Here is a 142,792-nt window from a genome sequence, read left to right as displayed (position 1 = left end):
GAATAACATGTCATTTTGAAGGAACCAAAATTATACTGTGTATTGGACAGATTGGTGTTATAGTTCTACTTCAGGGTTGGACGTTTCATATCTTTCCTATCCCATCCACACTTCTGGTGACTGTGGGGTTCCCCCAAACACGCTATTGCTCTGTGGATTAATCCACAGCGAGCTGGTGACGCGTTCTTGTCAAGACCAAATCAAACTTGGGAAGTCTTCAAGTCAAGAATGGAAGTCACCAAGCTCCATTAAAATAAACAGTGTATGTGAACTGAATAACCTACTTTGTTCCGGCCTTACGCCAACCCTGCACTTCCAACAGAACCATCTTGGAAGCTTCCTGGCCATCACTGCCCCGCCTCCAACGTCGCCATCATTCCTTTCACACCCCCCACTTCCCGAAAGTGCCTTCTGTGCGCTCTCTCAACCTCCTCTTGATTGTTTCCCCTATGGGTTGCAGCATCAATTCAGAACTGAAAATCTCCCTATCCCACATCTCGAAGTCATTAAAGATTTCAACAGGGTTCACATTGATGACCCATCTAACTGCTCGTCCTCTCACAGTTTTTGACAACTGTGTATTCGTTTTTCAAGTTTTAGAGGGTGTTGTAAATAGTTTTTAGCTGTTAGTGAATTTTAATTTCAAACGAGGAACTTTTTATTAAGCTGGATCTTTGAAGTCAGCACTTGAAAAGCCCCCTTCCCCATCATGTTACATTCTCTTTCTGTCTTATGTAAGTGACCGTCTTCGGCGGTTGGCCGCGTGGCCTAATGGATAAGGCGTCTGATTCCGGATCAGAAGATTGAGGGTTCGAGTCCCTTCGTGGTCGTCGTTTTTCGTTCGCTGGTCTGAAAGATGTTTATTGATTCAGAGCGTTTTCCCTCTTCTTGCTCCGGTCTGGCTGCCAATTAACAACTAAAGGTAGAAGTCTTATTTAAAGAGTATATACGGCGTGCCTGCCCTGCAACAAGTGCTTTAATAAAAGAACAAAGCAGAAATAGCACTTGGCCTCAAAGAGCTTACTTTCTACTGGACCTAACAGTTGAAATCAAGCAAACGCTGGGAAGAAAACAAAAACAAAAACAAAAAACTGGTTTCCACTCCTGTGAAAGAAGTAAGTAGGAGGATAAAATAAAAAATAAGGGATGGGGGCTTCTTTAGGAAGCATCCATCCTCCTGGAGGTACTGAAGAAATGCTATTTAGCTGGAAAATGAGTATTTTTTCAGGCAGAAGGAATAGCATTTGTTAATTCGCTGAGAATCTGAAATCACTAAGTATTTGCCAAATTCAGGTTGCTGAACGCTTGTGTGTTTGTGTTTGGAGCTGGGGGTGGGTGGCGGGCTGGGGAAGGAGTGTAAATCACTACAGAGAAAATCAACAAAAAGAGATAAAGTGAGTTAAATATCTGGGAACAAGCTCTCTCATAGAAATTCTGAGACTCTGAACATGATTTAAAATTAGTGTTCTCCAGATTTTCACTAGCTACCAAAAAAGGTAACTGTCATCACCAGGCAAATCGTCATCACTTAAGCCTAAAGGCAGAAACCACCAAAAGCTTTAATCCAAACTGAGCCGTCCTCTAGTGCAACCTGTATTAGGGTAGTCATGATAGGTTCAATTTTTGCAAGCGGGCCAGTGCCATAAATTGACCTGAACATTACTGCAAAGAAAGCACAGTAAGCGCAGGATCAAGCAAGTTTTCATCATTTTTAACTGAGCTCCAGTCGCTTCTTGAGGAAAAGGAAGCTAAAATTGATTCTCAAGAACATTTGTTTCTGTGAGAATACGTGGTAACTGAAAAAGAATTCTTTAAAAAGAAACAATGCAATTCCCAGATTTAACACCAACGCCAGTTAACATTTACCGAATGCATACACTGTGGCTGCACTATTCCAACTATGAGAAATGCATTAATAGTCTTATTTTACAGATGTAGAAACTGACACCTAGAAGGGTATAATACATTGCCCAACACAACTAATAAAGAGTAAAGCTGGAAACTTAACCAAAATATGTTATTTCTGGAGCACAAGTCTTAATGTTTAAAACAACTTTTTGTTGTTTAATGGCATGATGCAGTGTGGTAAAATATATATAACATAAAATGTCACTTTAACTTTTTTTGGTTTTTTTTTTTTTTTTTTTTTTTTTTTTTTTTTTTTTGAGACAGAGTCTTGCTCTGTGGCCAGGCTGGAGTGCAGTGGCGCGATCTCGGCTATCTCGGCTCATTGCAACCTCCGCCTCCTGGGTTCAAGCGATTCTCCTGCCTCAGTCTTCCGAGTAGCTGGGAGTACAGGCGCGTGCCACCACGCCCAGCTAATTTTTTGTATTTTTAGTAGAGACGGGGTTTCACTGTGTTAGCCAGGAAGGTCCCCATCTCCTGACCTCGTGATGCACCCGCCTCGGCCCCCTAAAGTGCTGGGATTACAGGCGTGAGCCACTGCGCCCGGCGCTTGTTTTGGTATTTTAAAGAAACAGGGTCTCATTCTCATCGCAGTCTCAAACCCCTGGGCTCAAAGGATCCTCCTGCCTCAGCCTCCCGTGTAACTAAGACTAGTCATGTGTCACAACACATGGCTAATTTTTAATTTTTTGTAGAGATGTAGGGGGCAGCGTGGTCTCACCATGTTACCCAAGCTGGTTTTGAACTCCTGGTCTCAAGCAATCCTCCCGCCTTGACCTCCCAAAGTGCTTGGATTACAGGCATGAGCCACAGCCCCTCACTTTTTCTGTCTTTTTGAAATCGCCTATTCTAGATATTTCATATAAGTGGAGTTATACAGTACTTGTCTTTTTGTATCTGGCCCATTTCATCACTAAACAAAATGTTTTCAAGATTCATCCATCTCACAGCATGTACCAGCATATCTCTCATATATATATATATATATATATATATATATATATATATGTTTTTTGTGTGTGTTTTTTTTTTTTTTTTTTGACAGAGTCTCACTCTGTCCTCAGGCTGGAGTGCAGGGATATGATCTGGGCTCGCTGCAACCTCTGCCTCCTGAGTTCAAGTGATCCTCCTGCCTCAGCCTCCTGAGTAGCTGGGACTGCAGGCACTTGCCAACACACCCAGCTAATTTTTGCATTTTTAGTAGAGGCGGGGTTTCACCATTTTGGCCAGGATGGTCTCGATCTTTTGACCTCGTGATCCGCCCGCCTCAGCCTCCCAAAGTGCTAGGATTATAGGTGTGAGCCACTGCGCCCGGCTTTATTTTTTATTTTTTATATTCTGATGCCTATTCTGCTTACGCATTTTTGTTTATTTTTATTTATTTTGCTTCTCTGCTCATCTGTCGATGGCTGGATTCCCCTTTTAGCTATTCTGAATAATGCTGCAATGAAACTGGATTACAAGTATCTGTTTGAGTCTCTACACCTAGGACTAGAATTGCTGAGGCATAGGCTAAATCCATATTTAGCTTGTTAGGAACCACCAAACTGGTTTCCACGGTGGCTTTATCGTTTTACATTCTCACCAACAATGCATGAAAGTTCCAGTTTATCCACATCTTCACCAACACTTTTCATTTGCCATTTTCCCGATTCTAGCCATCCAAGAAAGTTTGAAATGGTACCCCATTTTGGTTTGGATTTGCATTTCCCTAGTGAATAAAGACACTGAGTATTTTCCATGTGCTTATTGGCTATTTATATATTTTCTTTGGAGAGGTGTCTATTTGATTTCTTTGTGCATAGTTTTAATTGGGTTGTCTTTTTGTTTTTGAGTTGTATTAAGGTTTGGTTTGTGGTTTTTGTTTTGTTTTGTTTTTTCTTTTTTTTTGGGGGGGGGTGTATCTGGATGTTAGACCCTTATCAAATATGTGATTTGTAAATATTTTCACCAATTCTATATGCTCTTTTTTCACTGTCTAAATAATGTCCTTATTTAGATAGCACAAAAGTTTTTAATGTTGATGACATACCATTTATCATCTATTTGTTTGTTTGTCTTTGAGATGGAGCTCACTCTGTTGCCCAGGCTGGAATGCAGTGGCACGATCTAGGCTCACTGCAACCTCTGCCTCCAGGTTCAAGCAATTCTCCTGCCTCATCCTGGGGCTACCGGTGTGTGCTACCACACTGCCTAAAGTGCTGAGATGATGAGTGTGAGCCACCGTGCCTGGCCTATTTCTTTGTTTGGTTGCCTGGGCTTTTGGTGTCATATAAAATAACCCATTGTCAAATCCAAAGATAAGAAGTTTTTTTGTTTGTTTCTTTTTTTTTTGAGTCGGAATCTTGCTCTGTTGCCCAGGCTGGAGTGCAGTGGCACAGTCTCAGCTCACTGCAACCTCCACCTCCCTGGTTCAAGCATTTCTCCTGCCTCAGCCTCCTGAGTCGCTGGGACTACAGGCACGCGTCATCACGCCCGGCTAATTTTTTGTTTTTTAAGTAGAGACGGGTTTTCACCGTGTTAGCCAGGATGGTCTCAATCTCCTAATCTTGTGATCTGCCTGCCTCGGCCTCCCAAAGTGTTGGGATCACAGGTGTGAGCCACCGTTCCCGGCTGCACGAAGATTTATCTCTGTTTCTTCTAAGAGTTTTCTTCTAATGATTGTAGCTCTTATATTTATACTATATACTACGATATATACTATAATGTTTATAATGTCTGAACCCCTCCCATAAAAATGAAAGTGCCATACCCCAGTCATTGTGAGAACCGTAAATGTCCCCAAATATATACTAGTAGGTAGCAATGCCTTGGCTAAAGACTACTGCATATTTGTACAGATAAAGAATTAGCACAGATACATTTTATTCAGTGCCCAAATAAAGTATTTTGGGGCTCAAGTTGGGCCAGGCATGGTGGCTCACGCCTGTAATCCCAGCACCCTGGAAGGCCGAGGTGGATGAATCACGAGGTCAGGAGATCATGACCATCCTGGCTAACACGGTGAAACCCTCGTCTCCACTAAAAATACAAAAATTAGCCAGGCGTAGTGGCGGGCGCCTGTAGTCCCAGCTACTTGGGAGACTGAGGCAGGGAGGGGGAGGTTGCAGTGAGCTGAGATGTTGCCATTGCACTCCAGCCTGGGCGACAGAATGAGACTCCATCTCAGGAAAAAAAAAAAAAAAAGGCTCAAGCGTTTACTCCACAGTTTTCCTTTAATGAAAAGCTGATTCCTTTTTTGAAGAGAACGTATTTTTTATCTCAGAGTTTCCTTTTAAAAGAAGCAGCATATGTTAGTTTGTTTTCACAGTAAGTGAAGATAGGCCATGTCACAAATAAACAGGGAACAACACTCGACTGTATCTCGTAGACAAAGGAAACCTTGAGAAGTTTAACACTGTATCATAGTTTTAGACAGAACACAATAATTACATTGTTAGAACAAAGTACTAAAAGAACTGATGTTACTTTTTTTTCTTTATTTAAGAGCATAACTTAACAATAGTCCCACTTGGTCAGGCCTATGTTCCCCCCCCAGTCGATTACTGTATGATTCTAAAGCAGTGGGAAGAAGCAATGCCCTCCTACATATCAACTCACGAATTACACATACATCTTCAAAAGTTCAGAGATTTCCATTTTAACCATCTCATCAATGTTTCTACGTAAGTTTAAAATATTTTTATTTTCACTTTATGCCACTTCTTTTTTTTTTTTTTTTTGAGACGGAGTCTCGCTCTGTCGCCCAGGCTGGAGTGCAGTGGCCCGATCTCAGCTCACTGCAAGCTCCGCCTCCCAGGTTTACGCCATTCTGCCTCAGCCTCCCAAGTAGCTGGGACTACAGACGCCCGCCACGTCGCCCGGCTAGTTTTTTGTACTTTTTTTTTTAGTAGAGATGGGGTTGCACCGTGCTAGCCAGAATGGTCTCGATCTCCGGACCTCGTGATCCGCCCGTCTCGGCCTCCCAAAGTGCTGGGATTACAGGCTTGAGCCACCGCGCCCGGCCTATGCCACTTCTTAAAACTGAATTTCAGCAAGTACACTGTGTAAGTCCAGGATTTCTAATTCTATTTATTTTAATTTAATTCATTTCAATAAGCATTTATGGAATGCAAATGCCAATCATGCCAGCTACATGCATGCAAATATGAGGAAGAACTGTCCGGTTCCCTTTCTCTCAATTTGTACCAGCATCACTAGATCTTTGTGACAGTCTGGGAATAGGACTACACATAGTGGTCCAGGTTTTGAACAAAGACAAGAAACCAATTTATTTCTTTTTTCATTTTTATTTTAGTTTTAGTTTTAGTTTTTTGAGGAGGGGTCTCACTCTGTTGCCCAGGCTAGAGTGCAGTGGCATGAACATAGCTAACTGCAACCTGTTCCTCCTGGGCTCAAGTGATTCTCCCACCTCAGCCTCCCAAGTAGCAAGGATTACAGGCCTGCGCCACCATGCCTAGCTAATTTATTTTTCGTAGAGACAAGGGTTGTTGCCCAGACTGGTCTCGAACTCTTGGACTCAAGTGATCCTCCTGCCTCAGCCTCCCAAAATGCTGGGATTACAAGTGTGAACCACTGCACCCAGCCAACAATTGATTTCTTAATATCTTTCAAGTAATATCCAGTATTTTATAAGCCTTTCTGGATATAGTGAGCATCTTTTCCTGAAAGAGAGAGCAGGGAATCACAAATATTACAAAGCTCTGTTTACAAAGGAAGTCTCAGAAGTAAGTGACCATTTTGCCTACCCTCTGAATATCAAAGTTTACAAATATCTGCAGGCTTAGACAAAATACTCTTCGTTTCCCACCTAAGAGTCAGGAATTTAGAACTGGTCACTGGGTGAGACTGACCCTTTCCTTAAGGAGGATAATGACTGAAAACATTTATTTCTGCTAAAACAAGTTCTAGCCAACTCATTTCCTGGGCATGCTCTTGACAAATTTGCTAATATTAAGTGAGGCAAAAAGCTGCCATTCAAACATTTCAAAATTGTTATATTCAAGATATTTCCCTTCCATATCTACTCTCTAAAGGTCAATTACTAGAGAAACCCAAAGTTTTACACACATTCATCAGAGCTATAAATCTTTTTTCTCTGATATGGGTTTTCTTTTTAATGTCTAAAAAGGTTCTAATGGGAAATAAGACCTTCATTTTGAGTAAAGCATTTTCCATGTTCAGGGCAATGATGAAGTCTTTTCCCTGTATGAATTTTGGGATAGTTAATGAAGTGTGAGCTCTCAATGCAGGCTTTCCCAAATACTTAACTTTTTTTTTTTTTTTTTTTTTTGAGACAGAGTCTCACTCTGTCGCCCAGGCTTGAGTGCAGTGGCCCGATCTCGCCTCACTGCAAGCTCCGCCTCCTGGGTTTACGCCGTTCTCCTGTCTCAGCCTCCAGAGTAGCTGGGACTACAGGCGCCCGCCACTTCGCCCAGCTAATTTTTTGTACTTTTTTTTAGCAGAGACAGGGTTTCACCGTGTTAGCCAGGATAGTCTTGATCTCCTGACCTCGTGATCTGCCCGCCTTGGCCTCCCGAAGTGCTGGGATTACAAGCATGAGCCACCGCACCCAGCCCAAATACTTTACTTTTATAAGGTTTCTCTCTTGTGTGCAGTCTCTCATATGATGTCAGACCTGCATTGTGACTAAAGCTTTCTCCACATTCCTTAACGTGATAAGGTTTCTCTCCGTGTGTACTCTATGATGCTTAAGAAAGAGTGGGCTCTGATTAAAAGCTTTCCTACGAATAAGATATTTGTAGGGTTTTTCTCCAGTATGTATTCTCTGATGTTTGAGATGGTCAGAATTCTGAAGGTCTTATTCCACTCATTATGCTTGTGGATTTTCCCTCCAGTATGAAGCCTCTGATGTTCACTAAGATCTGAGCTTCAAATGAAAGTCTTGCCACACTGATCACATTCGTAGGGTCTGTGAAAAGTACAGCTTTTATAATGCAGGCTTTCACAGTGAAGTCCCTTCTATGCTCATCACACTTACAAGGGTTCTCCCCAGTGTGGATCTTCTGGAGATAGAGGCTGGTGTTCCCACTGAAGGCTTGCCACCAACTTTGTATTTACAGGGTCTTTCTCCAGTGTGGATCCTTTGCTGTTGAATAAGATTTGATTTCTTAGTGAAGAACTTTTTACATTCATCACATTTATAACCCCTCTTTCCCATAAGTATTTTGTTCAGTACAGTTTTCATGACTTCTCTATGATCTCTTTTTCCTGGAGTGAAAATGTTCTCTGTCTCACCAACAAAGAATTTTCTTAGTGCCTCTCATACCTGCCCTCAGGGTCACAAATGTTTTCAATTGTAGAATTTAAGGGATCATCACTTTTCCATCTTCCCAGGAACAGTGAGTGAGATGTTACTTCTTCAGTACTTTTTGGAACTCTGAAGTCATGCTTACATTTCCAAACCTATACTCAGGCCAGGCATGGTGGCTCATACCTGCAATCCCAGCATTTTGGGAGGCTGAGATGAGAGTATCACTTGAGCCCAGGAGGATCACTTGAGAGCAAGCTAGGCAACATCTTGAGACCCCATCTCTATAAAGTAAAAATAAAAAAATTAGCTGGGCATGGTGGTGTGTGTCTGTAGTCCCAGCTACTCAGGAGGCTGAGATGGGAGGATTGCTTGAACCCAAGAGGTCAAGGCTGCAGTGATTGTGCTATTGCACTCCAGCCTGTGCAACAGAGCAAGACTGTCTCAAAAATAATAAATAAACCTACACTCACCTAACATGGTGAAACCTCATCTCTACTAAGAATACAAAAAATAAGCCGGGTGTGGTGGCCCAAGCCTGTAGTCCCAGCTACTCGGAAGTCTGAGGCAAGAGAATTGCTTGAACCTGGGAGGTGGAGGTTGCAGTGAGCCGAGATCACCCCACTGCACTCCAATCTGGTGACAGGAAGAAAGAAGAAGGAGAAGGAGTAATATTAGCTTTGAGTTTTATGCAAGTCACTATAGTGACAGTGTGGAAGATGGTCTTCAGGGAGAAATGGACAAGACTGGCCGTGCACAGTGGCTCACGCCTGTAATCCCAGCCCTTTGGAGGCCGAGGCAGGCAAATCTCTTGCTGTCAGGAGCTCAAGACATGCCTGGCCAACATTGTGAAAACCCGTCTCTACTAAAAATACAATTATCCGGGCATGGTGGCACGGGCCTTCCAGGTACTTGGAAGACTGAGGCGGGAGAATCATTTGAACCGGGGAGGCAGAGGTTGCAGAGAGCTGAGATCGTGCCACTGCACTCCTGGGATGGATGGATGGATGGATTTAGAGAAAAGGTCTCTGTTGCCCAGGCTGGAGTGCAGTGGTGTGATCTTGGCTCACAACAACTTCCACCTCCTGGGTTTAAGTGATTCTCCCACCTCCACCCCCCGAGTAGCTGGTACTGCAGGCACACACCATCACATCTGGCTAATTTTTGTATTTTTTGGTAGAGACGGGGTTTCACCATGTTGACCAGGCTGGTCTCAAACTCCTGACCTCGAGTGATTTGCCCACCTCAGCCTCCCAAAGTGGTGATCCTGGGTTTTAAGCAGAATAGGGGACATACCACTACCCACTTATTGAACGTATTCTAAATAAGTTTTCTTATCCTAAATTATTTTATATTCTAATATTGGAATCGTCTGAGTCCAGGGTGGTCAAGGCTGCAGTGAGCTATGATTGTGCCACTGCATTCCAGCCTGAGTGACAGAGTGAGACCCTGTATTAAAAAAAAGAAAGGAAGGAAGAAAGAGAGAGAGAAAGAAGAAAGAAGGAAAGAAAGAAAAAAGAAAGAAAGGAAAGAGAGAGAAAGAGAAAGAAAGAAAGAAAGAAAGAAAGAAAGAAAGAAAGAAAGAAAGAAAGAAAGAAAGAAAGAAAGGAAGGAAGGAAGGAAGGAAGAAAGAAAGAGAAAGAAAAAAAACGATAGAAAATGGTTGCCTGCAGGTTGGGGGAGGTTGGGAGATAGGGAGTGACTGCTAAGGAGTTTTTTTTTTTTTTACTTTGAGGTGATAAAAATGTTCTAACTCTGATGGTGATAATGTTTGTACAACTCTGAATATTGTAAAAGTGATTGAATTGAATGGTGTGTAAATTATATCTCAATAAAGCTGGTAAAAATTTAGTGATTCAATAAAATCCCTTATTTGTTCAATGTACAGTATTCTGTCAGTTGAGACAAAAGTTACATTCGAATTTAGATTTAGATTTTATATCTTCAGCTTCTATCTAGAAAGAAAAGGCATTCACTAGTAATTATTAGGATGATTGTTCATTGTTATGTACACATAACTTCAGTGACTCATCTGATAGTCCTTTAACGGACAGGAGTACTAGTGTAGTTACTTTGTTTTTATGTAACCAGGTAGGTCTTATGTTATATCTTATTTGTCTGAATGAAAGATTATTGAGTCTTTAGCAGGGGAAAAGAGATAATCTCTGCACTGAAGATTATTTTAATGAGTGGTATCAAGTAATGATATACACAAAATGGGAAATAATCTTGGCCTTAATGAACCATGTATTCTATATGTAGAATATAGAATACATGGCTTCTGTAAACAAAAGTTTCCAACATTGGAATATAAAAAAATTTAGGAAAAGAAAGCTTATTTAGAATACATTCGATGAGAGAGTAGTGGTATGTCCCCTATTCTGCTTAAAACCCAGGATCACCACTTTGGGAGGCTGAGTGGGCGAATCACTCAAGGTTAGGAGTTCGAGACCAGCCTGGTCAACATGATGAAACCCCCATCTCTACCAAAAAATACAAAAATTAGCCAGGTGTGGTGGTGCGTGCCTGTAGTCCCAGCTATTCGGGAGTCTGAGGCAGGAGAATCCCTTGAACCTGCAAGGCAGTGGTTGCAGTGAGCCAAGACTGTGCCATTGCACTTTAGCCTGGGTGACAGAGCAAGACTGTCTCAAGAAAGAAAGAGAGAAAGAGAGAGAGAGAGAGAGAGAGTAAGAGAGAAGGAAGGAAGGAGGGAAGAAAGGGAGGGAAAGAGAAGGAAGGAAGGAAGGAAAGAAGGAAGGAAGGAAACGCAATTTAATTCAGTTCAACTGTAGTTGAGCATTTGGGGTGGGGTGCGGGGTTGGGGTGAGGGGTTGGAGACAAGCCCAGGCTGGTCTTGAACTCTCGGCCTCATGTGATCCTCTCTCCTCAGCCTCACCCAAGTGCTAGGATGATAGGTGTAAACCACTGTGCCCAGCAGGACGGTCAAGAAAATTGAAACTGGAAAGTACCTTGGCCTTTTACCCCAAATCTACACAATTTTACACAGTGGCAGTGCTTTTTCCTCTAACCCTATAATAGAATTCTGCAGGAGAATTATTTCAGGGAGTTCACCTTTTGTTTTATTAGAGAGTTAAGTAACATTGGGAAGTTGGGGTGATTTTGGAAGCTTCTGGAAATAAAGGGGGGTTTAACAGACATTAACTTCATCCCGCCTTGCAGATAAATGCCATTTTACTTTGAAAAGCAGTAGGTGGGGGTGGGGGGGCGAGAAATAGAAAATTCCATCAGTTTTGTAAAAACTTTTAGAGGATAATGTACTCTGTTCCATGAAAGAATCAGAAATGTGAGCAATGCAGGGAGAAGCAGGGTAAATCCAGACACACATGATGGGTTCCAGATGAGAAACCATTATCTTCCATAGCAAATTCTGAAATGAATTTAAAATCTCCTATTACATAGTCTGCAGTTTACCTTGTTGTCTTGTTGGAGAAAGTGGTTTTTTGGAGTCCAAGTGTGCAGAGGGCACCTAGGATTCCAGAGTTAATGTGACTGGAGGGAAAAAAGCATAACCTGACCCAGATTCTGCTGCTCACCGCTCCAAAGCCAAATATTAGAGGGGAGGTTTGGTGGGAGGAAAAGCAGCTTTTAATCTGAAATCCAGCAAATTGAGAAGATGGAACACTAGTGTTCTACAGTACCACCTTAAATTTTAAAATTTACCATAGGGTGTTGTAGCAGGACGAGCTGCAGACAAAACTCCTCAGACACCGGATTAAAGAAGGAAGAGGTTTTTTATTCGGCTGGGAGCGTCGGCAGACTCGCGTCTTAAGAGCCGAGCTCCCCGAAAAAGAAATACTTGGCCTTTTTAAAGGCTTACAACTTTAAGGAGTCCACGTGAAAGGGTCATGATAAATCGAGCAAGCATGGGAAACGTGACTGGGGGCTACATGCATCAGCTAACAGAACAGAAAGTTTTACAATGCTTTTTTCATACAGTGTCTGGAATTTACAGATAACACAAGTAGTTTAGGCCAGGGATTGATGTTATTATTATTACTTTGTTTAACTCCTAGGGCCGGGTGGTGGTGCCAAGGTTGTCTGGCTATTTATCTTTTGTTTCTCTCTCTCTTTTCTCCTGTCTTTGAACTAGGCAAGGTGAGGGGAGGAGGGCAGCAGGAGTAATAGTGGTCTCCTCCCTTAGTGTTTGTTTGTTTGTTTGTGACAGTCTCATTCTGTTGCCCAGGCTGGAGGTCAGTGGCGCAATCTTGGCTCACTGCAACGTCTGCCTCCTGGGTTCAAGTGATTCTCCTGCCTCAGCCTCCTGAGTAGCTGGGATTACAGGCATCTGCTACCACACCCAGCTAATTTTTGTATTTTTAGTAGAGACAGGGTTTCACCATGTTGGCCAGGCTGGTCTTGAACTCCTGACCTCAAGTGATTCATCCGCCTCAGCCTCCCAAAATGCTGGGATTACAGGCGAGAGCCCCAACTCCCAGCCTACCATAGGGTTTTTTAATTGACATTTAATATGCGAGGTATGCGGAAGTGGCACAGGGTGCAGGGTCTGTTTCTTGTTCACATGGCTGTCTTGGATAGTTGCCTGTCCAGAGGCCTGGTTGGCTTTATCTTGACTTTGGCCAGATGGTGAGGATAATTGTTTGAGACTCCCGCCAAGTGGGAGGATTCTGCAAGGCGGGCTGAAGTGCCCGTTTGTTTAGCTGTTGTGGATTCTTAAACTGGAGCATAATTAGATAAGCATGCATTGCCGAAGGGTAGGGTCTACAGAGGGAAAGAATGGAGAGGTGAGAGGGGAGAAAAGGAAGAAAAAGAAAGTGGGTGATTTTTAAAACTGAGGTGTCTGGTTATAAGAGAGAGAATGAGGAAGCAAAGCGAGAAACAAAAGGGAAGTTTTCACAGAAAACATTACCACAGTCATTAATTTTGAGGCTAATACTTCAAACCTCCCTATTAATCTACCCTCTTTTCTCTCCTTTTATTTCTTGTCATCATTACCTTGAAGTTAATGCAAATAAGAATAAGGGAGGAGACCACCACTCATATTGTCTTATGCCCATTCTGCCTCCAAAGAAAGAAGAAGTAAAAACTAAACAGCAGAAATGGAATCCACAGGCAGACAGCCCAGCACCACGCCCTGAGCCTGGTAGTTAAAAAGCAACCCCTGACCTAACTGCTTGTGTTATCTACAGATTTCAGACATTGTATGGAAAAGCGTCGTGAAAATCCCTGTCCTGTTCTGTTCCATTCTGATTACCGGTGCATGCAGCCCCCAGTCACGTACCCCTGCTTGCTCAATCAATCACAACCCTCTCATGCGGACCCCCTTAGAGTTATAAGCCCTTAAAAGGGACAGGAATTGCTCACTTGGGGAGCTTGGTTTTTGGAGACATGAGTCCGCAGATGCTCCCTGCTGAATAAAGCCCTTTCCTTATACAACTCGGTGTCTGAGGGGTTCTTGTCGGTGACTCGTCCTGCTACAAGAATAATTGGAAAACTTACATATAAGCACTTGTATATAACAATGTAAATGTCATAGAATTTCTCAATAAATAACCATTACTATTTCAAACAAAAAAAGAACACTGATCAGCCAAAAAATTAGTTCATGTTGGAGGGTGCTTGCTGAGATGTAGTGAGATTGATATCTGTAGTCTCTACTTTTTAACAGATTTGTTAAAAGATATAATGACAACAAATTCAGTTAAAAATCTAATTGACTTTTATTTGAGATTCATGAATGAGGCATGAATCCATTATACAAAAGAGAATGAAGGTTCCCACTGGGCAGTAGCAGAACAGTATGTTTTGTAAAGCGGGAAAGGAAGCAGAACAATAGTGGGGGATAGCTGATTCATGAACGTCAGGTTGCTTTTCTTGTGAGACTTATGTTAAAGAAAAAATTATTCAATGATACTTGTTGCTCAAGCACAGTAGGGAAGACTGTGTTCAGGACCATTGCAATCGGTATAGAGACCACTGTAATGGGGTCTTGCAGTGTGGAGAGAGATTGGGCTTGTTAAACGAAAATTATAAGAGGCCATTGTTTTGGACTGAACTCCTGTGCTAGGCCCCAGTACACCAGGCCAAACCAAAATAGAATCACTCATGCTAAATGCCACATAATCAAACTTTAAGGAAGCAGATAGATCTCCTAACAGTCGAACGTTTCCTGAACACAGGAGATAGATGCCAGTCAACCTGAATTAGGTTAACAAGAAAATCCCCTCTCCTTTCACCCTTACAAAAAAAGGAATTTGAAGTAACCTGATGTTAACCAACCAGCATTTTCCCCCTGTATTGTTCTGTTTCCTTGTTCCCACCTTACAAAATCCATTGTTCTGCTATTGCCGAGTAGGAGCTTTCATTCTATTTTGTAGAATGGAGGCTGACCTAATTCATTAATCACAAATAAAAGACAATTAGATCTGTAACTCAAGTTGTTTTAATTTTGTCTGTTGACAGGCTCTACTCCATAGCATGGGCAAGTGGAAATGTATAGCCAAGGATCAGGGTGGGAGTCAATGGATGGTAAATTACTAAGAGGAAACAACAGGGATAAGCAGAATTCTGGCTAACCCAACCTAACAGGTTTCTTGCTGAAGACCTGCCAGGGTGATCAGACATCACCTGGCCAATGGTGGAGGATGAAGAACCTCATCAGATATGAGGATGATCAGATATCAAGGATGATGGGTTCTTGCTAAACTGATTAGCAGGGTTCTTTACTAAACGGATTTTACAAGGCAGTGCACAGATGGGTCTAGGAGAAGGTTCAGAGGTCTGACTAAAGTTTGGCCAAGCAAAGAATTTTTATGAGTTAAAACAGAGGGGACTTCTTTGTTAATCTGACTCAGGTTGACTGGAATCTCCTCTTTTCAGGAAAACCTGGTCTGTTTGGGGGACCTGTTTCCCTAAAGCGACAATTTGATTTTATGGCATTTAGCATAAGTGACTCTATTTTGGTTTGGTCTGTTGTGTTGGGGTTTAGTGTTTTGTCAATCCAAAACAAGAGCTTTTCATAATTTTTGTTTAAAAAATTCAACTCGGCCGGGCACGGTGGCTCAAGCCTGTAATCCCAGCACTTTGGGAGGCCGAGGCGGGCGGATCACAAGGTAAGGAGATCGAGACCACAGTGAAACCCCGTCTCTACTAAAAATACAAAAAATTAGCCGGGCGCGGTGGCGGGCGCCTGTAGTCCCAGCTACTCAGGAGGCTGAGGCAGGAGAATGGCGGGAACCCGGGAGGCGGAGCTTGCAGTGAGCCGAGATCGCGCCACTGCACTCCAGCCTGGGCAACAGCGTGAGACTCCGTCTCAAAAAAAAAAAAAAAAAAAAAAAAAAAAAAAAAAAAATTCAACTCTAAAACCCAATTCTGGCCGGGCCCGGTGGCTCATGCCTGTAATCCCAGCACTTTGGGAGGCCCAGGCGGGCAGATCACCTGAGGTCAGGAGTTTGAGACCAGCCTGACCAACATGGAGAAACCCCTATCTCTACTAAAAATACAAAGTTAGCTGGGCATGCCTATAAGCCTAGCTACTCCGGAGGCTGAGCCAGGAGAATCACTTGAACCCGGGAGGCAGAGGTTTCGGTGACCCGAGATCATGCCATTGCACTCTAGCCTGGGCAACAAGAGTAAAACTCTGTCTCAAAACAACAGCAACAACAACAGCAAAAAACAATTCTATGAAATCGTATTAGCTGAATAGTGGACGGATGTGTTCAGTTTTGAAGGTAATAATCGCATCAATGTCTCATGTGAATGCTGTCAGAAAAAAGTGTAAACAAGTTTCAAATGGGGAGAAAAGATTCCTGAGTACCTTGTCAGGGGCATTTTTCATCGATTTTGTGTTATCTTACAACTCTTCAAATTATAGAAAATTGAGAATAGTCCAAATGATTTTCATCCATAGAAATACAAATGAACTATGTTCAGTGGAATGCAATTGATCATTGCTCTGAATATTGACACATTTTTAAAAAGTTGATTGGGTTGGGCATGGTGGCTCACGTAATCCTAGCACTTTGGGAGGTCGAGGCTGGCGGATCACTTGAGGCCAGGAGTGAGATCCCATCTCTATAAAAAATTTAAACATTAGCCAGAAGTGGTGGTGCATGTCCCAGCTACTTGGGAAGCTGAGGTGGGAGAATCGCTTGAGCGCTGGAGGTGGAGGCTGCAGTGAGCCTGCAGTAAGCCGTGATCACATCACTGCATTCCAGCCTAGACAACAGAGAACCTGTATCAAAAAAAAAAAAAGTTAATTTTTGTTAAAAAATAGTTACAGAATTTTAGAAATCTACTCTTTTTTTTTTTTTTTTTTTGAGACAGAGGCTCGCTCTGTCGCCCAGGCTGGAGTGCAGTGGCCGGATCTCAGCTCACTGCAAGCTCCGCCTCCCGGGTTCACGCCATTCTCCTGCCTCAGCCTCCCGAGTAGCTGGGACTACAGGCGCCCGCCACCTCGCTCGGCTAGTTTTTTATGTATTTTTAGTAGAGACGGGGTTTCACCGTGTTCGCCAGGATGGTCTCGATCTCCTGACCTCGTGATCCGCCCGTCTCGGCCTCCCAAAGTGCTGGGATTACAGGCTTGAGCCACCGCGCTCGGCCTAGAAAACTACTCTTTAAGAGGAAATTTATCTTTCCCGTGTCACTCACAGATGACTCTTGGAATTATCGAGAAGCTACTTCAGCCCTTTTTCCCGCCTATCCTTTGCTTTTCCGTATAGGAAGAGGAATGATTAATCTGAGTAAGTGTTTATAAGCGTTTTTACCTTCTTTGGCTCACATTTCTGTTTTGGGTGGCATTAATGTTGTCGATAGAAAGAGTCAAAGTCTGTAAAATATTTGAAGAGATTTATTCTGTGAATGAACAATGGCCTGTGACACAGCCCTCAGGAAATCCTGAGAACATGTGCCCAAAATGTTTTGGCTACAACTTGGCTTTATACATTTTAAGGAGACATTAGACATCAATCAATACATAAAAGATATACATTGAGTGGGTCTGGAAATGCAGAACTGAAAGTGGGGGTGCTTCCAAGTCATAGGCAGATTAAAAGATTTTCTAATTGGCAATTGGTTGAGTTATTATCAACAGAAAGTAATGGGATAAAGGGTTGTGAAGACCAAGCTTTTATCATGCAGATGAAACCTCCAGGTAGCCAGCTTCAGAGAGAATAGATTGTAAATTTTTCTCATTAGACTTAAAGAGTTTTTTTTTTTTTTGAGACAGAGTCATACTCTGTCACCCAGGCTGGAATGCAGGATGATCTCGGCTCACTGCAACCTCCGCCTCCCGGGTTCAAGCAATTCTCATGACTCAGCCTCCCGAGTAGATGGGATTACAGGCATGTGCAACTATGCCCAAATGATTTTTATTTATTTATTTTTGTATTTTTAGTAGAGACAGGGTTTCACCATGTTGCCCAGGCTGGTCTCAAACTCCTGGATGCCAACAATCCTCCCACATCGGCCTACCAAAGTGGTGGGATTATAGGCATAAACCACTATGCCTAGCCTAAAATCAACTTTTTAAAATCGAATATAACAGTCTCAGAAAAGTAATTTATGGCAGCATCCTTGCTTTTTTTCCTCTGGAAATTAACAGGAGAAACAGCTGCTATCTCCTCCTCCTTATATGATCTTCTTTTTTCCAACTCACCTGGTTCTGCAAAAGGAACTGTAATTTTTTTTAGAGTCATCAAAGGTACTTATCTGCTCATCTGAAAAAATCATCATTAGGGTAGCAGCTGTACATGAACATGTTATATTATACCATATATACACATTTATTTATTTATTTATTTATTTATTTATTTATTTATTTAGAGACAGTCTCACTCTTGTCGCCCAGGCTAGAGTGCAATGACGCGATCTCGGCTCACTGCAACCTCTGCCTCCCTGGTTCAAGCGATTCTCCTGCCTCAGCCTCCCGGGCAGCTGGGATTACAGGCGCCCACCAACATGCCCGGCTAATTTTTGTATTTTTAGTAGACACGGGGTTTCACCATGTTGGCCAGGCTGGTCTCGAACTCCTGACCTCAGGTGATCCACCCACCTCGGCTTCCCAAAGTGCTGGGATTACAGGCATGAGCCACTGCGCCCGGCCAACTTTTATATATTTAATAATAATAATAGAAATCTTATGACAATTAGTTTCATTTCCCTGACATAACCTTTTACATTCCATTTCATATCTCACTTTCCCACAGTTAATTTAAGTATGGCAGGAATCTGGTACAGTTTGGAAGTACTGTAGTTAAAACTGTTTGGTTCAGGGGCGGGGCGTGGTGGCTCACGTCTGTAATCCCAGCACTTTGGAAGGCCAAGGCCGGCACGTCACCTAAGGTGAAGTAGTGAAACCCCCATCTCTACTAAAAATACACAAAAATTAGCCGAGCATGCTTGTAGTCCCAGCTACTCGGGAGGCTGAGGCAGGAGAATCGCTTGAACTCAGGAGGCGGAGGTTGCAGTGAGCTGAGATCATGCCATTGCACTCCAGCCTGGGTGACAAGAGTGAAACTCAACCTGAAAAACAAAAAACTATTTGGTTCAAGCTATCTGAATTCAGAATGTTGCTTCTCAAATGGAACAACTTGATTATGTCTATGATGAATGTCTCCTGAGAATTCTATTGTCGGATAAAGCAGCTTTCTTTCCTTCTGTCCAGTCTCATATTCTATGAGGCTAAAATCAATAATCAATGTGTTAATCTGTCTAGGAGCTGAAAAAAATAAAAATAATTTTAAAATTGAAATTAAAATCACTTAAACAGTTATGAGTGATCGTAATGACAGAGAAATATATGGTTATGCAGATAGGAGTCTTCAGTAGCTTGTATTAGACATTTAGATCTAAGCTTAGATCTAGAATTTGCATTCTTCTCCTGAAAAATAAGGAAATCTTGTAATGTGGAAATAAGTTGAAAAGAAAAAGAAAGAAAAAAAGTTTTAAAGGAAATCTTGGAATTTGGTGTTCCTGAGGCAGAGCCAAAGTCGTTTAACTAGAATATACACTCCGCATGGGCAGAAAAAAAATTTTTTTCTTCATCTTTAATTTTATATTTTTACTCCTATATCCTCTGGGCTGCATCTCCTGACATTATAGTAATCATTCATTAAATTACGATAATTGAAAGTATTCTAAACGTTGAGTTAAAAAAAAGAAGTGGTTATATCCATGCTATAGAATGATTTGCAATATTTTTCTTTTTTGTTTTTGGAGACCGAGTCTCGCTCTGTTGCCCAAGTTGGAGTGCAGTGGTGCCATCTCGGCTCACTGCAACGTTCGCCTCCGGGGTTCAAGCAATCTCCCTGCCTCAGCCTCCCGAGTAGCTGGGATTATAGGCGTGCGCCACCACATCCGACTAATTTTTAGTAGAGGACAGGGTTTAACCATGTTGGCCAGGCTGGTCTCGAACTCCTGATCTCAGGTGATCCGCCCGCCTCAGCCTCCCAAAGTGCTGGGATTACAGGTGTGAGCCACTGTACCCGGCCAGCAATAGTTCTTTTGTAAGGGAAAAGAATGAGTGTTCCACATGGAAAGAACCCAAGATACATTAAGTGAAAAATGTCATAGAACCCTATGTATAGTGGTATGACTACATTTCTGTAAAAAAAAACCCAAAATGTTATACATATATGCGAATGCAGAGAAAAAAGAACTGTAAGAAATACAATAAATTTTTCACGGTGATTACATTTGGGAGAGGAAGGTACAGCTTTCATATTTCATTCAGTGGTTAAAATGGTACTCAATTTTGACTGAACGGTAATCATCAGATGCCGAAACGAGTATGAATGTGCATAGTTTACGAAAGACATTTTTGAGAACGGGCTACATGAGTTTTGAAGCAGAGGACCTGTGTAAGATTTTTAAAGACACTGCACTGTCACGAGCCACAGGGCTGTGAGATTGGTAAGAAAGTGCTACTGCAAGTATCCAGGGGAGGGCTTGGATCTGAGACACAGCGTGTGCTGGTCGAGAAGCGGGAAAAGAATCCGCCCAGAGCCCCTTCTCTCCATTCCCTCGGCGAGGCAGGAAGCTACCTGGGTTCCGAATTCCACGACTTCCGGATTATCTCGCATTGCAGCACAGACACCAACCTCTAGTAATCTTTGCCATTTATTAGGCGTTTTTTACCCCAAATCTCGCGGCTTCGTAAAAATATCGCGATGCTTCCACTTTTAATGTTTTTAGTTTGGACAATCCCTTTGAGAAAAATTTAAAAGCCGATTCTTAAAAATATACGTTGGTAATTGTTTATGCCTACTGCTGAGATCAAGATACCTCAAAAGTAATGAGAGGGAAAAAAAATCATGTGTCAGAAGTGGGATTCGAACCCACGCCTCCATTGGAGACCAGAATCCCCAGCGCGGGGAAGCGTAGCTTGAGTCTGGCGCCTTAGACCACTCGGCCATCCTGACACCCTGCGTGAGAGAGACGATTTTTCCACTAAAATAGAGATCAACAAGCAATGATTTTTGTGACGTGCATGCACGCAGAAACGCGATGACGTCAGGGTTGCTTGGTAACAGAAGGGAAGGAAGCCACTTGTGGATTAAAAAAGGAAAAGACTTCGCAGGACTAGAAAATGTTTATGCATAAAACTGGATCAAGTCTCTTACGGGCCTTACAACTGTCATCCCCATCTCGAAAAACGCGTGCAATTTTTTTTTTTTTTTTTTTTTTTTTGCCCCCAGCCTGCCCAGGTTTCAGGAAGGAAAGAACATCTTTTGCTTCGGTCGCTGGATCGGCTCTCCAGCGTCTGATGTTTACTGAAATCTTGATTATGGTTAGCCTCCCCCTAGGACTTCATTGTTTGGAAGACGGTGAGGAACAAAACAAAACCCTAACAAAAGACCCCGGTTCTATGGCAAAGTCCCCTTTTAGCCCTTCTATTTTGGTTCCATTTGTCACTGCCTTGCCACTCGTCGAAGTTTGTCTTGGGCTCTGAAAGTCGCAGCCGGGAACGGCTGGGAAGGTCCGTACAGGGACCACATGGGCGAGGCTGGTGTCCGCGCCGAGGGATCGGCCATCCCAGGTCGGGGAAACTCCGGGAGCGACGCGCTCGCCCGCGGCCTTCCTTATCGCTCTCAGATATTGCCGATTAATGGGCCCCGAGCGTCCACTGCCAGGTCGGGGAACAGGGCGGCAGTTTTTAAGGGGAGTGCACCACATCGCCTAACCCACTTTTCTAGCTGTTCCTCAGGCTTCGCCAAGCAATCTGAGCACCAGGCCGGGAAACCCCGAGGTCACAAATTTTAATGGAGCCCTGAAACTAAACAGAAATCATGCCTCCCACTAGAACAAGAGCCCCTAGAGGCCGGGGACACTGCTAAAATAACATGTGTAGACCAATGCAGTCCAGGTAATAGTGCCTGGCAAACACGGTAGAGGTTCAATAAATGTATTTTAACTCAACCGTCTTAACTCTTGTATTTGGGGCTGTGAAGTTCAGATAGAGGAAATATAAAGTTGGATATTTTAATTAGATTTTGTCCTAACACGTTACTTTTTGTATTTATTAACATAAAAAAATTTTATTTTCCGTTTTGTAAGGCAAAGTTAGGTCTCTTTTCTGCATGGAAAAATAACTGAGTTTCAGTAGGCTCTATCTTAATTTCCATTGACTTGCTTGGTTTCATATCCTATTTTTGATAGAGAGAAAATTAGTTCGAGAAGTACAGTGAACACTGGTTCCCCAGTCTCCCTCCAATACATGAGATTTGTATATTTTCTTTCGATTGGAAGGAAATTGTCCAGGAAGTGATTCCCAACATGGCAACTGTAATCTTACCCTACTTATAATTATTTTTTTTCTAATTGCAAAGTACACACAAATTGTAGAACACACAAACATGTCAAAAATTAAAATTACCCATAATCTCACTAGTCAGAAGTAACTATTAACATTTTTATATATTTAGTCTTTCATATGGCATACATTTTTTCCAAAAAATGGTCATGTGTGGTAAATAATTTGCTAACTTGCTTTCTAAATGAGTATATTACGAACATATATACCTGCTAAGTACTATAGATATTTTGTATAAATTTTTTTTTTTTTTTTTTTTTTGAGACAGAGTCTCGCTCTGTCGCCCAAGCTGGAGTACAGTGGCGAGATCTCGGCTCACTGCAAGTTCCGCCTCCCGGGTTCAAGCCATTCTCCTGCCTCAGCCTCCTGAGTAGCTGGGACTACAGGCGCCCGTCACCACGCCCGGCTAATTTTTTTTTTTTTTTTTTTTTTTTTTTATTCACGTGTTAGCCAGGATGGTCTCGATCTCCTGACCTCGTGATCCGCCCGCCTTGGCCTCCCAAAGTGCTGGGATTACAGGAGTGAGCCACCGCGCCCGGCCTGTATAAATCTTAATTACTGCAGATATTCCATATCAAACTGGTATTCTTGAACACTGAATTATTTCTAATTTTTTATTTTCATGAGCAATGCTGTAAAAACTATCCTTACATATTTTCAAACATCCATAATTATTTCCTTAAATTTCTAAAAGTGAAACCATTATATCAATATTTATCCAGCTTTTTTTTTTTTTTTTTTTTGACTGAGTTTTGCTCTGTTGCCTAGGCTGGAGTGCAGTGGCATGATCTCAGCTCACTGCAACCTCTGTCTCCTGGGTTCAAGTAATTCTCTTGCCTCAGCCTCCCGAGTAGCTGGAACTACATGCATGCGCCACCACGCCCGGCTAATTTTTTTGTATTTTTAGAGACAGGGTTTCACCAAGTTGGTCAGGCTGGTCTCAAACTCGTGACCTCAAATGATGCGCCCGCCTCGGCCTCCCAGTGCTGGGATTACAGGCGTGACCCACCGTGCCCAGTACGTTTTAATAGGTAAAAAATGATATGGCTTTTTTTTTTTTTTTTTTTTTTTTTTACAGATTTGTTATTAGTGAGGTTCAATATTCATGTTTAAAGGATTTTTTTTTTTTTTTTTTTTTTGAGACAGAGTCTTGCTCTGTCGCCCAGGCTGGGGTGCAGTGGCCGGATCTCAGCTCACTGCAAGCTCCGCCTCCCGGGTTTAGACCATTCTCCTGCCTCAGCCTCCCGAGTAGCTGGGACTACAGGTGCCCGCCACCTCGCCCCGCTAGTTTTTTGTATTTTTTAGTAGAGACGGGGTTTCACCGTGTTAGCCAGGATGGTCTCGATCTCCTGACCTCGTGATCCGCCCGTCTCGGCCTCCCAAAGTGCTGGGATTACAGGCTTGAGCCACTGCGCCCGGCCTGTTTAAAGGATTTTTACACTTCTTCCTCAGTAAACTGCTTACCAAATTTTTATGAGGTGTCCATCTTTCCTTATTGATTTGTAAGACTTATTTTATGAAAAGTAAACTCTTGGGATACAGTTTCTATTTACCGAGAACCCAAGCAGAAATTCCTCTCTCTTACTAACAAGAATCCCATTATGTCCCTTAAACATTTAATTATTTCCATCTTATGGAAACTAGGAGTCATACAATTAACAAGGTTCCCATGTCAATTTTTAAAACCCAACTGTGGCCCACATTTAGTGTCCTCGTAATGTTTTCGTACTATAGATTTACCTCTAATCATGGTCATTTTTTGTGCCATCTTTTTTCTTTTTGTTTTTCTTTCTTTTTTTTTTTGAGATGGAGTCTCACACTGTCAGCCGGGTAGGTGTGCAGCAGCGCAATCTTGGCTTGCTGCAACCTCTGCCTCCCTCGTCCAAGCAATTCTCCTACCTCAGCCTCCCAAGTAGCTGGGACTACAGGCGCCTGCCACCTTGCCAGCTAATTTTTGTATTTTTAGTAGAGACAGGGTTTTTCACTATGTTGGCCAGGCTGGTCTCGAACTCCTGACCTCGTGATCTGCAAGCCTCGGCCTCCCGAAGTGCGGGGATTACAGGTGTAAGCCACCACGCCCGGCTGAACCATATTTTTTTTCTTTCTTCCTTTATGGCATGTTAAACTCCTGATATCTCAATTTTATGGTTTTTTGTTGTTGCTGTTGTTGTTTTTGAGATGGAGTCTTGCTCTGTCGCCCAGGCTGGAGTGCAGTGGTGCAATCTTGGCTCACTGCAACTTCCGCCTCCTGGGTTCAAGCGATTCTCCCGTCTCAGCCTCCGGAGTAGCTAGGATTACAGACAGGCTGACCACCATACCTGGCTAATTTTTGTATTTTTAGTAGAGATGGGGTTTCACCATGTTGGCCAGGCTGGTCTTGAACTCCTGACCTCAGACGATCCATCCACCTTGGCCTCCCAAAGTGCTGGTGTGAGCCACCGAGCCCAGACATGATTTTATGTTTTAAATGGCTTTAAGTCCTTTTTGGAATAAGGTAAAATATAATTAAATATGTAAATATTTTAACTATTTACTAATAATATTTATTGCACAATAAGACTCCCCACAGGCCATTCTACATTTTTATGAAAACATCTGTAAGAATTTTAAAAGGCCTGACAAATTATTTAAAGTGGGAAGCAGGGCGACTAAAAGAGAAAGAAGCTGACAATGGTGGTCTATGAAAATGGAAAAGAAAACAAAACAGGATTTCATTTCCAACCTTGAAATGAGTCCCTTGACCGTTTTGTGTGAGGTTATATAATTTGATTTTCCCATATGTCCAGGATTACGTGAGATTAACAGGGATTGGGGTGGAAATTGAGATGAGGCTGTATTCAAATGAGATTGACCATAAATTGGTAGTTGTTGAAGTTGGGAGATGATATAGGAGGGTTCGCTGTGTATTTTCTTCATTTTTATGTATGGTTAAAGGTTTCCATAGTGAAGAGTTCATTCAATACAGAAAAAATAAAAAATCACCAAGTCTCATCAAAAGCATCTATGCTAATATTTTGGCATATTTCTTCCCCGTTTTTAAAGAAATATGTAGGTTGAAATCTTTCTAATCTAAATTAGTATTTCTCACTTTTTTCTATTATATTCTTTTTGAGCATCAAAACCCTAAACTGGGTTTGGCAATCACATCCCATACAAATCCAAGTTCTTCACATCCTCTGAACGAAGAATCTGGTAGAGACGTGTGTATCTGTAAAGGTTACCTTCAAATGTCCTGCTTACATTTCAAACTTCAAATGCAAAATTAATTCAACAGATAAGCCAGATCTAAGAAATCTATCTTCCACAGGGAAAAAGGAAATGTAATGGGGCAATACTGTCAAATGGAAGTACTGTTTGGCCTGGCATGGTGGCCCATGCCTGTAATCCCAACACCCTGGGAGGTTGAGGAGGGAGAATCCCTTGAGCCCAGGAGTTCAAGGCTGCAGTGAGTGATGATCTTGCCACTGCACTCCAGCCTTGGTGACAAAGACAGACCCTTCCTCTAATGCTCGTTTGGTTGGACTTATTATTCTCAGAGACTTCATATAGGAGGAATTTCTGGGTTCAACAAAGTACAGGATTTAGTAAGGTGCTTACATCATTAAGTCAAAATTTATTGCAGGACGGAGCTAGTGGGCAAGTCTCTTAGTCTCAAGAAAAAGGGCACTAAGAAACACAGCCCAGGCATTTAGGCTTCCTCTTACATTACTGTGGTCTGCAATGAGGTCTCCTGGAGCACAGGTTTCACTTCTCCCCAGATTGTCTTTAGTTGTACTCTACTTTTTTTCACGTTATTTTCCCCCTCTCCTAATTAACTAACTTTTCAAAGGATAGAAGCCATGTTCTCCTGTATTCTCTTCAGGAGCAAGTTCAGCTGGGGCACCCAACACTGGCTGAATTGTCTGTTTGAATAAAATAATGTCTTTCATTTGTGAAGAAACAACTCAACCACCACTGGTATGCTAAGAACCTTTTTTGATTTTGCTGGAAGGAGATACGTGATTTCCATCTATACTCTTTGGTCTGGATCTCCGATAACTAAAGGCATTAACAAATGGCTCTCATTTACCATCTGATAGCTATTTGCTTTTAATTTCATAGTGCCTTTAAGTGTTAGGCAGTTACATGCATTCTCTCATCTTCTCACTTAATTGTACATGGTGGAGGGTGGGGGCCATGTTCAGTTTCCCTTTATTCTTTGAACCTATGCTCTTGAGGAAGATGGTCTTCTTTGCATGTTGGCCTTTATCAGAAAAAACAACAGCACCTGAAGACACACAGGCATGTGCACGTGCGTGCATGCACAAACATACTTCCTGGAACAGCAAAAGAATTAAGGAAGGAGAAGTTATTGAAACCCTAATGTATAATTAAGAATTGCAGATGTTCTGAGGAAAGAGGAGAGACAAAAGAATCACAGTGGGGCCCCATATCTGCCTTTAGTGACTCAGTTTAGTGACTCAGTTCTTGAACTCAAAAGCTGCTTACCTTTCTGCAGATGAGTAAACTTAGAATCACAAGTTCATTTAATTCCATTCAAAATGGCAGGCTTTTAAAACTAAAAATTGAAATAAGAAACTATAAACACACCACCCACAAGAACTAGAAGATAACCAATAACACATGTCAACCTATGCCCTATCCTTTATCCCATCCTCTCTCACACTCCATAGGTGACCATTCTATTTTTGTTCATATTATAAAGGGTATATAAGGTATACAGTCTTCTGAGACTTTTTTCACTAGGCATTGTTGGTAAAATTCTTCACCCTCCTAGATACATCCCCATTCAAATCGCAAGAAATTTTCTTGAATCCAACAAGATTGTTTATCTCTGGTCCAGCTGATGCTGTCAATAAAAGTGCAGTAAGATGCCACTCCTAAAGCACTAGGTCTACTGGGAATAAAGCAGACCCAGTGTGGGATTCTCTAAGTAGCTTGGAGACAGCTCTATCACTGGGGCAGCAAGAACCAAAAGTCCATCCCAAGGGCACGTTTCCCTGGACTGGTACAAGGTATCCTCTTTGTGAGCCGTTATTCTTGCTCCCTGCCCCAACTGACTAAGTTAAGTGAAAGTGGAAGATGACTTTGAATAGGGCTGTTCACCCCATTTGCCAGTTGCAGATCCTTGAGTTTAGAGTAGACAGTTATAATGCAGACATCCCAGGTCAATGAACTGGTACTCCAAGGCTTCCAGTCTCTGCTCTGCCCCTTCTATGCAGGAAACCATAATCGATAACATTGTGGGGCAGGATCTAATGTATGTGATCATGTGTTCCATCCCAGTTTGAATCCTGGCTCTGCTGCTTCCTAGCTGTATACCCTGGGTAAGTCATTTACCCCCTCTGCTGCAATTTATCTGTAAAGGCAATAGTACATACTTGATAAAGTTATCATGAGCATTAAGTAAGTTATTGTGCATAAAGTTCTTCATATGATGTTCCAAGCACTGCTCTATGTTTGTTAGTAGTATTTATGTACGTGTGTGTGTGTGTGTGTGTGTGTGTGTATATATATACACACACATATATATATAACTGCATACATTTAGATCTCAGAATATTCAGCAAAAGCTAACCTAGCCTCATGGAAGCTACTTTCTATAGCTCCCTTAAAACCTGATGAGTAGGCCGGGCGCGGTGGCTCAAGCCTGTAATCCCAGCACTTTGGGAGGCCGAGACGGGCGGATCACGAGGTCAGGAGATCGAGACCATCCTGGCTAACACGGTGAAACCCCTCTCTACTAAAAAATACAAAAAAGTAGCCGGGTGAGGTGGCGGGCGCCTGTAGTCCCAGCTACTCGGGAGGCTGAGGCAGGAGAATGGCGTAAACCTGGGAGGCGGAGCTTGCAGTGAGCTGAGATCCGGCCACTGCACCCCAGCCTGGGCGGCAGAGCAAGACTCCGTCTCAAAAAAAAAAAAAAAAACCTGATGAGTAAATGAAGAATTAGGACATGATATCACCAACTCATGAACCTCAGCCATGGAACCCCAATGCCTGGCACAATACTACAAAAAGGACTTGAGAAAATACTTTCCTAGTAAAATTACAGGGTTAATCAATATAAGAACTGTAGGCTATGAATGTCCAACACTACTTTCTTAGCACCTCTAGAAAGTAGTGATATCATACGGAGAAAGTAGTTTTATTTTCCAGTTTGAAGTAAACTATTGGCCAGAGTGGGATTTTGGGACCCATATGGGAAAGCAACACCATTAACCATTTCCTCCCCACACCCATTCCAACATCTGAACCCAATCCTACCAACACCCAGAAAGCAACAACAATGTAAACATCCATATTCACTTTATTTTTAAACAGAGGGGCATGTACCCAAAGAGAAGCAGGACTGAGAACCATCATGGGGGCTTGCTTGAAGTGATCTGCCCCAGCCTTCTGACTTCAGAGTGTCTCATGATCCAATGGCCATGGGGGTGGAGCTGCCCCTTGACAGTATGCACTTAAGAATGGTCAATTCCCCTATCCCCCAAAGGAAATGGAGAAAAGGAGCCAAGAAGTCAATGAATCCCTGGAATGTTGTCCCAGAATCCTTCCAGGGATGGTATACCACTGACCACCAGTCCACAAATGTGACTGGTAAGGGATCTAGTAACAGAGGATGGAGTTGGGCAGAATATTATCCTGGATGATATGCGCCCAGCACTAGAATACACCTTTCATTAGAATGAAGGGAGCAGACAAAACCCTCAGAAAAGATACAAAGGCAGAGACATTGATTAGAACATTATCTCATAACAGAGGTGGGGCCATTACCCACCATTATTGTAAAATAACTGTAACTAACCAAAACACATACAGGCCTCTTTAATGGAGTTAATAGAACTATGGCAGATTGGGAATCAGGGGCAGAGGTACTGTTCCCAGATGGAAAAACTGGGATAACGGAGCCATGCTGACAGGGCCTTGTTCCAGTCTAGGTTGTTAGAAAGGAGCCCTAACCCAGAAATGACAGCAAACAGCCATAATCATTATGTGGGGCTGAACCAGAGGAAGCCAGGCTGAGCCAAGAAGGTGGAAGTATCTGGAATGGCTCTCCAAATCCAAAGATTATCCATACTCTTTATCCCTCCAGCAATGTGTAAAACCAGAAAGTGTGAAACACTGGAGGTGGACATCTGGTTTTTATTTCTAGGATATCTTGATACATCTCATTACATTTCACAATCTGCACGGGAAGGAAAAGGATGGTAGAGAGCATGGACATCCTGTCTCCCACTGCAAGGGCGTGGAACATGGTAAGTATACCCAGCTGTGACAGGACGTGGCAAGGCAACAAGATGCCTTGTGCCTGGCATAGGATTACAGCCAACAGCCCTTTTGGCCTGAATCCACCTCCTCAAGGGGAGGTCTCCATGGAATGACCATGATTCCCAACATGGCCAGAAAACCCATCTATCCCACTCATGGGGCAGATGATCAGAGGAGCTGCGCTTTTCCCTCCCGAGTAACTCAGACTGAAGTAGGGCCGGACAGGCCCACAAAAGGTAGCATGAGAGAAAGTGAAAGTGTGACACCTCTCTGTCACGTTGTAGAAGGAGACCTCGCCAGCATCATAGTCCAAGAAAATCCCCACCCGCTGAAGCGGGGTCCGCAGGGGGAGGGCAGTCATTGGGGAGGTAAGAGCCCAATATTCTTTCCCATACCACAAAGACACTGCCCAGAATCCATTCTGGGGGGCTGAGGTTACTCCACCTTTTCTGCACACTGAGTCTTCACAGACACCTATGGTCCACTTGGCTTTATCTCCCACCTCTACCTCCCAATAATGTCTCCCAGCGATGAAGCATGGAGAGCCCAAGACACAGGGAAACAGATTGAACCGCTCGGGGTTGTCAGGCAGGTCCTGTTGGAGGTAACTGTACCGCACTTGCCGCAGATTGTCAGAGAGGATCAGGCTGGGGTAGGCCGTGTCTGGGTCCAGAGTCACGTCCACTGCAGAGACACAAAGAAGAGAGTCAGCCACGGGCCAGGAGAGCCTATTCTAGAACACTCAGTGCCTTTCTACTACCTCCCCACGAATGAGAGGTTCCCACTAGAGGTTGCACGTATTTTATTTAGAATATATTCTAAACTTCACATTTCAAAAATTACTGCTTGGATTAGCTGGTTACCAGAATACACTGAAAATACTGAATTTTAGCCCCATATCTTTTCTTTCACATCTGAAGCCACAATATCCATTATGAACCGATTTTAAGAGATAGGGTTCTGTTGCCCAGGCTGGAGCGCAGTGGTGTGGTCATAGTTCATTGTAACCCCAAACTCCTGGGCTCAGGTGATTCTCCCGCCTAAGACTCCCAAGTAGCTGGGACTATAGGTGTGCACTACCACCCTAATTTTAAAAAATTTTTTGTAGAGACGAGGTCTTACTGTTGCCCAGGATGGTCTTGAACTCTTGGCCTCAAGCAATCCTCCCACCTCAACTTCCCAAAGCAATGGGGATTTCAGGCATGAGCCACTGTGCCTGGCAGATACACTGAATTGAGGTTTTCTTACATGCTCATCATCCCTTATTCTGAAAACTTCAGGGGCCCAAAGTTTCACAGAATTCAGAATATTACAGGTTTTAGACAGGTAGGGTCTGGCGCAGCATTCTATAATGAAATATTAATAGATCTGCTATGAGATCCACGAATGTTTACATAATGAAGGATAGACTCTAAACAGCACCACATAAATTCAGGTTTTGATACTGTAATTTCCTACAAAATAATGAAAAAGATTGTGGCTTTCAGAGATTGGGGATTTTAGAACTGTGGGTAAAGGACTGGGAACCTGTATCAGTATGCTTACCTTTTAAATCACTCTTTTACAATTATTTTTTACTGTATTTTTTGAGATGAGGTCTCACTCTGTCACCCAGACTAGTACAGTGGCATAATCATGGCTCACTGCAGACTTCATCTTCCGGGCTCAAGCAGTCTTCCCATTTCAGCCTCCCAAAGTGTTAGGACTACAGGTGTGAGTCACTACACCCAGCCCAAATCACTCTTTTATCCATTCTATAAGATCTTTACTCTGCACATCAAAGCTCTATTCATCTTCTTCTAATGTCCACTGCAAGACACACATCCTCCAAGTTTTTCTTAATCTGCCCAGGCCATTACACTCTTCCTGTTCTGAAATCTGAAACTATGTATGATCCATGTCATCTCCTCTGGCATTTAGTATTACAGCATCTTGCTATCATCAAGTGTTTTCCTGCTTCAAAAACACTGATAATGGGCTGGGTGTGTGACTCATGCCTGTTAATCTCAGCACTTTGGGAAGCTAAGGCAAGAGGATCGCTTGCATACAGGAGTTTGAGACTAGCCTGGGCAACATAGTGAGACCCTGTCTCTACAAAACATAAAAGTAAAAATTTAGGCAAGCACGGTGGTGTGTGCCTGTAATTCCAGCTACTCAGGAGGCTGAGGCAGGAGGATCACTTGAGCCCAGGAGTTCGAGCCTGTAGCAAGCTATGATCACGCCACTACACACCAGCCTGGGCAACAGAGAACCTGCCTCTAAAATGAATAATAAAATATTTTAAAAAGTAAAATACTCAAAAAATAAATTAATTTAAAAAACAGTGATATGTATTCTCTCATTTGCTCTTCACATCTTGTTCAGGAGGAAGATTCCCAAACATTACCTCTTAGAAATTTAAGCCCACAAATTTTGACTCCCACAAAAGACAGGCAACTGGTAGAGATAACCAAGAACCCCAGAACCCTTGGTTCCCGGTTCAACAATCTGTCTACAACACGTGCCTACCTCCTTCTTGTGTCATAGGTGTATCTCCAACCAGACAATGTAAACCCCATGAGTAGGATGATTTATGCCCTTCTGTTCCTCTAAAATACCCTGTACAATGTTAGGCAGTGTAGGATACAAGCGAAGTACTCAGTTAATACTTGTTGAAATAAATATGGATCAGAGCCAGCACACACGCAGGACTGCAGATCCACTGTATGTCGAGTCCTTCTCTTCATTTAGAGGACACTTCATAACAGAAGGTGACTGTGACTGCGGGATGAATACACCTTGGATTTGAGGACTTCTGCAATGTTAAATTTACCCAGGCTCTACAGTAGGGTGAAAGTGGTTGTGAAGGGGAAGGGGAGTTTCAAACTTCGCCCTGAGGCACAGCGATGGGATGACACAAGACTCCTAGACTTCCTCTAACACTCAAGAGTAATAGTGGAGCTCAATCAGTCTTGCTCGTCACAAACCATGGTTTAACCCTGAAGCTGGGCAGGCACAGCAGTGTACTAGTGTACCAGCTCTGTTCTACTTTTGGGGAACTGCGGTTTCCACCCTATAATCCTTCTTTAACACCTGAGATTGATTTTACCCTATGGCTTCAACTCTGAGGCATTTCAGGAGGCAAAGATACTGTTAACACATAGAAACAACTGTGGATTTTTGTGGTTGTTGTGTATCATCTTTATACATGTAACCTAAAGAATCCAAATCTAAGCAATCTCCAAATCATTCATGATAGTAGTTAGGTTCACAAAGATTGTTACTCCTTAACCTAATGTGGTTTTGTCTCTCATCACCTACCTGAGTATAACTGAGCCTCTCTTAATTCTGAAAGAACAAAAGAGAAAAGTTATAGAAGTCATGAGGGTTTCCAGGAAATACATAACTGAGGGGGCTTTGGTTAGTCATCATAAAGCAGTGGTCTCCATTAGAAACCCCAGAACCTCTGCTGTCAGTCATGCACTAATTTTTTCATATGATGTATGGCTCTATCATCCAACCAAAAGCTTTAAGGGGAGAGGGATTGGGAATCTTAAGTAGAGGGATAACCACATGCCTGAGACTGGTAGAATATGGGATCAAACTGAGCCAAGATCAAGAATTCCACCTTCTAGTGAGTCAGCTGGCTCTGCAGAGGGAAACGCAGTTCCAACCCCACGTCATACATAACTTTTGAGTTTCATAAGTCATCTGGGTACGACAGCTGAATGGCTCAAATGGCACTCACTGACACTCTGGGGTAAACATGACCATTCATTTATAAGGCACTTTAGAGTTGAAACAGAATTTTTCACACATTATCCCACTAAGCCTTTTAAGTGGCAAGAAAAGAAGAGCCAGATCAAGGTCGTGCCTGAACTAACCACTTCTGGTTATTACCCACTGTATTAAGTGGAGTTCCTCCCCATTTGTAGAGGACATGTATCTGCTAACTCTATGTTGCTAGATGCCCCAAAAAGTATATATCTGAGTAGATGCAATGCAAATAAGAACTCAGCATATATAAAATAGAAAAAAATCAAAGATTATGGGTGTTTGTAATTTCTAATAATTAAGAGAAGGGTTTACCTACATATAAGGATTTCAGAATCCACCAGACTGCCCAGGAATTTAAGTATTCCTGGGTGGAATAATATATGGCCAACTCTTTACTGAATGTGGCTTGTGAGCAGGAAAATTTAAATTTGGAAAAGCTTCTCCAAATGCCTAGAACACTTTTATTTAATAAACGTAAATATAGGACTTACTGTGTCAGGTTCTATTCTAGAAGTGTTAGAAATGATAACTAACCTTAATTCTTATACCTTAGGAGGTAAGAACTATTACTGTTCTGTTACAGATAAGGAAATTACTTGTTGAATCCTTACTAAGTGGTAGAGCCAGGCCCAGAACCCAAGCGGCCTGACTCCTGACTGCCCGCTTCTAACCATGTCCCTGGCAGTGCTGCCTGTCAGCGCTGCTTAATTACCTCCTGCCCGAGCTGGCACCTGTACCCACAAGCAGTAGGAACTCAGTAATTACAATGATAAACACTAGCTCAAGTGAAATGTATCCAAGGTAGTTTTTGCTCATACTCTTTCCAAAATAATCAAATTAATTCTGGATTGATTAATTTTTGGATTGCTTATTTTTCTCCTCCATCAATGCAGATTGAGAATTGACTAAATACAGTTAACAGACTTCAAATTAGAGCAAGAGGCTGTTAGTTGAGAAAATTAGTTAAGACCAAGGGAAGATGTAAAATATAAGGGAAGGCTGGCCAATGGGTATCACCCCATGTTTCCCACTTTCAGTGCAGATGTTCTTTTTTCCAAGCAACTTTACATCAAAGGCCCAGTAGGTAGATAAATTTACCTTGGATTTTCTCCATATCTGACTGCATTTTTTCTAAGAAAAGAAAACAAGAAAATATTCAGTTTGCATCCCACTATCTGGCTGGAAAATATATCCTTTCATCAGGCAATATGCAGATATTGAGTATAAATCCATTTCCCCTCATGACACCACTCCTCACATTACCTGTGAACTGCTTTAGACTCTCCGTCAAGAATAGACATTTTTGGGCAAAAATGTGGATTTTCTCTTGCAAGTCTGGAGGCGTGATCCAAGGTTCAGGAATCCTGATTCTTTCAGCCCTAAATTTAAAAAACATGAGTAAATTTTTTTTTTGAGATGGAGTTTCGCTCTTGTTCCCCAGGTTGGAGTGCAATGGCGCCATCTCGGCTCACTGCAACCTCTGCCTCCCAGGTTCAAGTGATTCTCCTGCCTCAGCCTCCCAAGTAGCTGGGATTACAGGCAAGCGCCACCACACTCAGCTAATTTTGTATTTTTAGTAGAGACAGGGTTTCTCCATATTGGTCAGGCTGGTCTCAAACTTCCGACCACCTCAGGTGATCCTCCCACCTGGGCCTCCCAAAATGCTGGGATTACAGGCATGAGCCACCGTGCCGGGCACGAGTAAATTCTTTTTCCCAATTCCGTGACCTTCCAGGAACTAGGACAGGGGCTAAGCTAACTGTCTAGCACAGATGAACAGTCTTTAAACCACTACAGCTTTTCCCATCTTCTCTTCCTGAGCTATGATCCTCTAGACCAAAACAGGATAGATATTGTACTCATTCTCATATCCCCCAAAGCACCTAGCTCATGGCTTTTCAAATATTAAGTACTCAAAAAGATTCACTGAATTACATATGAGGCTGACTTTGCCAGAAAGCACTAGATTCCATGACAGTCCTTGATATTTATGGTGGGAAATTAACCCGAATTCTCAGGTTCCCAAATATGGAGAGAATGACATGTTCAGACAGAAAGGCACTGTGAGGGACAATACCCAATTCCCTAGCCCTGCAAGGATGTCTATAGCAAAGACTGCCAGTTGCCTATCCAATAGCCCTTCTGCCACCTTCTGCCTTTTATGGCTCACAGCTGCCCAGTCCCTCATAGCTAGATGTGACCTTGTGACTGAGTTCTGGTTTATGAGAGATAAAATGTATCTCATGATGTTTTGAGAAGTCTACTTAAAAAAGTAACATGACCGGGAACAGTGGCTCACGCCTGCAATCCCAACACTTTGGGAGGCCGTGGTGGGAGAACTGCTTTGAGGCTAGGAGTTCAAGACCAGCCTGGGCAACATGGTGAGACCCTGTGTCTACAAAAAAGAAAAAAGAAGAAAAAAAAAAAAGTAATGTGATGTGACTTATCTCCTTCTTCTTGGTTGGCATTCTACCAGCTATCATGGACTATATGAGGACCATACCTTAGGGATGGTAGAACAGTGAATGGGAAGAAACTTAAGTCTGAGGATCACTGGAGTTACCATACTAGCCACAGACTACCTACCTGAACATTTTTCTTTCTTTTTTTTTTTTTTTTGAGATGGAATCAGGCTCTGTCACCCAGGCTGGAGTGCAATAGCATGATCTCAGCTCACTGCAACCTCTGCCACCCGAGTTTGAGCAATTCTCCTGCCTCAACCTCCCAAGTAGCTGGGATTACAGGCACGCATCACCACACCTAGCTAATTTTTGTATTTTTAGTAGAAACAGGGTTTCACCATGTTGGTCCGGCTAGTCTTGAACTCCTGACCTCAGGTGATCGACCTGCCTCAGCCTCCCAAAGTGCTGGGATTACAGGTATTAGCCACCGTACCCAACCTGCACATTTCTTTTATAGATAAGACAAAATTTTATCATGTTTAACCCTTAAATCAATAACATTTTGGATTTCCTATCTTATATAGCCAAATTCTATCCTTAATGTCACAAAGTGCTAGGGTCTGAGGGAGCTAACTCCGTATGTTAGGTCAGAGCTAGACTGGCATCACAAAGTAGCAGGTAACAGTATTATTTGCTTGGGTCATCTGGCTGGGACTAGTATGAACTCCACCTTATCTTCATCCTAGGGTCCCTCAGGAACCTCAATTCCATCAACATGATTCTAATCAACACAGGCCTCCCAGCCAAACTGATCTATAAGGACCTCCCCAGTCTCCTTAAATGCTCCCACAGTCAAGCTGCATTTTGCTTTACAAGGTTTTCACCATTCGGGGTCTTAATTACCTTCACAGTACAGCTTCCTCAAAGTCAGTTTCCACCCCTGAAGGCATTCTTGCACCAAACATTAGCTTCCCAAGGCCCATCCCACTTGCCAGGTCATCCATCCTGCAAATACAGCTTTGCCCTGGCTTACTGCCCCCTCCAAGCTCTCCCTCTTTGGTCGTGTTCCAGCTGCCAGGGAGTTTTCCTCCTTTTTTTTTTTTTTTTTGATGGAACAAAGAAATAGCAAGAGTAAGAATAAGAGCCAGAATCCAGGTGGCTCATCAGTAATTATGTAAATCCAGGTCAGCCACACCTTTCTTAGGCTTTATTTCCCCCATTATAGAAAAAAAAATGAGATAATGAAGGATTATGAGATAAGGAAAGGATTCTGAAATGTATAGGAAGCAACAGACATAAACTACCCTTATGCTCAGCCCAGGTCTCTGTAAGGCCACACCTTCTCCTCTCATACCCCTAATCCACCAGCAGCCTCCCACGTGAACCCCCTACTTCCTGAATTTTACTGAGTAGAGCTGTGGTTCATCTAATTCTTGGTATACTAGTGACTCTCTTCAGGGATATGTGTCAATTTGATAAGATGTCCATCCTCAGGCTCAGGGCTCCTTGCAGGATTTACAAATGTGAAGGAGACAGTCTTCTCATATTTGATTTAATACTAGGGAAACAGAAAACTATACCTGCTCAATGTGTCCCCAATGTCCTGCAAGAGAAAGGAAAAAAAAAAAACCATGAGAAGTCATTGATAACTTCAGTTTTCTTTCACAGATGTTTGTTGAAAAACCAACTACAGACTGGCTCTCATGGGAGAAATCAAGGAGAAAGGATCACTGGAACATAACTCAGTTTTGAGGAGCTAAAAAGCAGGCAGAGGAAAATGGGATGCATACTATTTGCTATACCAGCACTTCCCATATCCGCCTTCAGTACCCACCATCCACTGGTCAAGGACCTCAGGATTTCAAATTTACTAATTCAAGTATCCTACGATTGGACCTCAACTTGCCTACCTGTCCAGATCTTTTTCTTTTTATTATGAAATAATTTCAAATACACAGAAAAGCTGTTAGTACAAAGAACTTCAGTATACTTTTTTTTTTTGAGACGGAGTCTCACTCTGTGTAGCCCAGGCTGGAGTGCAATGGCGCGATCTTGGCTCACTGCAACCTCTGCCACCTGGGTTCGAGCAATTCTCCTGCCTCAGCCTCCTGAGTAGCTGGGACTGCAGGTGCCTGCCACCACGCCCGGCTAATTTTTGTGTTTTTAGTACAGACAGCGTTTCACCATGTTGGCCAGGATGGTCTTGAACTCCTGACCTCAGGTGATCTACCCGCCTCCACCTCTCAAAGTGCTGGGATTACAGCTGTGAGCCACTGGCAGCCTCTCCCTTCTTTCATACACAAAAAGTAGCATACTCTCGTTGGGCGCGGTGGCTCATGTCTGCAATCCCAGCACTGTGAGAGGTCAAGGCAGGCGAATCACATGAGGTCGGGAGTTCGAGACCAGCCTGACCAACATGGTGAAATTCCGTCTCTACTAAAAATGCAAAATTAGCCTGGTATGGTGGTGCGTGCCTGTAATCCCAGCTACTCGGGAGGCTGAGGCAGGAGAACTGCTTGAACCCAGGAGGCGGAGGTTGCGGTGAGTCAAGATCGCGCCATTGTACTACAGCCTGGGCAACAATAGTGAAACTCCATCTCAGGAGAGAAAAAAAAAAAAAAAAAAGTAGCATACTCTCTATTTTATATTTTTATTTTCCACAAAGCAATATATACTGGAAACCACTCCGTATCAGTTCATAGGTGTCATTCTTTTCCTTTTTTTTTTTTTAACTTGGATAGTGTTCCAGAGTGTATATGTGCACAATTAACTAAAACAAACTTGTAGGTTTCGAAGTTAGACTACTTCCAATATTTTACAAGTACAAATATGTTACAGCAAGTAATCTTGTGCATATGTATTTTCAAATATATTTTCATACTTAATTATATCTTCAAAGTAAATTCTTAGATTTTTAAAATTTTTTATTGATACATAACAGACATATTTTGGGGGTACATGTGATAATTTAACACATTCATAATTTGTAAAGAAATCATTGTATTGGGATATCCATGACATCATAAGTATTTGTCTTTTCTTTGCTCAAGAAGCACTGCAATTACTCTCCTCTAGTCACTTTGGAATATAAAATAGGCCAGGCGTGGTGGCTCACGCCTGTAATCCCAGCACTTTGGGAGGCCCAGGCAGGCAGATCACCTGAGGTCGGGAGTTTGAGACCAGCCTGAACAACATGGAGAAATCCCATCTCTACTAAAAATACAAAATTAGCTGGGCACCGTGGCGCATGCCTGTAATCCCAGGTACTTGGGAGGCAGGAGAATCGCTTGAACCCAGGAGGCGGAGGTTGCGGTGAGCCGAGATCATGCCATTGCAATCCAGCCTGGGCAACAAGAGTGAAACTGTGTCTCAAAAAAAACAAAAACAAAAACAAAAACAATATATATATATATATATGAGTGTGTATATATATGTGTGTATATATGTATATGTATGTATGTAAGCACACACACATATGTGTATATATACATACATACATATACATATATGTATAAAAAATAGATTTGTAAACGAGTCCCCCTACTGATCTATCAAACACTAGGTCTTATTTCTTCTATCAAACTATGTATTTGTACCCATTAATCTCTCCTCATCTCTCCTCCTTCTACCCTTCCTAGAAAAATTATTTGTTAATTCTGTGTGTATACATGCACACACACACATACAGTTTTGTTAAATATTGAGAAATTCTCCTCCAAAAGGGTCATATGATTTTGCATTCCCACCAGCCCACTGACATATGAGTGTCTCTCCCACACTTCATCAACAGTGTATTAAGTTGAAAATTTTTGCTATTGTAACGAGTAAGAAATGGTATCTCAATGTGGTTTTAGTTCCCATTTCTCTTATTGTAAGTACAGCTGAGCATTTTTTCACATGTTCACAAACCAATTTATGTCTTTTGCAACTTGCCTATTTGTGCCTTTAACCCATTTTTCTCTAGAATTTTGGTCTTTTCTCTCTCAATTTTTAAAATATCTTTTTATGTTAGAACTATCACTTGTATTTGTGATATTTGTGGCAAATATTCAATTTTAATACCACCTTTTGACTAGTTACAACGTGTGTGTGCTTTTTTCTTTTTCTTGTATTAATACCAACTGCTTTAATTATATGGGGTTTAAAATATAGTGTAATATCTAGTAGGGCCAGCTCTCCCTCAGAGCTCTTCTTTCACAGTGTAGCCAACCTTTTTTCTTTTTTTTTTTTAAGACAGAGTCTTGCTCTGTTGCCCTGGCTGGAGTGCAGTGGTGCAATCATAGCTCACTGCAGGCTCAACCTCTTGGGCTCTAGTGATCTATCCTAGCGTTTTTTTTTTTTGAGACGGAGTCTTGCTCTGCCTCCCAGGTTAAGAGTGCAATGGTGCGATCTCAGCTCACTGCAACTTCCACCTTCGAGTTCAAGCGATTCTCCTGCCTCAGCTTCCCAAGTAGCTGAGATTACAGGCACGCACCACCACACCTGGCTAATTTTTGTATTTTTAATAGAGACAAGGTTTTGCCATGTTGGCCAGGCTGGTCTCGAACTCCTGACCTAAGGTGATCCACTTGCCTCGGCCTCTAAAAGTACTGGGATTACAGGCATGACTCAATGCACCCGGCCTATCCCAGCTATTATTATGTGCTTATTTTTCTATCTGAAGTTGACTGTCAGTTTGTCTAGATCCAGAAAAAGCGCTTGTTGGTATTTTTATGGAAATTGCAAAGGTGGGAGGGGGGATGAGGGATAAGAGATTACTTAATGGCTACTATGTACACTAGTTGGGTGATGGTTACACTGAAATCCGAGACTTCACTACACAATATATCCGCTTAACAGGAAAAAAAAAAAAAAAAACTGCATTTATGAATGTGAAGGACTGATAACTTGCTTTCACTGTCTTATCAAAGAACAAGTGATTATCTCGTTATTTGTTTAAGCTTATTTTGTGTCTTTCAGGAATGTTTGAATGTTTTATAATTTTCCCCACATAGGTTTGTGTACATTTCTTATAAATTTATAAGGTATTTTATCACTACTTTTTTTTTTTTTTTTTGCAAATGGAAACAGCATGTTCTCTTCTAATATGTCTTCTAGTGGTTGCTATCTGGCATATGAAGGCTGCTAATTTCTGTACGTTAACTTCTATCCCGATTTGTATACCTCTAATTATTTTCTTTACCTGAACTGGCTACAACCTTTAATGCAGTGTTAAATAGAGATAAATGATACTGGGCATCTTCCCTATTTCTGACCTCAATGGGAATGCCTCCAGTATTGCCCCATTAATAATATTTAGCCTGCTTTTCCAGTGACTTCCAACATAAACACTTTTTGATATTCATGGAGCCCCTCCTCCCTTACTGAGTCCATTACTTCTTTCCTTCTCTTCTTTCCTCATCATCCACCTTCAGTTTCATGCTCCATCTGTTTAAATAACATTCTTAAAAAAAAAAAAAAAAAAAAAAAAAAAAAAAAAAACAAGCTTTCGACCGGGTGCAGTGGCTCACGCCTGTAATACCAGCACTTTGGGAGGCCAGGGTAGGCGGATCACCTGAGGTCAGGAGTTCAAGACCAGCCTGGCCAACATGATGAAACCCAATCTCTACCAAAAATACAAAAATTAGCTAGGCGTGGTGGTATGTGCCTCTAATCCCAACTACTCAGGAGGCTGAAGCAGGAGAATCACTAGGGAGGTGGAAGTTGCAGTGAGCTGAGATCACACCACTGCACTCCAGCCCGGGCAACAGAGTGAGACTTCGTCTCAAAAAAAAAACCAAAAGGTTTTAAAGCCTTAATTATGGTGCTTGCTTCAGCAGCAGATACCCTCAAATGGGAATCATGCACAGAAGATTAGCATGGCTCCTGCACAAGGATAACACACAAATTTCTGTATCGTTTTCTACTTTTAATGTTCACAGCAGCACTACTCACAATAGCCAAAAGGCATAAACAACCAAAGTGCCCATCGACTGATGAATAAACAAAACACAGTATATATCCATACAATGGAATATTATTCAGCCATAAAGATAAATAAAGTACTGAAACATATATATGCTAAGTGATAGGCCAGACATGGTGGCTCACGCCTGAAATCCCAACACTTTGGGAGGCTGAGGCGGGTGGATCACCTGAGGTCAGGAGATCGAGACCAGCCTGACCAACATGAAGAAACCCTATCTCTACTAAAAATACAAAATTAGCCGGGCGTGGTGGCGCATGCCTGTAATCCCAGCTACTCGGGAGGCTGGGGCAGGAGAATCACTTGAACCTGGGAGGCAGAGGTTGCAGTGAGCTGTGATCGTGCTATTACACTCCAGCCTGGGCAACAAGAACGAAACTCCATCTCAAAAAAAAAAAAAAAGTATGCTAAGTGAAAGAAAAAGGCTACGTACTGTATGATTTCAATTATATCTAATATCTAGAACAGATTAATCCATAGAGCCAGGAGTTAGGGGTAGAAGGAAATGAGGAGTGATTGCTTATTAGTGTGAGGTTTCCTTTTGGGTAAAAGTGTTTTGGATCCAGACAGTGGTTGATAATTGTACAACACTGTGGATTTACTAAATGCTACTTTGTGCCAGAGTTTTACAGTTTAAAATGGTGAAATTTAGGTTATGTATATTTTACAATTAAAAAAATGAAGAAGGCTGGATATGGTGGCTCACACCTGTAATCCTAGCACTTTGGGAGGCTGAGGCAGGTAGACTGCTTGAGTCCCGGAGTTAAAGACCAGCCTAGGCAACACGGCAAAACTCCACTTCTACAAAAATTACAAAAATTAGCCAAGCATGGTGGTTTACGCCTGTAGTCCCAGCTACTCAGGAGGCTGAAGTGGGAGGATCATCTGAGCCTGGGAGGTCAAGGCTGCGGTGAGCCATGATCATGTCACTGCACTCCGGCCTGGGTTTCAGAGTGAGACCCTGTCTCAAACAACAACAATCAAAACTAAGGGAAAAAAAAAAAACCCTCAAGTCCATCTTGCAAAACCTCAATCCTGGATGAGACTGACCATCTGCTTACCCAGTGCCCACGCCAGAGCAGTCAAGATTTGAGAAAGCAAAACTGATAAGAAAGTTACACAACAGAGGCTGGGCACGGTGGTTCGCACCTGTTATCCCAGTGCTTTGGGAGGCCGAAGCGGGCATATCACCTGAGGTCAGGAGTCCAGGACCAGCCTGGCCAACATGGCGAAACTCCATCTCTATAAAAAATACAAAAATTAGCTGGGTGTGGTGGCACACACCTGTAATCCCAGCTACTTGGGAGGCTGAGGCAGGAGAAATGCTTGAACCTGGGAGGGAGATGTTGCAGTGAGCCCAGATTGTGCCACTGCACTCCAGCCTGGGCGACAGAGCAAGACTCTGTCTCCAAAAAAAAAAAGAAAGTTACACAACAGGGCAGAATGGTTACATTATAAATAGATGTTCACTGACCAAATGCTCCTACTAGTTCTCGCACACCCTCTTTCCCATACCCTGAAACAATCATTTCTTCCCATACAACAGAAGACCCTCTGGAACTAATTCCTGGCATATGTAGTTTAGTTCTCATTTCCACCTGCGTTCTCAGGAACCGCACACTGCTGATCAGTACATAGTTTCTTTCTTTCTTTCTCTCTTTTTTATTGAGACGAAGTTTTGCTCTTGTTGCCCAGGCTGGAGTGCAATGGTGCGATCTCGGCTCACTGCAATCTCTGCCTCCATGGTTCAAGCAATTCTCCTGCCTCAGCCTCCCGAGTAGCTGGGATTACAGGCATGCGCCACCATGCCCAGCTAATTTTGTATTTTTAGTAGAGATGGGGTTTCTCTATGTTAGTCAGGTTGGTCTCGATCTCCCGACCTCAGGCGATCTCCCCACCTTGGCCTCCCAAAGTGCTAGGATTACAGGCATAAGCCACCATGCCCGGGCAGTATATGGTTTCTTGTGGCTTCAATGTTCTCCCTCATCTAGAAACCTTACAATATAGACTCCTTTCCATATGTATTTTGAAAATATGTCTAACTTCTAGTTTCTTTAACCAACCCCTCCAGATAAAACTCCATAATCCTGTCTCGTCTCTAAGTATTTTATTACATCCCCTTCACAGTTGTACTTCAAATAGTCATCTACTTGTGTAGTCTCCATTCACCTAACCTAGCCAGCACTCAACTCCCACTAATGTGGCTCCTGCCCCAATTATTCCATTGTGGTAGTTCTACATAAGGTTACAATGATGGTCATGTTATTGAATCAAATGGGTATCAGCTCTGATATTGTTTGACCTCAACTGCATTACTATGTTGTCCACTCCCTCCTTGCTCCATCTCAAAAATTAAAAAAAAGAAGAAAAAGAGGAAGAAAAAAAGAAATACATTTTTCTGATTTTTCCCATTTAAAAATGTAACCTGGCTGGGTGCGGTGGCTCACGCCTATAATCCCAACACTTTGGGGGGCCGAGGAAGGCGGATCACGAGGTGAGGAATTCGAGATCAGCCTGACCAATATGGTGAAACCCCGTCTCTAGTAAAAATACAAAAATTAGCCAGGCATGGTGGTGTGTGCCTGTAATCCCAGCTATTCAGGAGGTTGAGGCAGGAGAATCGCTTGAACCCAGGAGGCAGAGATTACAGTGAGCCGAGATCACACCACTGCACTCCAGCCTGGGCAACAGAGCAAGACTCAGTCTCAAAATAAATAAATAATACTAAATTAAAATTAAAATGTAAAAACCATACTTACTGCCCAGGACATACAAAAACAAGTGATGGACCATAATTTGCTGACCCTTGCCCTATGCCATCATCCATTTTTATTTTTTATTTGTTTTTTGAGACAAGAGTCTCATTCTGTCGCCCAGGCTGGAGTGTAGTGGTGTGATCTTGGCTCACCGCAACCTCCTCCTCCTGGGTTCAGGCAATTCCTTGCCTCAGTCTCCCGTGTAGCTGAGACTATAGGTACATCGCCATGACGGCTAATTTTTGTATTTTTAGTAGAGACGGGGTTTCACCCTATTGGCCAGGCTGGTCTTGAACTCCTAGACCTCATGATCCACCCTCCTCAGCCCTGCAAAATGCTGGGATTACAGGTGTGAGCCACTGTGCCTGGCCTGCCATCATCCATTTTTAATGGCTTTATTTATCAATACCTGTAAGAACTGTCTGATCGCCACACTAAAATATAATTCAGGAAAGCTTATCTGGCACTTAATCTCAGTGCCTAGAATAGTGCCTGATATAAAGCAAATAATTAATATGCACTGAATGAGCAAACGACAGACAGGCATTAGCTCATTTCCTGTAGTCTTGCTGGGGTAGGTCTGCTGCAGCTTTGTCACCTGCTCTACCAACATTAAACCACAGGACTGCTCAGTTAACCTAACCACTCCTGCTCAAGTGCTCATTGTTTTGTGGCTGTAGTAATATGTTAAAACTATAAGATACTGGAGTGAGGAAGGTATTTGAATGACATATTGTCTAAGCCCCTCATTATTGAACAAATAAGGTCACTGAGGCCCAAAAAGGTAGACAGCCTTGCCTGTAATCAGACCACTTGTCAGTGCTGGGCAGGCCCAAGCACCAGGTCTTCTTTTTGCCATTTCCATGAGACAATGCAATTGACTAATTCAAGTTGTGTGAACCAGAACTTCTAGTTTACATAGTTTCCTTCCAAGGTGCACCATATAGAGTTTGGCAAGCTCTTGCTATTCCTGCAGAGTTAAAAAGACAGGGGGTCCTGGATACTACTAGGCAAAGGAGAAGGGAGGGTATTTTCAGTGGGTGCTGCTCTGGCAGGGCTCTGCAAGCCTTACCTGCAGGAGCTCCCTGGTGGGCTGCTGCTGCTTCTCTTCTAGCTGAGCGATCAGGCTGCTGAGGTGGGAGATGTTGCAAGAGAACTGGGTGATGGCACCATTGATGCTATTGTAGATGGCCAAGTCTAGCTCCTCAAGACGGGCCAGGAGGCGATACTCATGCTCCTTTAAGGAGTGATACAGCTGCTCAAACTCCCAAACAATCTTCTCCCTCTCCATCTGGGTTAGGCTCTATGCAGATGACAGGGAAAGGCAGTAAAGAGAAAAATGGCTCATTTCTAGGGCCTTCATAGTTCTCCCGTGACCACCTACCCCAAGACCTCATTATGGATAAAACAAGCGAAGTGCCAACTCATTATTTCCAGTCTTTACTGACTGCATATATAATGGCCAGGAACTGAATTACCCCAGTGATGATGATGATGATGATGATGATTATTATTTTGACACGGAGTCTCGCCCTGTCACCCAGGCTGGATTGCAGTGGCGCGATCTTGGCTCACTGCAAGCTCCACCTTCCCGGGTTCACACCATTCTCCTGCCTCAGCCTCCAGAGTAGCTGGGACTACAGGCGCCCGCCACCACACCTGGCTACTTACTGTATTTTTTAGTAGAGATGGGGTTTCACTGTGTTAACCAGGGTCTCAATATCATGACCTCGTGATCCGCCCACCTCGGCCTCCCAAAGTGCTGGGATTACAGGCATAAGCCACCACGCCTGGCTTACCCCAGTGATTATTAAGACAGTCCCTGTTCTCAAGTAACTCAGAGAAGTGAGTCAGGTTCATGTGATATACGCAGTCATGGATGGGTAATTAAAGGGAGGGTGACAGCCTGCAATGAAAGAAGCTGGTACCATCTTCACAGAAGCAATTTCACACAGTGTTTATGTGATGAACAAGAGTTCACCACATAGGCAATGAGCGGGAAGGCTTTCCAGGCAGAAGAAATGGCACAGGCAAAACAGTGGAGAGAGAAAGCAAATGGTGCTATCTGCCTGGAGCACATGAGTGTTGAGGGAAGGGACCAGAAAAGGTGAGGTCTTGTCATGCCTGGCCTGGGAGGCTGGGGGTAACGACTCTATCCCAACTGGGAAGCATGGAAGACTGTCACATAGGAAAGTGACAGGGTCAGATATGTGCCCTATGGAGGATGGAACAACCAGTAACAGTTTTCTTGCACAATCTTCCTGGGCCCTTCATATGTAAGCCATACCCTGTCTGTCCTTCACGAGTGTTCACCAACTGCTGTCTATCCAGCTTTGGGTGGGAGGGAGAGAGGTGGTCTCCCCACGGTTCCCTCTTGGTGCTGATTTGTTTGCCATAACTTACTGTCCTTCTTTCTTCACCCCACCCCCACCACCAACAGGACTCTAATATAAACTTTTGTTCTAAACAAGGAGCCAGCAACGAGCTCCAAAGGAGCCAAGTGAAGTCGTATTGGACACAGCCATGCCCTGCATTTACATATTGGCAATGGCTGCTTTTGAGCTACAACAGAGCTAATCAGCTATGACAGAGTCTATATAGCCTACAAAGCTAAAAATATTCACTATCTGACTCTTTTTAGAAAATTTACCAACACCTGTTCCAAACTCAGCTTCTCCTGAGAACCTTCCCACACTGACTATCCCTCTAACCACTCTTCTTAAGACGCTCACTATGCACGTATGTCTTTTGTTTATTAAATCCTTTTCAAAGGTCATATTTCATGTCAGCTGGGTAATTCTTTCAAAGACATAAACTATACAAAATAATCTTAGAAATGAAAAATTAAGGCTGAAACAATTCTTAAATATCAACTAATTCAGTGTTTCTCAAAGGGGGTGCTACTGGCACCTTGGTAGGACAATTCCGCCTGGCATGGGACTGTTTCTTGCATTGTAAGACATTTAGCATTCCTGCCCAACCTCCCCAATCACTCGATTCTTCTGAAGACAGCCAAAGAAATACCCACACACCATTGCAGAGGACAAAAAGGCAGTACTACCCTTGCTGGTCTAGTCCAACCTACTTGTTTCACAGATGACCAAACTGAGACCCACAGAGGTTGTATGACTCCATCTATACAACTGGGTGGTGTCAGAGCATAGAAACATGTTCAGGTGCCCTGATTCTCAGAGAAGGGCTGTTCTCCCCTTTGATAATCCTCCCACAGAGGATATCATCGTGTGCATAATGATTTGAGTCCACTCAGGCTCACTGAGAAGATTCTCCATTCATCAGACCTATTTTCTTTTCTTTTCTTTTTGAGACAGAGTCTCGCTCTGTCACCCAGGCTGGAGTGCAGTGGGGCGATCTCAGCTCACTACAAGCTCTGCCTCCCAGGTTCACGCCATTCTCCTGCCTCAGCCTCCCGAGTAGCTGGGACTACAGGTGCCGCCACCACACCCAGCAAATTTTTTGTATTTTTTAGTAGAGACGGGGTTTCACCGTTAGTCAGGATGGTTTCCATCTCCTGCCCTCGTGATCCACCTGCCTCGGCCTCCCAAAGTGCTGGGTTTACAGGCATGAGCCACTGCACCCGGCCCATCACACCTGTTTGCAAAAAGGAGAGCTCAAGTCTCAGTGGATTGTGTGGGCAGAGCAAGTGGTGGCATCTACGGACACCATGGGAATAAGTTCGTGGTCCAGAAGTTCTTTACTACACCCTACCAGGACTGAAAAAGTGATGCTAGACTCTACTAGTCTGGGACTTTACTTTTCAGACAGAAATACCTCTAGTGGGTGGAGACTGGTAATGTTTTATTTATTGTTCAAAAAACATTTTCAAACACCTAAGTGGTGGATATACAAATGTGTATTATAAATGTCTCTGTACTGTCTTTTTTTTTTTTTTTTTCTTGAGACGGAGTTTTGCCCTTGTTGCCCAGGCTGGAGTGCAATGGCACGATCTTGGCTCACCGCAATCTCCACCTCCCGGGTTCAAGTGATTCTCCTGCCTCAGCCTCCCGAGTAGCTGAGATTACAGGTGTGCACCACCATGCCTGGCTAATTTTTTGTATTTTTAGTACAGACGGGGTTTCACCATGGCCAGGCTGGTCTTCAACTCCTGACCTCAGGTGATCCACCCACCTCAGCCTCCCAGAGTGCTGGGATTACAGGTGTGAGCCGCCACCCCCCCCCACCCGCCCCATGCCCTGCCTTGTTCTTTTCTTTTCAAAACAAAATTCCCGGTTAGGTGCAGTGGCTCACACCTGTAATCCCAGCACTTTGGAAGGCCAAGGCAGGTGGATCACTTGAGGTCAGGAATTCGAGACCTGCCTGGTCAATATGGTGAAACCCCATCTCTACTAAAAATACAAAAATCAGCTGGGTGTGTTGGCACATGCCTGTAGCCTCAGCTACCTGGGAGGCTGAGGTGGGAGAATCACTTGAAATGTGAGGCAGAGGTTGCAGTGAGTCGAAACCTTGCCATTGCACTCCAGCCTGGGTGACAGAGTGAGACCCTGTCGGAAATAAAAAGAAAAAAATTCCCATATACCCCTATCATAAATTAAAACATCAGCCACTTGTCGAGGCCTTGAGAGATTGGAGGAAGAGAGCAGAGCAAAAAATTCAGAATTAAGGCATTGTCAAGAAAGGAGAATAACCCAAAGAGAAGCAACAGTGGGACTTACACAAATCCACTATTAGCACTTGTCTGAAGAATGGTAACAACGCAAGCTAACTGTATCCAATAATTTTACCTATCTCAGCTTTGCCAAGGATCAACCTTGGTCTACGCAGTTAGCAGGTTAAACTATACTGACAGGTCTGATTTCCAAGGGTTCCAAACTTGGCTCCTCCACGCTTTCCCCAAAAGAAAGGGAATCTCTTAGTTCTCTGGGTGAGTTCCCACTGCCATGTGCAGTTGATCCCCCTCTACCTACAGGTTCTGGGTGACATGCTGGACAAGTCTAAGGGAAGTAACATCAGCTCTACAGAAGAGGGGAGCACCAGCAGAAGCGACTGTGAATTCCAACAACCCTTACCAAGAGTTCAGCTCGTGCCTGTTCCCCTTGGGCCCGACGTCTCTTCTTTAAATCTTTCACTCTTTTTAAATGGTCAAGCTGGTTCTGGATTTGCTCCTGAGAAAAGCAAAACAGATGGGCAGTTCAAAACTAGGTAGACCTTAGCATCAGCATGGTACTTCTAATCACACATGGAGTCCACACACCTGATGCCAAGTATCCAGTTGGCACTTGTTCTCAGGCCACACTGCCACCCACAAGAGAAAGACTCAGGGCGCAGGGGCCAACAAGCCACTCATTTGGCAATTTGTGTCTATCTTAGCAGCCTGTCGCTTCAACCACTCAGCTACCTCGTCAGGATTATTTGTGTCTATCTTAAACAATGAATCATCTACCTGTCCCTGGTAGGATATCGCATGACTTAGCGGAACTGTGACTGGAGTAGGAGGCTTAGAGTTATGTTGTATTGTAGCTCTTCCACACAAGCATACTGTGAAAGTGACTTCTTATTTCCCTCATGTGTGAAATGGGCAAACACCATCTTCCCAACCTACTCAAGAGTTCTCACCAGAGTAAGTGAAAGAATATAGGTGAAAGGTCCATAAATGTTAAGTGATTAATTACACATGAATGTATTCATATTTAAACACGGACATAATTGTGTATGAATTCCTGAAGCCCTCAACATACAGAAAATACACAGTATCATGGACTCCTTGAAGGTCACCTTACAACTGTTTTATATGTAATATTTTGTTTCCACGTTTCTGTTTAGCTGTGCCAGTTCACAGAGGGCTCTGTGCATCACATGATTCCATAATCTTCCTCATAACTGTTATCTCCTGAGTCTCAGAGTGGTTAAATGACTTAAGCAGTGAAGAGCCTGTTCTTTTCTGTGAGTTTCTAGACCAGGACGTATTGCAGGAAAGTGCTGGGGAAATGCTTATAGACCAAGGAATGGGCATCGGTCAGTTAATGTCCGACTGCGTTTTGTCTGACAGCCGACGAGAGTACATGTGTCTCTACAGCTCGTCGATGTGCAAGCGATTTTATGCACTTCTTTTATACTGTCAAAAGCATGTCTCCGTGTACAATGTGTCCGTGAGACAGGAAACATGGGGGCACACAGAGAAAGGAGAGTGGGGGTGGGGAGACTTCTGGCTCCCTCGCCAGCTACAGGTTTTCCTCCAAATCTGAGTGCTGAGGCTCTGGAGCGGACAGAGAGGAAATGACGGCTGTGAACCACACGTCCGGCTCAGCCATTTTCTAGGCGGAAAAAGGGAAGCCCCTTTGGCTCTCTCCTCCCTTTGTCCGACTCGCGCTCCCGCCCTCCCGGATCCGCGCCCTCACCTTGAAGCCCTCCACTGCCTCCTCGAGCGGCAGCACGCTGTGGCCGCGGTGCTCGCGGGAGCGGTCGCACACCACGCAGATGGGCATCTGGTCCTCCTCGCAATAGAGCTTCAGGGGCTCGCGGTGTTTCTCGCACACGCCCATCTCGCCGCCGGGCCCCGACGGCCGCTCGGTGCGCAGCTGCTTCACCAGCTGGGTCACGTTGGCCAGGTGCCGGTTGGGCCGCATGTGCCTCTGCGGGAAGGTCTCCCGGCACTGCGGGCACGACACGTTAGTCTCTGCCGTGCCCCAGCAGCGGGCGAGGCACGCGCAACAGATGTTATGGCCGCAGTCGAGCATCATGGGCTCTGCGAAGTACTGCAGGCACACGGGGCAGGTGGTCTCCTGCTGCAGGCACTCGGCCACGCTCCCGGAGGCCATGGCGCGGGCCTGCGGGGGCTCACGGGCATGGGCCCCGGCGCCGAGCTCTGCACGGAGCCCAACTCTCCGGCGCTCTCTCCCGTTCGCTGTTCCTGGGAGGCACCGGGCGGACGGAGGGCGGTGCCTCCCGGGCCCGTATCCCAGACGCGCCCGCGCACCGAAGGCTCAGAGTGGCCGGGCCGATCCCTGCGCCTGTGCCCCCTGAGCGAGTGCGGGAATACAGCCGGCTCACAGAGACTCGCGGCCACGCTACTGGGGCAGGAACGGGTAGCCAAGGGTCAGGATCCCAGGGCCAGGCGCGCAAAGCGCGCAAGACAACGTGGCCGCGTCCGAGCGGATCCCGGCGGCCGCGTAGACCCCACCCCGGCGCGAGCGGAAGAGGCGGCTCGGGGGGCGGGGCTTGGCCCGCGCTTCTAGTGTGTGACAAGATTTCGTGGCCTCGGGGCCCGGGCTGCTTTCTCTAGAAAGGCCTGGGAGGCTCCGCCACTCTCCCTTGGGCGGGTCGCGCCGAAGCTCTAGCCTAGGGGACTGGTCACAAAAGCAGATGGTGCCACACGCTCCGGGCCTACAAGCTTCCGCGACTGCCGGGCCCAGGCCCCTAGTGTTTTGTTGGGTTTCTTCTTGGTGCCCAGGTCTCAGCCCCTGCTAAAGATGGCTTTGGCCGCGCGCAGTGGCTCACGCCTGTAATCCCAGCATTTGGGAGGCCGAGGCGGGTGGATCACGAGGTCAGGAGATCGAGACTATCCTGGCCAACATGGTAAAACCGCATCTCTACTAAAAATAGAAAAATTAGCCGGGCGTGGTGGCAGGCGCCTGTAGTCCCAGCTACTTAGGAGGCTGAGGCAGCAGAATCGCTTGAACCCTGGAGGCGGAGGTTGCAGTGACCCGAGATCGCCACTGCACTCCAGCCTGGGCGACAGAGCGAGACTCCGTCTTGAAAAAAAAAGAAAAGAAGAAAGAAAGCTGGCTTTATATAGGTGCTGGGGAGCGCAGACATCTGGCCTCCCCAAGAGGCTGGAGGATGAGGAGGGTCACCGTCTGAGCCCACCTGATAGGTGAGGCCTTTTATTAAACAGACCCATTTGTAGGCACTTGCAGTTTTGTTTAGAAAAAGAAAGGTTTAATTATCAGATGGTAACATTTCTGTGTGGCAATAACAAGCCCAGCTCTGCTACCTCTCACTTGTGCCCAAGCAAGTTGGTTTACCATTCATTTACCTCAGTTTCTCCTCGTGTGAAATGGGGATGATAACTGTACCGCAGTAAAGAAGTAGATTTCGTTACATCTTTTACTTTTTGAACCATAAGGTTGTTTATCCATTAAAATAGTAACAAAATGCCCATTACATAGGGTTGTTGTATTGAGGAGCAACTAAAAATTGCTTGCTCCTTTCTGAAGTATAGAGAGACTAAGAATCCTACAGTGACCCAGGGTCTTGGAGTCCCACAATACTCGTTGTCTTATCATGCAGTAGACCTCCAGCATTTTTAATTTGCTTTCTTATCCCTTGCTTGATGTCTCCTGCTTTTCTTCGAGATTTTCTCAATATTGTCCTGCTATCTGAGCAATACGGGCTTCTGCTTCCAGACCTCACTTGATTTTTATTTTATTTTTTCAAAGTGAAAGTACGTTTATTAAGAAAGTAAAGCAATAAAGAATGGCTACTCCATAGGCAAAGCAGCCCACATCATCACTTTAGAGTTCCCCTCTGGTCCTCTTCCCCATGGGACAAGAAGTCTGAGGGACTAAGTGCACTTGCCAACCCCAAACCCACATCCACCTTGCAACCATACTCTGAGTACCCAGTCGTTCAAATTCCAGTACCAAATAGCCCTAGCCCATTTCCAGAAAAACATAGCGTACTTGGGTCAGGTCACACAACAGTCCGGTCTTGGATTGAGATTGGGTCAACAATGCAATTTGTAAGAATTAAAGGATATGTCTCCTTTCGTTTACTCCAAAAAGGACTAATAAACGTTACAATACAGTGCAGAAATATGAGAGATATACACAGGTAGATAAAGCTGCCCTTCATCTTCCCCCTTACTTGCAGGATGCAAGCCTTAAGTTTGGCTTTGTTTTTCAGAATTGATTGTGTTTATCTTACCAACCCTTTATAACCTCTGGAGGCAGGTGACCTGGGGATAAAGAAAGGTAGAACAGGCAGGGTGCCTTGGCTCATGCCTGTAATCCCATCACTTTGGGAGGCTGAGGTGGGCGGATTGCTTAAGCCCAGGAGTTCAAGACCAGCCTGACCAACATGGTGAAACCCCGTCTCTACCAAAAATACAAAAACTTGCTGGGCATGGTGGTGCACACTTGTAATTCCAAGTACTCTGGAGGCTGAGTCTGGAGAATCATTTGAGCCCGGGCGGGAGACAGAGGTTACAGGGAGCCGAGACCGGGCCACTACACTCCAGCCTAGGCAACAGAGCGAGGCTTTGTCTCAAAAAAGAAAAAAAAGGAAAAAAATTTTTAAAAGGTAAAACAAAATAGATGAATTGGGTAGAACAGAGTGGGAGAAAATATTTATAGTTAATATATAAATTTTATATATTTATATATTAACTATAAACATTTAATTTTTAAATTATATTTAAGTATATTTATTAAATATATAATATAAAAATATTTACTATATAAGTATATTTATATAAAATATAAATATAGACAAGATTTCATGGCCTCAGGGCCCAGGCTGCTTCCTCTGGAAATTTATATATAAATATATAAATATACGTATATATTTAATATATAATATATATGATATATAATATACATTATATATTATATATATTTTATATGTGGGGATTACAGGCATGAGCTACCATGCCCAGCCCCTCTTCCTTAAATGTTTACTGACTTCCCTTCATCATCCACATTTCATGGAATTTTGATTTGCTTAATTTACCTGTTCATGTTAATTTCTATTACTAATCCTAACCTATATTATTGCACCAGTGTGTCAGTTTACAAGTATTTTTCAAAGAATCGGTAACTGTGCAGCCTTCCCATTAGTTTCTCTATTTGTACTTTTTAACTGATTTCAATACTACCTCAAGGAATAGAATCATCCTTAAAAATTCTTAAAGAAGAAAATGGTTTTCATTCTGTCACTTTTTTTTTTTTGAGACAAAGTTTTGCTGTTGTTGCCCAGGCTGGAGTGCAATGGCACAATCTCGGCTCACTGCAACCTCTGCCTCCCAGGTTCAAGTGATTCTCCTGCCTCAGCCTCCCGAGTAGCTGGGATCACAGGCATGCGCCACCTCCCCCGTTAATTTTGTATTTTTAGTAGAGACGGGGTTTCTCCATGTTGGTCATGGTTGGTCTTGAACTCCCGACCTCAGGTGATCCGCCCACCTTGGCCTCCCAAAGTGCTGGGATTACAGGCGTGAGCCATCACACCCAGCCTCATTCTGTCACTTCTTACTCAGACATCTTCAAAATTTCATGGGTTTTTTGTTGTTGTTGTTGATTTGTTTGTTTTTGTCTCTGGGACATGGTCCAAATTCTTTAGTATAAAGGCCTAATCAAATTCTTATTAATAGGTGCAGTAACTCACGCCTGTAATCCCAGCACTTTGGGAGGCTGAGGTGGGCGGATCCTGAGGTCAGGAGATGAAGACCAGCCTGGGCAACACAGTGAAACCCCATCTCTACTAAAAATACAAAAATTAGCCGGGCATGGTGGCGCACACCTGTAGTCCCAGCTACTCAGGAGGTTGAGGCAGGAGAATCGCTTGAACCTGGGAGGCTAAGGTTGTGGTAAGCCGAGATAGCACCACTGCACTCCAGCTTGGGCAACAGAGCGAGACTCTGTCTCAAAAAAAAAAAAAAAAAAAAGATTATTAATAAAATATACTGTTTTAAGGCCAGGCACAGTGGCTAACACCTGTAAACCCAGCACTCTGGGAGGCTGAGGCGGGCGGATCACCTGAGGTCAGGAGTTGGAGACTAGCCTGGCCAACATAGGAAGCCCTGTCCCTACTAAAAATACAAAAATTATCCACACGTGGTGTTTTGTGCCTGTAACCTCAGCTGTTCGGGAGGCTGATGCTTGAACCTGGGAGGCGGAGGTTGCAGAGAGCCGAGACTGCGCTTTTGCACTCCAGTCTGAGCGACAAGAGTGAGACTCTGTCTCAAAAAATAAATCAAATAAAATATAGCGTTTTAAAATGAATTCCTTCCTGCCCACTCTAAACCTCCCTGCCCTAAGGGAACGAGTGACTTTTACTAGTATTGGCCAAATCCAAGGGACACTTTTCAGTATTCATCTTAACATCTCGAAGACATTTTTTTCTTTTTTTTTTTTGAGACGGAGTCTTGCTCTGTAGCCCGGGCTGGAGTGCAGTGGCCGGATCTCAGCTCACTGCAAGCTCCGCCTCCCGGGTTTATGCCATTCTCCTGCCTCAGCCTCCGGAGTAGCTGGGACTACAGGCGCCCGCCACCGCGCCCGGCTAGTTTTTTTTTTTTTTTTTGTATTTTTAGTAGAGACGGGGTTTCACCGTGTTAGCCAGGATGGTCTCCATCTCCTGACCTCGTGATCCGCCCGTCTCGGCCTCCCAAAGTGCTGGGATTACAGGCTTGAGCCACCGCGCCCGGCCAACATCTCGAAGACATTTTATGTGGAGTCCTAATTAGGGAAAAGGAGTCAGGCTGGTGGGAGCAGGGGAAAGCAGAAATAAAGCAACTAAGCGATAGGTCTGCTTTTTTTATGGCCCATGGCACATGGCCCTCCTGCACAGACAACTGAACATAACTCACAAACTTCCTGCTTACCATCAACTGCCTCAATTTATCAAGCACCTTGGCTGACAGAAGAATGCGGGTTAAGCTTCCTGCTACCTTAGCATTTTCAGTCAGTCCAAGTTCCATTGTATAAAATCCCTAGCAATTCTTTGTTTCTTTGTAGTCAGCTTCTCTTCTCTTGATACTGCCTGTTGTCTCCCTGGCAACGTATTTTTCTACTTTGTCTAATAAATCTGCCTTTCTTTACCTACAACTGTCTTCATAAATCTTTTCCCCCCACACCACAGGCCCAGATAGTCATCACTTACCTGTGACATTAAAATGTCACTGTTGATCCCTCCCTCGTTGGATCATTCTTCTTCCAAGCAGCAAACTGAGTGGGACCTGATAAGGCCTAAAGTATTTCTGCTTCTTCTATCTCCTTCTGTCTTATCTGTCTTTCACCAACTGACCCTAACCTTAGTCTGGAAAAATAAAAAAACTATCGTAATAAATACAAGAATACAGTATTTAAGAAGCCAGCATATAGATGAGACAGAATGGGAAATGGAGAAAAGGACGAAATATCAATAAGAATTTAGCATTAATATAAGGGCCAGGTGTGGTGGCTCACGCAGGGTAATCCCAGCAGTTTGGGAGGCCACGGCTTGAGCTCAGGAGTTTGAGACCAGCCTGGGCAACATGGTGAAACCCAGTCTTTACCAAAAATACAAAAAATTAGCTGGGTGTAGTGGTGTGCACCTGTGGTCACAGCTACTCGGGAGGCTAAGGTGGGAGGATCCCTTGAGCCCAGGAGGCAGAGGTCGCAGTTAGCTGAGATTCCACCACTGCACTCCAGCCTGGGTAACAGAGCCAGACCCCGTCTCCAAAAAAGAAAAAAAAAAAAAAAAAAAAAAGAATTTAGTACAAGATGCAGGAGAAATTGCAGGTTGGTGCCCTATACATTCAAAAAATGATCGTGGAATAACTGGCTAGCTATTTGGGAGAAAAAAGATCTCATCTCACTTCTTATACTGAACTGTATTATTGATCAATGAAATTTTTTAAAGAAAATTAATCCGGCTAGGTGTGACGGCTCACACTTGTAATCCCAGCTCTTTGGGAGGCCGAGACGGGTGGACCACGAGGTCAGGAGATCGAGACCTTCCTGACTAACACGGTGAAACTCTGTCTCTACTAAAAAATACAAAAAATTAGCCGAGTGTGGTGGCAGGTGCCTGTAGTCCCAGCTACTCGGGAGGCTGAGGCAGGAGAATGGTGTGAAGCCAGGAGGCAGAGCTTGCAGTGAGCCTAGATTGTGCCACTGCACTCCAGCTTGGGTGACAGAGCGAGACTCTGTCTCAAATAATAATAATAATCCATAAAAATTCTAGGAAAAAGAAAACTGATTTTTTTTAAAAAGCTCTTGTCATCTGGAAGATCTTTGTAAATATGACCCCACAGAAGTCACAAATGGATAAATTTGATAATACAGAATTCAAAATTAGATGACTTCTAATAAAAAAAACTTTCTAAACAACTGAATGATAAAGGAAAATTTTGGGGAAAGATATTTTTAGCAAATAAAACAAAGGATGAATTTCCTTGAGAGACAAAATATTTCCACAAATAAAAGCAAAAAAAGAGAGAAGAAAAATGAGCAAAGGTCATAAACAGATGGTACAGAGAACAAATGGTCAATAAACATGTGAAAAGAGGTGATGTTAATTTTAATTTATGAGATTAGCAAAGACTTAGAACTTTGACAGTATTCAGTATTGATGAGAATATGAGGAATTCCAGTACACTGTGGAAATGTAAATTGGGAGAACACCGTTGAAAGCAATTTGACAATTGGGCCGGGCGCAGTGGCTCACGCCTGTACTCCCAACACTTTGGGAGGCTGAGGCGGGTGGATACCCTGAGGTCAGGAGTTCGAGGCCAGCCTGACCAACATGGAGAAACCCTGTCTCTACTAAAAATACAAAATTAGCTAGGCGTGGTGGCGCACACCTGTACTCCCAGCTACTCAAGAGCCTGAGGAAGGAGAATTGCTTGAACCCGGGAGGCGGATGTTGCGGTGAGCCGACATCACGCCATTGCACTCCAGCATGGGCGACAAGAGCAAAACTTCATCTCCAAAAAAAAAAAAAAAAAAGAAAGCAATTTGACAATCATTAAAAAATTTTAAATGCACACACTCTTAGAACTTTCTACTCTGCTTCTCTCCCATCTGGACAGAGGTGTTTGATTATACAAGGATTGCCATTACAGCATTGTTTGGATTTGTAAAATACTGGGACCAACATCAATATGCTCCAACAGGGGATAAGATAATAAAAATATTATGCAGGTGTACAATGAAATGCTATGGAGTTTCCAAAAACAAAAGCAAAGAATAAGGAGGAGGGACCGGGCGCGGTGGCTCAAGCCTGTAATCCCAGCACTTTGGGAGGCCGAGACGGGCGGATCACGAGGCCAGGAGATCGAGAGACGATCCCGGCTAACACGGTGAAACACCGTCTCTACTAAAAAAAAATACAAAAAAACTAGCCGGGCGAGGTGGCGGGCGCCTGTAGTCCCGGCTACTCCGGAGGCTGAGGCAGGAGAACGGCGTAAACCCGGGAGGCGGAGCTTGCAGTGAGCTGAGATCCGGCCACTGCACTCCAGCCTGGGTGACAGAGCAAGACTCCGTCTCAAAAAAAAAAAAAAAAAAAAGAATAAGGAGGAGGAAGAGGAAGAAGAAGAGGAAGAGGAAGTGGAGGAGGAAGAAGAAAAGAAGAAAGGAGAAGAACAAAAGAGAAGAAGAAAAAGAAGGAGGAGGAGGAGGAGGAGGAGAAGAAGTAATAATCTACTAATAGGGAAAGCTGTCTGAGATTTATTTACTCATTAATTTATTGAACAAATGTTTGTTGAGTCTCAACTATGTGCCAGTCTTTTAGATTCCAGGACACTGTGTGGAACAAAACAGACAAGGTTGCTGGGGTCATGGAATTACTTTCTAGAGGAAAAGATGGATGATAAGCAAACTAAGCAATAAATACATGGTATGAAACATGCCATAAAGTGAAATGAATCAGAATATGGAAGATGAAGAGTGATGGTTATTACTTTATATTGGGTCATCAGAGTGGAATCTCTCTGATGAGGTAGCCAAACAGCTGCTGCAGTGTAGAGTCTCAAGTGTGCATGTCACTGGGCATTTATCTCAGAGAAATAAAAATGTTTGTTCACCCAAGAATCTGCACAAAACATTGTTCATAATAGCCAAGCCTAGAAAGAATTCAAATGTCCTCGAACGGTGAAGAGTTAAACAGTGGCACATCCATATTGTGAAATACTACCCAGCGATAAAAATGAATGAACTATTGGCCGGGCGCGGTGGCTCAAGCTTGTAATCCCAGCACTTTGGGAGGCCGAGACGGGCGGATCACAAGGTCAGGAGATCGAGACCATCCTGGCTAACATGGTGAAACCCCGTCTCTACTAAAAACACAAAAAACTAGCCCGGCGCGGTGGCAGGCGCCTGTAGTCCCAGCTACTTGGGAGGCTGAGGCAGGAGAATGGCGTAAAAACCCGGGAGGCGGAGCTTGCAGTGAGCTGAGATCCGGCCACTGCACTCCAGCCTGGGCGACAGAGCGAGACTCCCTCTCAAAAAAAAAAAAAAAAAAAAAAAGAATGAACTACTGAGATAGGCAACAACTTGGATAGATCTCAAGGGAATTATGCTGAGTAAGAAGAGTCAATCTCAGAAGGTTATGATTTGTACGATTCCATTAATAACATTTATTTACTTAAATTTATTTATTTATTTATTGAGACAGTTTTACTGTGTTGCTCAGGCTGGAGTGCAGCAGGACAATCTCGACTCACTGCAGCCTCTGCCTCCCAGGTTCAAGTGATTCTCCTGTGTCAGCCTCCCGAGTAGCTAGGATTAAGGCATGCACCACCATGCCCAGCTAATTTTTTTTTGGTATTTTTAGTAAACACAGGTTTTCACCATGTTGGCCAGGCTAGTGTCCAACTCTTGACCTCAAATGATCCACCCGCTTCCCAAAGTGCTGGGATTACAGGAGTGAGCCACTGTGGCCAGCCCATAACATTCTTGAAATGACAAAATTATAGAGATAGAGAACAGATGAGTAGTTGCTAGGCATTAGGGAAAGAGAAGGGAAGGAGGTGTCTGTGGCTATAAAAGGGTACCCTGAGGGATCCTTGTGATGAAACAGTTTTGTATCTTGACTGTAATGTTTGTTGTTCCTATGTGATATTTACACATGCAATAAAATTGCATAGAACTAAACACACACGAACACATGAGTGTATGTAAAAATGGTGAAATCTGAGTAAGATTGGTGGATTTTATCAATAATAATTTCCTGGTGTGATATTGTACTACATTTATGCAAGATGTTACCATTGGGAGAAACTGAGTGATGAGTATGCTGGATCTTTATTTTTATTTTATTTTATTTTTTTGGAGACAGAGTCTTGCTCTGTCGCCAAGGCTGGAGTGCAGTGGCGTGATCTTGGCTCACTGTAACCTCCACCTCCTGGGTTCAAGCAATTCTTATGCCTCAGCCTCCCAAGTAGCTGGGATTACAGGCTTTGTGCCACCATGCCCAGCTAATTTTTGTATTTTTAGTAGAGATGGGGTTTTGCCATGTTGGTCAGGCTGATCTTGAACTCCTCGCCTCAAGCAATCTTCCCGCCTCTGCCTCCCAAAGTGCAAGGGTTACAGGAGCGAGCCACTGTCCCCAGCCACTGGATCTTAATTATATCCTATAACTGTATGTGAATCTACAATTACGTCAAAATAAATTTTAAAAAAATTCTGCAATCACAACATCAATGACTTGTCTTTCCCAGCCAGCAAAGCCCTATGTTTTGCTCTTATTGATTGGATTAATCCCTGTGGATAGAGAAATTCATGTGCCAACTGGCTTAAGTTTGGTTATACTACCTATTCCTGAACCAATTACTATGGCAAGGGAACTGAGATAATGCTCACTAGTCTATGCATCAAGACCCACTGAAAAATGTAATTGTCATTAGTCGTTTAAATATCATTTATTTTTGAACTGGTTGTGTGCTTCCCAACATTTAGCTATACTCTATTTCCTGGGGATAAAATCTTTGAAGACAGTGGGAGGGAAAGCTAATCTGACCCATTCTTTCAAACAGCAAGGGATTGAGGATTTCCTTGATTTTGACACAGGCATTTGAATATGAGCAGACTATACCTGGTAAACACACTAGACAAGATTCCTGCCCTTATGGAGCTGACAGGCCACTGGGGGCTGGATGGAGGCAGGGATGGTAGCTGTCTCCAAGATAGTCACTATCTTAGAGACATCTCATATGCACATGACATTGGATCACCAAGATATGTAAGTTGGGTATCATGGCACATGCTTGTAGTTCCAGCTACTTGGGATGCTAAGGTAGGAGGATTGCCTGAGCCCAGGAGTTGGAGGCTGCAGTGAGCTATGATCACACCACTGCACTCCAGCCTGGGGGACACAGTGAGATCTTCATCTAAAAAAAAAAAAACCCCGGGCGTGGTGGCTCACACCTGCAATCCCAGCAATTTGGGAGGCCGAGGTGGGCAGATCACCTGAGGTCAGGAGTTCAAGACTAGCCTAACCAACATGGAGAAACCACGTCTCTACTAAAAATACAAAATTAACTGGGTGTGGTGGCACATGCCTGTAATCCCAGTTATTTGGGAGGCTGAGGCAGGTATATCACTTGGGGCTAGGAGTTCAAGACTAGCTTGGCCAACATGGCAAAAGTCTGTCTCTACTAAAAATACAAATATTAGCCGGGTGTGGTGGCAGGTACCTGTAATCCCAGCTACTCAGGAGGCTGAGACAGGAGAATCGCTTGAACCCAGGAGGCGGAGGTTGCAGCAAGCCAAGATTGTGCCACTGCACTCCAGCCTGGGCAACAGAGCAAAACTCTGAAGAAAAAAAAAAATTCTCTTCAAATATAGTCACATTGGGGGTTAAAATTCCAAAACATGAGTTGGGAGCTGTGTGTATGTGGTGGGCAGAGTGGACAGAACTTGGTCCATAATGATGTCCAACTACTCTACTATGCAACTCCATAAAAGGGGAGTGGGCTCACTGAGGCCATCCTTCCAGCCATTCCCTGACAAAAGCATGAGGATTGTCAATAAAGAGCAGCCCAATTGCCAAATGGATATATTCTGAGTCGCCAGGCAGTGCCAGGTGTAACAGAAAAATCATCCCAGTGAGCCCTACCTGTTGGGCAGTTTGTTATACAGTATGAAATAATCAGAACAAGGACTGGTATTCAGTTATTAATCAAATCAATATGTGGTTACTAATTGTGACAAGTGCTATGAAGGACGAGACAGGATGCTATGAAAAAGAATAACACAGTGGGTGGGAATGGCATCCCTAACTAGTTGCAAGGGAGAAATAATTGAAGGACCTAGAGATGTTGGGCCTGCGGAAGATTTCAATGCTTTTGTGAGCTCTGGAACCATTTCTCTTCCCTTTCTGAGCTAAACTCCTTGAATAAGCAGGTGCCTCCGCTTTCCTTCCACGTGACCACTCCCTCCAGATCAGCCTCTCATAAAACTTTTCCCATCTTCCTAGGTCACAGCAATTTTTCCCTTTTTAACATTGTATTAGGCTGTGCCTGCACTGCTATAAAGAAATACCTGAGGGCCAGGTGTGGTGGCTCACGCCTGTAATGCCAGCACTTTGGGAGGCTGAGGTGGGCGGATCACTTGAGGTCAGGAGTTTGAGACCAGTCTGGCCAACATAGTGAAACGCCGTCTCTACTAAAAATATAAAAAGTTAGCTGTGTGTGGTGGCACATGCCTGTAATCCCAGCTACTTGGGAAGCTAAGGCAGGAGAATTGCTGGAACTTGGGAGGCGGAGGTTGCAGTGAGCCGAGATTGTGTCACTGTACTCCATCCAGCCTTGGCAACACAGAGACAGACTCCGTCTCAAAACAAAACAAAACAAAACAAAAAAAGAGAGACACCTGAGACTGCGTAATATTAAGAAAAGAGTGTTAATTGGTTCATGATTCTGCAGGTTATACAGGAAGCATAGTGGCAGCTGCTTCTGCAGAGGCCTTGGGAAACTTGTTTTTTTTTTTTTTTTTTTTTTTTTTGAGACAGGGTTTCGCTCTTGTTGCGCAGGCTGGAGTGCAATGGCGCTGTCCTGGCTCACACCACACCTGGCTAATTTTGTGTTTTTTTAGTAGAGACGGGTTTCACCATGTTGATCAGGCTGGTCTCGAACTCCTGACCTCAAGTGATCCACCTGCCTCGGCCTCCCAAAGTGCTGGGATTACAAGCTTGAGCCACTGCGCCTGGCCTAGGAAACTTCTAATCATGGAGGAAGACAAAGAGGGAGCAGGTACGTCGCCTGGCTAGAATGGAGGAAGGAGGCCCCACCAGACCCCACCTCCAATATTGGGGATTACATCTCAATATGAGACAGATATCCAATTTGAGTGGGGACAAATATCCAAACTATATCAAAAATTTTTAGAGTTTATGCTGTAGAGCATTTAATTGACATTAAATTATAAACTGTCTCATATTGTTAATTTATTGAAGTAAAATATACATAAAGTGCACAAGCCTTCAGTGTATAAGCTAATGAATTGTTACATGTGTGTAGCCACCATCCAGATCAAGAGGAAGAATATTTTCAGCATCCAGGAAGACTCTCTCGTGCCTCTTTCCTTCAGTATCCACTCCCAGAGGTTACTTAGAAAAAAATCACTATTCCAAATTTCTAGAAGGATTGATTAATTCTGCCTGTTCTTGAACTTCATATAAATAGATTCGTATCATAAGCACGTACTGGGTTGTTTTAAGTTGTTGTCTGTTGTTAATAAAGCTGCCCTGAACGTTCTGGTGGTATATGTCTGTTCATGGACAAATGCCCTCATTTCTAGGATTGGAATTGCTAGTAGGCATACGTTTAGTTTTTTAGATAATGCCAAAGAATGTTCCATAGTGAATGTGCTAATTAACACTTCTAGCAGCAATGCATCAGAATTCTAGTTGCTGCACATATTACACCAACACTTGGTACAGCATATGTGTTTTAAAATATTTTAACTGTTCAGGTGGATTTGTAGTGGTATCTCATTGTAGTTTTAATTTAAATTTTATATTTCCCTGGTAATCAATGATACTGAGCACATTTTCAAATTTTCTTTTGCTGGAGTGCAGTTATGCAATCATTACCCAGTGCAGCCTCAACTTCCCAGGCTCACATGATCCTCCCACCTCAGCCTCCTGAATAGCTCGGACTACAGGCACACACCACCATGCCTGGCTAATTTTTTTTTTTTTCTAGAGATGGTGGGGTGGGGGTAATCTCACTATGTTGCCCAGGCTGGTCTGTAACTCCTGTGCTCAAGTAATCCTCCCACCTCCTGAAGTGCTGGTGGCATTACAGCATGAGCCATCATCCCTGGCCTCATATGTTCACTGACTATTTGAATGAGTCTAGTGAAGTTCCTGATCAAGTCTTTCGTCATTAAAAAAAAACTATTTGTCTTTTTCTTGTTGATTTACAATAGTGCTTTGCATCTTTAGGATGAGTCCTTTCTCGGGTATGTATTTTGCAAATGTTTCCTGCAATTTGTGGCTTCCATTTTTCATTATTTTTTCTTTTTTCTTTTCTTTTTTTTTTTTTTTTGAGACAGAGTCTCGCTCTGTTGCCAGGCTAGAGTACAGTGGCACAATCTCAGCTCACTGCTACCTCTGCCTCCTGGGTTCAAGCGATTCTCCTGCCTCAGCCTCCTGAGTAGCTGGGACTACAGGTGTGCACCACCACACTCAGCTAATTTTTGTATTTTTAGTAGAGACAGGGTTTCACTATGTTGGCCACGATGGTCTCGATCTCTTGACCTTGTGATCCGCCTGCCTTGGCCTCCCAAAATGCTGGGATTACAGGCGTGAGCCACTGCACCCAGCCTCCATTTTTTATTTTCTTAATGCTGTTTTTGGTGAATAGAAGTTTCTAGTTTTGATGAATTTTATTCATTGACTTTATTGATTTATTTTTAAAATTTTTACATTTATTTATTTATTTATTTATTTATTTAATAGATATGGGGTCTCGCTGTGTTGCCCAGGCCAGAGTGCAGTGGCTGTTCACAGGTGCTATCATTGTGCACTATGACCTCAATTTCCTGGGCCCAAGTGATCCTCCCACCTCAAGCCTCCTGAGTAGCTGGAACTACAGGTGGGTGCCTGGCTAACCTTTTTTTTTCATTTTGGCTACTCCTTCCTGATTTTGAAATCTTTGTGTACCTTACGTTCATTAACATATTTTCTTTCTAGAAGCTGTACTTTCCCTGTCATACTTAGGTGTATGGTCCATTATTAATTCATTTTTGATTTTGGTGTGAGGCAAAGGTCCAGATTTAATTTTTTTCCCCAATTGGTCCAGCACCTTTTATTGAAAAGTTATATCATAAATTTGTAAGTGCATTTATGTTTGTTCACCTCATTTTAACCACTACGTCCAAAAAGGAGAAAATAGGTGCACTAATGGAAAACCAATTCACCAGATTTACTTGTTTTTTTTTTTGGACAGAGTGTCCCTCTGTCGCCCAGGCTGGAGTGCAAATGGCATGATCTCGGCTTACTGCAACCTCCTGCCTCCTGGGTTCAAGCAATTTCCCTGCCTCAGCCTCCCGAGTAGCTGGGACTACAGGTGTGCACCACCGTGCCTGGCTATTTTTTTGTATTTTTAGTACAGATGGGGTTTCACCGTGTTGGTCAGGGTGTTCTCAAACTCCTGATCTCAAGTGATACGCCCGCCTCAGCCTCCCAAAGTGCTGGGATTACAGGTGTGAGCCACCATGCCTGGCCTACTTGTTCTTTTTAACTAATTATAAAATTTATAACAACTCATATGTTGAAGTGATTTTAACAGCTTTAAGAGATTTCTGTGGCATTATCATTGACCTGTTTTTACTTTGTCTCAGTGATAGCTTTGTAGGGAAGATTAATTTTTCCTGAGCCCAGCAGAGAGAGGTGAGACTGATGGACATAAAAATAATATACTCAAGAAAATGTATTAATCAATAATGTATTTTATTATTAGAATACATCCATAAGAATCCTTTATATTTATGCATATGCTCTTCATGAATCTCTTCTTGTGGATATATTTATTTACTTATACATTTGTTAATTCAACATATATTTATTGAATAAATTTTTGAATATGGTAATAAACATTCATATTTATTATCATTATTATTATTATGAGACAGAGTTTCATTCTGTTGCCCAGGGTGGAGTGCAATGGCACCATCTCAGCTCACTGCAACCTCTGCCTCACAGGTTCAAGGGATAAGTAGCTGGGAATACAGGGGCCTGCCACCACGCCCATCTATTTTTTGTATTTTTAGTAGAGATGGGGTTTCACTATTTTGGCCAGGCTGGTCTCGAACTCCTGACCTCAGGCAATCCGCCCGCCTTGGCCTTCCAAAGTGCTGGGATTTGGGGCGTGAGCCACCGCACCTGGCCTCATATGTATAATTTTTGGTTGAATTAATATTTATAGTTTTCATCATTATGACTTTGTAATATTTTTCACAGCTGAGCTACATGGTATACCATAATTACCTTCTTTGACAACCTTTTGTTCTTCCTGGGATTAATAATTGCCTCCTGTTCTTTGCTTACTTTTCTAAATATTTATTCCTAATTCAATACCAGCTTTCAGAGACTATTTTCTGGTCAAATGCATGAGGCAATATGTCAGTTCCATTTTCCCCCCTTGGAAACAACCGTCATTTAGCCCTCTTTCTTCTATTCCACCATAGACTGATTGCCTTCTAGGCTGGTAGCTCAGTAAGTGCCCTGGAATTTTTTCCTTTACCTTTCTCCTGTGTTAGATCCCTAGTCACTGGATTTCATATTTCCGTTGTCTTAGTTTAGTTCCCTGTTTAGTGGACAATTCTCCAGAAGCTTTCTGAGAAAGGATACATGGGAGATAATGTCCTGAAAATGTCCATTCACATTTGATTGGTAATTTGGCTGGGTTCAGAAATCTAGTTGTGGACACTATTTTCCTTTATTGAAATGATTTAGAACGCGTTGCCTCATTGTCTTTCAGCTTTTGGTGTTGGTGTTGCTGTGGAGGAAAAAAGATGTCATTCTAATTCATAATCCTTTCTATGCAATCTTTTTGGTTTGTTTTCTTTCTGGAAACATTTAGGATCTTCACTTTATTCCTCTGACATTTCGCGATGACAAGCTTTCTTGTGGGGGTTTGCCACATGCTGTGCAGGGTAGTTGGTGGGCCTTTTAAATCTGGAGATTTAAGGTCTTTGGTTCTGAAAAATAATCTTATATTACATCTTTTTTTTTTTTTTTTTTTTTTTTTTTTTTTTTTTTTTTTTTTTTTTTTTTGAGACGGAGTCTCGCTCTGCCGCCCAGGCTGGAGTGCAGTGGCCGGATCTCAGCTCACTGCAAGCTCCGCCTCCCGGGTTCACGCCATTCTCCTGCCTCAGCCTCCCGAGTAGCTGGGACTACAGGCGCCCGCCACCGCGCCCGGCTATTTTTTTGTATTTTTTAGTAGAGACGGTGTTTCACCGTGTTAGCCAGGATGGTCTCGATCTCCTGACCTCGTGATCCGCCCATCTCGGCCTCCCAAAGTGCTGGGATTACAGGCTTGAGCCACCGCGCCCGGCCTATATTACATCTTTATCTCCTTTATTCCACTTTCTCCTTCTCTTTTCCCAGAATCCCTGTTAACTTGTTGGCATATCTTCTATTACACACCCTTCTGTTTTCTTATCAATTCTCTGCCATTTTCCATCATTCACCCCAAACTTTCCAGATTTCTACAACCTTATTTAAAAATTTTAGGCCGGGCGCAGTGGCTCACGACTGTAATTCTAGCACTTTGGGAGGCTGAGGCGGGCGGATCACCTGAGGTCGGGAGTTCGAGACCAGCCTGACCAAAATGGAGAAACCCCGTCTTAACTAAAAACATAAAACTAGCCGGGCGTGGTGGCGCATGCCTGTAATCCCAGGTACTCCGGAGGCAGGAGAACCGGTTGAACCTGGGAGGCGGAGGTTGCTGTGAGCCGAGATTGCGCTACTGCACTCCAGTCTGGGCAATAAGAGCCAAACTCCGTCTCAAGAATAAAAAAAAAAAAAAGAAAATTTTAAAACTCTGGCCATTATAATATTATTAATAATATTAAGAGCTCCCCCCTCCTTTTTGTTTCATGAGTGCAGCGTATCTTCTCTTACTTTCCCAAGGATTAATTGTAATTTTTAAAAAATCCAGGTTCCGGCCGGCGCGGTGGCTCACGCCTGTTATCCCAGCACTTTGGGAGGCCGAGGCGGGTGGATCACGAGGTCAGAAGATCGAGACCATCCTGGCTAACATGGTGAAACCCCGTCTCTACTAAAAATACCAAAAAATTAGCTGGGTGTGGTGGCGGACGCCTGTAGTCCCAGCTACTCCTGAGGCTGAGGCAGGAGAATGGCGTGAACCCTGGAGGCGGAGCTTGCAGTGAGCTGAGATCGCAGCACTGCACTCCAGGCTGGGCAACAGAGCGAGAGTCTGTCTCAAAAACAGAAACAAAAACAAACAAACAAAAATCCAGGTTCCTCCACTGTATTTGTTTCCTCTTAGGTTCTTCCTGCCCCCTTCTGTTGGTATTCATCCTTGTCTTATTGTAGAAATGTTTTCACAACCATCTGATTATCCTTGGTTGTCGTACATATTTTAAGTAAGGCACAAAACACCTGATTCTGGAAGCTCTGTGGACCTGGGCCAAGCCTGTAGACTGGAGAGTCTTTGGGGATTCTATGGAGACCCAGCCATTTCTTTGGGAGACCCTGAAATACCAGTGTTTGTCGTTGGTTTAATTTTTTTTTTTTTCCTCGTAAACTGACTTGGATATCTCATCTGTCTTTCTTTATGTCTGGAAAACTTTATCTCAGTTTCCCTTGACATACTCCTTCAACCTCCTGGGAGAGGTAGTGGGAGGGGAGATGAGCCTGTTTGACTAGTTCTGGGAATGTGGTGAGGGAAGAGATCTGGGGATTTCGGCTCTGTGCTGACATTTCCTTCATGCTAATCTGGTTTTGCACCCCTGCACTTCACCCTCTTTCAACTCCTGACCAAGTTAACTCTCGTTACTCACATCGGCAGTCATTCTTCATGTTCAAGACCCCATTCATCCCCCAGTCTCCACTAACTCTCCTGCTTCACTTCCGGTCTGCATTGGCTTGCTCATTTCTTCCCTGCTGAGCTCTTTGGTTTGCTAAGCAGCATCTCCGGAACAGCCCCCGTGCTATATGTTGTTTCTTGTGCTGGATGTGAGTTTTTTCTTGTCATGCTATGTGTTCTTTCTCGTTCAGGGGAGAGTCGCGGCTGGGTTGTTAGGATACTCGCGCCCCGTACCCGGGACGTGCAGGGAAGTGTAGAAGGGGGCGAGGGGCGAGAAACGCTGAATTCTAGCCTGAATTGGGAGGAGAGCCTCGCGAGTTGAGTTACGGTTCCTGATTCCATTTAGATAGAACGTTTTGTTAACTTGTAGGAATTTAGGAATTTCCTTTTCCATTTCTTTCATTAAAGCGCGAACGTAGTAATGACTTACACTGGTTGCACATTCATTACAATTGAAGATTATATTGATTTGCGAGCGCAAGTGTCCCAGGTGTCAGGATGGCCGAGTGGTCTAAGGCGCCAGACTCAAGCTTGGCTTCCCCGTGTTGAGGATTCTGGTCTCCAATGGAGGCGTGGGTTCGAATCCCACTTCTGACACATGTATTTTATTCTCCTTCCACTCTGCTTTCTCAGCCATTTCTGTGTTTTCATTCTCTCTACTGTTTCTATCCTAACTAAAATTATACACTTTCAATGAGGTCTATCCCCTTCCTTTTCGGTCTTGTTCGCTGTTTAATAGTGAATCACGTTTTGCTCTGCTTTGGTAAGTTCGTTAAAAGACGCATTCATTTACTACATGAGCACTCACCCAGAGGCGTCCTGGGAGGAAACCAGACTAGGTGGGAGTAGAAAGACATGTATGCAGACTCCACTATTACATACTGGCCCTGAGCTCATAGGTTATTGGGACTGCAGATTACATGTTTTTCCTCATGGCCAGACACCATCAAAAATCTAAGTGATGAAACTGAAATTGAAAGCAGCAAGGTTCACGCTCAAGTTACCGGAAGCAGGGCAAAAATAGAGAAATATGAAAGGTTCCACCGAGATTTGAACTCGGATCGCTGGATTCAGAGTCCAGAGTGCTAACCATTACACCATGGAACCATCCTTAGCAAAAGCAGAATACTCGATCCACCTGGGATCTCTCTTTTCTTCTACTTACTAATTGATTTAAAGTAATTTGGCAGCGGCAGTTTTTTGTTTTGGAGTGCCAAACACAGGGATGGGAGAGGGAGGGCTCACATACTGTTTCCACTGCGCCTTTCTCCCAGGTTTCTTTCCATCCTTCGGGGCAGCGCAGTATACTGATCTGGGAATATGGTTATTCCTGGAGATTTTTCTTCCGTTTCCAGCCCACGAAAAGATAAATTGAATTTTAGTCTCACGGTTTGAAAGGCAGAAAAGAGAGAAAAGAAAAATATACTATCTACTTTCTACAGTCTCATTTATTCATCGTACGATACCTACAGATGCCTCTAGAACAACCTCCGAGTATCTTGGCACTGCCCCTCAGTTGTAACCATGGGCTTGAATTTTTAAAATCTGTCTCCTGCATTCCTGCAAAATGCCTTAAGTGCAGGACTGAGTCTCACTCCTCTTTGATAGCCCACGGTCTGCTACTTTGTAGAAGCTCAATCAATGTTTGTTGCATGAATGCATAAATGAAAGAATGAGTGAATGAATGAACGAATGAATGAATACTCAGTGGGACAGCCCAACTTAGACTTTTGGGAGACTTTAGACTTCTTTTTTGCCTTCATTCGCTAGGCTAAATTTTACAAGTTCAAAAGGGAACTCCTCCTCCTCCTCCTATCTTCCTCCTATCTTCTTTCGCCTTTCCAGGTCCCGGCTCCCAGGTGGACATCTTAGCGTCCAGATGGCCCCACAAATAGGTGTCCTTTAGTATGGATGACCAAACGAGGATGTAATAGTGCTGGACGTAGTCATTTATTTTTTCAAATCTTAACTTTATTAAGATAACATGGTTCTTTACCTAGTAACTGTAAGAACAACATAAAACAGACCACATACAGGTATAAATTACTACTTTAGTCAATCTTAATATTAATTATTGGTCAATTATGCTTTTTTTTTTTTCCTTGAGATGGAGTCTCGCTCTTTCGTCCAGGCTGGAGTGCAGTGGCGCAACTTCGGCTCACTGCAAGCTCCACCTCCCGGGTTCACGCCATTCTCCTGGCTCAGCCTCCCGAGTTGCTGGGACTACAGGCGTCCGCCACCACGTCCGGCTAATTTTTTGTATTGTTAGTAGAGACGGGGTTTCACCATGTTAGCTGGGATGGTCTCGATCTCCTGACCTCGTGATCCGCCCGTCTCAGCCTCCCAAAGTGCTGGGATTACAGGCGTGAGCCATCGCGCCCGGCCTAGGTCAATTATGCTTAATGTGCCTCTCTAGTCTCTCAAGACTGAATTGCTAAGAAACCCTGGAATCATTTGCTGGTATTCATCCTTTCATTGTATCTCCAACCAAGCAAGGTGCCTGTTACAAAATATCTGCTCAATTAGTATGTATTGGATACATCTTTTGGAAGGTGAGGAAGGAAGCAGTGAAATTAAAAGACTTCTGGCTAGACGACTGTAAAGTGCTCCTAAGCATCTACCCACCTCCCTGCACACACAAACTCTCCATTCTATTTCCTCGAGTCTCCTAGCCTTAAAAGATGGTCTAAACTGCTCCAGATCCGGGTAAATAACGGATCAAGTCATTCTTCCCTAAAACAGGTGTCATTCTTTTTATTCTATGAGCCTGCACCTTATTTCTTAAAAAAAAAAAAAGAAAAGAAAGAAAGAAAAAGGAAAAAGGAAAAAGAAAATAAAAAATGGTTACTGTTTAAGATAATATCAGAATCTCAAAAGCTAACTCTTCAACTGTGTTCAACTAAGGGCCTTAAACTGCTCTCTGAGGATAGGTGAAGGGGGAAAGGCTGTAGGTGTCTGGTGACTGTTTCGTTTGTTGGTTCGTTTGTTTTTTCAGCCTTAGCACATTTATCCTTGGAGAAGACAATGGAAAATAGGGCAGATGAGCGTGCGTGGCTTATTTATTCTTGAGTCTGGAGTTAAGAAGGTTGTACTTTTTCCGTAGAATTGCCCATGGTTGGTTCACAAATCTTGCAAAGTGAATGAAAACACATGAGGGCCACTGAAGGGAATAACTAGGATAAGAGATTTCTGAACTCCTAAATCGAGAAACAGTTGGGCACTGTTTGGGGGACTGTACATATGGGTGTTACCGGTGGCCCCTTGGGAAACAGAAGAGGAACCTACCTCACTTAGGAGGCAGTGAGAACTGCCCACACAATACTTGAAAACGGACCTCTGCTGGGTCAGAAAAGAAACTCACTCTGGCAGCGGTGGGATTCGAACCCACGCCCCCGAAGAGACTGGAGCCTTAATCCAGCGCCTTAGACCGCTCGGCCACGCTACCGCCCACAGGCTGTGTCACCGCTTGCACTTTCACCCAAGTGACTGTCGCCCCTTTCCAGTCCTTTCATTCCCATTCCCACATCGCTATAAATCCTTCCCTCGGGCCCCTTCTTCAGCATTCCTCGCTTCTCAGCACAGCCCGAGAACCCCCGATCCCCGACACTTTGCTTCCTTTTAGCTCCCAGGTGGATCCCGGACAGGATGCTGCAGGTGGTGCAGGAAGGCAATCTTGCCCCATTCGTCATCAACACAGTGAAAAGGGGTCGAAGAGACCGAGAGCGCCAGAGGACGCCACGGGCTCCACATCCGCTTGGACTCCGGGAAGTAAGCCTCTAGACTTCAGGAATGAGCAAGTCCAACCGTTTGGTTTGAGCCTATTGCTTCCAAGAAAAGCGTGGAAAAATCCTGAGACCTCCTCCCCTCGCCCTTCGTCCATTTCAGGGGACCGAGTGTCTCCACGGAACTTCACCAGGGAGGCAAAGAGTGCACTCATTATTATTTGTCTTGTCTTCGTTTCAGAGGCTATACATCTGCGAAAGCCCTAATCACAGAGGGAACGACTGCTCGTTCCTGGCCCAGAAATGAGATGAGAAATCCAAGGCCCCGTACAGGAAGGACTTTTGCAAAGTCTGGACTCAACTGCCTTTGCAGCCCTTGAAGTCTCTTTAGGAAGGGCTGTGGGAGAACGAGGTTGGTTTAGGAGTTGGCCCCTGCCTTGTACTACGTAGTTTTGTCATCCAAAGTGTTTTAGAAGTGAATTAAATCATATTTCCACCTTATTTTGAAACACTGTAATTCGGATAACTTAAAACCTTATTAATAGTCTTCATAATCACGTTGGTGGAGCCCTTGCCTACACACGGGAGACAGTTGCCTCCTTAGCGCAGTAGGCAGCGCGTCAGTCTCATAATCTGAAGGTCCTGAGTTCGAACCTCAGAGGGGGCAACGCATCCGTTTTGCCATTTTTCTTCCTTTTGACCCAAAATGAGTAAGACAACGAAGGAAGTTGGCAAATCCTTGTTCTTACTCCGCTTTCTCTGTAGAAAAGAGTACAATATGTCTGGTAAGGAAAAAAGAAAAAATCTAAGGAAATTGCTTTGATGGAACAGAACGGGTAATTGCTGCTTAATAGAACCATGTTCAGTTACAAAACAGTGATTTTCATTAAGAATTAAATCTCCAAAATTCTTCTCATCTCCCCTCCCGCCCTGCATACCCATTGGAGATAGAGCTGGTAGCATTTTCAAATGTTTTTCAGATATGCTTGGCATTTGTCTTTGTTTTTAAAACACCAGAGTCAAGAAACTTACCAGTTTTAGAGTGCTAAGAGAAGAAAGAGTGGGTGGAGGGTTGTACTAGGGGTGTGGAAGGTATAGAATCTAATTATCAATTACTGACTTGGTTATCTTTTACCATCCTTCTGGAATGGCTTACGACCAGGTTGCCACCAATAACATTCCATATGAAAAAAGAAAGGAAACAAAAAGCTAACAAAAAACTACCCCCTCAGTCTCATTGCATTGGACCTTTTCTCTTGCTTCCAGTCCTGTTGACTGGATCGAAGTCATCCAAACTACCAGATGCAGGAAGGGGTAAAAAGGGAAACAAGAAGTGAAGAAGACAGGCTGATATTTACAGCCAAGATGAGCCCCTAACTCAAATAGTAATGAACAAGACTGATAATGTGCTGCTCTTGAGTCCTCCTTTGTTCAAAGCTATGTTCATATTAATCCATTCCCTCTCAGCTTTAAAATCACCCTCATATACTTTGTTTTGTGACATTGGGGCTGGGCACCTGCAAATGACATTTCCCAAACTCCTTTGCCCACTGGCTTCCTCTTGTGTTCTGTCAGTAAGAGGAACCAGAAAGAGACTAGAAAGCAAGAGGAGAGAAGCAAGGGCTACTTTCTAAATTTTGTTCTTCCTGTCAGGTCACTCCAACAATGGCAGTTGAGTCCCATCTCTATTTGTTCTCTTCATGCATTCCGAATGTCTCACTGCCCCTTACATAAATAAGTACTAGTCCAGCTGCAGCGCGTCCTCTTTAGCACTCCAGGGTGCCTTTCCTCAGTGGTCTCAACCTCTTCCTTTTCGTTCTTCCAGCCCCACAAGGTGGTAGCTACTTCCCAGTAGTTATTACCTCTGAGTTACTATGTTGTGCCTAGTTGAAATACCTAGTCTTATTCTTTTTTCTTTTTTTTTTGAGACAGAGTCTTGCTCCGTTGCCCAGGCTAGAGTGCAGTGGCATGAGCTCCGCTCACTGCAACCTCTGCCTCCCAGGTTCAAGCGATTCTCCTGCCTCAGCGTCCCAAATAGCTGGAATTACAGGCGCCCGCCGTGACCACGTCCAGCTAATTTTTGTATTTTTACCAGAGAAGAGGTTTCACCATGTTGGCCAGGCTGGTCTTGAACTCCTGACCTCGAGTGATCTGCCCTCTTCCGCCTTCCAAAGTGCTGAGATTACAGACGTGAGCCACCGCGCCAGGCCTTATTTCTTAACTAGACCTGAACCATACATAGTGGGTGCAGGGATAGCACTCCACACAACGGAAAAAGCTTCTGCTCTCATGGAGTTTACATTTTAGTGGGGAATGATAAAGAATAAACTCAACCAGATATATAAAATGTGAGGTAGTGATACATGCCATGAAGAAAAAGAGCAAGAGAATGGAGAACAAAGGGGAGGAGACTGCTTTATAATAAAGGGTGACCAAGGAGGCCTTCCTGATAAGGAGGCATCTGAACAGAGACTTGAAGGAAGTGAGTGAGTGAGTGAGCTGTGAGGCTATCAGGGAAAAGAGAATTTCAGGCCGAGGGAACAGTAATTACAAAAGGCTTGGCCGGAATGCCATTGGCATGTTCAAGGAACGATGGAGGAGAATAGTGCAGCTGAAGATCAGTAAACAAGGGAGAACTTGATAGGAGATGAGGGGGTTAGATACACATAGACCCTACATGATGCACATAGATCATGTAGGGTCTAAGAGGTCACGATCATGTTCAGAGAGGGAATACACTGCATAGGGCAGAGAAAAGATAACAGTGAATTAAGTTGTGGAGGTCAGCCAGACCTTGAGAATATTCTGATTCAGTGAGTCTGAGATAGAATCTGTGAAACTCCTTTTTTTTTTTTTTTTTTTTTTTTTTTCTGATGGAGTTCGCTCTTGTTGCCCAGGCTGGAGTGCAATGGCACCATCTTGGCTCACTGCAACCTCCACCTCGTGGTTCAAGTGATTTTCCTGCCTCAGCCTCCCGAGTAGCTGGGATTACAGGCATGCGCCACCAAGCCCAGCTAATTTTGTATTTTTAGTAGAGATGGGGTTTCTCCATGTTGGTCAAGCTGGTCTCGATCTCCAGACCTCAGATGATCCACGCACCTGGGCCTCTCAAAGTGCTGGGATTACAGGTGTGAGCCACCGCAACCGGCCTGAATCTGGGTTTTTAACAGTGACTCCAGGAGATTTGAATGCCATCAGTGTGGCAACATTTTGGAAGCCCCCGTCAAGGACTTACTCAGCCTGTATTCATTTATCCCATGTTGACTGTCTCTGGAGAGATCACTTCCTCCCAAAATTCTCCTCGTTATTATTTGGTCATCCAGGCCTTGCTTACTGGTTAAAACTAGCAGCAGTTGCCTCAGGTTTTCACAAGGCTCATCAAGAGCAGAATAAATGCTCTATGCTTCCCAGAGAACTCTCAAAAGCTACAAGGTGCCGTTTCCTATTCCGGTTTATTTCTAATTTTTCTTTTTTTGTAGAGGACTACGTGCTCACAAACAGGGTGTTCCCGATAAGTCCTGCTCTTGCAAACGAAGCAGGGTGTCCCCAATAAGTCCTGCTCTTGCAAACGAAGCAGGGCGTTGGGGGCTTGTTTATGTGTAAACATGTTGAAAATCCAGAAAGTCAGGGAAAGGTCAGAAAAACAACAATGTGTCTTGTGACTTGGCAACATTCCACAAATGACTGTATAAAATAAAGCAGAGCGGGCCATTCGAGGCGGCCGCCATGTTTGTCTTGTCTTGTGTGTTCATTCCTTTGTTTAGGAAACACGCGGACCCCAACATTTTTTTTTTTTTTTTTTTTTTTTGAGACGGAGTCTCGCTCTGTCTGCCTGGCTGGAGTGCAGTGGCCGGATCTCGGCTCACTGCAAGCTCCGCCTCCCGGGTTCACGCCATTCTCCTGCCTCAGCCTCCCGAGTAGCTGGGACTACAGGCACCCACCACCTCGCCCGGCTAGTTTTTTGTACTTTTTAGTAGAGACGGGGTTTCACTGTGTTAGCCAGGATGGTCTCGATCTCCTGACCTCGTGATCCGCCCGTCTTGGCCTCCCAAAGTGCTGGGATTACAGGCTTGAGCCACCGCGCCCGGTCTCTTTTTTTTTTTTTTTTTTTTTTTTTTTTTTGAGATGAAGTCTTGCTCTGTCACCCAGGCTGGAGTGCAGTGGTGTGATGTCGGCTCACTGCAGCCTCTGCCTCCCAGGTTCAAGTGATTCTCTTGCCTCAGCCTCCTGAAGTAGCTGGGACTACAGTCATGTACCACCACACTTGGCTAATTTTTGTATTTTTAGTAGAGACGGACGGAGTTTCATCATGTTGGCCAGGCTGGTCTGGAACTCCTGACTGCAAGTGATTCGCCCACCTCTGCCTCCCAAAATGTTGGGATTACAGGTGGGAGCCACTGGCCTTGCCCTGTTTTGCTTTATTATTGCCTTTCCCTGTAAAGAGCTTCTTTTGGTAAATAAGCAGCTGAGACATCTTGACACCTCCTGCCCTCCAGGTTCCCAGGGGCAGTCTGGGCACAAATTTTCTTTCTTCTAGCTGTTCCCCAGTTTCTCTGCACCATTCCTCCCCACTGCCACATAGTCGCTAAGCCATGTCTGGATGGCCTTCTTCTGCACAATGGCCTAATTTATGTTTTTGCATCATCTCTTCCTTCACTCTGACTCATTCTTTACATAAAGCCAGTGTACTCTTAAAAGTAATCTCATCATGTCGTTCCTTCCTGCTTAGAATTCCCAGTGGCTTCACATTGCTGCTAGGGTGCCGTCAGCTCTCTGTACTACTAGCCATAACCTCTGAGCCTGTGAGTCACTGGTCTGTCCCTGCCTTTCTGTCCACCTCAGCCCCCACCCTCATCAACACTCTCTTGAGCTCTCTGCACACAAGCTGCGCAGGACTTCTCTCAGGTGTCTGAAATTGCTCTGCTCTTTGATCTTCTTGGAATGCTGGAGTCACATTTTCGTCCAACTAGGCCTTTAGTTTTCAGTTGAAACATCACTTCCTGGGAGAAGTCTTCTCTAAGCTCCTGGAAGGGGTCATCTCCCTTTATAATCCATGCTCTTGAAGACAGGGGGCGGAGTGTGATTTGCAGTGTGCATTATTTTGTCTCACCTTACTTTTCTTCCTCTGTGTTCTCTTTATCTTGATTTAAATCTATTAACATTTTCCACTTTATCTTATAGTATAGTTGTGTAGATAACCTTGAATCTGTTTTGCAATAGTAGCATAAATGCATGCCTGATCAGAAATGTACCACATGACAACCATTGTGCTAAACCTAGCCTTTGAGGAAGGGATTTCTGTTGTGAGATTTAAGGAAGTGAAGTGGTTGAGAGATTAAGAAACTTGTCTAAAGTGGCACAACCAAAGTGGTTAAATACATTGTTCTAAATGATCTATTTTACAATAATAAGATTAATAATTGTGATAACACTTAATTTTCGCGGAAATGTCAGCAGGAGTTTGCTTATATTATCTCAATGAATTTGCAAAGTTAAGTCATGAGATTATGCTTGTTTTTCTCAACATTTTGTAACCTAAACTTTTATTGAGAGCATTTATCACAATGGCTGTTTAAACAGAGTGTAATTTGTCCTTTAATTGCTGCCTTTCCCTTTTAAAGTATGAACCCCCCAAGGGCTGAGGTAGTACCTCTGCACTGCAGTAAACCCAGGGCAACAGCTGAGCGCCTTGCTCGAAATAAGTTCTCAAAACCTATTTTTGTGCGCTCTTTGTGCCAGGTAGTTTTTTTTTTTTTTCCGGAGTCTCACTATGTCACCAGGTTGAAGTGCAAGTGGCGTGATTTCGGTTCCTTGCAACCTTCGCCTCCCGGGTTGAAGCGATTCCCTTGCCTCAGCCTCCCGAGTAGCTGGGACTACAGGCGTGCGCCACCAAGCCCGGCTAATTTTTTGTGTTTTAGTAGAGACGAGGTTTCACCATGTTGGCCAGGATTAGTCTCGATCTCCTGACCTTGTGATCGCACGCCCCGGCCTCCCAAAGAGTTGGGATTACAGGCGTGAGCCACGGCGCCCGTGTGACAGGTATTCTTAAGGTCGCAGGCAAGACTGGAGCATAACCTTTGAAGACTAAAGACCAGACAAACCCGGCGATTACGTCTGTAGTTATACATTACTTTTACAAGTAACTGTTTGGATTACGTTACACAAGGATGGGAGTTAATTTTTTCCATGAGCTGGGGACAAAAATAACTGTGAGCCATATTCAAAGAGGACAAAAGTATAGATGGGAATAAAGAAAAGGGTCGTGGACAGGGTTTAGATTGGAAGATACCGAGTTTGTGCACCTTCTTACTCACTGGAATACTCATGAAGAAGCCCCTCTTCAAGAAGCCCGGATAGCTCAGTCGGTAGAGCATCAGACTTTTAATCTGAGGGTCCAGGGTTCAAGTCCCTGTTCGGGCGTAACTTGTGGTTTTTAGCACCTGATTCTCACTTCACGTTTGAAAAAGCCAAAAAGGAAAGTATCATTTCCTTTTTGGACAGATTACATATACTGCAAAATTTCACAAAACCCGTTAGAGCCCCAAATTTCAACCCACAGATAGGTAAGTAACTCTGATGCAAAATAAAAGTAGTGAGGTGAATACATGGGACCTCTACAGTGAGATAGCCCCAGATTTTCGGAAGAAAACTAGCATTTAAGGATAACCTTAGAATACGAAGTATTTAATATTTTATTATTCCTGTTACTCTGTTTACAGGTGCCAGAGTAATCTTCTGTTGTTACTTGCTTTCCAGTACAGAGTTTATTTTACGTAGGAGGGACTATACTGATCAATTATCAAGAAAGTTATAATATGTTCATATTCTGGCTTGACATGTTTCTGGCATTTAGTTATTGTGAGTCAGCCCTGCAAGTCTGAAAAACTAGGTGAATTTAAAAATAGTTTCTGACGGGGCGCGGTGGCTTACTACGCCTGTAATCCCGCACTTTGGGAGTCCTAGGCGGGCAGATCACCTGCGGTCAGGAGTTGGAGGCCAGCCGGATCAACATGGTGAAACAGTCTCTACTAAAAATACAAAAATTAGGCGGGCGTGGTGGCGCGCGCCTGTAATCCCAGCTACTGGGGAGGCTGAGGCAGGAGAATCGCTGGAATCCGGGAGGCAGAGGTTGCAGTGAGCCGAGATCACGCCGCTCCACTCCATCCTGGTAGACAGAGCGAGACTCAAAATAAATAATACAAATAAATAAATAAAATAAAAATAGTGTCTGATTCTGCAAAGGAGAGGAACAGACTCTGAATTGTGATGGCTCCAATAAAGATAAAGCAGTTTCTGAAGAGCTGCCTGAACAGCCAGACAACCTAGCTCTTAGGCTTCTCCCAAATCTAACAGCATTTCCTTAACTGTGGTTAGCTGCAGACTTCTGGAACCAGAGGCCTAGGGTCCAGAAGACACTGTTAAGATGTTCCCTATAAAACATTTCCTTAAGCCGACCCCAGAATGAACTGTTAAGAGAGCTGTCCTGAAATACAGACCCTTAAAGTCCAGACATTTTGGAGGAGATGCCTAATGAGAGCCCTCTCTTTTTCCAGCACAAACTGGGCCAGAGAGGTATAGCCTGCAAGATGAATTTCAGTATGTGTAACTGCTGGGGTAATGATTGCAAATAATCTAAGTTTGAAATGTTGATTTTGTGCAGTAAGATAGTGACAGGAAGCATGGAAAGAAAACCATAACATTTAATATGCAAATTAAATGATTGATTTGAGAAATACTTGTTTATCGGATACTGTACTAGGCACTGAAAATATAGAAGTGGATAAAACAAATTCAGTCTCTACCGGAATTTACAATCTAGGAGGATGGGTGGGCAACAGACAATAAAGACGTTAAAAAATAAAAGAACAAGGAAACTTTATATAGCAAAAATTATATGAAGAAAATAAAACAGCTTGAGGTGACGTGATGGCAGGTTGGTGAGAGAAGGGATAGTGTGTTAGTTTCCTAGGGCTGCCATAACAAATTGAGTATCAGGTTTTCATCTGTCTATTCATTTTTTCAATAGATTAAGTTGTACCGGTAGGAGGATACTGTCCCAAGAGGGAATTGAGATCAGAGGAACTTGGACAAAACAGTATGCCCTCTGGAAAGAGATGGTACTACAAAAACTAAAAGAGATTTACTGGAACTTGATAATCCGTCGGGACTTAGAGAGTTGAGACTTCATTTGTTTGACAACATATACGGGGCCAAGCAATTATAGAGATAATTATATAATGAACAAATAGTTTTTTAAGTTGGGGACAAAAATGGCAACTGCCCCCTCTGAGGTTCGAACTCAGGACCTTCAGATTATGAGACTGACGCGCTGCCTACTGCGCTAAGGAGGCAGACAGCAAAAGCTTTTCGTCACGTGTTTTCAACACTGATTTTTACTTCATTTAAACTTTTTAATGTCTACATTACCTTTATTTTAAATTTATAAGATAAAATATTCTTATGAAACCTCTTAAAAGCTCAACAGCTCCCAAAACTTGAATCAGATGAAGAAAGTCGCTGCTGATCCGCTGCTTTTGCCCTCTTATTCTGAGCTGATGACTCCCCACTTCTCACCTCAAGTAGAAAATTTCCTAAACGTCCTGTCCAGAAACCTGACACTTAACCTGCACGGGGGTCCATCCATTTTGTCTGGAGAGAACAGGAAACCAGCCTGTTTCCTCTCTCCCTCCATACCGGTTCTTTCCCACAGGAAAAGTGATCCAGTGTTTCCCATCGGGAAGCATTGAAGCTTTTACTATCTTAAACAACAAAACAACCTCCTTTGACAGGCGTCTCCACCTGTCGCTATCTCATACGCTCAAACTTCTTGTAAGGCTATCCTAATGTACAGCAAACTTCTTGTAAGGCCGCCTGTTTTAAGAAAATACCTCCCAACTTCTTGTAAGGCCGTCTGTTTTAAGAAAATACCTCCCCAAGTCCCATTGGCTTTTCAACCCACTGCAGTCTTCCCCGATCACGCCTCCTTCTCGGTCTTGAGGAAGTCCAAAGGGATTTGGACAAATGCAACTTCATGGTGTAAAGAATATGGCGCTCTTGGTGCAAACTCTTGGGCATCTGCTAGGATGTGAGAGCGGTCGTAATAAGCAGGAAGGGGTGAAAAGCTTATCTTCTCCACTGACTTTGTTTGCCAGGGGATTATCCGAGGGTTAGCACTCAAAGACCCACCTCCCAGGAAAACCCTACCTGGGATGTGAAAAGTCTGGGCTTTCGGTTTTTGGCGATAGGTTGGAGAGATTACACACACACAAAAAGTGACAACCCCACCCTTGTTCCCACCCCTGCCCCAGGACTGAAAGTAACACTGATTTTATTGCCAATGGATAATAGGGCTTAGGTTATCCCACTTTTGTAGTTGTGGCCGTTTTTCCCCTGGCCCCTGATGGTGACAACCTTGGACCATGCATCTCTCTGAGTGAGGCGACTTAAATGCGCGATGTTAGCGTTTGTAATCGTGAGCGTAACACTCGATCTTTGACTGTAGACTGTCGTGTCTACATAGTGCTAGTTTGTATTGAGATAGTGCTCGTTTAATTTAATTTAATTATTTATTTATTTTGAGACGGAGTTTCGTTCTTGTCGCCCAGGTTGGAGTGCAATGGCGTGATCTCGGGTCACTGCAATCGCTACCTCCAGGGTTCAAGCGATTCTCCTGCCTCAGCCTCCCGAGTAGCTGGATTACAAACCTGCACCACCACTCCCGGCTAATTTTTTGTATCTTTAGTAGAGACGGGGTTTCACCACGTTGGCCAGGCTAGTCTGGAACTCCTGACCTCAAGTGATCCGCCCGCCTCGACCTCCCAAAGTGGTGGGTTTACAGGCCTGCACCACCGCGCCCGGCCTTAGTTTAATTTTTTTTTTTTTTTTTTTTTTTTTTTTGAGACGGAGTCTCACTCTGTCGCCCAGGCTGGAGTGTCGCCCAGGCTGGAGTGCAGTGGCGCGATCTCGGCTCACTGCAAGCTCCGCCTCCCGGGTTCACGCCATTCTCCTGCCTCAGCCTCCCGAGTAGCTGGGACTACAGGCGCCCGCCACCTCGCCTGGCTAGTTTTTTTAATTTTTATTTTTAGTAGAGACGGAGTTTGGTCTCGATCTCCTGACCTGGTGATCCGCCCGTCTCGGCCTCCCAAAGTGCTGGGATTACAGGCTTGAGCCACCGCGCCCGGCCAGTTTAATTTTTAACATTGTGAATACTATGGCCAGATATTTAGAGTTTAGATAACGAAAATGAGAACGATTATCATGCGAATGCCAGCATAACTCAGATAGCACTGAAAAAGTCTAAACAGACTGTTACTTGAATGACAGATAGAAGGACTGGATTTGGAGAATATATAATCAAAACGGAGCATACTACGCAAAATTCAAAACAGATTTGGATGTGAAAGTACACAGGGACACTGCATCTCTCCAGTCTGGGATGAGAGGCAAGAACTTGTGAACCAATCTAAAGAGTTTTTGTCTCCCAAAAGTGACGCCAACACTCTGTAGAGAATAGCATTGGGTTTGCTTACAAGCAGACCTTAAAGAAAATTAAAATTAAAAATAAATACAAGAAAATAGCATTGGGCAGAATATTAGGAAAGAACACACATTATTTTATGGCTTCCTTAATTACTCTATTTCCTGATGCAGAGGTTGCATCTCCTAGGTGAACAAGAGGAAATTCGGATACCACATATTGATCTCTTGCAGTGGAGAGCTGATTCTATCAGATGACCAGCTGATGTTGAAAATCATCTTTCTTGGTATGTATGAAGACTTAATGAAACCACTTGAAACATAATCATTGATACGTTGGTCAACTACAAGTTAGACCTTGCTCGTCTATCTGCATATTTGGCAGACAGTGCAAATGTAAATTTTGGCAAATTCCATTCAGACTATAAACTTTTTACCAAAGAAAATGAAAAGATCTTACATGTGAACTGTTCTGCACACGTTGTTCACAACACTGCTGAGAGGCCCGGCATGAGAGCTCAGGCCTGTAATCCCAGCACTGTGGGAGGCCAAGGCGGGTGATCACCTGAGGTCAGGAGTTTGAGACCAGCCTGGCTAAAATGGTGAAACCCCGTTTCTACTAAAAATACAAAAAATCAGCGGGGCGTGGTAGCACATGCCTGTAATCCCAGCTACTCGGGAGGCCAAGGCAGGAGAATCACTTGAACCCCAGAGGCAGGGGTTGCTGTGAGCCGATATCGCGCCATTGCACTCTAGTTTGGGCAACAAGCGCGAAACTCCGTCTCAAACAAAACAAAACAAAACAAAACAAACAACACTGCTAAGAAGGACTGTGATTTGCTTACTGGTGATATCGAGGCTTTCATGGCTTATTGAGTTTTATGGTCACTTTTTAGTTTCCTCAAAATGTGCAGAAACAATAAGATTTTTCACTTTATAGAAACGAAAGGAGGTAGCCTCTTTAGAAATGTCTAAAGTTGACTATCATTATTGCTGGCCATAGGATAGATGTTAAAATGTTTACTTGGTGTAAAATCATATTTTCAAAGTGTGGGACAAGAGGAATGCTATTCTCTAATTTGAAAATATTTTAAGAGTGAGAATAGAGAAAAGAACTACCGTAAAACAGAAATTTACAGTTTCATTTGTTTGATGTTGTCAAAGAACAAAATTTCAACACATTTAGGTTAAAGATTAGATCAACTTTTATTAGCAATTTATGAATCAGGCAGCATCTCATCTACGAAATAAGAAGGTGCTCTGATGAGGAGATGAGGTTTATAGGTAGAAAAGGCTGAAGAAACTACAAACAAGGAACAATAAGTGCATTGGTAATTTCAAAGTGACTTTCCTTGTAGGTTAAAGCAGAGAATACTTCCTTATCATGCTGGCTGAGGTAGACTGGACCCTTTTCTTTTTTTTTTTTTTTTTTGAGACGGAGTCTTGCTCTGTAGCCCGGGCTGGAGTGCAGTGGCCAGATCTCAGCTCACTGCAAGCTCCGCCTCCCGGGTTTAGGCCATTCTCCTGCCTCAGCCTCCGGAGTAGCTGGGACTACAGGCGCCCGCCACCTCGCCCGGCTAGTTTTTTGTATTTTTAGTAGAGACGGGGTTTCACGGTGTTAGCCAGGATGGTCTCGATCTCCTGATCTCGTGATCCGCCCGTCTCCGCCTCCCAAAGTGCTGGGATTACAGGCTTGAGCCACCGCGCCAGGCCGACTGGACCCTTTTCTACTGGTTGCTGTGAATCTCCTGTTTTTTGGAAAACTGACCCATTTTAAAGTTCAGTTTGATCACTTGGTACCCTGCACAAGTGACTCCCTTCTGGTTTGGTCTGGTCTGTTGGAACCTAGTGCAGGAGTTCATTCCAAAACAATAGCCTCCCATTAATTTTAACAATGTTATGTTATGTAGATTGTGACATAAAGATTCATACACTAAGAAAAGATTCTTTTTTTTTTTTTAAAGACTGCTTCAGAATGCAAGTTAACTAGGACTTTATCAATCTCTTGCTAAAAATACAATTTATTTGTAATCCAAGCTTTGTTTCCCAAGTTTATTATTTATTTATTTCATTTTATTTATGTATTTTTTTGAGATGGAGTCTCCCTCTGTTGCCCAGGCTGGAGTACTGTGGTGCGATCTCAGCTTGCTGCAACAGCCTGCTATTGCTAGTAAGTTAGATACTGAGTATTCAATGCTCAAATGCTTTTGTTGAGACGATATTTAGTGTGATTTTATCACACTAGAATGATACCAGGAATCTAAGTAATATGGGCTTGGTAAGAGAGCAGAGCTGCAATTCAAAGTGAATTTTATCTTTGACTGTATTCAGTATTACCACTGTATTAAAGAAAATAAAGATGTCTTAAATGTTGCAGACAGATCACAGAAAAAATATTGGAAAAAGAAACAGAAAGGGTAAAGATACTCAATTGTTTCATGGAACAGAAAGAAATGCCATTTTTTTTTCATTAAATATAGGTAATATCTGCTTAAGTAGTTTTATTGTAGTTATGTTCTTCTTTTACATTCTTATTGTATTTTACATTTTTGTATTTATGTTTTTCCTTTATTAACGTACCTTAAAGTTGAAATAATATAGCCTATGAGACTTAAATATCCAATAAAGAGTTTTAAAAAGTTAAATCACTGCATGAGAACAGATAAAAATAATAAAAACATATTGTTATATTTTTCCCAAACATATTATTTATGTAATTAGCCCTACTATAAATTACTACTAATTGCCATTATTAACTAGTCCTATTATTTTGTTTAAATAATAACAGTTATGCAATGGAAAAGCAAATATTACAGAATGATACATAATTTCAAACATCTATTTTTAAAATTTTATGTTAAAGTAATACATGTATATATTATATATTATATAATTATGTTGGATTTATGTTTTTTGGGGGGTGGAAGGGTCTGGTATGGCTATGTCTCAGTTGGCTCCCTAAAAAGTTGAACACCAAAAGCAACTGGTTCACCAAAGTTTGGGGAAACACTATTTATGAAAAGAATAAAGAATTAAGAGGTCCCAGTGAGCTTCAAGGACAACGTCTGGCTTAACAGATAAAAATGGACGGTTTCTGATAGACAATAATGGCTTATAAGTGATTGGAGGTAACAGGATGATTGCCAATGGCTATTCTTTCTTTTCAGATACTCATTCTTTGGGTCGTGAGACTGCTTCTCCCTGAATAATAAAACAATTTTAGCAACACTCAAGGAAGTTATGATTTCCTTTCTGCTGTGAAAAAGATTAAAAGAGGTCATCTCGTAAACCTGAGGCTGGTATACTTCAGATCTTTCATTAACACTCAGGGATTTTGTGATAGAAGACCCTCAGGGGTCTAATGAGGAGTATGTTTTCTTTTTTTTTCTTATTTATTTATTTTATTTTATTTTTTTCGAGACAGAGCCTCTCTCTGTCGCCCATGTTGGAGTCCAGTGGTGCCATCTCGGTTCACTGCAAGCTCCGCCTCCCGGGTTCTCGCCATTCTCCTGCCTCAGCCTCCCAAGTAGCTGGGACTGCAGGCGCCCGCCGCCACGCCCAGCTAATTTTTTGTATTTTTAGTAGAGACAGGGTTTAACCGTATTAGCCAGGATGGTCTCAATCTCCTGACCTCGTGATCTGCCTGCCTCGGCCTCCCAAAGTGCTGGGATTACAGGCGTGAGCCAGCGCGCCCGGCCGGAATGTGTTTTCATAAAGGGAGAATATCAACTGGGCCAAATGCCATTGAGAGGCTGAGCAAATTGAAGCCTGAAAATTGACCATTGAGAGTGAATTGGGAGCATCATGGCAGACGAGAGACAGGACTAGATTGCACCTCTGACTTGAACGGACAGAGCAGCCTGTGGAGGCCCCCATCATGAATTTTAGCTCCAGAACGACTGCAGGAATAAATCAGCAAACCCAAGAGGACCCACGGATCCTCTGAAGGAAGCAGAAACACTTGGCTGATAATTGTTTTGTTTGAGGAGGCTGAAGATTGGGCCCCAATCCCTTCTAGTTTGTAGGGTTTCTGCTAAGAAATCTATTGTTAATCTGAAGGAAACACTCCCAAAAATCGCACTAGCTCACTAGTAGTGGATCCAAACCAAGACGAAATCCCTGATTTACCTGAAAAAGAATTCAGGAGGTTAGTTATTAAGCTAATCAGGGAGGTACCAGAGAAAAGTGAAGCTCAACACAAGGAAATCCAAAATATGATACGAGAAGTGAAGGGAGAGGCCAGGTGCAGTGGTTCATATCTGTAATCCCTCGGGAGGCCAAGGTGGGCAGATCATTTGAGGTCAGGAGTTTGAGGTCAGCCTGCCTAACATGGTGAAACCCCATCTCTACTAAAAATACAAAAATTACCTGGGCGTGGTGGCATGCACCTGTAATCCCAGCTACTCAGGAGGCCGAGAGGCAGGAGAATCGCTTGAACTCGGGAGGCGGAGGTTGCAGTGAATTGAGATCATGTGGCTGTACTGCAGCCTGAGCAACACAATGAGACTTCTTCTCCGGGAAAAAAAAAAAAAAAAAAAAGTGAAGGGAGAACTATTCAATGAAGTAGATAGCATAAATAAAAAACAATAAAAACTTCAGGAAACATTGGACACATATATAGATATGCAAAATGCTCTGGAAAGTCTCACCAATAGAATCAAACAAGCAGAAGAAGGAAATTCAGAGCTTAAAGGCAAGGTCTTTGAATTAACCCAATCCAACAAACACAAAGAAAAAAAATAAGAAAGTTTGAACAAAGTCTCCAAGAAGTCTGGGATTATGTAATGACCAAACCTAAGAATAACTGGCGTTCCAGAGTAAAGAGAAATCTAAAAGTTTGGAAAACATATTTGGGGGAATAATCGAGGAAAACTTCCCTGGTCTTGCTAGAGACCTAGAAATCCAAACACAAGAAGCACAAAAAACACCTGGAAAATTCATCATAAAAAGATCATCGCCTAGCCACATTGTCATCAGGCTATCTAAAGTTAAGGCAAAGGAAAGAATCTTCGGAGTTGTGAGACAAAACCACCAGGTAACCTATAAAGTAAAACCTTCAGATTAACAACAGATTTCTTAGCAGAAACCCTACAAGCTAGAAGGGATTGGGGCCAAATCTTCAGCCTCCTCAAACAAAACAATTATCAGCCAAGAATTTGTATCCTGCAAAACTAAGCATCATATATGAAAGAAAGATAGTCTTTTTCAGACAAACCAATGCTGAGAGAATTCGCCACTACCAAGCCACCACTACAAGAACTGCTGAAAGGTTCTCCAAATCTTGTCCGGGCGCGGTGGCTCACGCCTGTAATCCCAGCTCTTTGACAGGCTGAGGTGAGAGGATCATGAGGTCAGGAGATCCAGACCATCCTGGATAACACGGGGAAACCCGTCTCTACTAAAAATACAAAAAAATTAGCCAGGCATGGTGGCGGGCACCTGTGGTCCCAGCTACTCAGGAGGCTGAAGCAGAATGGCATGAACCCGAGAGGTGGAGTTTGCAGTGAGCCGAGATCGCGCCACTGCACTTCAGCCTGGGCGACAGAGCGAGACTCCGGCTCAAAAAAAAAAAAAAGAAAAAAAAGGAAAAAAAATCTCTAACTCTTGAAACAAATCCTGAAAACACATCAAAACAGAACCTATTTAAAGCATCAATCTCACAGGACCTATAAAACAAAAATACAATTTAAAAAGCAGAAACAAAAATAAAAAAACCCGGGTACACAGGCAACAAATAGCATGTTCAATGGAATACTACTTCACATCTCAATACTAACATTGAATGTAAGTGGCTTAAATGCTCCACTGAAAAGATGTAGAACTGCATAATGGATAAGAATTCATCAACCATCTGCTGTGTTCAAGAGACTCACATAACACATAAGGACTCACATAAACTTAAGAAGCGGTGGAGGCCGGGCGCGGTGGCTCACGCCTGTAATCCCAGCACGCTGGGAGGCCAAGGTGGGCGGATCACCAGGTCAGGAGATCGAGACCATCGTGGCTAACACGGTGAGACCCCGTCTCTACTAAAAATACAAAAAATTAGCCGGGCGTGGTGGTGGGCGCCTGTAGTCCCAGCTACTCCGGAGGCTGAGGCAGGAGAATGGCGTGAACCCGGGAGGCGGAGCTTGCAGTGAGCCAAGATCGCTCCACTGCACTCCAGCCTGGGCTGAACAGTGCAAGACTCCGTCTCAACAACAACAACAACAACAACAAAAAGCGGTGGAAAACGGCATTTCATTCAAACAGACAACAAAATTGAGCAGGCGTAGCTACTCTTACACCAGACAAAACAAACTTTAAAGCAACAGCAGTTAAAAAAGACAGAAAGACATTATGTAAAGGTAAAAGGCCTTGGCTAACAGGAAATTATCACAATCCTAAACGTGTGCGCACCTATCACTGAAGCTCCCAAATTTATAAAACAATTACTTAATAGCCCTAACAAATGAGATAGATGGCAGCATAGTAACAGTGGGGGACTTCAATACTCTACTGACGGTACTAGACAGCTCATCAAAACAGAAAATCAACAAAGAAGCAATGAATTTAAACTATACCTTGGAAGAAATGGACTTAACAGATATATACAAAACATTCCATTCAACAACTGCAGAATACACATTCTATTCAACAGCTCATGAAACTTTCTCCAAGATAAACCATATGATAGGCCACAAAACAAGCCTCAATAAATTTAAGAAAATTCAAATTATATCAAGCACTTTCTCAGAGTACAGTGAAATAAAACTGGAAATCAACTCCAAAAGGAACCTTCAAAACCATGCAAATACATAGAAATTAAATAACCTGGTCCTGAATGAACATTAGGTGAAAAATGAAATCAAAATGGAAATTTAAAAATTCCTTGAACTGAACTACAGTAGTGATAACCTATTAAAACCTCTGGGAAACAGCAAAGGCAGTGCTAAGAGGAAAGTTCATAGCCCTAAACACCTACATCAAGAAGACTGAAAGAACACAAACTGACAACCTAAGGTCCCACCTCAAGGAATTAGAGAAACAAAAACAAAGCAAACTCAAACACAGCAGAAGAAAGGAAATAAACAAGATCACAGCAGAACTAAATGAAATTGAAACAAACCAAAAAAGATACAAAAGATAAATAAAACAAAAATCTGATTCTTTGAAAAGATAAATAAAATTGATAGACCTTTAGCAAGATTAACCAAGAAAAGAAGAGAGAAAATCCAAATAACTTCAATAAAAAATTAAACGGGAGATATTACAGCTGACACCACAGAAATACAAAAGATCATTCAAGGCTACTATGAATACCTCTATAAGCATAAACTAGAAAACCTGGAAGAGATGGATAAATTCCTAGAAAGACGCAACCCTCCTAGCTTAAATCAGGAAGAATCAAATATGCTGAACAAATAACAAGCAGGGAGATTAAAATGGTAATTAAAAAATTACCAGGCCAAGCTGGGCATGGTGGCTCATGCCTGTAATCCCAGCACTTTGAGAGGCTGAGGTGAGTGGATCACCTGACATCAGGAGTTCCAGACCAGCCTGGCTAACATGGGGAAATCCCGTCTCTACTAAAAACACAAAAAATTAGCCAGGCATAGTGGCGGGTGCCTGTAATCCCAGCTACTCGGGAGGCTGAGGCAACATAATCGCTCGAACCCAGGAGGCGGAGGTGTAGTGAACCGAGGTCACACCATTGCACTCCAGCTTGGGCAACAAGAGTGAGACTCTGTCTCAAAAAACAAAGAAAAGAAAAAATTACCAGGCCAGGCACGGTGGCTCATGCCTGTAATCTCTTTGGGAGGCCAAGACAGATGGATCACCTGAAGTCAGGAGTTGGAGACCAGCCTGGCCAACATGGTGAAACTCTGTCTTTACTAAAAATACAAAATTAATTGGGCATGGTGGCAAGCCTCTGTAATCCCAATTACCCAGGAGTCTGAGGCAGGAGAATCACTGGAACCCAGGAGGCGAGGCTGCAGTGAGCCAAGATCATGCCACTGCACTCCAGCCTGGGTGACAAAGTGAAATTCCGTCTAAAAAGACAAACAAACAAACAAAAAAATTATCAACAAAAAAAAGTTCAGGACCAGATGGATTCACAGCAGAATTCTACCAGACATTCAAAGAAGAATTGGTACCAATCCTATTGACGCTATTCCACAAGATAGAGAAAGAGGGAACCCCCCCTAATTCATTCTCTGAAGTCAGTATCACCCTAATACCAAAACCAGGAAAGGACATAATCAAAAAAGAAAACTACAGACCAATATCCCTGATGAATATAGATGCTAAATTCCTGAAGAAAATACTAGCTAACCAAATCCAACAACATATCAAAAAGATAATCCACACGGTCAAGTGGGTTTCATACCAGGATGCAGGGATGGTTTAACATACACAAGTATGTGGGCAATAAATGTGATACACCACATAAACAGAATTAAAAACAAAAACCACACAATCATCTCAATAGATGCAGAAAAAGCATTCAACAATATCAAGCATCCCTTTATGATCAAAATTCTCAACAAAATTGAGATACAAGGGACATACCTCAACGTAATAAAAGCCATCTATGACAAACCTACAGGCAACATAATCTGAATGGGGAAAAGTTGAAAGCATTCCCTCTGAGAACCTAAACAAGACAAAGATACCCACTGTCACCACTCCTCCTCAACATAGTACTGAAAGTCCTAGCCAGAGCAATCAGATAGGAGAAAGAAAAAGGCATCCAAATCAGTAAAGAGGAACTCAAACTCACTATTTGTTGATGATATGATTGTTTACCTTGAACACCCTAAAGACTCCTCCAGAAAGCTCCTAGAATGGATAAAATAATTCAGTAAAGTTTCTGGATACAAAATTAATGTACACAAATCAGTAGCTCTTCTATACAGCAACAGCCACCAAGTGGAGAATCAAATCAAGAACTCAAACCCTTTTACAATAGCTGTAAAAACAATTAAAATACTTAGAAATACACCTGACCCAGGAGATGAAAGACCTCTACAAGTAAAACTACAAAACACTGCTAAAAGAAACCATAGACAACACAAACAAATGGAAACACATCTCATGATCATGGATGGATAGAATCAATATTGTGAATATGATCATACTGCCAAAAGCAATCTATAAATTCCATACAATTCCCATCAAAATATCACCATCATTCTTCACAGAATTAGAAAAAAACAATTTAAAATTCATATGGAACCAAAAAAGAGGCCACATAACCAAAGCAAGACTAAGCAAAAAGAGCAAAGCTGGAGGCATCACATTATCTGATTTCAAACTATACTATAAGGCCATTGTCACCAAAACAGCATGGTACAGGTATAAAAATAGGCACATAGACCAATGGAACAGTAGAGATCCCAGAAATAAACCCAAATACTTACAGCCAACTGATCTCCACAAAGCAAACAAAAACATAATATGGGGAAAGGACACCTTTTCAACAAATGTGCTGGGATAATTGGTTAGTCACATGTAGGAGAATGAAACTGGCCTTTTCATGTGGCTTGGGTTTCTCACAGCATGGTGACTAGACTCTGAGAGGGAGTATCCCAAGATTTAGCATTCCAAACAACCAAGTGAGAAGATGTGAAATTTCATATGGTTTAGCCCTGGAACTGGCACAGTATCACCTCAATGAAATAATTTTGTTATGTCAGCCAAGATTCACTGTGGGAATGAACTATAAAAGGGTGTACCTACTGAAAAATATGCTGCATTGAGGTCAGTTTTTGGAGACTGTATACTACACAAAGTAACTATTTTTTCCTTTGTGGCCTCATCTTTATCCTTTTTGTTTTGTTTTGTTTTTTGTTTTTAGATGGAGTCTCACTCTGTCACCCAAGCTGGAGTGCAGTGGCACAATCTCAGCTCACTGCAACCTCTGCCTCCAGGGTTCAAGCGATTCTCATGCCTCAGCCTCTCAAGTAGCTGGGATTATAGGCGTGTGCCACCACATCTGGCTAATTTATTTGTGTTTTTAGTGTGTGTGTGTGTGTGGGGGGGGGGTCTCACCATGTTGTCCAGGTTGATCTGGAACTCCTGACCTCAGGTAATCCTCCTGTCTTGGCCTCCCAAAGTGCTGGGATTACAGGCCGGAGCAGCCACTGCTTCATCTTTTTACTTTGGTCCATGAACCTTTGATTTTCTGCTCAGCTCTACTTGAACTAGGAACTAGTAATTTTCCCAGGCATTCATACCTTTTTAGCTTTGCTTCTGCCAGGACTTGATGGTAAAAATTTTTCCATGCCCTTCTTTATGTGCCTAATTATAACTTATCTTTAAGATATATTTCAGGTAGCACCTCATCCAGTAAGCCATTCTTGTGCAGATTAGGTGCCTGTATTGGTGATTCTGTACACAGTACCCTGCCATTACACCTATGGAAGAACTTATGAGTAAATCTTAACTCTCAGTGAGAGTTGAGATCTCATGTCTCTATTCCTTTTTAAAATATATTTATTTAGGCCGAGTGCAATGGCTCATGACTGTAATCCCAGCACTTTGGGAGGCCCAGGCGGGCGGATCACGAGGTCATGAGATCGAGACCATCCTGGCTAACACGGTGAAACCCCGTCTCTACTAAAAATAAAAAAATTAGCCGGGCTTGGTGGCGGGTGCCTGTAGTCCCAGACTCGGGAGGGTGAGGCAGGAGAATGGCGAGAACCCGGGAGGCGGAGCTTGCAGTGAGCCGAGATGGCGCCACTGCACTCCAGCCTGGGCGACAGAGCAAGACTCCGTCTCAATAATAATAATAATAATAATTTATTTATTTACTTTTCTTTCTGTCTTGTCTTTTCTTTTCTCTTCAATGTTCTAATATCATAATGATGTGACAAGAACTTGTAGAACTATCAGGTCCCAAAGCATCAACAACCTTGTCACTTGCAGCATGGGCTGCTGATCAGCAACACTGGCCTAACCTGGGAGTTCCTCACAAATGCAGAATACCTAGACCCCATCCTAGACCTACAGCGTTAGAACTCCACATTTTAGCCAGATCCCCAGGTGATTTCATATACATATTGAAGTCTGTGAAACCCACTCAACACAGTCCTTCACTCTTTCCCTTATTAAATTTACAGCTATTTGTTTAATTGACTTTTTTGTAAAGGTTCCGAGGACAACATAGTAAGGGATGCTCATTCATCTCTCTGCCAGTGCTTTCTGCGGTGTCTTCAGCTAGTTCTACCAGGCATTTCTGGCAATCTGGAGCGGCAGCCGGCTGGGCGGCGACCAAACCGCTGCACAGATCCCGCCTCCCAGAACACGCAGTCGGCAGTTGCAGCCTCCAAGATCGCGGTGCCACCAAACCAAGCGCCGGACGCGGTGGCGCGCGCCTGTAATCCCAGCTCCCCGGGAGGCTGAGGTCGGCGGATCGTGGGTGCTCGGGGGTTCGGGGCTACGGCGCTGTGTGGAGCGGGCGTCCGCACCGGGCCTGGCACCAACATGGGACTCCCGGGGGAGCCCGGGGGTACCAGGTTGTCTAAGGAGGGGGGGACCAGGCCCAGGCCGGACACGGAGCAGGTCAAACTCCCCGTGTTGGGCGGCGGTGGGACCGCGCCTGCGAGCAACGCCTGCAGTTCCGCCCGGGACCGACGAGACCCGGTCTCTTTTAACTTCCCTTTTCAGGATTTCTTTTTAAAAATCAACAGCATTATTTTTGCATACAGAAGACCACGTGAGTTCACTGGTGGGACTGGTATATGCTACCCTTTGCTCGATCTTCCTTCCCCCCCCCCCCCCCCCCCAGGGAATAGTGATTCAGTCAGTGAGAGCCGGAAGAAACTCGTTAGTGGCTTATGATCTTGGAAATTTCTCAATGTTGCGTTCTTCCTTTCTTCAAACAACAAGACAGTAGTCTGTATTGCACTTTGCAAATGAAGTTGCATAAGAATTTAACAAAGATTATTCGCTTGGCCAAACTTTAGTCAGGCTTCTGAATCTTCTGCTAGGCCCATCTATGCACTTCTTTGTAACGTCCAGTTTTAGCAAAGAACACCGCCAAGTCCGTTTAGCAAGAACCCCTATATCATCTATGTTTAATTAACCTCCATTTCTGATCAGGCTCCTCATTTCTCTCCACCATCCCCCAGATGATTGATGTCTGATTACCTTGGCCTGTCTTCAGCAAGAATCCTGTTAGGTTTGTTTAGCCAGAATTTCCCTTACCTCTGAGGTTTTCTCTTAGTCCCGCCCACTGACCGTCACACACTGCTCCTTGGCTATAAATTCCCACTTGCCCATGCTATATTCAGAATTGAGGCCAATCTCTTTCCCTTATTGCAAGACCTCCTTGCAGTGGTCCCTGCCTATCCCGATAGTCCTGAATAGTCTTCCTTACATTGCTTTAAGAAGTATCACTAAATAATTCTTTTAAAAAACAAATTGCATGGCATGACAACTTCATAATCTAAGACAGAGATTTGGAAAAGTTTTGAACTTCCAGCTTTTTCAGGAACTTCTCACATAAAAACCTGTACACAAGTATTCTTTTTTTTTTTTTTTGAGACGGAGTCTAGCTCTGTTGCCCAGGCTGGAGTGCAGTGGTGCCATCTCGGCTCACAGCAAGCTCCCCCTCCCGGGTTCAGGCCATTCTCCTGCCTCAGCCTCCTGAGTAGCTGGGACTACAGGCACCTGCAACGACGCCCGGCTAATTTTTTGTGTTTTTAGTAGAGACGGGGTTTCCCCATGTTACCCGGGATGGTCTCCATCTTCTGACCTCGTGATCCGCCCGCCTCGGCCTCTCAAAGTGCTGGGATTACAGGCGTGAGCCACCGCGCCCGGCATGTACACAGCTATTCTTACCGGATTGGATAAAACACCTAAAGAGACATTTCACCGAAGAAGATACACAGATGGCAGATGAGCACATAAAAACGTTTTCAACATCCTTAGCATTAGGGAAATGCAAATTACAACCACAGTGAGATATCACTATGCATCTATCAAAATGACTAAAATAAAAACAGTGGCAACAACCAAATGCTGATGAGGCTGTATACATGTAGGTGGGAATGAAATGTAGCTGTTCTGGAAAACAGTTGGCAGTTTCTTAAAAAGTTAAATGTGCAAGTACCATACCACCCGGCAGCTGCACTCTTGGACATTTATCTTGGATAAACAAAGATTTATATTAACACTAAAACCAGTATACAAATGTTTATGGTGGCTTTATTTGTAAAAGTCAAAAGCTGAAAATGACTCAACTTTCCTTCAGCAGGTGAGAACGTTCAAACTGGTAAATTCATACCACAGAATACTATTGAGCAAGAAAAAAGAATGAACTGTTGATGCTGAACAACCTAGATGAATCTTTAGAGAATTACACTGAGTGCAAAATGCCAATCCTAATAGGTTACATAATGTATCATTCCATTTTTATAACGTATTTGAAATGACAAAATCATAAAAGTGAAAAAGATTAGTAGTTGCCAGAGGTTGAAGCAGGGACAGTAGGGAAGCGAGTGTGGCTGTAAAAGGGCAATAAGGAATCCTTGTGGTGATGGAAATGTTTTGCATCTTGACTTTATCAATATCAATATCCTGATTGTGATTTTGTACTATAGTTTTGCAAGATGTTACCATTGGGGGCAAGCAGGTAAAGAATCTCTCTGTATTATTTCTTTTTTTTTTTTTTTTTTGAGACAGAGTCTCGCTCTGTCGCCCAGGCTGGAGTGCAGTGGCCGGATCTCAGCTCACTGCAAGCTCCGCCTCCCGGGTTCACGCCATTCTCCTGCCTCAGCCTCCCGAGTAGCTGGGACTACAGGCGCCCGCCACCTCGCCCGGCTAGTTTTTTTTTTTGTATTTCTTAATAGAGACGGGGTTTCACCGTGTTAGCCAGAATGGTTTCGATCTCCTGACCTCGTGATCCGCCCGTCTCGGCCTCCCAAAGTGCTGGGATTACAGGCTTGAGCCACCGCGCCCGGCCTCTCTGTATTATTTCTTATAGCTGCATGTGAATCTACGACTACCTAAAAATTAAACATTTAATTTAAAAAAAGACCAAAGTCATTAACATTGGAGGGACGGGGAGCTGAAAGGGAACAGTGAGAGAGTATGGAGAAAAATAATGGAGAGTCAAGTTCTTATAAGAGATACAAAGAAATTTCTTAGGTAGATAGGGCAAAAGAGTCCTCGGCAGAACTTCTCTTCTAACAAAAAGCAGCCCTAGAAATTATTCCCTTTCTGACAAAGAGCAGCCTGAAAGATGGAGCTGCAGACACAGATAAGGAAGCTGGAAACTTGAATGGGGGAAAGCTGGCAGCTGCACCGACAGAAAAGGTCTACCAGAAGGCCAGGCATGTCCACCATGAGGCTCCACCTTCCATTTTTTGTTAGCATGTGTATAGTAAGAAAGAAACGGGCAACATGGAGAAGCTCAGGCAGAGAACTCACCTGCATAATAACAGATTGGGGTGAGGGCTGCCAGAGGTTCACACCCTATGCAGTTGGCACACCTGGTCCTAACTGGGTTTTTCGTGCCCTGTGTAGGTCAGACGCCATCTCCCCACTAGCTCATCTGTAAAAACCCCTGCATTTCACCACATTTCAGCAACCCATTTTTCCGGGACCGCTCTCTGTAGCAGAGAGATATTTCCTTTCTTTCACCTGTTAAATTTCCACTCTTAACCTCACTCTTTGTGTGTCCAGGCCCTTGATCTCTGTGGCTGTGAGATGATGAACCTTGGGTGTCACCCCAGACAACGAGGCTCCTTCAAAGTCCCAGAGTCCAAAGGAGGGCTGCTTCATAAAGGAAGGATTGTCAATAGGTTGTTATACTGTGCAAAATTAAGTATAGGACCAAAAAGAGCCAAGACATTTGAAAGTTGGAAAGTTGATGGTAATGGTTTCCTGGGATTGGAAGGCAGACCTCCTCAGCCAATGAGCAAATAATGAGGTAAACATTGTTCTTGCAACAGATTTAGTGCTGAGTGGAAGGAAAGTGTCTGAGGATAATGCATAAGGTCATGTATTCCATTGTTGTTGTCCAAAGATGGAGATTTAGACATTCTGTAGTTTGAATAGAGGCAGGTAAGGAGGAGAGAGATGAAAGACACAAGCATAGAGCAAAATGGAATGGGTAGAGGGGTCAAAAGCTCAGATGGAATATTAAATAGACTTGGAAACGAGAGACCATTCCTCCGAGTAGGAAGACGGGTTGAATATGCCAAGAGCTAGCAAATTAGGAGTTTAGCAAAAAAGGTGGCTGAGGGAATATGCTGGCTCCCTCCCTTTCACAGCTCAGCAGCCACCCCGCCCCTCCCCCACCTATAGCAAGGAGCCACTCTTTCAACAGCTCAGCGGGCTTTCTTCCAGGAACCTTTCCTTCAGTTCACCGGCCGTGCCTCTCTCTATCCTTTTCCTCGGAGCAGGCTGTGCTATGGTCAAGCCATTGTGACCCTGTGACCCACACGTGTACATCCAGTAGGTATCCTGGAGCCAGAAAGTCTGGGACAACAGGAAAACTACAAAAGAAGAAAAACAATTCCTATCTTAGCCGATTAGCCAACTTTGCGACCTTCTACCATTTTAACATGCTCTACCCTAACTGATCAATCAACTTCGTGACACTGTGCTCTGTGACCCTTCCTACCTTGTGATAATGTACCTTGTGACATTCTTACCCTGCCCGCAATAAACGGCCCCTAAGTGTAACTTTCCACTGCTTACCCCTAACCTATACAACTAGCTCCAATCCCACCACCCTCCGCTGACTCCCTTTTCGGACTCAGCCCGCTCGCACCCGAGTGAATAAACAGCCTCGTTACTCATACTCAGCCTGTTCAGGTTGTCTCTTCAATTAGACGCACGCATAACAATAACAATTCACTTAATAAATATTTATTGAGGGAACATAGGTCGAAAATAAAATGTAATTGGTATTGCTCAAGATTAAACTTCTTTCAGCACGTTTAACTTTTCGTCTTTTATCTAGTGAGATGTTGAAACCCATACCTAGAGTTCCGCTACAGAAACAAACGTATCCCACAGTGTTCCTGGATTTCCTTTATGAATCTGAGAAAAATGTGCCCCCATTTTAGGTTCTAAGGAGTGTTTCTGTATTGTAGAAGGAAAGTTCAGTATTTATATTGCCGTGGGCTCAAAATGTAGGCGCTTTTCTGCCGAAACCCGGGATCGAACCAGGGACCTTTAGATCTTCAGTCTAACGCTCTCCCAACTGAGCTATTTCAGCTCCGCCCACGTTGCTTGGAAATTAGGCCTAATCAGTTTATTACTCATGTTTTTTTATTTACTATTTGGTATTTATTTTAAAAAAACCACAAAGACAAGTATTCCGAAGGAACCAAAGACAAATTAAAAAATTACTTTGTTCTTCATATGGTTCACTACTTTATGCAAAGAAAAGCAAGAAGGCAATTACAAATTAATGTTACAATTTATTGCCGGTTGAATGCACATATTGGAACAGAGCACGTTCCATCATCCAGTTACGAACCTCCCAGATTACTGTTACGGCGTTTCCACGCCCTCTGCTGTCCAAATTTTATTGGTTGTGCAAAACAAGAGGTCGGTGAATACGAGGGCATGATCTCACACTAATTCGTTGGAAAACTAGGAAAAGTCAACTGTGTGCATGTGTGTCGAGTTCTGGCTTCATAAATGTATTTTAGTAAGGTGTTTGTAACTTCCCTGGTGGTCTAGTGGTTAGGATTCGGCGCTCTCACCGCCGCGGCCCGGGTTCGATTCCCGGTCAGGGAAAAGAGCATTTTGTTTTAACCTACAAATTCTTTCATCCAGGAACGAAATCTCTGAGCAGACAGCAAATTGTGCATAAGTTAACTTTCAATTTTCATATGAGGTATTTTCTGCATAGAAACCCCGTTCTTGCTTTGGTACTCCAGGTACAAAATGACAAGCGATGTAATTTTCAGTTATTTTAAAACATTTATTAATGAATACTTAATCTAGCGTAGACCGAGTGTCCGGCATTGTTCTAAGTAAGCGCTTTAACATTTTTAACTCATTCAATTGGGTGATTCAGTAAGCGGGAAATTCCAGAGACAATCGATTAGGAGTTAGCTGAGAGTAGCATAACCTTTTGAAAAGACAGTTATGAAGATGACAGAGAAGAAATGGGGAAGTCATTTCTGGAAGATTTGATCGCTGTGTTCAAGCTTCTGAAGCTGCTAGAACCTCGGTGGTTTAGACAACCAGTCTATCTTCCTCGGATTTTTCTGTAAATTCCACGCTGCTCCAGCTGGGAGCTAGGGGATAGCCCTAGAAATACCTACACAGTAATTTAATGTTCTGGGCCAAAGCAGTTTCGGGATTGTTTCATCTCTCAAGCACTTCAACCTTTCTTCCCCTATGAACGTACAAATCATGTTTTTTTCCTAAGAGAGGATAGGAGAAGGTTTAATTTCACGTTAAATTAAATTAAAACCTGCTGTCACAAAACTGAGAAACAGGCGAACAATGCATTCAGCATCATCTCTGAATGCACATTTGATAAATTTACCGGTAACTACTGGAGAAAAAGCAGACTTTTGTTTCTCTCCTGTCAAGGTTTGGTGACTCTGTGCTGACTGGCTCCTGTCTGACAGTATTGAGGCATGAATCTTTGTTTCTTGGTCTGTCTAAAGAGCAGCCCCAGATGTACTGCTTATTATTTCTTTCTTATATCTGATAAGATATGGGCACGTATGACTTCTCTACAAGTTTCCAAAGAAAAATCATGGTGCTCCTGATATTATTTCACCGTCAAATGGAAGGTGTGATTTCTTTGTTTGTTTGTTTTGAAATGGAGTCTTTCTCTGTCGCCCAGGCTGGAGAGCAGTGGCCTGATCTCAGCTCACTGCAACCTCGGTTTCCTGGGTTCAAGCAATTCTCCTGTCTCGGCCTCCTGAGTAGCTGGGATGACAGGCATTCCCGAGTAGCTGGGATTACCACTCCTGGCTAATTTTTGTATTTTTATTAGAGACGGGGGTTTCACCATGTTGGCCAGGCTGGTCTCGAACTCCTGGCCTCAAGTGACCCACACGCCTCAGCCTCCCAAAGTGCCGGGGTTACAAGCGTGAGCCACCGCCTCCGGCCAGGACGTGATGTTTTTATGATCAAGTTAAATGAAGCAGGACTTTTTCTAATTAATTGCCCTTTCTCTTCTCTTCCCCCATACATTCACAGTTTCCAAAACTTCCTTGAGATGGGACACTCTTTTGTCATCTTGTCAGTTCTCTCCTTGAATTAATAAACTTTGACACATACATAAGATCAATTTGACTAAGAAATTTTATTTTGACATAGACATAAAAGTAATATGGTTTGTAAAATTCCTGTATATACGGAAGTCTTTTAATCTAATGTTTCATAGGAATTCAACCCTCTAGGCCTGGTGGTGATCACTGCTTGAACACACGCTCTTCTCATGATATCACACGTTGTCTCCTCTATGTGCAACAAGAATCTCTTGCTTCATTAGTTTTTATGCCTCTGCTATTGGAAAACAGTCTGGTTGGGACCCCTGTGAAAGGAACTGTCTGGGTTAATTTATCTTGATTAATGCCTCTTTTTTTTCTTTTGTTTTCCTTCATTTTCCACATAAAGCTAATTGGATTAGAGATGAAGAACTCTTCTTCCAATGCTACCATTTTCTTTCCTTCTCATATAAGCTATTACTCATTGTTCACAGGAAAAAAAAATTTCCTGATTTTGCATTTTGGCACAGTAGGTTCCGTTTATTCACCAGACTTGCTACTGATTACTCGTCAACTCAGAGAGAAAGTCGAAAAAATAAAACCAAAATATGCATCAGGACAAGAGGAGGAAAGAGAATGTGAATGACTGCTAACAACAAACAAACAAAAACAAACACACAAAAAAGTCAACAGCTAGGGTCAATGAATCAATCTATAAATATTGAGAGGCCGTAGGCTTGTACTACACTAGTCACTATGGAAAATGAAAAACGACCAAGACACAAATCTCACCTCTCAACACCCCCCAAATCCCGATTTTCTCAACTGTAAAATGGGAATAAAAGTATTATAGTATTTACTATATAAAGTTGTGATGAGTCAATAACATAATACACAAAAGCAGTCAGCCAATTATCCAAATCCGTGTTATTAATGTTATCATCATCATCATCATTCTTCTCACGGGTACTTAGGGAATGAAGAAGACAGATAGTGTGAATAAGTTTTCTAGTGGGCAGAAAGAGTCACCTGCTAAAATGAAGTGTGGAAAAATTCAATGGCGTGTGTGTGTGTGAGAAAGAGAGGGAGATTTGGAGGTGGGGTGGAGAAGACCCTATCTGAAGTGGGCTTTGAAGAATGAACAAGATTTTTATTAGGGAACAAAATGGAAACCAGCATTCCAGGACAAGCGATCAGGAGAAGCAAAAGCGCAGAGGTGTGAAAGCTCTTAGATTGTTCAGAACTTTGAATTCTGAACTATGTATAAACCTGGAAAATCTCGGTTACCTATGGGATGGCATCAAGATTTCAATTTCAAGCTTTCTTGTCATGCACAGTAAAGCTGGAATTAGAGTTCCTTATATATGGCAGTTGCTGACAAGTCCGTACAGGTACATACGTGCTTCCCAGAAAATTTCTCAAGTTGGTAGGTCCTGGGGAATCAGTTTAGCTCTAAAGAGAGGACTCATCGGAGATCTCTGTTCAACTTCCAGGAATCTGTGAGGATAGCTCCAAATCTCACTCTCATGCCCAGCCTATCAAACAAAGCAAACCTGTTGGACTGAAGCTGTGGGATCCGGACTGAAACAGAACCAGCGAGAAAGGCAGTCCTCCTCGATTCCTAGAGAGAACACATTCAGCCGGCAGTTGGATAGAGGATACTAGCAAGTGCCTCGCCAGGGCCGGGGAACAGGGACATATTCGTGTCTGGTTTACATTCGTCCTTCTGGTGGAGGCGGGAGGGTCGCTTGAAGCCTCGGATTTCGAGATCAAACTGGACAAAAAAGCGAGACCCCCGTTTCTACCAAAAAGAGAGAGGGTTGGGGGGTGGGGGGAGAGAGAGAGAGAGAAGGGAAAAGAAAGAGAAAGAAAGAGAAAAGCTAGGCACGGTCACTTGTGCGTGTAATTCCAGTTGCTTGGAGGCTGAGGCAGGAGGATCTCTTGAGCCCAGAAGTTCGAGGCCGCAATGAGCTCTGATCGTGGCAAAGCGAGGCCCTGGCTCAAATACATACATACTTTGTTATGACTCTGTGTGCCCTTACTCTTTCCTCAGGTGCACGCTTGGGCTCATTACTGCTCAGAATTTTAGAATCACAGATCCAGCAATGACCAGGCAGCTGCAGCTGTCAGGGACCTCCACCACCTACGCAACTGATCCGCGGGGACTGTGGGAGAAACCCTCCTACTCTTTTCTTTCTCCTTTGGCCTTCTCATTCCTGACTCCTTCAGGATTCTCAGTCTTTCCTCCAGGAGGTAGGGATTCTATGGAGAGAGAGGGGTTGTGGGCGTAGTTCTGTTGCGGGTTCAATCCCGCCAGCGGCCCCCCTACAACCCAAATTGTCTTTCTCTTTTCAGACTTCTCGCCAGTCTTGTCTCGCTCCAACCTCCTACCTCCACCCCATTCCCCAGTGCATTCGTAAATTTCTCCAAGCAGGCTGTTCCAGATCGACACTAAGTTCCAATCCCGAGCTGCGTGACCCAGCACCAGTTCAGTCACGATGATGACTTGCAATCGCTTAATCGGTTTGCCTTTCCTCCTAGCTGTGAGAGTGAGGACCGCCGGTGTCAGCGTTCATCCTGAATATTCAGTGCCCAGGCACAGAGTAGGCATTCAGTCAGTACTTGTTGAACGGGTTAATGGATTCCTGGTGCTCACTGGTTGATATCGTCACTTTCAAATAATTTCTGCCATTTTTCTATTTTGATTTCACCCTTCTAGTTTATCGTGCAGGAATGCAAACACCAGAGAGAAAATCAGTCTCTGGATTGATGCCTTTGATGGACCAAGATGCAGCTGATGACAATTAGCACCTAGCAGGAGGGCACCGTTGCTCTGTGTCCTTGAAGGTTAAAGCTGTCAAAAAGTGGTTAGTCTCCCTCTAGTTCGGCCATCTTGTTCTCAGAGATCTAGAACTGGTAGGATAATATAGCCTTGATAGTGGAGAGGAGATTATTGCTGTTGTGAGGGACTGAGAGAACCAGGCAGAGAGCCCAGATTGACACAGCAAGTGAGAAAAGAGGCGCGCCTACCTTGGGGAATACGGAGGAACAAAGGAAAGTGAGACCAGGAGAAAGAGCAGGGCGTGAGCAGGCTGGGCGCCGTGGCTCACGCCTGTAATCCCAGCATTTCGGGAGGCCGAGGCAGGCTTATCACAAGATCAGGAGTTCGACACCAGCCTGACCAATATGGTGAAACCCTGTCTGTATGAAAAATACAACAATTAGCTGGGCGTGGTGGCAGGTGCCTGTAGTCCCAGCCACTCGGGAGGCTGAGGCAGGAGAATCGCTTGAACCCGTGAGGCAGAGGTTGCAGTGAGCCGAGATAGCGCCATTGCACTCTAGCCTGGGCGACTCAGGGAGACTTCGCCTCAAAAAAAAAAAAAAAAAAAAAAAAAAAAAAAGAGTAGGGAGTGACTATAATATTGCTTTTGCTTTCTTGGAAATCTTTTTTCTTAGTAATTTTCCTAAAGTAATTTCCTTAGGAAATAATGTATTGCTAAGAGAACTGCAACTTTCAGTATTAACGAGATACTTTTAGTGAATTAGCCCTTTTTTTTTTTTTTTTTTTTTTGGTGGTGGTGAAGGCCATATGAAGACAAAGCAGAGGGATATTTGTAGGTGCTGACCTTGAAGGCTGGAGAGATGTGGCTATAAGTAAACAAGCAACCACCAGACGCTGGAAAAGGCCAGGATAGGATTTTACCTAGAGTTTCTAGAGCGAACTGGACCCAGCCCACACCTTGATTTTGGCCCACATACTGATTGTGGATTTCTGGCCTCCAGACTTGTAAGAGAATACGTATCTGTTGCTTTTAGACACACAGTTTCTGATAATTTGTTACAGTAGCCGCAGGAAATTAACACCAGGCACTATGCAATAAATTCCGTATGAACAATTCAAGTATAAGAATTTGTAAGACAGCCGGGCGCGGTGGCTCAAGCCTGCAATCCCAGCACTTTGGGAGGCCGGAACGGGCAGATCACCTGAGGTCGGGAGTTTCAGACCAGCCTGACCAACATGGAGAAACCCCCATCTCTACTAAAAATACAAAATTAGCCGGGCATGGTAGCGCATGCCTGTGATCCCAGCTACTCGGGAGGCTGAGGCGGCAGAATTGCTTGAACCCAGGAGGCGGAGGTTGCGGTGAGCCGAGATCGCGCTATTGGACTCCAGCCTGGGCAGCAAGAACGAAACTCCGTCTCACAAAAAAAAAAAAAAAAAAAAAAAAAAAAAAAGAATTTGTAAGACAGCCTAGTTTTCATAGGCATAGGCATATTGGATAAAAACTTCTGTCAGCATTGATTTTAATGAAGATGAATGACAAAACAATAAACTCCACCGCTTGCTTTATTATGATCTTATTTCTGTCATAATTTTTTGCACAATGCGTTTTTATTTTAGGACTCAGTCAAAATTTTGGGCCAAGGAGACAGATGCGCTGTCACCTGCACTAAGAGAAACGCAAAGAACAACTTTATCAATTCATTGCATTATAGTACAGCAGCAACTATACTTCTAAATGATTCGAATCTTGGAGTTTCAAACTGAACCGTCATGTGCCTTTTCTGCGGAGACCGCGGGTCACCTTCTGAATTTTTACCTTCACAAACAGCTACAACTGCGCTCTTTCGCACGGCGCCCCCTTTTTTCGTAGATTTCCCTCGGCCAAACCACTCGAAACTCGCTCAGCAGCGTCGGGACTCCAGGCAGCCGTCACCTTCCACAGCGAACCTGCGACCCACAGCGTCCCCTGGGACTCTCGGTCCGCGAGGCCGCTTCCTCTTACATCGGTGACACAAGTGACGGGCGTCTAGGATCGGCCGGTTTCCTTCCTCACTGCTCCCATCAGTGCGACAGCAAAGTGTTGGGGGTCGGGGTGTGTCGCGGCTGAACAGCAGCCCGAAGTTCTCTGGTGGCACTGGAGGGAGCTCCAGAGAAGAAGAGGTCGTGGGGAGAAGACACACCTTAAACGCGGTAGGGGGCAACATTCCCCAATGGGGAAAAAAGATAGGCCTTAAACGCCGTAGGGGGCGACGTTCTCTACTAGGGAAAGTGCGGAAAGGAACCCCCACGACCCACGGTAGCGTGGCCGAGCGGTCTAAGGCGCTGGATTAAGGCTCCAGTCTCTTCGGGGGCGTGGGTTCGAATCCCACCGCTGCCAAGCACTTTTCATTCTCACTGGGAATCCCTTTCCGAATGTTCAGTATGGATGGTTCTTACGTATCAATCCCATTCTTTCTCCTCTTTCACTTCTGTTTACCACGCAGCTAGAGATAACCGTCCACAGAACAATGTTCCCCTGTAATTGAGAGGACAATGTACTCCAGGCGCCTCAGATACAGCAATGAGTGACACGAGCAAAAGGAAAACTTTAATGACACGTACTTCTTTATTACAAACAAACGAATGGACGTCCGACCCTTGCAATCTGCTCGTAACTAAAGACAGATTCTGCTAGTTCCTCTGAAGGATTAATTTTGTTTGTTTTTGAGGCAGAATCTCGCTCTGTCGCCCAGGCTGGAGTGCAGCGGCACGATCTCGGCTCACTGTAACCTCTGCCTCCCCGGTTCAAGCTATTTTCCTGCCTCAGTCTCCCGAGTGGCTGGGATTACAGGTGCGCACCACCACGCCCTGGCTAATTTTTGTATTTTTAGTAGAGACAGGGTTTCGCCACGTTGGTCAGGCTGGTCTTGAACTCCTATCCTCAGGTGATCCTCCCTCCTTGGCCTCCCAAAGTGCTGGGATTACAGGCTTGAACCACCGCCCGCAGCCTGAAGGATTAATTTATGTTTGGAATCAGCTGCGGTTCTTCCTCCAGCCTCTCTGTAGTGTGCTCACTTCGCGCTTGGACTAGAGAAGAGACAACTCTAGGGAAAGTGCCAGTGCCTTGCCTTACCTTACAACTGCCAGACACATCCAGCCAGGTACCTTCTCTGTGGGCTTCTCAGTACCCCCTATCTCTGTGGTTTCCAGGGGAGCCCTATCTCCTCCGAGCAGTTCTGTCTGCATACTTCCGGTCTGTCTCATTCTCTAGACCTTAGCTTGGAAGTTGTTTCTCCCTGGAAGCCTTCCCTAATCTTCTCTTCCTCCTTCCAGCTTCATAGTTAAAGTTTGGGAGGGTATGGAGAGGATGTGCAAGGGAACAGCACAGAACGTCCTTGCCCCAAAGAACTCAGAGTTTAGCGGGGTTCTCATGGGGGTTCACAAGGATTAGATAAGTTACTGCCCTAATATGCGACAAACTCTACTAAAGAGGACATAGTTTTTTATGTGTAGATTTTGAATGATGTTCCAGATTTAAGAGAAAAAAAAGAAAATCATATGAATTGTATGTTAGAAAGAAGGACAATCACAGAATTGTTCCCAACTGGGATAACAGGTGCAGGCCACACTGGCTAATTTTTGTATTTTTAGTAGAGGGGGGCGTTTTGCCATGTTGGCCAGGCTGGTCTCAAACTCCTTACCTCAAGTGATCCTCCCTCCTGGGACTCCTAAAGTGCTGGGATTACAGGTGTGAGCCACCACGCCTGGACACCTTTACTGATTTTTGAATGCTAGTCCACCTTCTCCATGCTAGAATAATCTTTTTTTTTTTTTTTTTGAGACGGAGTCTCGCTCTGCCACCCAGGCTGGAGTGCAGTGGCCGGATCTCAGCTCACTGCAAGCTCCGCCTCCCGGGTTCACGCCATTCTCCTGCCTCAGCCTCCCGAGTAGCTGGGACTACAGGCGCCCGCCACCTCGCCTGGCTAATTTTTTGTATTTTTTAGTAGAGACAGGGTTTCACCGTGTCAGCCAGGATGGTCTCGATCTCCTGACCTCGTGATCCGCCCGTCTCGGCCTCCCAAAGTGTTGGGATTACAGGCTTGAGCCACCGCGCCCGGCCGCTAGAATAATCTTAACTTGTTCAAGACATGTCATCTTTTAAAAAATGTATATTTCTGGATTCTGTTTGTTACTGTCTCAAGATTTTTCTCACTACATTCATGAATGATAATAGCCTGTAATTATCTTTTTAAAAAAATTTCCAGCAGCCAGGCGCCGTGGCTCACGCCTGTAATCCCAGCACTTTGGGAGGCCGAGGCGGGTAGATCGCCTGAGGTCAGGAGTTCGAGACCAGCCTGGACAACATGGCGAAACCCTGTCTCTACTAAAAATACAAAAAATTAGCCGAGCGTGGTGGCGGGCGCCTGTAATCCCAGCTACTCAAGAAGCTGAGGCAGGAGAAGCGCTTGAACCTGGGAGGCAAATGTTGCAGTGAGCCAAGATCGCACCACTTCACTCCAGCTGGGTGATAAGCGAAACTCCGTCTCAAAAAGAAAAACAAAATAATTTCCTTGTGTTGTTTGTTTTTCCTCATCATTCCTTAATGGTTTGGTATTAAGGTTACACAGGCCTCATAAAATGAGTTTAACATTGGGATTATTTTTCCTTGCATGTTTAGTAGAATTAACTGGTGAAACCATCTGAGCCTGAAGTTTTCTTTCTGGGACTGTATATCACAGGTTCTACTTAAATAATTGGTATCAGACTATTCAGATCTTCTATTTTTCTCCTGTACTAGTTTTAGAAGAGTCTTCTTAAGGAAATATACCAGATGAACCTGGAAAATCTTTTCAGCAGAAAGCAAGGAGGCTATTGAAGACTACTTTAGTCATGTTAAACAAAAAAGGCTTGTGCTGATGCCTATGAAGTAGTCTTACCAAAACCAAATCTAAAACCCCTAGATCTAACTATTAATTTTTAGGACATACAGGGACAGAGGAACATGTTAAATACTACCAAAGGTGTGCAATAATTAAAATCCAAACTGTGAAACTCAATAGCACCAACCACCTAGTTAATCATTAAATAAATTTCAAGAAAAAAGAGATATGGGGAGAACTTAAATGTTAAAAGACTCAAGATATGTACGAACTAATCACAATGTATTGACCTTATTTGAATACTTTTTTTTTTTTCTTCTGAGACAGGGTCTCATTCTGTCACCCAGGCTGGAGTGTGGTGGCATGGTCACGGCTCACTGCAGCTTTGACCTCCCAATCTCCTCTCCCGAGTAGCTGGGACCACAGTCGTGCACCACCATGCCTGACTAATTTTTGAATTTTTTGTACAGACAGGGTCTTGCTATGTTGCCCAGGCTGGTCTTGAACTCCTGAGCCCAAGTGATTCTCTTGCCTTGGCCTCCCAAAGTACTGGGCTTACAGGTGTCAGCTATGGTGCCAGGCCTGTTTTTTCTCAAATGTTAAGAAAAAAATGGCATTAGAGAAATATTTGAACACCGAATGAATCTTTGATGATGTTGGCAAGTAGATGATTTTGTTTAGGTATGATAACTGTACTAGTGTTAGTTTATTTATATTTTTGGTTTGTGTTTTAGAGATGGGGTCTTGCAATATTGCCCAGGCTAACCTCAAACTTTAGGGCTCAAGGAGTCCTCCCACTTCAGCTTCTTAAGTAGACGGGACTACAGCATAGGCCGTCATGCCCCTGGCTCTATTATTAGTTAGTTTATTTATTTATTTATTTTGAGACGGAGTCTCACTCTGTCACCAAGGCTAGAGTGCTGTGGTGTGATCTTGGCTCACTGCAACCTCTGCCTCCTGGGTTCAAGCAATTCTCCTGCCTCAGCCTCCCGAGTAGCTGGGATTACAGGCACCTGCCACCATGCCTGGCTAATTTTTGTATTTTCAGTAAAGACGGCGTTTCACTATGTTGGCCAGGTTAGTCTCGAACTCCTGACCTCAGGCAATCCACCCGCCTTGGCCTCCCAAAAGTGCTAGGATTACAGGCGTGAGCCACCGCGCCTGGCCCATATTATTAGTTTTTTTAAACAGTCATTATCTCCTATAGACAATTAAATACTTATGGATGAAACACAATTTCTGTCATTTACTTGAAAATAATCTTAAGTAGAGGGAATGGGTGGGGATACAGATGAAACAAGATTAACCCTGATGTAATAATTGTTGAAGTTGAATGATGTGTACATGGAGTTCATTTTTCTATTGCCTTTGCTCTTGCATGGATTTGAAATGTTCTATAATAAAATTTGTTTTTTATTTATTTATTTTTTTGAGATGGAGTTTCGCTCTTGTTGCCCAGGCTGGAGTGCAATGGCACGATCTCAGCTCACCGCAACCTCTGCCTCCTGGGTTCAAGCAATTCTCCTGCTTCAGCCTCCCGAGTAGCTGGGATTACAGGCAAGAGCCACCATGCCCAGCTAATGATCCTGAACTCCCGACCTCAGATGATCCGCCTGCCTCAGCCTCCAAAAGTGCTGGGATTACAGGCATGAGCCACTGTGCCTGGCCAATAAACTTTATTTTTTTTTAATAGAGGACGACTATAAAACCTGTGGGAAGCTCTGACGGCACGACTATGACTTGCTTATGTTCACTACAGGTTATCTGGCTAGGCCACTTGCTGAGAAACTCCTGATGTATCTTCAGGTCTATTCTGGTTGGATTTCTCACTGAAAACTGTCTTTTGTCTGGTAGGTGAAAGCCAGACCCTTACCTTTCTGGGAGACAAGGAAAGTAGGCTGGAGGCATCGGCATTCAGAATGCTCCTTTTCCCAAATGGAATTCCTGTCCTCGATTGTGTCTAACCCACATATCCTTTGTTTAACCTTCTTCAGAAAATAAACCTCCAATCTTCTTTGGGCTTGAGGACCTAGGACTCTGCTTGCTTCCTAAATAGCCTGTGACAGACTCTCCTCATTTTAATCTATTCATCCTCATGTCCAGGGGTATATGGTGCCACCAATTCTTGAGTCGTTTAAGATTCTATGATGTAAAATAGATTTGTCTTTTTTTTTTTTTTTATTTTTTATTATTTTTTTTTTTTAGAAGTCTCACTCTGTTGCCCAGAGACTGGAGTGCAGTGGTGCAATCTCGGCTAACTGCCACCTCCCCCTCCCCCTCTCCAGTAGCTGGGACTATAGGCATGCGCCACCAAGCCCGGCTAATTTTTGTATTTTTAATAGAGAGACAGGGTTTCACCGTATTGGCCAGGCTGGTCTCAAATTGCTGATCTCAAGTGATCCTCCCATCTCGGCCACCCAAAGTGCTGGGACTACACATGTAAACCACTATGCCTGGTCAGATTTGTCCTTTACTTGCCCCCTTCAGGCTAAAATTTGGCTTTCTTAGATTCAATGTCGTTACTACTTATCCATTTTTCAGTTTCCAAAATTTTGTAGTTGTTTCCTCTGTCATTCTTCCTGATTATGAATGGTTTTACTGTAGCATTAGTGTAGTTCTGAGGGGGAGCAATACCAGATACACGTAGTCAAGCTACGATCCTTACCAAGAAGTATCTTATAATCTTTCTTAAACTTAAATGAAATGGCCATTCTCTATTTCTTTTGTGAAGGTAAAGTAAAAAGAATCTCATAATATCAATGTTCCTGGTAAAAATTTTGTTTGCATGTAGAACATAATTAGATTTAAAAAAGTGAGTTTTACCTGGTGATTTTTATATGTAAATTATAACTTAGACTAACTCTTGTTTGGTAACTCTTCAGAATTAGAACTACAGATATCTTAGGGTTTCAAGCAACATGTTTTATCATTCAACTATGAACCTGACCTTTGAATTTCTTCAGCATTATTCTTACCAAACTTATTACCTTAGGGCAGAATCTGTTCCAGTTGAGTATCTCCTAAATGTACAGATGTCCTGTAGCTTCTACGTGTGGACTGTAATTCTAGTCTGGGATAGTTGCAGAACAAGATTAACCCATTGTTCATAAAGTAGTCCTTCAAAATTTTCAAGACATATCTTGTTTACCTGGTAAAAGTCTAAAATTTACTAAAAAAAATACGCTCTCAAAATGTTCATTTTGTGTGTTTAGTAAACATCAAAAGACTTCTGGAGGTCAGGCTAGTAATTTCTTTCTTTTTTTCTTTTGAGATGGAGTCTCGTTCTGTTACCCAGGCTGGAGTGCAGTGACATGATCTTGGCTCATTGCAACCTCCGCCTCCTGGGTTCCAGCGATTCTCCTGCCTCAGCCTCCTGAGTAGCTGGCACTACAGGTGTGCACCACCACACCTGGCTAATTTTTGTATTTTTATTAGAGACAGGGTTTCACCATATTGGCCAGGCTGGTCTTGAACCCCTGACCTCGTGATCCTCCCTCCTCAGCCTCCCAAAGTGCTGAGATTACAGGCCTGAACCACCGTGCCCAGCTCTTATCTGTGATTTCTAAACCTGTTCTCTCCCTGTCTCCCTTTTCACTTTGAATCTCAGCAATCCTGATACAATATGGAGAAGTACCATTCTAGCTTTATGTTTAAAAAATTGCTAAAAATGATTGGTGTTTATAAATTAAAAACTGTTTTGTGCTGAACTGAGGTATAACTTCATGTCTGAAGGATGTGGTGCACGCATATGGGAATTGCCTAGGAAAGCCTGAGCACAGAATTTACTAGTTATGTGATCCTGGGCAAGTTTGTTAATCTTTCTGTGCCTCAAATTCCTGATCTCATAGGGATGTTGTATGGATTTAAAAAGTTTAAATGTGTAAATCCCTTAGAACAGTGCCTAGGACACAGCAAGCACTAATAAGTGTTTATTATTATTAGGAAGTGATTGATAAACTCTTGGAAGTAAATGTGCTCACTGAAAAAATACTGAATAAGAAGGTAAAGAACAATGTCTTTGGGGAATCTCACAATTAAGGGTCAGGAAATCAGGAATAACTAATATAGGAGACAGAAGGACCAGCCTACGAGGTAGGAAAAACAGAAAGTAACACCAGAATTGTTATACTCAGGCACTGGTCAAAATACTAACTGCTGAGGTCTGAGAAACAGTTACTGGCGAGAGGGATTTCCTACTCCCATCAAGTTCATGGGTTCTCCATACTTGATGTTTTCTTTTCTTATGTCCAGTAAGATTTGAGCTCACTCTAAAAGCTTTTCCACATTCCTCACATTCATAAGGTTTCTCTCCAGTATGAACTCGCTTATGTCCAATCAGAGCTGAGCCCTGACGGAAGGACGTGCCACACTCACTGCAGGTGTATGGCTTCTCACCAGTGTGGATTCTTTTGTGTTGCCTCAGGACTGAACTATGATGGAAGGCCATTCCGCATACCTCACATTTGTGACGCTTCTCTCCAGTGTGAATTCTTTGGTGATTGGTCAAGTTTGACTTCCCACCGAAAGCTTTCCCACACTCTAAACATTTGTAAGGTTTCTCTCCAGTGTGGATTCTCTGATGGATGGTAAGGCAGTGCCGGTCTTGGAAGGTTTTCCCACAATCTCCGCATTGATAGGGCTTCTCCCCGGTGTGCTCTCGTTCATGAGCCCGGCGCTTACAGTTATGACGAAAGGCTTTCCCACACTCCTCACACCTGTAACGTTTCTCTTCAGTGTGCATCCTTCTGTGTTTGGTGAGTTCTGCCTTGATGCTGAAGTCTTTTCCACACTGGGGGCACCCATAGTGTTTCTCCCTAATATGGATTCGTTTGTGCTTGCTTAGGTCTGAGCTCCGACTGAAGGCCCTTCCACACTCGCTGCACTCATAAGGTCGTTCCCCAGTGTGGATTCTTATGTGTTTGGTGAGGTCTGAACTCCCGCTGAAGGCCTTCCCGCACTCCTCACACTCATATGGCTTCTCTCCAGTGTGGATTCTGCCATGGATGGTAAGGGAATGCTTAAACTGGAAGGCCTTCCCACAGCAGTTACATTCGTAAGGCTTCTCTCCAGTGTGGATGAGCTGATGCATACACAGACAGTTCCTGGTCTTGAAGGCCTTCCCACAGTCCCTGCACTCGTGAGGCTTCTCCCCACTGTGGGTTTTTTTATGTCGGCAAAGAGCTGATCTACTGTTGAAAGCCTTCCCACACTGGATGCAGTTAAAAGGTTTCTCCCCTGTGTGGATTATCTGGTGCACAGAAAGCTGATTTCTGGTCTTGAATGCTTTCCCACACGCATCACACACATGGGGTTTCTCAGCAGAATGAATCTGCTCATGGAGAATTAGATCTGAGTGCCAACTGAAGTTTTTGCCACACCTGGCACATTCATGGAGTTTCTGTGCTGTACTATTACATCGACTGTATTTTGAGTTTGGATTCGGGTTTTCTCTAAGCACCTTCTGGTTCTTTCTTTTTTTGCAGGTTACTTCCTCAGAGCCTTCTTTCTCTTCTCTCAGTTTCTCCCTTATAGGTGTTTTCCATTGATTCTCTAATTTGACTTCCTGAACACAAACTTCTCTAACCTCAGGATCCTGGGAATCAACTTTTAGGAGACTGTTAGATTTCATCCAGTAGGCTTCTTCATTTTCAAAAATCTGTTGTTGTGAACTTGCCTTTTCATTCTCAGGCCACATCTTATCAGTTGACACTTTAACAAGAAAATACAAATGTCAGAGGAAAGAAAATAAGTGAGATGGGAGGGGTGAAGCAATGTTAAGCTGTTTGAAGAGTAAATAACTTTTCCGTGCTGGAAAAATTACTGACGTTGTGGCCAAAAGTCAGAACAGGCTGAAATGATGAAAAGTATTGAGATATCTTATTTTTTATTTTTATTTTTTTTTGAGATTGAGTCTCTTTGCTGGCCAGGCTGGAGTACAACGGTGCAATCTCAGCTCACTGCAACCTCTGCCTCCAAGATTCAAGTGATTCTCCTGCTTCAGCCTCCCGAGTAGTTGGGATTACAGGCGCCCGCCACCATGCCCGGCTGATTTCTGTATTTTTAGTAGAGACGGGGTTTCACTACATTGGCCAGGCTGGTCTCGAACTCCTGACCTTGTGATCCACCTGTCTCAGCCTCCCAAAGTGCTGGGATTACAAGTGTGTGCCACCACGCCCGGCCTTGAAATATTTTAAACTCAGCACACTTTATAAAAAATCCTTAAAAACCTACTCCTCTATAGTCTCTTAGTTTAGTGAGTGTAAACTCTATATACCTAGTCATCTAAGCCACAAAACGAAATAATCTTCAATTCTATCTCCCTCGTATTTACCCAGCTAACATTTTACAAACTCTACCTGTGAAGAGAGTTACAGAGGAGGTGTTGAAATGCTGATGCAGTCCCTTTTCAAGGAACTGTCTGCTTTGCTCCCAAGGGTGGGCCCTGGAGAGCCGTATTTCTATTATGTGACTCAGCACATCTGGTTGGGACAGATTAGATCCGCGCAATACCTGACCCAAACCAGGCCAGATTCTCTCATCCTGGACTTTAGAATTGTGATCTGAAGGCAGGTAAGGCCAGCTTTAAGAGTAGCTCAGTCTTTAGCACTTAAATTTGAGAACTAGTGGTGGTGGGATGGTATTTGGTACAGACGAGGGAATGTTCTGCCATCTGGTCTGAGAAGCAGAGGTCAATTTGTCTAGAAAGAAGAATGAAGCTGACTCACAAAGATGCAGGGAATACAGCTGGAAAGAGGGCCCTGATGGTTTCGAGTCTCTTCTAGGTCCTGACACATACCTGCCCTTAGGTCCTATGACACATCCTGAATAATAAATAAATTCATGTTTTTCTGCTTAAGCTAGCTTGGGTTAATTCTATTGCTGGCAACTGAAGACTCCAAATGCATCTTGTTAATATTATCTCTGAACTCTATCTCTTCCTCTTTATTTCCACTGCCAGGGCATTCTCACTCACTAATTGCTATATCCCTCAAACATCCTTTAGCCTGAATCCCTTCTAATTCATCCTCTACACTGCTTCCAGATTATTCTTTCTGAAAATCAAGTCTAATCATGTCACTTTTTAGCTTAAAATACTTCAGTGGCACTCCACAGTTAACCAGACAGGAAGAACGTAAAGCATACGTCAAGAGTCCTGGCTCTAGAGTGAGACTGCCTAGGTTCAAATCCTAGTATGACACTTAATAACTCTTAATACCTGTGTGAACTTGGGAGGACGCCTTCACTTCTCCTTTGCCTCAGTTGCTTTATCTATAAAATGAGCTCTAGGCTACCTATGATAATTAAATGAGTTAATATTTGTAAAGCACATGCCACACTGAAGTACTTTAATCAATATTAGCTGTTACTGTAAGTTCAAGTTTTGCAGTTTAAATTCCTGGAGAAAACTCCCAAAAAACAGACATCATATCGTGATCTTGCCCCTTTCTACTACTTATGACCCTCCCCAAAGCTATTCTAAGTCCCTTGCTGTACTCATACTGAACAACTCACAGTTCATATTCTTTTATTCCTCAGTGCTTTCTCACATGTTATTCCTTCTGCGTAGAATGCCTCTCACCTGTCTCAATTTATGAGCCCTGGAGTAACTGATACACAGAAGGGTGATAAATATTCTGAGCTTTTTTTTTTTTTTGAGGTGGAGTCTCACTCTGTGCCCCCGGCTTGGAGTGCAGTGGTGTGATCTCGGCTCTGTCTCCTGGGTTCAAATGATTCTGCTGCCTCAGACCCCCCAAGTAGCTGGGATTACACCCAGCACGCACCACCACACCCAGCTAATTTTTGTATTTTCAGTAGAGATGGGGTTTCACCATATTGGTCAGGCTGGTCTCAAACTCCTGACCTCAGGTGATCTGCCCATCTCGGCCTCCCAAAGTGCTGAGATTACAGGCGTGAGCCACCGTGCCCAGCCTCTGAGTTTTTTTTGAAGGCCAAATTGCAAAAATCTATTAGATAGGTTGCAAAGAACCAATTAGATAATGACAGAATAACTGCCCAAATAGTTTGTCATTGTTTCAATTTTCTTTTCCTTAAGTTTCCTAAATGGGTTTCCTTTCTGGGCCCTTTGGGCTGGATGATCCACCGAGAATGTTCCATAACCATCATGTCACATGGAAAATAAGAGGGAACTGAAAAGTTTCTCTATTACTCACCTGGATAGGAGCAGCTTAGGGACTCCCTGTCCTGTGGATCCTGCCCACAGGGCTCTACTCCTCGCTCCAGATGAGAGATTAAAGGAGGTTTAGGAAATGGAAATCCTGGTTGCAGAAAAGAAATAAGTGTGTAGAGTAACATATAACTTAATGCTTAGCCCTGATCCTTCTGTTTGCATATGGAAACAGGAAATAAATGTTCATTTAGAGAAAAGGGGTTTTCAGGGGTCTAGTAACATGTAAAAGAACATGTTTGGGGACTTTCTCAGAAAAGTCACACTCAGAAGGAAAGAGAAGGTTCTGGGAAACAGTCATTTGGGTGTGCTTTCCTGTCTTTTATTTTATTTTGTTTTTGTTTAGGAGAATGGGAGTCTGTATAGGAAGACTATCAGTTTCAGGCACCTAGAAGGTAGTTCATGACTAGGAGTGGAATATAGAACACCTCATAAAAAAATGAGAGGCTTGAGGAAGCAAGAACCCAGAGAAAACAGAAGCTAAGTGTCTCCTTTTCACTCAGGCAGACTCTTATTCCAAATCAAAAAACAGCAGCTAGGTTAGCCAAAAATTATCTTGCTATGTAACAGAGGCAACTCAAAACTCTTAATTTTTGGGCAAGATCCTGATGATAAAGAATAGGGACTCTGACTTTCAATATGAGACCTCATATACATCAATAAATAAAGCAATTAAATAATAAAAAAAGAAGGTAGAAAGCGTTAAGTCAAGTGCAGGGAAGGTCCTTACCAAGTGATACCATGTTCCCATAATTTTCCAACATCACATGCTTATAGAGATGCCTTTGAGCGTAGGTCAGACTCTGCCACTCCCTGTTAGTGAAGTTCACAGCTACATCCTCGAATGTCACTGACTCCTGAAATAATATGCTCCTGTTATCCGGGAGAAAACACCATAGTTTCCTCAGGAAACAGGGGCAGAAGAAAGGAATTTGCAAGGAGGAGGTTTATAGATGTGAAAGGCTCTTCCCTTTTGTTGGATATTTACAAATGAGATGAAAGGGAGTTTGGGGTTTTGATAGCAAAAAAAAAAATGAAAGAGAAAACAACCCACAAGTGGTTTATCACGCAACAAAATGTTCCTTATGAGAGCGAGAACCCTGATTTAGGAGTTGCACAGCCAGAGAATGCAGTGAAAATAAGGCCATATTTTGGAGGTAGTGATGTATCTTCCAGAAGGAGGAAAGGGGCCTCAGCTCACTTGGGCCTGGCTCATCAGTGTGATATCTGCTTGCAGCAGGTTTCCTTGGCTTCCATCTTTAGTGAAGGCAGGACACTGGGCAGGTAATAGAGCTGAGGGAAGATAAGTAAGCCAAGAGTCAATTTAGCACAGTATTACTCCTGCATTCATCTTCTCTTCCTCAAATGTAGAAGCTTCTGCAGCTCTAACCTAGGGTTTTAGGCTACTGCCTTACAGTTTCCTTCCTCTTCATTATTTTTCTAGTCTCAGCTTCCAGTGTTGGGCATCAGGCCCCGGCACAGCAGCCAAGACGTCTCTTGGAAGTGCACTCTCCTCCTCTCTCAACTGCTATGTTTTCCTGTGCTCTCTGCCCTGGAATAAACTTTCCCCCTCGCCGAACATCTGGTAAAAAGGCCCAAATCACTTACTCCCTGGTTTGGAATAACCCTTCTTCCTGTATTTGAATACTGAAGTCATTTCTTCCAAAATACTTGGGGTAGAAGGAGAGTGAAAGAGTGTGTGTGTGTGTCTGCACATGTGCGTGTGTACATGTGTGCGTGTTGAACAAAAGCATCCAGAGATGCTTACTTCTTCTGGTAACTTAATGGCTGGTCTACCTCCAGTAGTTTGTTACAAATTTTTTTCCTCACTCTTATTAGAGAAGAATCATTCTTCCCGATTTTGCACCTCTTTCCTACTAATTCCCTAGTACCGAGCTATCCTCCCTACATCAATATAGTATAGCACACACAGCGTTTTAAAATGCAAAATAAACTTTATTAAGAATGTCCAAGTGTTCAGGTATAATCCATATGATTGGGTGAGAAGTAGTTTTTATTTTTATTTTTTTTGAGACTTCGTCTCACTCTGTTGCCCAGGCTGGAGTGCAGTGGCACCATCTCGCCTCCCTGCAAGCTCCACCTCCTGGCTTCACGCCATTCTCCTGCCTCAGCCTCCCAAGTAGCTGGGACTACAGGCACCCACCACCACTCCTGGCTAATTTTTTGTATTTTTAGTAGAGACGGGGTTTCACTGTGTTAGCCAGGATGGTCTCAATCTGCTGCCTTCGTGATCTGCCCGCCTTGGCCTCCCAGAGTGCTGGGATCACAGGCGTGAGCCGCCATGCCCGGCTGAGAAGTAGATTCATATTACTAATTAATAGGGCCTGACTTTATTCCTTGTAGGCCAGCTCAATCTTTCTGTAGCTTCAATGTTTAAGGTGCCTTGTTTTTCTTGATAGTTTATCAACACATCCCTAAGTCCAAATCTGAATAATTGCTTTCTGCTAGTAAGACACCAGTAGGGTCAAAGTAATCTATTGGTAAGATTTTAGGATCACCCTTTGGCTTTAGACCCTCAAGACTATCATTCCATTTTTACCAAAACCTGATTTTAGAACCAAGCTGATTTCTTTTCACTGAAATTGCCCAAGAAGACTTTTCTTTAGTTTCAGCTACTTACAGCTTTTGACCAAGACCAAGGCTGCATCTCAGTCGTGGTGGTTCCATACAGTTTTTTCTCTGTCTCACTCTAAAAGCTCCGAGTTCCTTTATAACTGTCTCAAAAAGTCTAAACTCACCTGGATGGCACACAACTCACAGAAGACACATGTTTGTGCCTTGTTAATGTTACATAACAGTTCTTTTCCTTATAACATTAATACACTTAAAGCTCTCAATTGGATGTTTTCAACCATTATTTTATTATGAATATTTTCAAGTACATAGAAAAATTGAAAAAATTATATAGTAAATATCCATATACCAATCACTTACATTCCAGAATTTACGTTCTGTGTATTTGCTTTATCACACACTTATTCATTTATCTATTCCTCTATTGTTCATTAATGTATTTTATTTTTTGAATAATTTCAAAGTAAGTTGAAAGCATCAGTACACTTTACCCCTAAACACTTTAACATATATATCATTAACTGGAAGTTCAATATTTGTTTACATTCTTTTTTGAGGTAAAATTTGCATATAATGAAATGCACATGTCTTAAATGTACCCTTAGAGAAACTCTGACAAAAGCATACCCCTATGTAACTCATTCCCCTCCATATACGTCCCTACTGGTTTTTACCATATCTTCTTCACAACTGGGAAAGTCTATCACTCATAGTGATTCATAAGCTTTATTTTTTAGCTTTAGCTTTAGAAATTGAAAGGTTAGTTATTCCTCTCAAGTTAAAAGTGAATTTAGGAAACAGGCTACATGAAGAAACAACATAAAACTTTTCGTTAGAGCACTATACAGATATTTTGTGGGATGAGATTAATACATTTGTATTGTATTATATGATAGGTGGCTATAGAATTTCTGATCCTGAAAATCCACCACAGCAGATTTCAAGATCTTTTGAGAAAAAAAGGACTGGGAGACTCGTGCATCCGAGTTTAGCAATAGCTATTATTTTCTATTTCTAAATTTATAAAAAAGTTATGTTCCATATTATTAATTCTCATTTGTGATCCCTTGTACAGCAGAATTTCAGGATTCTTCCTCTGGATGTTTCAACACTATATCTAGAAACACATTTTGTTTTTATTTTTTGCAGGTAACATATACTAAAAAGCTTACTTTTGAATGTGCCTACTCCTCTGTCCAAAAGTCTGTGCCTTTCTGGGTCTGGTTTTATGACTCCTGAATTGCTATATACCATCTCCTAGGTTGCACCTCCAACAGCATTTTTTTTTTTTTTTTGAGACAGAGTCTCACTCTGTTGCCCAGGCTGGGGTGTAGTGGCATGATCTCAGCTTGCTGCAACCTCCGCCTCCTGGGTTCAACCGATTCTTCTGCCTCAGCCTGAGTAACTGGGGTTACAGATGCATGCCACCACGCCTGGCTACTTTTTGTATTTTTAGTAGAGATGGGGTTTCATCATATTGGCCAGACTGGTCATGAACTCCTGACCTCAAGTGATCTACCCACCTAGGCCTCCCAAAGTGCTAGGATTACAGGCATGAGTCACTGCGCCCGGCCCACCATCAGCTTTTATACAAATCTTAACCACTTTTCCTCCTCACATAAGCCCCCAAAGAGCACAGGGCTTCAATGGGAAAACTTTTGCTTCTTCTTTTGTCACTGCTTTATTTTCTATTTCGGAGCTATCTATACATTATTTAAAAGTATCAGGGCTCCAAAAAGGTCTGCAGAAATAAAATTGTATATATTCAAATTTTACATGTTGGCAAAATTATGCTTGGGTCGGAATTACTGAATTATACCACAAGTTTTACAAGTGTAAAATATTATGTGTGAATATTTACCATATATCTCAAGTTATACAAATAGTAAATGTCTGACTGCACTGAGTCTCTCTGATAAATTGCTTTGTAGAATCTTTTATGAATTTTTTTCAAAATTTAAGATACAAAAACTGAATATTTAGTTCCTCTAAGATATTGATCCAAGCCTAGTATAGAAACAAAATAAGACTTTCTATAAATGGTCATTAATGAACAGATTTTTGGGCCCCAGTGTAGCATTCTGTACCCACTCTGTGTCCTTACTCCCTTCTCAGCTGCCATGACTCCTGCCACAATCTCCTGTGTACCTCACCTCTTTCCTGAGGGAGCTGGGTATCCTGGGGGGTCCAAAGCAGCTGGCTTGGTGGTCCTGAACTCTCATCTGACAGCACAACCTATCGCAAGGCATAGAATGAATTCAGGGAAGTTATGAAGGTGAGAAAAACACATAGGAAGATGCAAGCAACCATACAGGTCTATCCATGGAAACCGTCTCCCAGAAATACCAAAAGAGGGAAGAAAATAATAGACTCAGTTCCTAATACCTTATGAAAATTAGAAATGGCATCTACAACTACAAAGCTTTAATGATCACCCGGTCAAGCAGGAAAAACAGTATCTAGGAGAAGATACCTCCAACAGTATCTACAGTCAGACACACCACCACTCACATTGCTTTCCTTCTTTCTTGGACTCACTTCTCCTTCTTCCTCCTTGTGATATATCACAGACCCTCCTCTTCTTACCTCCTGCATCTTTTTACCCAGGTTTCTTTAACAGTCTTCCACTGCTGTCCTGGTTTCTTCCTACTGGTCAGATCCAGTTCTCAAACAAGCTGTGAAGTGGCTCCAGTTGATGCCAGCCTCCTTTGGAGAACACATATTTTGGTGGTGCCAGCCAAAGGACCCTTCTGACCCACAGGGCAGCTGCTGTTTGGCTTAATGTGTCAAACACTGCCCTGGATTTGGGTTTCATTAGCAACACTAAACCAGCTGTGATCTCACTTCTTGTTTCCTTGCATATTTGGTGAAGGGAAAAGAGGAACGTGACCACAGAAAAAAACAGGGAGTCACTGAGAACCTAAGGCAGGAAGACAAACTGAAAATGTGAACATATCTAGAATACAATCTCTATTGCTACCACCTTTTTCTGAGCCACCGTCACCTGCTATCTCCCCTCCTTTCCATTACTGTGGTAGCCTTCTAACTGGTCTCCTTTCTTCAATCCTTGCCTTCCTCCTGTCTTTCTTAATAGAGCAGTTTGAGTGGTCCGTTTACAACTTGAGTTGGATCATTTCATCTTTCTGCTGAAAACTCTCCAGTGGCTCAACCTTACATAGAATAAAAGCTGAAGTCCTTACAGAGGTATGCAAGGCCCTATTGAATGTGCCCACTACTTCTAACTTCCTCTCCTGCTCACTCAAAATAAAAGCTGAAGGCTTAAGAGTGGCACACAAGTCTACGGGATGTGTGATTCTCAACACCTTCTACTCTTCTCCCACTCCCTCAATCTTCTTCAGCCACACCGACCTTCCTTCCTTCCATCTTAGGGCCTTTCCATTGGCTGCTCCCTTCACCTCAAGCGATCTCCACGGCTAATAATCTTGCCTCCTTCAAGTGTTTTCTTATATGTCATCTTCCCAAGGAGGTCTACGTTAACTAAGTGCCTTATTTAAGATTGCAACTTATCCCCTCCTTCCAATCCTGATGTGCCTTACCTTGCTTTACGTGAATTCTTCTTTTTCTCTATAGCGCTTTATCACTTTCCAATATAGTGCATAAGTGACTTATTAATATATACACTGTTTATGGTCGTTCTACCCTCGCTAAAATGTAGGCTTTTAGGCTCTGTGAGCGCAGGAATTTTTGTCGTCTTGTTCACTGTTGTATTCTCAACGCCTAAAACAGCGCTTGCAATAGTATGTGCTGGATTCAAAATTAGCTGACTGAATGAATATATGAATGGGTGCTGTAGAGAAGAATAAAAAGAATGGGTCAGGGGTGACAAGAGCAAAACTCCGTCTCAAAAAAAACAAAAACAAACAAACAAAAAAAAACCCAGAATGGGTCAGGGGCTCCTGGGAACAAGACGAGGGGAGGAGGTAGGGCAGACAGGCGGGAAAAGCTCATTTTGGGGAATGGCTTCGAGGGAGGAAACCGCAGTAGACCCCCCTCCTCAAATCTGACCCCAAAGCCCCGCCCCTGCCTGCAACCCCAGGAGCCCGGGTATTTAGGTGAGAGGTGCGGCGGCGCCAGACTCCTCTCATCTGCAAATCCCGACCCAAGCCGGCCCAAAGCACAGACCTTCCCGCAGATACTCTCCCCAAGAAAAGAGAAACAGAACTATATAGAAGCTCCACTTCCTAGTCCGCCAATTATCATTTCCGGTGATTTTCTAGGAAAGGCATCAACTCTCTGGTCTAGGCGTTCCCTCAAACTCTCCGCCCTCCTCGTCGCGGCTCAGCCTTGTAGGAGTTCTCGTGCGTTTATGGCGGGTGCAAAGGGGTTGCAGAAATGTTGCACTTTTGCCCCATTTTTCCCATGTAGAGGAACCTCTAGATAGGAATGGACAGAAGTTTTGTAACAAATATGTGAAAAAGTAACTTTTAAATATTAACTAAGAAGACAAATAATTGAATTTTTTTCCCCAAAAGCAAAGATTATTTTAAGCCTATGCAGAAGTCGAAAGAAAAGTATAATTAACCCTCATATATCCATCATTTACATTTAAAAATACATAAAATTCTGCCACACTTGTTTCATCCATCTCCATTTTTTTCTTGCTGAAACGTTTTAAAGCAAACCCCAAATATGTTTCTTTTTTTTTTTTTTTTTTTTTTTTTTGAGACGGAGTCTCGCTCTGCCGCCCAGGCTGGAGTGCAGTGGCCGGATCTCAGCTCACTGCAAGCTCCGCCTCCCGGGTTTACGCCTTTCTCCTGCCTCAGCCTCCCCAGTAGCTGGGACTACAGGCGCCCGCCACCTCGCCCGGCTAGTTTTTTTTTTGTATTTTTTAGTAGAGACGGGGTTTCACCATGTTAGCCAGGATGGTCTCGATCTCCCGACCTCGTGATCCGCCCGTCTCGGCCTCCCAAAGTGCTGGGATTACAGGCTTGAGCCACCGCGCCCGGCCGGTTACTTTCAACTTCATTATGCATTTCTTTTAAAAAGAATATTTTCCTACAGAATCACAATACTATTATCCCATTTAACAAACGAATTCCTGGTTATCATCTAATACCAAGTCCATATTATATTTCCCTAAATATATACATATGCTTCTTACATTTGTTTTCTTTTTCATTCAAGATCTAAAGTCCATATGTTTAATTTGGGCATGTGTCTTAATTCTTTTAAAATTCACATCTGAATTAGTTCTACCTTCCATCCTTCTCTTCCCCTGCCCCTCATATAGTCAACTAATTGAACAAATTGGGACGTTGTCCTAAATGCTCTACATGCTGGCTTTGTCTATTTGTGTCCCCATTTTATTGGTTTCTCTAGCCTTATATTTCCTGTAAAACTTGATGTTACCTCTAAAGGTTTGATTAGAGTTAGGTTTAACTTTGTTGGTAAGAATCCTTAGGTGGTGCTGTATACTTTTTGCCATACATCAGGGAGCATATAATGTTTTTGATGCTAAGATTGACCAACGGGTTTAATACTTGACAGCTGAATCCCTCCATGTAAACTTTCCCACTGGTTTTTAATCTGATAGATTCAGCCACCGATGAGTTTTGCCAAAATCAACTATTTTAATAGAGGTTGTAAAATTGTAATTTTTCTAATTCAATAAGTTTTTCACATTTATTAGTTAGAATTCCTCTATAAAGAAAAACTTTCATTCATCAATTTAACAACTCAGGGCTATTCGGTTATCCTGAAATGTAGTTTGTACAGGAAAGACAGACTATTTAATTTTCAACATAATTGCCAATTTTCAGAAAAAGCAGTTGTGCCTTAGGTGCCATCAATGGTAACCATCTTACAAAATGTGATAGCCATCCTACAAAATGGCTGGCTGGGCCCTACTGTCCAGCATTCACATCCTTGTGTAGCCCCCTTCCACATTGTACCACGGTTGGTTTGTGTGACTGGATGATCTGGTAAAAGTGATGCTATGTTTTTTTTAATTTGTTTTGTTTTTTGAGACAGAGTCTTGTTCTGTTGCCCAGGCTGCAGTGCAGTGGCGCCATCTTGGCTCACTAAAATCTCCACTTCCTGGGTTTAAGTGAGTCTCCTGCCTCAGTTTCCCAAATAGCTGGGACTACAGGCATGCACCAGCATGCCCAGCTTATTTTTATATTTTTAGTAGAGATGGGGTTTCACCATGTTGGCCAGGCTGGTCTTAAGCTCCTGGCCTCAAGTGATCTGCCTGCCTTGACCTCCCAAAGTGCTGGGATTACAGGCATGAGCCACCGCACCTGGCTGATGCTACATTATCTCCAATGTTAGGTTATAAAATAATCTATGACTTCTGTTTTGGTCTCTTTTTCTTTCTTAGATCACACAACCGTGAGAAAGCCAAATGCCATGTTGTAAGGAGAGGCCCATGTGGTGAGGAACTGAAGCCTCCTGCCAGCAGCCACATGAGTGAGTTTGGAAGTGGATCTTTCTATGTTAGTAAAGCCTTCAGATGACTGCAGTCCCGAATGATGTCTTGGGTGCAACCTGAGGATATACGCAGAACCACCAGCCAAGCTGTTCCCAGACTTCTGGTCTGCAGAAACAGGGGAATGGTTTTGAGTGAGGAAACTGCAACCGATGTTTGGTTCTAAGTTTTAGGATAGTGCATCAGTTGATAACTAATGCAGAATTTTGTTTTCTCTTTTTGCACATCTAATGTGCACTGATGCACAATCTTTCTGTGCAACTAATGCAAAATTTTGTTTTCTTTCTTTGTGCACAACAAGTGTTCTGCATCAGTTGATAACTAATGCAAAGTTTTGTTTTCTCTTTTTGCATATCAGTATGAACACATGGACTTAAAAAAGTATATTCAATGAATCTCAATTGCAGTCGTTATTCTTTTTAATGTTCAAATTATTTCATCTTTGATCAGTGGGAGTCCCTTTATTTTATCTCCTGTGTCCTTTTCATCCAACTTTAAGTGTCTTTGCTTTTTTCCTTTATGGCAAGATAAATGTTTCAGACACATGTCGTATATTTCCTGCCTCAGACCTGGAATCAGCCATTTTTCCAAGGTGTTCTGGTGCTTTCAGTGGAGGCAAGGATTGCATACCTTTGTGAATAGTCATGGTTAGCTGCTTAAAAAGTGTATCAAAATGAAATAAAATTTGCTTACGTATGAGATTAAATCCAGGCTACCCCACTCACAATATGTGTGTATCATACCTTAGACACACCCTAGTTTGTCTATCTACAAAATAGGTCCAGTGTAAATACCTAAATTTCAGAGCTGTTATAAGGATAAATTATATGGAAATATAATATATTAAGTTATGGAAATCACTTAACACAATGCCTGGCATCAAATTTCATGATCAGAATAATTGCAAACCTGGAAGATACTATAATGGTAATGAGGCACACTTTCTTCATTTTACACTTGAGAAAATTGAGGCCCAAGAGATTAAACACTTGCTTGAACATACAAAGGAGGATAAAATTAGAAGAGAATCTAATGACTTCACACTCTTGGATCTCATACCTAGGCTACTTTGGATATAAATGCAGCCTTTCCAGCCCAGTTGGGTCTTGTTTATTCAAAGACAAAGGAGGTAAGAAAACACTTGGCACAGTACTAATAAAGTGGTATTATGGGAAGTGCAACAACTTTATATTGAGAAGATTTGGTTCCTGATTCTGCAACTTGTTAGCTGTGACACTGTGAGCAAGTTACTTAATTTCTCTGTGTCTGAATTGCTGCATCTGTAAAATAGCGAAAACAAATCCCTTATGCACAAGTTCATTGTGAGAGGGTTAATATACACATATTGTATATGAAAATGCTTGGGCCGGGCGCGGTGGCTCAAGCCTGTAATCCCAGCACTTTGGGAGGCCGAGACGGGTGGATCACGAGGTCGGGAGATCGAGACCATCCTGGCTAACATGGTGAAACCCCGTCTCTACTAAAAAATACAAAAAACTAGCCGGGCGAGGTGGCGGGCGCCTGTAGTCCCAGCTACTGGGGAGGCTGAGGCAGGAGAATGGCGTAAACCCGGGAGGCGGAGCTTGCAGTGAGCTGAGATCCGGCCACTGCACTCCAGCCTGGGCGGCAGAGCGAGACTCCGTCTCAAAAAAAAAAAAAAAAAAAGAAAATGCTTGACCATATTACTTGCTGAATAAAAATCATTAAACAAAAATAATTTCTTCAATCCCCCAATTTTATAAATTTTTTTTCTCATCTAATGGAAATTGGCATTTTAAGTAGAATGATCCCTAAGGATACTAAGTCTATAATTTTGTAAATGACTTCAGTGAATACTGTGCAAAGGCACTGTGCAAGGAGCTACAGGAGAGATGCTATGCATGGTCATCTACCCTCCAGGCTGACTGGGTATAGTCTTTCTTTCCAATGTTAATCTACTTAACAGTAATAATGTCCAGTTCACATATTTTTGTGTGATACATTCATGAAAGACTGCTATACCCTTTGCTGTTATAAAGATACTTCCACAGTAGACCCTTAGCATATACTTTAATAATCTTGTTCGATTGACGGACATTTATTTACACTATTTGTTCTTGGCTAACCACAATCGCTCATAAAATATCTCCTAAAATAATTAATACTGGAATTTTGCCAAGGATCCATGTCAAATTTTTCACCCTGTTAATTCCACAGTCCACCTTCTTACTTTTTGAAAATTTGGATATTTGTCAGACTTGGGCATTTGTTGCACTACTCAAAAATGGACTTCAGGGATCCTGTGGCCAATCCTCCTGAACTTTAGGATGCTTTAAGCTGGGCATGAAAACTTGTAGTTACCCTTTTACTATCTTCCTTATGTAAATGTTTGTCCTACTATTCTCAACTTGAAGGTCATGACACTTGATGGAGATATGAAAGCCTGATTATGTTAAGTAATTCTATGGCCCTTCTGCCATCTGTCAAAATTACAAAATTCATTTCCTGGGGCTTTTGGAAAAAAAAAACAGCAAATATTTCAGGCATATTAAAGAGTAATATAAAGAACACTCAACATCTAGCTTAAGACATAAAAGATTATACACACAATTAAATCACCGTGTTTACTCCTCACCAATTCCTTCCCCCTTCCTTCCCAGGTTAACTACTATCTTGATTTTGATGTTATTATTCCTATGCATGTTTACATATTTTTAGTACATATGTGGGTAGCCACAAATATTATATAGTATAATTTACATGTTTTACAAACTGGGGGTGATACAAGCCCAGTGATTTCAACAATTGCCAGCAAACCACCAGGAGCTGGGAGAGAGGCTTGGATCAGATTCTTTTACACAGTCCTCAGAGGAACCAACTCACCAACACCTCGGTCTTGAACTTCTAGCCTCCAGACTTGCAAGAAAATAGATTTCTGATTTTAGGCCACCTAAAATCTTGTGGTACCTGGTTACAGCAGCCCTAGGACACCACTACACATCCCCACATAGCACATATATTCTCTTTTCTGTTGCCCACGTTGAAGTGCAGTGCAGTGGTGTCATCTCAGCTCACTGCAACCTCTGCCTCCCGGGTTCAAGCGATTCTCCTGCCTCAGTCTCCCGAGTAGCTGGGACCACAGGCACATGCCACCACGCTCAGTTATTATTATTTTTTTTGTATTTTTGGTAGGGATGGGGTTTTGCCATGTTGGCCAGGCTGGTCTTGAACTCCTGACCTCAGTTGATCTACCTGCCTTGGCCTCCCAAAAGTGCTGGGATTATAGGCCTGAGCCACCACTCCCTGCCTAACACATATATTTTCTTTTCATGTTCTCTAAGGATTGGGATTCTTTTCATTTTCTCAGACCGGAAAGGACAGTTAGCACTGACATCGAACACTCAACATGGTATGATCTCTTGAGAAGATTAAGCAGCGATTTGGTGGCAGATTGATCACTTCGAACCCTTTTTATTAATGGGGTGGGTTTGAAGTGGGCAGAGACTCATCCTTATAGGGATTTATATGCATTCCAGGTACAGTTTTGCCTTCCCTGTCTCCAATGCCTGTGCTAATACTACCCAAGGACTCACAATGTCTGATGTATTGACATGGAACTTTGCCTTACATCTCAGACCAAGGGACTCACTTTACTGTGAAGGATGTGTTACAAAGGGCACATGATCATGGGATCTACTGGTCCTACCTTATTTTATATCACACAGAAATGGCAGCCTATTTCCCTCCAGCTTTGCCAACATAATGATTAGCAAAACCTTTTAATTATGTGAATTAATTGTGAAACTGACAACCGTGAAATCCGAACTAGATAGTAGAGAAACTGGAACTGGGAAGACCAGTTAGGAAGCTGTTTGGAAACAAAGATACACATGAGTTTTAAAGCTGTGGGCTAATGTAGATGTTGGTGTGATTACAAGTCTCTGTTAAAAGAGTTTAGGGTGGTTTTAGTTTGAGGTGGTTTTAGATTATTATTTTTGCTAAAGAATCCAGAAATGACTAAATTTCTGGATTACCCTGTCAATCACTTCTGACACTCTACCCATATGATATTCCTAAGGAAGTTGAACAAAAGGAGTGATAGCCAAATGGGACTAACTATAATAGCTAATATTTATTGAGCACTTATTAATACTTTACTAAACATATTGTGTGTATATTTTACTTAATCTTCTATGGGGCAACAAGCAGAACTATTCAGAAATGATCCTGGGATCTCACTCTAGATTGCCCAGGAAACGAGCTAGCTAGAACTGGGGTTTCCCGCTCCTCTTGGAAAGAGAGGTTGCACCTAAATTTAGCTTCGCATGAGATCAGCTGCTTACACTCCCTAACAGGAGGGGGCTGCAACTCTCCACAGGATGCATGGTTTCCAGGTGTTGGGCATCTGGTCTTCCTCAGATGCTTCCTCAGCTCTGCTGGCATCTAAACCCAGACTGCCTGGCAATCAAGTAGTCTGCTTGTTGTCTTACTGAAAAGTGGTGTTCAAGTTTATCCTTGAGCAGATAGAATAATTGGGTCAGGACCAGAGCCCCAACCTATTGCATGTCAAATGGCTTGTTCTTGCCCCTGGTTCACCTCTCCATGAGATCATGAGAGGATTGAGAACTCTATGCGTCTTGTGCCTGATTCTTGGTTTCTAAGTTTCCCCAGTAAATCTTATTCCCGTTCCTTAACTCATACTATGTGATATTGTAGAATTTATTGCAAGGCCTATTGTACCACATCCTTGCAGCAAATTTATGACTTAGAAATTACTATTTCTATCTTAGAGATGAGGAATACGAGAGACAGAAAAAGTCACATAGCTGGTAGGTGGTAGGATTTGAAACCAAGTCATCTGATTCCTGAGCCTATGATCTCAAAAACTTTGTTAAACTAAATGAAACTACTAATTTATAAAGAGCTAAGTGAGTGCTCAGATAATCGAAGAATCACCCATGGAGAAGTTCAAATCTCATGCAGAAGTTCAGATCTCAGTTGGAGCATGTAGCCTAGATTTAACCTCCAGTGGTGCCTTTAACTTTCTCCTAAGTCTTAGGCTTGTATCAACTGCTGGCCAGCTACATGGAGGAAATAAGTTGAGAAAAGGCAGGAAGCAACATGGCTGGGTCTCCAGAGAAGATCGAAGCTTAGCTGTGTCATGCTCTGTGGGCCCAGAGGAGAGGAAAAGCAAGACAAAGTCTTAAACTTTCTACCAGATATCAAGACCTTGTTGATGTCCTAGAACATGACCAATCAGATTAATGATGGCTGTACATTGGAAGAGTAGCTGAGAAAGGATTAAGTTGAGGCAGGCCTGGTGTGGGCAGAAGATGTTGAATGTTTCCCACTACCCCTTCCAGCCCACTGGAAGAATGTTTTTGTTTTGTTTTGTTTTTGTTTTTAAAATACACTCAAGATGAGCTCCATTAGTCATTTCCTCATCTCACTTGTTATTCCAGTTAAGCAAAACCTGAAGGACAGAAAGATCACAAACTTATTAATCTCTGGACAAACCTAGTTCAGGGCCAGAATCAGGAGGGTGAATCTCAGGAGGCTGTAATCCAACTGACTGCACATAGGATTTTGGAATAACAGTTTCTGAGGTGTCACAAAGAACTGTCAGCACTTGTATCTGTTCTCTAATAGAATTTTTAGTTTCTTCTATGATCCCAAATTTCATAAACTCATACTATAACCAGGAAGTAGGCAGAAATGTCCTTTTGATGAAACAAATAATCAAACTTTTCTAGTAATCCTCTTTGTGTATTTTTCCAGCCACAGAACTGAGCCATTCATTACCCAAAGCTAAACCCTGCCTGCATGGTAACGCTTTTGTAGATGGAATTCTTTCTCTCCTACACCCCTTTTTTCCTGCAGTCCCTTATACCCTCCCAATACCAGTGTGACTCAAGGGGCCTTCAGTTCTGTCCTAATTCAGTCTCTCACATTCAGGCTGCGCCTCCTGCGTCTTCAGAATGCGTGAGAAGGCTCTGTTCCTTCAGGGAACATTTTCTTTTGGTAGGGCTATCTCACCGAGTCAGGCTTACTAATTATGTCCCAGAGTAGGCTCAGCCTCCGGCCTTTCACGGAGCTTAGAGAGCTCTGGAGAGCTAGAGGACGCAATTCCACTCAGTCCCCCTAGGCTTGCTTTGTTACGACCCTGTAGCATTTGCCGCCAGCCTCCCGCCCCCGGAAGGCGCGCCTCTTCTTCCCTCCGCGCGGAATCTCGTCTTGCTTTTCCGCAGGTGGTTGCGGGAAGACGTACAGGGAAGGGTCGGGATGGTGCCTGAGGTGGTCACGACCACACCCAGGGCTGCACCCTCATCAGAGACACCTCTAAGTTACTACAAGCCCAGAGACACCAGAAAGAGGAAGACTCCAGGATATTCCGAGAGGAGTGGAGGCAAATGGGATCGACTGGCCTAAAACGTGCCCTCCGGCCTGGAATCCCGCGTCTGGGGGAACGGAGACCCGGGCATACCCCACTTGCTTGCTCGGTGGCTCCTCATAAATTACGCGGAGGGGGAGTTCTTCCAGACCAAACTTGGGTTATCCTCGTCTCCCTTTCCCACACTGTCGCAGAGAAGGGAGTTGTCTTGGTCACTGTTAAGAACTGAAACGAACGCCGAGGCTCTAAGCGGCCCTGGAGTCCAGGCTCGCCGGAGGCACCGAGCGTGTGCGGGCCGGGAGCGCCGTCTTCTGGGGAAGGGGTGTCATTAGTTACACTTTTTTGTTTATGTTGAGGATCGATGAAAGAAAAACTGTGTGATGCTTCAGAGATGCGGATCCCCAAGGAGGAAGAGAGAACAGCGATCAGGTCCTTAAACCTCATACCCGAACAAATTCGGCCGGAGTTACTGAGCGGCATGCTCTCTGATGGAGATGGGTGCTTTCAGACTGTAAGACGTGAAAACAAAGAGCAGCCACTCAGAAAGAACTCAAGACTTACTGAGATGCAACTGCCGTGAAAAAGCGGGTGCATGGTCGGGGGTGTGTCTTCCTACTTAGAAGGACTACTATGACCTGCGCGGAGATCCGAAGTTTGTTCTCATTATAATGCGGACGGTCAATGCTAATACTGTGGCCCATTTTTCAATAGCGCCACCTTGTGGCAGTGACAAAATGGCCGTAGTGGACTTGGGCTCAGGTGCTTTCTTGAGTGTGCAAGCTGATAAGAACTCAATTTTTGAATCTGAGATTTAGAGATTATTCGGGCAGAAGGAGATCCCTAAATATAAACACTGACATTTTGTTAATACTGCAAGTGGGGAATGATGAATAGACAAATAACAATAAAGAAAGTAATGGGCCACATTTCTGTTCAGAATTCATGGAACTTTTAAAAAATTTTTCTATTTCTCATTTTTTATTGGTGCATAATACATGTAATATTTTGACATTCATATAATGTATAAAGATCAAAGATAAGGATAACTTGTGTGTGTGTGTGTATATATACAAAAAAAACCTTAAATGTTTATCCTTTCTTTTTGCTGGGAACATTTGAATTATTCTTCTCTAGATATATCTAAATATATCTATATCTATAGATCAAGCAATCTTTTAGGTATTTTGAAATGTCTAATAGATTATTATTATTATTATTTTGAGACGGAGTCTAGCACTGTCACCCAGGTTGGAGTGCAATCGCCCGATCTCGGCCCACTGCAAACTCCGCCTCCTGGGTTCAAGAGATTCTCCTGCCTTAGCCTCCCAAGTAGCTGCGATTACAGGCACACACCACCACGCCCGGCCAATTTTTGTATTTTTAGTAGAGGCGGGGTTTCACCATGTTGGTCACGCTGGTCTTGAACTCCTGACCTCGTGATCCGCCCACCTCGGCCTCCCAAAGTGCTGGAATTACAGGCGTGAGCCAAGGTGCCCAGCCAGAAATTTCTAATAGATTATATTAACTATAGTCACCCTACTGATCTATTGAACTCTGGTCTTCTTTCTTCTATCTAATTGTATATTTATACCCTTTAACCACCCACTCTTTATCCCCGCTCTTCCTTCCCCTTCCCAGCCTCTGATAACCACCAATGTACTCTCTAGCTTCATGAGATCTACTGTTTTAGCTCCCACATAGGAGTGAGAACATGCAGTATTCATGGATCCCACTCATCATGATTAGCGATCTTCATAATGGGTTGTTGAATTGGGTTGCTAGTTATTTTGTTGAGAAGTTTTGCATCTATGTTCATCAGGGGTTTTGGCCTGCAGTTTTCTTTGTTTGCTGTATCCTTGTCTGGTTTTGGCATCAGGGTAATGCTGGCCTTGTAGAATGAGTTTAGGGGTATATCCTCCTCTTCAATTTTTTTTTTAAAAGAGTTTGAGTAGAATGGTATTAGTTCTCTAAATATTTGCTAGAATTCAGCAGTGAGGCCTTAATGTCCTGTGCTTTTCTTTGATGAGTGACTTTTTATTAAGGCTTCAATTTCATTACTCATTATTGGTTTGCTGAGGCTTTCTATTTATTCATGGTTCAATCTTAGTAGGTTGTATATGTTTAATAATTTATCCATTTCTTCTATGTTTTCCAATTTGTTGGTGTATAGTTGTTCCTAACAGTCTCTAATGATTCTTTGTATTTTTGTGGTCTCAGTTATATCTCTTTTTTTCCCCTGATTTTATTTATTTGGGTTGTTTCTCTTTTTTAGTCTAGGAAAAGATTTGTTAGTTTTGTTTATCTTTTCAAAAAGTCAACTTTTCATTTCATTGATCAGATGTATTTATTTTTTAGTTTCAATTTCATTTATTTCTGCTCTGATATTTATTATTTCTTCCCTTCAACTAACTTTGAGTTTGGTTTATCCTTGCTTTTTGAGTTCCTTGAGATGCAGTCTTAGGTTGATTATTTGAAGTCCTTTCCCTTTTTTGATGTAGGAGTTTATTGCTATAAAATTATTGTTAGACAAATTCTGTAGGCTTTGGCATGTTGTATTTCTTTTTTTCTTTTTCTTTTCTTTTTTTTCTTTCCCTGAGACGGAGTCTCGCTCTGTCACCCAGGCTGGAGTCCAGTGGCGCGATCTCGGCCCACTGCAAGCTGCGCCTCCCGGGTTCACGCCATTTTCCTGCCTCAGCCTCTCGAGTAACTGGGATTACAGGCGCCCGCCACCATGCCCGGCTACTTTTGTTTTGTATTTTTAGTAGAGACGGGGTTTCACCATGTTAGCCAGGATGGTCTCCATCTCCTGACCTCGTGATTCGCCGGCCTCAGCCTCCCAAAGTGCTGGGATTACATTCGTGAGCCACCGCGCCTGGCCGGTATGTTGCATTTCTATTTTCATTTGTTTCATGAATTTTTTTTTTTTTTGAGACGGAGTCTCGCTTTGTCACCCAGGCTGGAGTGCAGTGGCGCGATCTCGGCTCACTGCAAGCTCCGCTTCCCGGGTTCATGCCATTCTCCTGCCTCAGCTGGGACTACAGGCGCGCACCACCAAGCCCGGCTAATTTTTTGTGTTTTTAGTAGAGTCGGGGTTTCACCGTGTTAGCCAGGATGGTCTCGGTCTCCTGACCTCGTGATTCGCCCGCCTCGGCCTCCCAAAGAGCTGGGATTACAGGCGTGAGCCACCGTACCCGGCCAAAATTTTTAAACTTTCTTGTTAGTTTATTCACTGACCCATTGGTTGTTTAGTAGCATGTGTTTAATTTCCACGTGTTTGTATAGTTTCCAAGGTTCCTCTTGTTATTGATTTCTGGTTTCATTCCACTGTGGTCAGAAAAGATACTTTATATAATTTTTACTTTTTTGAATTTGCTGAAACTTCTTTTGTGGCTTAAGATATGGTCTATTCTGGAGAATGTGCCATGTGCAAGTGAAAAGAATGTGCAGCTGAGTGAAATGTTCTGTAAATGTCAGGCCTACTTGGTCTACTGCATAGCTTAATTCCAATGTTTCTTTTTTTTTTTTTTTTTTTTTTTTTTTTTGAGACGGAGTCTCGCTGTGTCGCCCAGGCTAGAGTGCAGTGGCCGGATCTCAGCTCACTGCAAGCTCTGCCTCCCGGGTTTTTACGCCATTCTCCTGCCTCAGCCTCCCGAGTAGCCGGGACTACAGGCGCCCGCCACCTCGCCCGGCTAGTTTTTTGTATTTTTTAGTAGAGACGGGGTTTCACCGTGTTAGCCAGGATGGTCTCGAACTCCTGACCTCGTGATCCGCCCGTCTCGGCCTCCCAAAGTGCTGGGATTACAGGCTTGAGCCACCGCGCCCGGCCAATTCCAATGTTTCTTTGTTGATTTTCTGTCTGGATAATCTGTCCATTACTAAAAGAGAGGTGTTGAAGTCCCTACTATTATTATATTGGAGCCTATCTCTCCCTTGACATTTATTGTTCGTCTTACATATTTGGATGCTCTGGTGTTGGGTGCACAGATATTTATAATTTTTAATATCCTCTTGATGAATTGACCCCTTTATCATTACATAGTGACCTTTTGTCACTTTTTATATTCCTTGACTTGTAGTCTATTTTATCTGATATAAATATACCTAATCCCATTCTTTTTGATTTCCACTTGCATGGAATATCTTTTTCCATAAATTCACTTTCAGCCTAGGCAAGGTGGGTTTCTTGTAGCACCACGTAGTTGGATCTCGTCTCTTTACCCATTTAACTACTCTACATCTTTTAATTGGAGAATTTAGTCCATTTATATTTGGTGTTATTGATAAGTAAGGACTTATAACTGCCATTTTGTTGCTTGTTTTCTGGTTGTTTTGAAACGCTTCTCTTCCTTTCTTCTTCTACTGTATTCTTTTGTGGTTAAGTGATTTTCTCTGGTAGAATGCTTCAATTCATTGCCTTTTATTTTTACTGTATTTATTATAGATTTTTGCATTGGGGTTACCATGAGGCTTACAAAACACATCTTATAGCTATTTTATTTTATTATTTATTTACTTATTTATCTGAGACAGGGTCTCTGCCACCCAGGCTGGAGTGCAGTGGCGAGATCTCAGCTTACTGCAGCCTCTACCTTATGAACTCAAGCAGTCCTCCTACCTCAGCCTCCTGAGTAGCTGATACCACAGACACGTGCCACCATAGCCAGCTAAGTTTTGTATTTTTTGTAGAGATGGGGTTTTGCCATGTTGCCCAGACTGGTTTTGAACTTCTGAGCTCAAGTGATTAGCTAGTCTTGGCCTCCCAAAGTGCTAGGATTACAGGCATGAGCCATGGCACCCAGCTGATATTTTACAAAGATGACAACTTATCTTTGATCACAAAGAAAAGACTATAAACAAACAAACAAAAATCTTTAAAACCCCCTACAAATCCCTGCCCTTTAACTCTATGCCCCCACACTTTGACTTTTTGTTGTCTCAGCTTACATATTTTTATATTGTCTATCTCTTAGCAGGTCACTGTAGCTATTATTGTTTTTGATAGGTTTATCTTTTAGATTTCATACTAGAGTTATAAATGGATTGCACACCACAATTAGAGTATTAGAATTCTGGGTATGTCTTGTACTTAATTTTACCAGTGTTTATTTTTCCTTCAAATGTTTTCTTTACGCATATTAGCATTTTTTTCTCTTAGATTGAAGGACTTCATTTGCCATTTATTTTAAGATGGGCTTGGTGGTAGTGAATTCTCAGCTTTTGTTTGTCAGGGAAATGCTTTATGTCTCCTTCATATTTGAAGAATAACTTTTCTGGTACATTATTCTTGAATGGCGGCAGTTTTCTTTCTTTTTTCTATTAGCACTTTGAAAATGTCATCCCACATCTACCTGGCCTGTATAGTTTACATTGAGGAGTCTGTTGCCAGAATAATTGGAGCTCTTTGTATGTTATTTACTTCTTTTCTCTTGCTGCTTTTATTTTTTATTTTATTTTTTTGAGACTGACTTTCACTCTTGTTGCCCAGGCTGGAGTGCAGTGGTGCTATCTCAGCTCACTGCAACCTCTGCCTCCCGGGTTCAAGTGATTCTCCTGCCTCAGCCTCCCGAGTAGCTGGGATTACAGGCACCCCCTACCATGCCCTACTACTTATTGTATTTTTATTGGAGACAGGGTTTCACCATGTTGGCCAGGCTGATCTCAAACTCCTGACCTCAGGTAATCCACCTGCCTTGGCCTCCCAAAGTGCTGGGATTACAGGCATGAGCCATGGCACCCAGCCAACTTTTGTAATCCTCTCTTTGTCCTTGACCTTTGAGAATGTGATTATTGTATGTCTTGGGGTGGTTTTATTTGGGTTGAATCTGTTTCATGTTCTCTGATCTTCTTGTACCTAGATACCTATATATTTCTTAAGTTTGGAAAGTTTTGAGTTACTATTTCTTTGGATAAGCTTTCTAACTTTTGCTCTGGCTGAATTCCCTCTTGAGAACCGATCATTCTTAGATTTGTCTTTTTGAGGTACTTTTCTATATTATTTAGGTTATCTTCATTCCTTTGTATTCTTTTCCCCTTTTTCTCCTCTGACTGTATTTTCAAATAGCCTGTCTTTGAGTTTACTAATTCTTTCCACTGTTTGATCCATTCTGCTGTTGAGAGTCTCTAATAAATTTTTCAGTTTGACAAGTATATTTCTCAGTTCCAAGATTTCTGTTTGATTTTTAAAAATTATTTTAATCTCTTTGTTCAATTTCTCTGATAAATTTTTAAATTGCTTTTGTGTGTTATCCTGGAGTTCACTGAGTTTCTTTAAAACTGCTATTTTGAATTCTTGGTGAGAGAGCTCACATATCACTGTCTTGTTAGGGTAAGTCACTGGTTCCTTGCTTTGTCTGTTTGGTGAAGTCATGTATATTAGTCCATTCTAATACATAAATACATGAGACTGGGTAATTTATAAAGAAAAGAGGTTTAATTAGCTCATGGTTCTGCAGGCTGTACAGAAAGCATGACAGCATCTGCTTTTTTTTCCCTCTTGGTCTTGCCTTCTTTTTGACATCACATGGAGCCTGACGTCCAGGTGTTTGTTGGCCCTAGTAAATGACTGGAGCACTGCCGGACCCAAATGGAGAAGGTCTTACTGGGGATATCCCAATAGGATGGGAAGGCTGGCTAGAATTCTGTGTTCAGGGAACCTGGAGAACATATCTCCTATGGTGTGGTGCTGCTGACCAGCTTTGCTGATTTGGTGTCTCCTTTGGCTGAGTTAAAGAAGAGTGTTTCTAGGGCTGGGGAAGGAAGTCCCACCTCCCCACTTCTTCTCTGGTTGTCTTTGGGAATATTTCTCCCTTTAGATACTTAGGTACCTCAACCTGTGGGTTGAAGTAGGGACAGATCTCTTGCCAGGGAGCCCAAGATGGTGGGGAAACTAGTTATCCACTTCAATCTCACTTTTTCCAGTGTAGAAACTGGGGGTGAGGTGGGGGAAGTTTCCACATGCTTGGTGCTAGGCAGATTTGGGAGAAGGATGTCACAGATTTGGAGGTCTGAGTCTTATAGTGCCTGCTTCAAGTTTTTTACTTCTCTATGGCCACAGGCACAGTCCCATCCTCATATTTGAGTTCTGGGATATTGCTGGTGATAATCTCAGCACCGTGTATTTGTTTTAGGTTTTCCGTGGAGGAAAAGTAAAGCCAGCTTCCTTCTATGCAGCCATTTTGGAACCAGAACTCTCACACATTCCATGGAACATTTCTAGCCAGCAAGGTACAAAGAATAGCAAGGAAACAAACTTTTTTTTTTTCTCTTTTTTTCCTCTTCAGTATTTCAGTTGACTCACAAGAACATAAAATGTGACCTATCTTTTCATTTGGCCACTTTAAATGTTAACTTAATATCTTAGATAAAAATAGTTTAAAATACACATCCACTTAAGTTAAAAAGAAAAGAAAAAAGAAAAAATAGTTTAAAGTTTTATTATTCTTTGATAGTTTTTCTTGTGATGCTACATCTAGTGACTACCATATTTTAAAACACACATGTTCTAATTGCTCTTGAATCTTCAACTTGAAAGAAACTCCATGGTTTTATAAATTAGTGATAACAGTGAGTGTCCTCTTTAAAAAAATCTGCCATTTCTGACAAATGAAAAATAGCTCATATTATTTTTTCTTAAAAGGAACTCTATTCTTTTAACATACGGTTTCTCTTGTTTAATAAAACTGAAAGTAAAGAGTAGATAGAAATAGTCCTACATCAGTTCAGGTCAGGTTTTGTTGCCAACAGAGTTATGAAAACTTTTAGTTTTCTACCTGGGCATGGTGGCTCTCACCTGTAATACCAGCTACTTGAAAGAATTGCTTGAGGCCAGGAGTTTGAGATCAGCCTGGGCAACATAGTGAGACTCAAAATAAAAAAAAGGAAAGCATTTAGTGTTCTGACCATTTTAGTTTTGTTTTTTATTTGAATTTTTAATTTTTTTTATTTCAATAGGCTTTTGGGGGGACAGGTGGTGTTTGGTTACATGAATAAGTTCTTTAGTGGTGATTTCTGAGATTTTGGTGCATCCATCATTTGAGCAGTGTACACTGTACCCAATGTGTAGTGTTTTATCCCTCACCAACCCCCACCCTTTTCCCTGAGTCCCCAAAGTCCAATGTATTGTTCTACATTTGTCATACAAAATTCAAGATGAAAGGGCGAAATAAAAATAGGTAAGACCCTAGACTGGTTCAGACCGCCTGTGATTTTTGTTGCAATTGATCTCAGCCATTTCCTCACTGTGTGAACTTGAGCAGGCTAATTAACTTCTTTAGCCTCTGATTCCTTATCTGTAAAATAGCTATTCTAATAGCACCTGCTTATAGGATGGCTATGAAGAGGACTACATGTTATGCTAAATATTTAGCATGATGCTTGGTGCTTAGAGAGCATTTAGTAACTTCAAAATCCATGAACTGCTGTTGTTGAAGTTTAATCCTCACTCCTGAGGATTAAATTTATATTTAATCCTCAAAATGTTAGTATTATTTATATCTCACATACCTTTCACATTTTTGCTTTCACGTTAGGCTGAGTCTTATGCTATCTAGGATCTGTTTTCTACCTGGAGTCATCGTCTGTTAGAGATAGCACAGAATACTTACCAGAAGCCGAAAAGATTAGAATATATTTTCATGAAGGAAGAGTTCACAGCTGTGATGTTCTCCCGTAGTCCAAACATACCCATGTTCCCATTATGATGTTCCTTCATTTAATTAATAAATTAGAAAAAAAATTCTTGTTGGGTGAGTTACTAATGCCCCGAAAAATTGGATTAACCACTGGTCATACTGACACTACAGTGCCATTCACACTTAAATGCAACAGCTGAAGTAAAATTTAATAGAAGGCTCTATTTAATGTGGATATTGGAAGTAAACTAGACGTGGGACTGGTGAAAGTCCCTAATAATGAATTAGGTTTGGTTAAATATATTTTTGGTTGGCTATTTGACGTCTTTTTAATGTATACTCTTGTTATTCATATTTATAGCTAGATTTTTGCCTAATTAAACAAGGAGAGCACTATGTTGGTCAATGTATATTCCAAGAATCATTAACATGTAGCAGGGATGTATTTATTTACAGCTCTAAAGGCTACCTATGTTTATATGGTTTAGACCTTGGAGACTGATGCCCCACAGAGGTGATTAAGCAAAGCTATGACTGTGGTCAGAGGCATATCCAAATAATAATTTTATGAAAAGTTCTCTTAAGACATTAGGTTTTGGCCAGGCGCGGTGGCTCACGCCTGTAATCCCAGCACTTTGAGAGGCCAAGGCAGGTGGATCACCTGAGGTTGGGAGTTCAAGACCAGCCTGACCAACGTGGAGAAACCCTGTCTCTACTAAAAATACAAAAAATTAGCTGGGTATGGTGGCACATGCCTGTAATCCCAGCTACTCAGGAGGCCGAGGCAGGAGAATCACTTGAACCCAGGAGACGGAGGTTGCGGTGAGCCGAGATTGCGCCATTGCACTCCAACCTGTGCAACAAGAGCAAAACTCTGTCTCAAAAAAAAAAAAAAAACAAAAAAACCCAAAAGACATTAGGTTTCATTTTTTCTTTTTGTTTTTAAGTTTTTAAATTTTAAAATTTGGAGATTAATGATATACTATATTAAATTTACATTGAAAAATGAATTTATGGTGTAAACTATATCTATAAAAATGAACACATTTACTTGAAATTTGGTTTATTCAATTGGTAAGATATCAATAAAATTGGATAAATTAAGTTATGTAGGTGTTGTTTCTATAGGACAGAAAATATTTGGCTTTAAAAATTTATGGGATAATCATAATTCTAGGTTTATGAACCATATTATCATCGTTCTATTTTCAGCAAATTAAAAATAGTATGAACACTCTGGAGCTTATCCCTCAATTTATGGTCTGGAAACTTACCACCACCCCCAGCTTCTGGTAATTACCATTCCACTCTCTGCTTCTATGAGTTTAACTTTTTCAGATCCTCATTTAAATGAGATCATGTAGTAGTTGCCTTTCTGTAACTGGCTCATTTCACTTAACATCATAGCTTCTAGGTTCATCCATGTTGTTGCAAATGACAGGGTTTCCTTTTTTTGTTACGAGTGAATAGTACACCACATTTTCTTGATATATTCATTCCTTGATGAACACTTAGTTTGATTCCATATCTTTGCTATTGTGAATAATGTTGCCATAAACATGGGAGTGCAGACATCTCTTTAGCATACTGATTTCAATTCCTTGGATATATACCCAGTGGTGGGATGGCTGGATCATATGGTAGTTCTATTTTTAAGTTTTGGAGTAACCTCCACACTGTTTTCTACAGTGGCTGTATTA

The 142,792-nt window shown here is 43.0% G+C and overlaps 2 protein-coding genes, 1 long non-coding RNA gene and 12 other non-coding genes across 18 annotated transcripts; 8 read left to right on the top strand and 7 right to left on the bottom strand.

Annotated features, from left to right (window-relative positions):
• Positions 1-757: 757 nt before the first annotated feature.
• On the top strand, positions 758-830 carry TRNAR-CCG (transfer RNA arginine (anticodon CCG)). Its single transcript has one exon. It is a non-coding gene; the product is annotated as a tRNA-Arg (tRNA).
• A 19,639-nt stretch (positions 831-20,469) lies between these two features.
• TRNAL-CAA (transfer RNA leucine (anticodon CAA)) lies at positions 20,470-20,574 on the bottom strand. Its single transcript has 2 exons — positions 20,537-20,574; positions 20,470-20,514 (listed from the first exon to the last, which is right to left on the bottom strand). It is a non-coding gene; the product is annotated as a tRNA-Leu (tRNA).
• Positions 20,575-28,254: 7,680 nt separating this feature from the next.
• Positions 28,255-51,267, bottom strand: LOC105491604 (tripartite motif containing 27). Of its 2 annotated transcripts, XM_011758127.2 has the most exons (8): positions 50,488-51,264; positions 49,159-49,254; positions 45,186-45,416; positions 36,973-36,995; positions 34,254-34,369; positions 34,089-34,121; positions 32,535-32,561; positions 28,255-29,918 (listed from the first exon to the last, which is right to left on the bottom strand). In XM_011758127.2, exons 1-8 carry the CDS (start codon positions 50,905-50,907, stop codon positions 29,323-29,325), a joined length of 1,542 nt encoding a protein of 513 aa, XP_011756429.1. In that variant the 5' UTR covers positions 50,908-51,264; the 3' UTR covers positions 28,255-29,322. The 2 variants fall into 2 exon arrangements, with proteins under 2 accessions (XP_011756429.1, XP_011756430.1); XM_011758128.3 differs by lacking the exon at positions 45,186-45,416 and having other exon boundaries at positions 50,488-51,267.
• On the top strand, positions 41,200-41,302 carry LOC112428345 (U6 spliceosomal RNA). Its single transcript, XR_003020385.1, has one exon. It is a non-coding gene; the product is annotated as a U6 spliceosomal RNA (small nuclear RNA).
• Positions 51,268-69,335: 18,068 nt separating the features above from the next.
• On the top strand, positions 69,336-69,440 carry TRNAL-CAA (transfer RNA leucine (anticodon CAA)). Its single transcript has 2 exons — positions 69,336-69,373; positions 69,396-69,440. It is a non-coding gene; the product is annotated as a tRNA-Leu (tRNA).
• A 438-nt stretch (positions 69,441-69,878) lies between these two features.
• On the bottom strand, positions 69,879-69,950 carry TRNAQ-CUG (transfer RNA glutamine (anticodon CUG)). The gene has a single exon. It is a non-coding gene; the product is annotated as a tRNA-Gln (tRNA).
• Positions 69,951-72,206: 2,256 nt separating this feature from the next.
• Positions 72,207-72,288, bottom strand: TRNAL-AAG (transfer RNA leucine (anticodon AAG)). The gene has a single exon. It is a non-coding gene; the product is annotated as a tRNA-Leu (tRNA).
• Positions 72,289-72,364: 76 nt separating this feature from the next.
• LOC105491603 (uncharacterized) lies at positions 72,365-73,122 on the top strand. Its single transcript, XR_011623141.1, has 2 exons — positions 72,365-72,611; positions 72,807-73,122. It is a non-coding gene; the product is annotated as an uncharacterized lncRNA (long non-coding RNA).
• Positions 73,123-73,159: 37 nt separating this feature from the next.
• On the top strand, positions 73,160-73,232 carry TRNAM-CAU (transfer RNA methionine (anticodon CAU)). The gene has a single exon. It is a non-coding gene; the product is annotated as a tRNA-Met (tRNA).
• A 5,680-nt stretch (positions 73,233-78,912) lies between these two features.
• Positions 78,913-78,985, top strand: TRNAK-UUU (transfer RNA lysine (anticodon UUU)). Its single transcript has one exon. It is a non-coding gene; the product is annotated as a tRNA-Lys (tRNA).
• A 1,858-nt stretch (positions 78,986-80,843) lies between these two features.
• On the bottom strand, positions 80,844-80,916 carry TRNAM-CAU (transfer RNA methionine (anticodon CAU)). The gene has a single exon. It is a non-coding gene; the product is annotated as a tRNA-Met (tRNA).
• Positions 80,917-99,184: 18,268 nt separating this feature from the next.
• Positions 99,185-99,257, bottom strand: TRNAF-GAA (transfer RNA phenylalanine (anticodon GAA)). The gene has a single exon. It is a non-coding gene; the product is annotated as a tRNA-Phe (tRNA).
• Positions 99,258-99,712: 455 nt separating this feature from the next.
• TRNAE-CUC (transfer RNA glutamic acid (anticodon CUC)) lies at positions 99,713-99,784 on the top strand. The gene has a single exon. It is a non-coding gene; the product is annotated as a tRNA-Glu (tRNA).
• A 6,516-nt stretch (positions 99,785-106,300) lies between these two features.
• Positions 106,301-106,382, top strand: TRNAL-AAG (transfer RNA leucine (anticodon AAG)). The gene has a single exon. It is a non-coding gene; the product is annotated as a tRNA-Leu (tRNA).
• Positions 106,383-111,220: 4,838 nt separating this feature from the next.
• On the bottom strand, positions 111,221-123,974 carry LOC105491602 (zinc finger protein 311). Of its 3 annotated transcripts, none has more exons than XM_011758123.2 (7): positions 123,788-123,974; positions 122,156-123,452; positions 121,798-121,879; positions 118,251-118,342; positions 117,780-117,906; positions 117,036-117,140; positions 111,221-114,573 (listed from the first exon to the last, which is right to left on the bottom strand). In XM_011758123.2, the coding sequence occupies exons 2-7, from the start codon at positions 122,237-122,239 to the stop codon at positions 112,994-112,996; spliced, it is 2,070 nt and encodes a 689-aa protein (XP_011756425.2). In that variant the 5' UTR covers positions 122,240-123,452; positions 123,788-123,974; the 3' UTR covers positions 111,221-112,993. The 3 variants fall into 3 exon arrangements, with proteins under 3 accessions (XP_011756425.2, XP_011756426.2, XP_011756427.2); XM_011758124.3 differs by lacking the exon at positions 123,788-123,974 and having other exon boundaries at positions 122,156-122,564; positions 123,202-123,779; XM_011758125.3 differs by lacking the exon at positions 123,788-123,974 and having other exon boundaries at positions 122,156-122,350; positions 123,202-123,779.
• Positions 123,975-142,792: the final 18,818 nt, after the last annotated feature.

This window comes from Macaca nemestrina, chromosome 5 (assembly GCF_043159975.1).
Source record: "Macaca nemestrina isolate mMacNem1 chromosome 5, mMacNem.hap1, whole genome shotgun sequence".
Classification (NCBI taxonomy): Eukaryota; Metazoa; Chordata; class Mammalia; order Primates; family Cercopithecidae; genus Macaca; species Macaca nemestrina.
Note: the sequence above shows the minus strand (reverse complement) of the source record. Positions and strands in the feature narration are given on the sequence as shown.

Excerpts from the sequence above, each read along its gene's own strand:
- LOC105491604 (XM_011758127.2), bottom strand. The coding sequence starts at position 50,907 with ATGGCCTCCGGGAGCGTGGCCGAGTGCCTGCAGCAGGAGACCACCTGC. Across the intron at positions 36,996-45,185 it reads CCACCAGGGAGCTCCTGCAG|GACATTGGGGACACATTGAG; the intron begins GTAAGGCTTGCA and ends TTTCTCTTGCAG. Across the intron at positions 34,370-36,972 it reads ATTGGGGACACATTGAGCAG|GGCTGAAAGAATCAGGATTC; the intron begins GTATAGTTTTCT and ends TTTTAAATTTAG.
- LOC105491602 (XM_011758123.2), bottom strand. The coding sequence starts at position 122,239 with ATGCAGGAGGTAAGAAGAGGAGGGTCTGTGATATATCACAAGGAGGAA. Across the intron at positions 121,880-122,155 it reads CAAGAAAGAAGGAAAGCAAT|GTTGTGCTGTCAGATGAGAG; the intron begins GTGAGTGGTGGT and ends GCCTTGCGATAG. Across the intron at positions 118,343-121,797 it reads CCAGCTCCCTCAGGAAAGAG|CTCTATTACCTGCCCAGTGT; the intron begins GTGAGGTACACA and ends ATCTTCCCTCAG.